At 43.4% G+C, this 144,179-nt stretch overlaps 1 protein-coding gene and 1 long non-coding RNA gene across 6 annotated transcripts; one reads left to right on the top strand and one right to left on the bottom strand.

Annotated features, from left to right (window-relative positions):
- Positions 1–45,636: 45,636 nt before the first annotated feature.
- On the top strand, positions 45,637–116,073 carry PTCH1 (patched 1). 5 transcript variants are annotated; one of them, XM_024995742.2, is made up of 24 exons: positions 45,637–45,709; positions 55,578–55,770; positions 73,988–74,177; positions 77,204–77,273; positions 77,367–77,458; positions 79,169–79,367; positions 79,657–79,778; positions 80,585–80,732; positions 81,554–81,685; positions 82,111–82,266; positions 82,938–83,036; positions 83,535–83,660; positions 89,320–89,438; positions 91,409–91,811; positions 92,233–92,542; positions 97,157–97,299; positions 99,290–99,473; positions 100,944–101,224; positions 102,655–102,792; positions 105,574–105,716; positions 109,259–109,358; positions 109,926–110,180; positions 111,769–112,330; positions 113,195–116,073. In XM_024995742.2, the coding sequence occupies exons 1-23, from the start codon at positions 45,707–45,709 to the stop codon at positions 112,327–112,329; spliced, it is 4,167 nt and encodes a 1,388-aa protein (XP_024851510.1). In that variant the 5' UTR covers positions 45,637–45,706; the 3' UTR covers position 112,330; positions 113,195–116,073. The 5 variants fall into 5 exon arrangements, with proteins under 5 accessions (XP_024851510.1, XP_005210463.1, NP_001192808.1 ...); NM_001205879.2 differs by lacking the exon at positions 45,637–45,709 and adding an exon at positions 53,600–53,944 and having other exon boundaries at positions 113,195–114,301; XM_005210407.5 differs by lacking the exon at positions 45,637–45,709 and adding an exon at positions 54,798–54,880.
- On the bottom strand, positions 49,156–52,813 carry LOC132345987 (uncharacterized). The gene is made up of 2 exons (XR_009495638.1): positions 51,102–52,813; positions 49,156–49,573 (listed from the first exon to the last, which is right to left on the bottom strand). It is a non-coding gene; the product is annotated as an uncharacterized lncRNA (long non-coding RNA).
- Positions 116,074–144,179: the final 28,106 nt, after the last annotated feature.

The following is a 144,179-nucleotide window of genomic DNA, read 5'->3' as shown; positions in this document are numbered from 1 at the left end:
CCACTCTGCTGATCTTACCTGGTCACCTGGAATTCACTTAAGTGGCCCACATCCAGCCCCAAGTCACCCAAGCCCTGTTGTTTCTGCTCTTGTTGCCCACGAGCGCCCCCTGTGATTTAACCTTCACCCTCCATCCACAGCCCACAGGAACAAGTGTGCTTCTGAGCCCAAGCATTAAAATCAGGGTGGGCTTTGAGGAAAACCATCAGGAGGCACTTCCCTTCCATTACTTTATTGAATTTGGAAAGTCCACGGAGGAAAAGGAATTATATGCATGCAGGCATAACCTCTTAACACGTGTTCCAAGGATCTCAAATGAAAAATTCTTAATACACAAAATGGGAAGAACTGCAACTTTGTGGGTGGTATCATGGAAAAAGCTTTGGGCCAGGAGGAGAGAGAAAAGGACTCTCATCTCGTCTCTGCCAATAAATAGTTTTGGACTTTAAGTAAATTGCTTGGTCTTCAGTTTCCTCAGTTTTACAAGAAAATATTTGGATTTACCAACAGTTCCTCTCAGCTCAAAAATTCTGTAAATTTACGGATACATATTATTCATATTATAAGTCACAACTTTGTGAGCAAAAACTTGACCTCAGGACTTGACTGTGCTCCTTGTTTCCACCCGTCTTTTTCCTTCCGTCCCAGGCAGTATTAAGTTTCCAGAGGGCCTGCCGGGCCACAGTCCCACCCGCTTATCCCCACAGTGCAGTTGATCCAGGAGTCTCGTCTTCTCTGCACTGGTGGATTCATCTGTGCCCTCGATAATCAGCTCATTTCTCTCCCACCTCATCCCTGGATCACACAAAGGAACAAACTGTAGCACAGAACATAGCAAAGCAGGAACAAACAATCGGGGTGGGGAAATGTAAGTAAGTCTGGAAAATCCCAACCAGAAAGAAAGACATTCAAGCGTCATGAAGTTGTTATAGTTGAATTTCAAATCTGGCCCCAAACTTCCTGGAAGCCAAAGAGAAAAAGGCAACCCTGCGGATGCTAATTAGCACCTTGGAATAGAAAGTTCACAAAGACACAAGCCAGTGCTCTCAGGGATGCCCAGTTTCCAAAAGGCATGTCTGTGGGGCTCTTCATACAGGAACAAACACCAACACAGTGGCTCCTGCACTCGGCAGGCATCCCACAGTGAAGGCAGTGGGAGAAAGCATCTGGCTTGTTTTTGTACCATTTCTCACAAAACCCGTGGTAGTCCATCTGTGACCACAGAGCCAGCTGACAATCAGAGGAGAAGGAAGTCGCACAAGGGGAACAGTGAGTGGTGGGGTTGACTAGGAGCACTGTTATTGTAGCACAGCTAGGGAAGTCATTTCTGGTTAGGTGACTTCTGAGAAGAGATCTGGAGGAACTGAGCGAGTGAAACTCTTGGATCCCTGGAGGAAGAGCATCGCAGACAGAGAAGACGGCAAGTTTGCAAAGGTCCTGAGATAGACCACACTTGGAGTGTTTGAGGAAAAGGAAGGAGGACCATGTGATGGGTAGGGTAAGTGCAGGGAATACTGATGGAGCGATGGATGAGAGTGGAAGAGTCTCCAGAGCAGGGTAGGGGGGGAACCATGCGTGGCCAGCAAGGATGCTTTGGCTTTCACTGTAAGTAAAACGGGAAGACATTGGAGGGTTTAAAGTCAGACTTTAACTGACTTACTGATGTACATACCAGAAATAACTGCTATAGCTCCTTCCTTCTTCAGAAAGACCCAGAAGCCACAAGTAAAGAGAGCCAGGACTCCTCCTCCGCCATCGATTGGGGTCTTCATCAATTAACCAGAAGCTTTCTTAAGGTGTGCACAACCTGAGAGCAAGTGCCTCCTTAAATGTCCCATGCTTCCCTTGCCCTGGTCTCCACCTTGCCCCACAAGGCCAGACCTCCAGAGGGCTGAGATAGTGGCTTTTAATGTGTCTTTGTTCCTTGCAGCCTGTGTTCAGAGAGATTCTTTGAGAAATAGTCCATGGGCTCTAAGCAACCCACCCCTGCCTGCTTCAACAAGTGCAGTGCTATTTCCAGCAGTGTCATAGTTTATATTTGCCATCCGAGCCAGTTATCGCTTTCAACATCCGCCTGGAAAGACGGATGGCGGGATATTCACCAGAGTGTTCTTGATTAACAGTGGTTACCATAGGTGTATGGGGGTTCCCAGGTGGTGCTAGTGGTAAAGAACCCGCCTGCCAGTGCAGAAGACATAAGAAACACCGTTCAGTCCCTAGGTTGGGAATGAATATTCTCTGGAGAAGGCAACTCACTGCAATATTCTTGCCTGGAGAATCCCATGGACAGATGAACGTGGCAGGCTACTGTCCATAGCGTCGCATGGAGTCATTCACGACTGAAGCGACTTAGCGCACATACATGGTAGGTATTACGGGAAGTTGGATGGCAGGAAGTAACAGGTGAAGGCAAAACTCATTCTTCTACATTGTTTCAGTTGTTTCCAATAACCAGGCTAAATTTTGTTCATTTTAAAAGAAGCATGATATGAAAAAATGAAAACCTATAAAATTATTAGAAGATGCTGAGATGTGGCTGCTATGAGATGGTTTTTGATGGGTGCTGTTTAGTCTGGATAGAAAGGAAAAGGCTGGAAGGGTGAGAGGGAGAAGGTGCATTGCCCTTGTAGATACCCCCAAAACTTTCTAGATGTAATAATGGAACATACTCAGTCACTTTAGCCATGTCCCAACTCTTCGAGACCCCAAGAACCATAGCCCGCCAGACTCCTCAGTCCATGGCAAGCATGGACTCCCAAGATTTTCCAGGCAAGCACACTGGAGTGGGTTGCCATCTCCTTCTCCAGGGTATCTTCCTGACCCAGGGATCAAATCTGTATCTCCTGCATTGCAGGCAGATTCTTTACCACTTAGCCACCAGGGAAACTCATGTGGGCAAAACTTGATGAGTTCAGTAAAACAAATCCAGAGGAAGCATGTTGAACTGGATGGTTGTCTGCGACCGTACAATGAAGCAAAAAGCAGGGTATTGAGATTATATCTCTGTTAGTTTCCTCAAGCTGCCATGACAAATTGCCACAAACTGTTGATTAAGGGTTTCCCTGGTAGCTCAGTTGGTAAAGAATCTGCCTGCAATGCAGGAGATCCTAGCTCAATTCTGGGTCAGGAAGATCCCCTGGAGAAGGGTTTGGCTACCTGCTCCAGTATTCTTGGGCTTCCCTAGTGGCCCAGTTGGTAAAGAATCTGCCAACAATGCAGGAAACCTAGGGATGGGTTAAAACAAAAAAGATATTCTCTCACAGTTCTGGAGGCTCAAGGTGTGAAATCAAGGTGTCAGTAGGGTATCTCCAAATGCTAATGAGAAGAATCCTCCCATGCCTCTTCCAGCTTCTGGTGGCCCTGGATATCTGTTGGTTATATCTGGATACCAGTCTCTGCCTCTGTCCTCATGGGGGCTTTTCCTTCTCCCTGTGTATCTCTCATAAGGATCGCTTGTTGATGAATTTAGGGCCTAGAGTGATAGCCTTTGGAGAACCTTCACTTAATTACATCTGCAAAGACTGTCTTTACAAATCAGGTCACATTCCAGGACATGATATATCTTTTGGGGAGCCACCATTCAAATCATGCAAGGAGCACTTTTGGAGACAATCAGATCAGATCAGTCGCTCAGTCATGTCCGACTCTTTGCGACCCCATGAATCGCAGCAAGCCAGGCCTCCCTATCTATCACCAACTCCCGGAGTTCACCCGGACTCACGTCCATCGAGTCAGTGATGCCATCCAGCCATCTTATCCTCTGTCGTCCCCTTCTCCTCCTGCCCCCAATCCCTCCCAGCATCAGAGTCTTTTCCAATGAGTCAACTCTTCGCATGAGGTGGCCAAAGTACTGGAGTTTCAGCTTTAGCATCATTCCTTCCAAAGAAATCCCAGGGCTGATCTCCTTCAGAATGGACTGGTTGGATCTCCTTGCAGTCCAAGGGACTCTCAAGAGTCTTCTCCAACACCACAGTTCAAAAGCAAGGGCCCACAATAAGTGATGGGTGTTTGGCCTCCGAACACTTCTCTGGGGAGAAGCAGGGATGCAGTCATTCAGAAACATAAGTGGCAGCAAGCCAGAGAGCAAGTAGCTAGATGGAGACTGGTGAAGTGGAGGGAGCAGGTGTGACATGACTAGCAGATCAAAAATCTCATTGGAAGAAAAGAGGCAACAACTCAGTACAGCACAGCAGTTTGGGACCTTGGCTGCACATTTGAATAACCTGAGAACTTGGAAAAAAAAAAAAAATTCACCCAAGCCCCTACCTCAAAGATTTTGATCTAATGGGTTTGAGTTGGTGCCAGAGCATCTGCATTTTCAAAAGGTCCCCAGGGGATTCTAATATGCAGCGAAGGTGGAGAGACACTGGTAGCTGAAAGAGCACTGAGTGGAAGAATCAGAGAGTTGGGTTCTCCTCCAGGCTCAGATGCTCACACCAGACCAGGAAATTCACATCTCCTGCGGAGGTGTGGGCGTGGGCTCGGAGATAATAGCCAAGGTGTCCTTTTAGTGTGCTAGTTAGTTAAGCACCTCCTTCACATGATTATCTTAGCTTTGCTAGTGCTGCCAGGCCACTTTGGAGACCCTCTGTGAATACACACTAGTCTGACTTTGCTTTCCATCTGCTTCTGCACAACTTGAGTGAACAGGTTATCCTCAGTACTCAGGCATGACTAATTGTTCAGTGTATTATAAGGTCTGATACAGAGGGCCAAAAGGCACATGAAAAGATGTTCAACATTGCCAATTATTAGAGAAATGCAAATCAAAACTGCAATGAGGTATCACTTCACACTAGTTAGAATAACCATCATCAAAAAGTCTACAAATAAATACTGGAGAGGGTATGGAGAAAAGGAAACCTTCCTACCCTGTTGGTGGGAATATAAATTGGTATAGCCACAGTGGAGAACAGTATGGAGCATGGCTTTGCCCCCTATGAAAAGCAGGCACAATGAGCAACATTCAGCGTCCTGTTTCAAGGTGACCCACCGAGTGTGGCCAAGGAGGTTGTCTATTAGAAAGTGGCCCTGACATTCTAAACACCCAGCCTTAAAATGAAAAACTGAGTTCCTTTGGGAATAGGATACAAAACCTCTCAGGGATTGAGAATCAACTGAAGACTGAAAATGAAGAATAAATGAAAATGGAATGGAAACTTCTTGGGATAGACAAGTGGTAGAAGTAGGGGTTTTCCAGAATTGGTATTGGCATAAGATTTGGAAGATTTTTTTTTTAGTTTTTTTATTATGGAAAATTTCAAACATACACAAAAAGTGAAAGGAGTAGTGTAAAAAAATCCCCATGAATCTATCAATTAGCTTCTTAAATTATCAACACCTGACCATCTCATCTATATATCATTCTCTTGAGGGTGACATTTTTAAAACGATCTGAGATTCACAGTGAAATCTCCAGATTTAAATATAATGCTAAACCCTACTGAAAATGCAAGCAAAATGACAGAAAACAAACAAATCACTCAAGTTCCTGTGATGTGATAGAAAAGCACTGAGCCTGGAATTGAGATGGCTGGCATTCACTGCTGATTTCACATTAATTAGTTATGCAACTTTGGGTAAGATACGTAGACCCAAGTTTTTCACCTATAAATGAGGAAGATGAATTATTAGAGTGTTACTCAAATGGATTTCTACATAAACTATAATTTAAATCCATGGAAGTGAGCTAGAAATTAGAAGGGAATTAATACTTGTTTTTAGATACTAAAGGCGAGACGAGCTCCATATTCAGTGAGATGTGTTATCTCAATAGATTTTACAGGATAGGATGAATTTTACATAGGTAGTTTCTCCATTCTCTCTTCACCTTCTACAGCTGAGAAAACTGAGGTTCCCGGGCTTAAATGTTTTTCCAAAGTCACATAACTAGGAGGGAGTGAAGTTGGGATTGCCCATCTGGCTTTATTTAACTCCACAATTCATTAAAACATGATTCCTCTGTAGCTGCAATTTTATTTTTGAATTTTCATCGTAAGTTGGAACCTAGCCATGAAAAACAATGGGTACTCAATACATGGTTTTGGATGAATGAATGTTGAATCTAAAATTCATTATCAAACTGGTTCACCACAAATCCACAGCACCTAGAATAGTACCTGGCATATAGTATGGTGCTCAGTAAACATTTGCTATAGTAGACTCCTCTCTGAACACATTAGTCCAGTGTGTCGATACACCAAAGATCAATCAGCTCAAATGCTTGATCTAAAAGGATACAGGAAACCAAAGCAAAGACAGCATATTCTTAACATACCAACAGGCTGTGTGCTGTTCACCATGCTAAACAGTTCTCCCCACAAGATTTTATCTGCTTCTGCTCTATGTACCTACATAGAGAAGTGAAAACTCGGGAGAAAATTCAAAGTGTAAAGTGCTTTTATGAGTGAACAACCTTAAAACTGACAGTACTTCCTTCTCTGTCTTTTCAGCCCTCATCTTCTCAGCCAATCAACAGGGTTGCCTACTATCTCAATCCATGATCTCCCAGTCAGAAAGCTACCAGACTGTTTCCAAGGCAATATTCGTGTTCAAACATTCCAAAAATCCAAGCTGAAAAAAGCAATTGTACTTGATGCGGCACTTAATCTGACTCAAAGTTAAACTGAATTACATCACCACATCTAATTTTAGAATATTTTATGTCCCCAAAAGAAACCCTGTACACCCTCACAGTCTTCCTGGTTCCTGCTTATCCATCTTCTAATCCAGACATGAAGTATATTTAGATGATAAATAGAGGATATTTATTACATATATATAATGTGTATGAGATATATATATACAGATGCACAGTTGACCCTTGAGCAATACAGATTTGAACTGCACAGTTCAGTTCAGTTACTCAGTTGTGTCTGACTCTTTGTGATCCCGTGGACTGCAGCACACCAGGCTTCCCTAACCAACACCAACTCCTGAAGTTTACTCAAACTCATGTCCATTGAGTTGGTGATGCCATACAACCATCTCATCCTCTGTCGTCCCCTTCTCCTACTGCACTCAATCTTTCCCAGCATCAGGGTCTTTTCCAATGAGTCAGTTCTTTGCATCAGGTGGCCAAAGTACTGGAGTTTCAGCTTCAGCATCAGTCCTTCCAATGAATATTCAGGACTGATGTCCTTTAGGATGGACTGGCCGCATCTCCTTGCAGTCCAAGGGACTCTCAAGAGTCTTCTCCAACACCACAATTCAAAGGCATCAATTCTTCAGTGCTCAGCTTTCTTTGTAGTCCAACTCCCACATCCATACATGACTACTGGAAACACTATAGCTTTGACTAGATGGACCTTTGTTGGCAAAGTAATGTCTCTCCTTTTTAATATGATGTCTAGGTTGGTCATAATTTCTCTTCCAAGGAGTAACAGTCTTCTAACTTTATGGCTGCAGTCACCATCTGCAGTGATTTTGGAGTCCAAGAAAATGAAGTCTCTCACTGTTTTCACTGTTTCCCCATCTATTTTCCATGAACTGATGGGACCAGATGCCATGACCTTAGTTTTCTAAATGTTGAGTTTTAAGCCAACTTTTTCACTCTCCTCTTTCACTTTCAAGAGGCTCTTTAGTTCCTCTTCACTTTCTGCCATAATGATGGTGTCACCTGCATATCTGAGGTTATTGATGTTTTTCCCGGCAATCTTGATTCCAGCTTGTGCTTCTTCCAGTCCGGCATTTCACATGATGTAATCTGCATATAAGTTAAATAAGCAGGGTGACAATATACAGCCTTGACGTACTCCTTTTGCTATTTGGAACCAGTCTGTTGTTCCATTTCCAGTTCTAACTATTGCTTCCTGACCTGCATACAGATTTCTCAGGAAGCAGGTCAGGTGGTCTGGTATTCCCATCTCTTGAAGAATTTTCCACAGTTTGTTGTGATCCACACAGTCAAAGGCTTTGGCATACTCAATAAAACAGAAGTAGATGTTTTTCTGAAACTCTCTCACTTTTTCAATGATCCAACAGATTTTGGCAATTTGATCTCTAGTTCCTCAACCTTTTCTAAATCCAGCTTGAACATCTGGAATTCCATGGTTCATGTACTGTTGAAGCCTGGCTTGGAGAATTTTGAGCATTCCTTTGCCAGCATGTGAAATGAGTGCAATTGTGTGGTAGTTTGAACATTTTGGGCATTGCCTGTCTTTGGGGTGGGAATAAAAACTGACCTTTTCCAGTCCTGTGGCCACTGCTGAGTTTTCCAAATTTGCTGGCATATTGAGTGCAGCACTTTCACAGCATCATCTTTCAGGATTTGAAATAGCTCAACTGGAATTCCATCACTTCCACTACCTTTGTTCGTAGTGATGCTTTCTCAGGCCCACTTGACTTTGCATTCCCGGATGTCTGGCTCTAGGTGAGTGATCACACCATCGTGATTATCTGGGTCATGAAGATCTTTTTTGTATAGTTCTTCTGTGTATTCTTGCCACCTCTTCTTAATCTTGTCTGCTTCTGTTAGGTCCCTACCATTTCTGTCCTTAATTTGTGCCTATCTTTGCATGAAATGTTCCCTTGGATCTCTAATTTTCTTGAAGAGATCTCTAGTCTTTCCCATTTTGTTGTTTTCCTCTATTTCTTTGCACTGGTCACACTGATCACTGAGGAAGGCTTTCTTATCTCTCCTTGTTATTCTTTGGAACTCTGCATTCAAATGAGTATCTTTTCTTTTCTCCTTTGCCTTTCACTTCTCTTCTTTTCACAGCTATTTGAAAGGCCTCCTCAGACAGCCATGTTGCCTTTTTGCATTTCTTTTCCTTGGGAATGGTCTTGATCCCTGCCTCTTGTACAATGTCACAAACCTCATTCCATAGTTCATCAGGCACTCTATCTATCAGATCTAGGCCCTTAAATCTATTTCTCACTTCCACTGTATAATCATAAGGGATTTGATTTAGGTCATACCTGGATGGTCTAGTGGTGTTCCCTACTTTCTTCAATTTAAGTCTGAATTTGGCAATAAGGAGTTCATGGTATGAGCCACAGTCAGCTCCCGGTCTTGTTTTTGCTGACTGTATAGAACTTCTCCATCTTTGGCTGCAAAGAATATAATCAATTGGATTTCAGTATTGACCATCTGGTGATGTCCACATGTAGAGTCTTCTCTTGTATTGTTGGAAGAGGGTGTTGCTATGACATTCTCTTGGCAAAACCTGTTAGCCTTTGCCCTGCTTCATTCTGTTCTCCAAGGCCAAATTTGCCTGTTACTCCAGGTATTTCTTGATTTCCTACTTCTGCGTTCCAGTACCTTCTAATGAAAAGGACATCTTTTTGGGGGTGTTAGTTCTAGATGGTCTTATAGGTCTTCACAGACCCATTTAACTTCAGCTTCTTCAGCATTGTTGGTTGGGGCATAGACTTGGATTACTGTGATATTGAATGGTTTGCCTCAGAAATGAACAGAGATCATTCTGTCATTTTTGAGATTACAACCAAGTACTGCATTTTGGACTCTTTTGTTGACCATGATGGCTACTCCATTTCTTATAAAGGATTCTTGCCCACAGTAGTAGATATAATGTGCAGGCCCACTTAATACTTGGATTTTTTTTTTCAGTAAATATATTAGGAAAGTTCTTTCGAGATTTGCAACAATATGAAAACACTTACAGGTGAACTATACAGCATGGAAATATCCCCCAAATTAAGAGAAAGTTAAATATGTCATGAATGCATAAAATACATGTAGATATACATTTAACATATAAAATATGTATTAATTTACTGTATGTGTTTGGTAAGGCTTCTAGTCAGTTCAGTTCAGTTGTTCAGTCGTGTCTGACTCTTTGCAACTCCACGAATCGCAGCATGCCAGGCCTCCCTGTCCATCACCAACTCCCGGAGTTCACTCAGACTCATGTCCATCGAGTCAGTGATGCCATCCAGCCATCTCATCCTCTGTCTTCCCCTTTTCCTCCTGCCCCCAATCCCTCCCAGCATCAGAGTGTTTTCCAATGAGTCAACTCTTCGCATGAGGTGGCCAAAGTACTGGAGTTTCAGCTTTAGCATCAGTCCTTCCAAAGAAATCCCAGGGCTGATCTCCTTCAGAATGGACTGGTTGGATCTCCTTGCAGTCCAAGGGACTCTCAAGAGTCTTCTCCAACACCACAGTTCAAAGGCATCAATTCTTCGGCGCTCAGCTTTCTTCACAGTCCAACTCTTACATCCTTACATGACCACTGGAAAAACCATAGCCTTGACTATATGGACCTTTGTTGGCAAAGTAATGTCTCTGCTTTTCAATATGCTATCTAGTTTGGTCATAACTTTTCTTCCAAGGAGTAAGCATCTTTTAATTTCATGGCTGCAGTCACCATCTGCTGTGATTTTGGAGCCCCCAAAAATAAAGTCTGACACTGTTTCCACTGTTTCCCCATCTATTTCCCATGAAGTGATGGGATAGGCTATTAGTAGGTAAGTTTGGAAGGAGTCAAAAATCACACAGGAATTTTTGACTGCTTGGGTGTAGGCAGCCCTAACTCACATGTTATTCATGTGCCAATATATGCATATGTATAAATATATATATAAAAATACGTGTGTGCTCAGTTGCTCAATAGTGTCTGACTCTTTGTGGCCCTGTGGACTGTAGCCTACCAGACTCCTCTGTCCATGGAATTTTCCAGGAAAGAATACTGGAGAGGGGTGCCATTTCTTACTCCACATATATATATTACATATACATTATATTTTATATAATACGATATATTATATGATCTACATTAATACATTATATTTTATATAATATGATATATTATATGATCTACATTAGGATATATTATATGATATATATTAAGATATGTATCTCCTGACACTTCTGTTTCTCCCAAGAACTCTAATACACCAATCATTTCCCTGAATTGATACTGTTGAATATCTTATGTCTTAGGCTGGATTTCCTGAGAAAGATTTCTAGGAGTCTAACACATGTGGGCAAGAGGGTTATGCAGTAGTGCTCATAAGAGTAACACTCAAGTGAGTGAGGCAGAGTGAGAAATTGGACTGTAGGGAGTGCATGAACAGACAAGGCCCTTGAAAATCATCCCAAATTCAGGCTAGCAGACCAAGATTTTATAAATTGATCCCTCTTACAGTAGAGCAAAGAGGCATCATGCCTTGTGTCATGTAGCTTTCTTGGACTGAAGTCAGTTCCCAAAGAGCAACTTAGCTGTAAGTTGTTATCAGCCAACATTGCTGGCAGCATAGAGAGTAAGTGTCCCTGTCTTGAAGAGGGAATCTAGGCAGCACACTACAACATCCACTACACACTGAATGTTTCCACCTTCACCAAATCAATTTGCAATTGGATTGTTTTGTTTGTTTACAGAATCAATCAAGAGACAAAAGTCATTCTTTTTAATCTGTGGAGATGTCTTCTTTAGCTATTTAAAAGCCTTAGTAAGCAAAGCTGAATAAGAAACAAAAAAGAAAATTTGCCCTTGCTGAGTGATGAAAGAATTCTACAGCAATTGGCAAGAACACTGAGGAGTTAGTGTTTAGATATTAAAACAAAACCTCTAAGGTACTTACACAAAACGCTGGCATTCAAAATGGAGAGTCTCACTCACATAGACAGGCAGGCTAACAGACTGACAGAAAAACCAATAGTTCTCAAGGCAAACATCTTAAGTTACAGCAGCTCTTGGCTTATTTATTTTCCCCATTAGATACTGCTTTCAAAAGACCTTCATGTGGTATACTAAAGATCAAAGTACATTTTTTCAAAGAACCAAAAAAAAAAAAAGAGCCAGCTATTCCAAATATACATATGTTCTGAGTTGTGAATATTTTTTCATCCTTTGTTATAGGAAAATAAGTTGAAGACAGGAAAGAACTAGGTGATAGAATCAATTGTGTACATATCATTGTCAAGAGAGGATGCCAAATTCAACACAATGTTAGCCTGTCTGTAAGATGAAGATTTCAGAATTTAAAATAATCTGTGACTCCCTTGTTTAGTATACCTTTTGCTATTATTACCCTTGAGACACTTGTAAAAGATAATTTTCTTTTAGAGAAAAGCTACAGTATATTGATACTCATAGATACCAAAGCATTTCATGGTGAGTCTCACTTTTTTCCCCTGAAGAAAAGAGCTTTTTTCTGCAGAAAGTCATATTTCTCCTTCTTTTTCAAGTACACTTTATATTAAAGGACTCCTACAACATTATCCTAGCACCTCTAAGAAAAGAAAAATCACACACCATATTCTTGAACTTTCCCCAATACAGAAGTACCCTAAATAGGACATATTCAGCAATACAGTTCAACACATATTGATTGTTGGCCTTCTATGTGCCAGATATTCTGGCAGGCACTGAGGTTATACCCATGACTAATACACAGTTCATGCTTTCAAAAAGTGAGGAAGACAGGCAATTTCAACATTAGGCAGGAAATTTCAAGACAGTATATAAAGGAACTATCACACAATGCCCTGGAAACCACCTAGTCTTGGGGAGGGAATTACAGATGAGAGATGATTTCATGGAAGAAATGTTGCAGGAGCCTAGACTTAGAAAATGAGCAGGAGTAGATAGGGGAAGAGTACTGGGAAGGGCCTTTCATGTTTGGGGAATGGGAACTACAGGTGACTCAGTGTTGTTGTATATGAAAGAAAGGAGAAGATGGAAGGAGATGAACTGGAGACGTGAGCAGAGGACAATTACGGAAGGCTTTCAATGACATGCTAAGCAGTTTCAGTCATTAAAAAAGAACATGGCCAGATTTTCTTTTAGACCAGCTGTTCTGGCATCTGCCTCAGTCAGTTCTGTATCTCAGTCATGTCTGACTCTGAGACCCTATGGACTGCAGCATGCAAGGCTTCCCTGTCCATCACCGACTCCCAGGGCTTGCTCAAATTCATGTTCCATCGAGTCAGTGATGCCATCCAACCATCTCATTCTCTGTCATCCCTTTCTCCTCCTGCCTTCAATCTTTCCCAGAATAAGGGTCTTTTCAAATGAGTCAGTTCTTCACATCAGGTGGCCAAAGTATTGGAGTCTCGGCTTCAGCATTAGCCCTTCCAATGAATATTCAGGACTGATTTCCTTTAGAATGGACTGGTTTGATTTCCTTGCAGTCCAAGGAACTCTCAAGAATCTTCTCCAACACCACAGTTCAAAAGCATCAATTCTTTGGTGCTGGGCTTTCTTTATAGTCCAACTCTCATATCCATACATGACAACTGGAAAAACCATAGTTTTGACTAGACAGACCTTTGTTGGCAAGGTAATGTCTCTGCTTTTTAAGATGATATCCAGGTTTGTCATAACTTTTCTTTCAAGGAGTAAGTGTCTTCTAATTTTATGGCTGCAGTCACCATCTACTCAAGAAAATAGTCTGTCACTGTTTCCATTGTTTCACCATCTATTTGCCATAAATTGACGGGATCAGATGCCATGATCTTAGTTTTCTGAATGTTGTGCTTTAAGCCAGCTTTTTCACTCTCCTCTTTCACTTTCATCAAGAGGCTCTTTAGTTCCTCTTCACTTTCTGCCGTAAGTGTGGTGTCATCTGCTTATCTGAGGTTATTTATATTTCTCCTGTCAATCTTAATTGAAGAAAGTAGGGTAAACCACTAGACCATTCAGGTATGACCTAAATCAAATCCCTTACAATTATGCAGTGGAAGTGACAATAGATTCAAGGGATTAGATCTGATAGACAGAGTGCCTGAAGAACCACGGACAGAGGTTCCTGACATTGTACAGGAGGCAGGGATCAAGACCATCCCCAAGGAAAAGAAATGCAGAAAGGCAACATAGTTGTCTATGGAGGCCTTACAAATAGCTGAGAAGAGAATCTAAAGACAAGGGAGTAAAGGAAAGATATACCCATTTGAATGCAGAGTTCCAAAGAATAGCTAGGAAAGATTAAGAAAAGGCTTCCTCAGTGATCAATGCAAAGAAACAGAGGAAAACAATAGAATGGGAAAGACTAGAGATCTCTTCAAGAAAATTAGAGATACCAAGGGAACATTTCATGCAAAGATAGGCACAAATTAAGGACAGAAATGGTAGAGACCTAACAGAAGCATACAAGATTAAGAAGAGGTGGCAAGAATACACAGAAGAACTATACAAAAAAGATCTTCATGACCCAGATAATCACGATGGTGTGATCACTCACCTAGAGCCAGACATCCTAGAATGCAAAGTCAAGTGAGTCTTAGGAAGCATCACTATGAACAAAGGTAGTGGAGGTGATGGAATTCCAGTTGAGCTATTTCAAATCCTAAAAGGTGATGCTGTTAAAGTGCTGCACTCAATATGCCAGTATATTTGGAAAACTCAGCAGTGGCCACAGAACTGGAAAAGGTCAGTTTTTATTCTCATCCCAAAGAAAGGCAATGACAAAGAATGTTCAAACTACCACACAGTTGCACCCATCTCACATGCTGGCAAAGGAATGCTCAAAATTCTCCAAGCCAGGCTTCAACAGTACATGAACCATGAACTTCCAAATGTTCAAGCTGGATTTAGAAAAGGCAGAGGAACCACAATCAAATTGCCAACATCTGTTGGATCATAGAAAAAGCAAGAGAATTCCAGTAAAACATCTACTTCTGCTTTATTGACTATGCCAAAGCCTTTGACTGTGTGAAAGTTGCTCAGTCATGTCCAACTCTTTGTGACCCCATGCACTATAGCCTACCAGGCTCCTCCATCCATGGGATTTTCGAGGCAAGAATACTGGAATGGGTTGCCATTTCCTTCTCCAGGAGATCTTCCTGACCCAGGGATTGAACCCAGGTCTCCCGCATTGTAGGCAGATGCTTTACCATCTGACTGTGTGGATCACCACAAACTGTGGAAAATTCTTCAAGAGACAGGAATATCAAACCACCTTACCTGCCTCCTAAGAAATCTGTATGCAGATCAAGAAGCAACAGTTAGAACCAGACATGGAACAACAGACTGGTTCCAAGTTGGAAAAGGAGTATGTCAAGGCTGTGTGTTGTCATCGTGCTTATTTAACTTATATGCAGAGTAGATCATGTGAAATGCCAGGCTGGATGAAGCACAAGCTGGAATCAAGATTGCCAGCATCTGACTAGAGGAGAGATTTAAAGGAAACAATATAGGATTGGGGAGACTAGGAAGGTGATTCCTACAGTACTCTAGGCAAGAGATGATGAGAGCCAATCTCATTAGGCAGGGGTACTTGGGAACTAATGAGGGGAATGCTTTGAGAACTACTTTAGGTGCAATAGGAAGATAGGTTACTGATAGGATTTAGGAGTAAGGGAGAAGGGTAAATTAAGTATGATTCCTAGTTCTTTGGATTGGGCAATTGGATGGGTGCACAACCATTAGACAAACAGGGAATTCAGAAGAGCAGGTATAGAACAAAAGCATAGGCGTTTGGTTTCAGATATCTCAAGTTTGAGGGACCCACGAATAATTAAATATAGATGTGTCTAAATCACTGAAAAGAGGGCTGAGCTAAACATGAACTTGTGAATCATTAGCATATTCAAGCATTATAAGGGTATTAATTTTTTTTATTGTTTTTATGTGTTTTATTCACCGCTGTATATCAAGTACGTAGAACAGTACATACCATAAATATCTGTTAGATGAAGAGTAGTTTAACTCATGGGAGTGAAAGAATTGTCCAGGTAGAAATGCAGAATAAGGAGAAGTGGTCAGAGGACACTCATTCACATAGATGGAGATAACTTGTTGGGGATCTCCACTGCTCACACTGCCAGCACCAAACACCAATCCTGTATATTTCCAGTTTAATAGAAATTACAGAATTTCAAGATAAGGTTACACACAATAGGTTAAGTACATACTTTCTTGCAATTATCCCCAAATTAACACAGGATAAGAAGGGTACTTTCTTAATCTCCTATGTTGGGGAGAAAGCCCATTTTATGTATTTTCAACAAATCTTTATGAGCTAAACTGAATATTGTAAATGGATGAGAAACACACACATACACTTGCAAATACAAACCCTGCATATTTCATCTAATTTTTAAAATCTTGGAAAGAACAGGTTATATAATAATAAAAAGAACATCTTGGTGTCCAGATATGTATACTCATGCCATCTCAACCTCTCCATTTAGAAGACTCAAAGGCACTTCAAAATTATTATGTTGGAAAGCAAACTCACTTTCTTCTCTCAACAACAGTTAAGAGTTGTGAACTCACAACTCTCCATGCAGAGTCACAAGTCATAAAACTAAGAGTCATCTCTGACACCTCCTTCTCTCTTGCTTTCCATAGCTACACCATCCCCAAGTCCTGTCAACTTTGTATATCCCATAAATCTCTAGAATCTAGTCACTTTCTCTCCCCATCAACCTACTAAGGCACTTCCATCTCTCCACTGGACTTCTGCTATAGCCTACTAATTATCCATCTGTTCCCTTACTCTCTCCGACCCTGCCACCAATGGTTTTTATGCCAATCTGAGTATTTTTATTTGTTCAAAACACAAACCTGATTACATTTCCCTTCCATATAAAGCCCTTCATTGTCTTCCTGTGGTTCACAGGATGAAGACATCTCCTTTTATGATCTAGAAAGCCTTCACAACAAGACCTCAGCCTTGTTCTCCAGTCTCATCTGGCTCTCTGTCCCCTGAGCTCTCTGTGCTCAGACCTTCCTGTAGATTCTCATGTAGGTTTCCTCCCTCTCACCTGAAATATTCTTATCATCAGGGTCTTTGCACTTGCTAGTCCCTCCTCCTGAAATATTCTTATCATCACCTCCCCACTGTCCAAGCCAATCCATTTAGCCTAGGTAACTCCACCTTACCTGCCTCCTGAGATATCTGTATGCAGGTCAAGAAGCCACAGTTAGAACTGGACATGGAACAACAAACTGGTTCCAAATTGGGAAAGGAGTACGTCAAGGCTATATATCGTCACTCTGCTTATTTAACTTATATGCAGAGTACATCATGTGAAATGCCAGGCTGGATGAAGCACAAGCTGGAATCAAGATTGCCAGGAGAAATATCAATAACCTCAGATATGCAGATGACACCACCCTTAGGCAGAAAGTGAAAGAGCCTCTTGGTGAAAGTGAAAGAGGAGAGTGAAAAAGCTGGCTTAAAACTCAACATTCAGAAAACTAAGATCATGGCATCTTGTCCCATCACTTCATGGCAAATAGATGGGGAAACAGTGGAAACAGTGACAGACTTTATTTTCCTGGGCTCCAAAATCATTGCAGATGGTGACTGCAGCCATGAAATTAGAAGACAATTGCTCCTTGGAAGAAAAGCTATGACAAACATAGACAGCATATTGAAAAACAGAGACATTACTTTGCTGACAAAGGTCTGTCTATTCAAAGCCATGGCTTTTCCAGTTGTCATGTATGGATGTGAGAGTTGGACGATAAAGAAAGCCCAGCACTAAAGAACTGATGCTTTTGAACTGTGGTGTTGGAGAAGACTCTTGAGAGTTCCTTGGACTGCAAGGAAATCAAACCAGTCCATCCTAAAAGAAATCAGTCCTGAATATTCATTGGAAGGACTGATGCTGAGGCTGAGACTCCAATACTTTGGCCACATGCTGCAAAGCACTGACTCATTGGAAAAGACCCTGATGCTGGGAAAGACTGAAGGCAGGAGAAGGGGATGACAAATAATGAGATGGTTGGATGGCATCCCCCCTTGATGGGCATGAGTTTGAGCAAGCTCCAGGAGTTGGTGATGGACAGAGAAGTCCGGTGTGCTGCAGTCCATGGGGTCGCAGAGTCAGACACAACTGAGCAACTGAACTGAACTCCACTTATCTTTCATAACACAGCAGAAACATTGCTTCCTCAGCTTAGATCAGATTTCACTATTAGGTGATTTCATAGGACTCCACTGCTATTGTGCTCCCTCAGAGCACAATCTCACTTTATAGTTATATGCATTCTTCACTGTATAATTATACATTCATTTACATACTAGATAAATAATACACATTCTTTATGTATATTAATCAACTGTGTGATTAATATAATCAACAATTAATATAATTATTAATTATATTACTGCTTTTAGCAAATTATATTTATATATTATATACTACATATATTATAGTATTTTTATATATTTTATATAATATATTATATACATAATGTTCATAAAATATAAATATAATATTTTTTATATTCTTATAATAGTATATATACATTAAATTGGAGAAGGCAATGGCACCCCACTCCAGTACTCCTGCCTGGAAAATCCCATGGACAGAGGAGCCTGGAAGGCTGCAGTCCATGGTGTCGGAGCAACTTCACTTTCACTTTTCACTTTCATGCACTGGAGAAGGAAATGGCAACCCACTCCAGTGTTCTTGCCTGGAGAATCCCAGGGACGGGGGAGCCTGGTGGGCTGCCGTCTATGGGGTCCCACAGAGTGGAACACGACTGAAGCGACTTAGCAGCATACATTAAATTATATAATATATATTATTTACATATATTTTATATAGCAAATAATATATCAAATATATTACATATTAATAATAGTATTAAATATCATAATTATTATATAATTAATTATATTAAACTTCTGATTATATTAAATAATTAAGTATGTAATTAAATGGAGAAGACAATGGCCCCCACTCCAGTACTGTTGCCTGGAAAATCTCATGGATGGAGGAGCCTGGTAGGCTGCAGTCCATGGGGTCGCTAAGAGTCGGACACGACCGAGCGACTTCCCTTTCACTTTTTACTTTCATGCATTGGAGAAGGAAATGGCAACCCACTCCAGTGTTCTTGCCTGGAGAATCCCATGGATGGAGAAGCCTGGTAGGTTGCCGTCTATGGGGTCGCACAGAGTCGGACACGACTGAAGTGACTTAGCAGCAGCAGCAGCAGCATGTAATTAAATAAATAGTATATGCTCTTCACTGTAGCTCAGATGGTAAAGCATCTGCCTGCAGTGCGGGAGACCCGGGTTTGATCCCTGGGTTGGGAAGATCCCTTGGAGAAGGAAATGGCAACCCACTCTAGTACTCTTGCCTGGAAAATTCCATGGACTGAGAGGCTCCTCACAGCCTGGTAGGCTACAGTCCATGGGGTTGCAAAGAGTCAGACATGACTGAGCGACTTCACTTTAGATAATTAAATAAATAATACCTGTTTGGTAGTCATATATCTGTATTTTGATCACTATTCTATCCCCAGCTCCTAGATCTGTACCAGGGCACATAGTAAGTACTCAATAAATATCTACTAAAGTAATGGGGGAATGAATATGTGTATGCATGTTTCTATAAAATACCTATTTTGGACATTTGGAAGGCTTTGGAATTATTAATCAAAAAGTATCTCCCAAAACATGAGTACTGTATGTTTCTGCTTTCCTCTTTGTTATTACATAAGATTAAACAACATACGTGTATGTGTGTGTGTGTGTGTGTTAGTTGCTCAGTAATATCCAGCTCCCTGCGACCCTATGGACTGTGGCCTGCTCCTCTGTCTGTGGGATTTTCCACGCAAGAATACTAGAGTGGGTTGCCATTTGCTTCTCCAGTGTGTATACATAGTCCTAGACAAAGTGTTTATCTGTGGCTGATTCATGTTGAAGGTGATTGGCTTAACGTATGTTTCCCCAGAAGTGACCTGGGGAAGGATCTGAGTGCAAGTGGCTTATTTGGGAGTGGCAAGTGGGGATGTACAGTAGGAAGAAAGGGACGGGAAGGCAGCCAATTAAAGGTCCATCATAATGAAAGTCATTGCTGTGGATAAATGAGATTCAATCCCAGTGGGAATTCCAAGGTCAAGGTTATTTCAGACCCACTGGCAGGAGAGCTGAGGTATTTATACACCAGTCAATCCTTGCTTGAAGGCTACTTCCAGAGGTACTCATTCTTCAGCTTCTCCAGCCTGCTGTATGAGGATAGCAGAACCAGTTTGGTGACCAGAGAAAGCCCTCTGGCAAAATTAAAAAAAAAAAAAATGCAGATACTGAAGTTGGGGCCAATATAGGCTGCAGTGGTGGGCACAAGGGAACAAATATAGCAGCGGCACCAAAAGTATCTGTCACGGTGAAAAACTGTACAGAAATAATTCTCATTTATTGAGTGCTTGCTCTGTTCAGAACCCTTTACACTTAGGATTTTATTTTCCAACTCATAGCAGCACTGGGTGGTTAGTACTATTATTAAAATTTTACAGTTGAAGAGGGAAGATATTTAACTTCTTCAAGGTTAATGAACCACTAATGAACTGCACAATCTATCCGGCTCCAAAGTCTAAGTTCTGAACCACTACCCTGTATTAGAAGGATGTTCCCTGCACCCCAATAAATGCATACATACGAACAACTCCACACACAGCGGAATTTTCGCAGGACCAGCGTATCCTTCCTAACTGTCGGGCACTGCACTCTTTGCCTTTACTGGTTCTTTCACATTGGCATTGAGAGCTGTGCCAATTATTCAACAGTCAGTTGACCAAATACAGGACAACTTTGTGCAGAGTAGCGGGGCTCTATGGGCCTTTGACTGAAACGTCCAAATGAACATTCCGTGTGGCCAAGTGCTCAGTGAAAAAGAAGGTCTAATGAATCTCCATGGTGTATGACTGAAAGCAGTGCCCGAAACACCCGAGCTTGAATATAATTATAAGGGGGTTGTCCCAGTACTCGGGGCACAAAGTAACTGTTATCTGAAGTTGGAAAGGAATTTCCTGAAGTAGCTGGGAATTGTACAATGAAGCACACCATAAAAGCTACTGTTCCCCAGTCCCTGATCATGAGGACAAAATTTGACCTGCTGAATTATTGAGCTAGACCATGAAATTATTTTTCAGAGACTTTCCCTCCAAATGAGAAAAATCTACCTACCTAAAATAATCATCTTTTAGTAAACTGTTGCAGTAATCCAGGGGTTCATTTGATGAGTATTGCTGTGTACATCGAAAGTGAATTTGAACCATCCAAATTCCCAGTCTTCTGAGAAACTCTAGTAATGACTTCTTATATATTCCTATGTTAAAGTCACAGCATTTTAATTTAGTCTTGATAAAGTCTTGAATTCTTTAAAAGTTACATTTGTAACTTCTCAGAGTTCTCATTTTTTTAATAACTGTTCAAAGAATCTCCCTAAGTTTCTTGTTTCTATGGAAAGCCTGCTTTTAAGAAAAAATTCATTTGTCCCTAATCTATTTTAAAAGTACAAAGCTATTCAAAGATACTTGAGAGACAGTTATAACAAATACATGATCAGATGTTTAGGAGGAGAAGCGAGGGGCTCAGCTGGCACAAACCTTCCGTGTTTTGCTAGTTATCTCTATCATGCAAAGTTGTCTACTACAGCTTGCACAACTCTGGATGAAAAAAAAAAAAAGTGAGCAGGCTCCATTGTCTGAAACAATTAATTTTAAAAGAGTTTTGCTGCAGAAATGCACCTGAAACAACCTGAAAATCAAATTAGAGTGTGAAACGTTAGCGTCTTCCGTATTCCAGCCAATAAGGAATCCCCTAACATCTCTTCTAGAGGGAACTTTGTTCCCTTAACATAGACATTGTGAAAGAGTCAATGTATAGTAGATGAAAGAATATTAAAAGTACCCCTCAGAGGAAACCACCAAAAAGTGACCATGGGAATGATGGTTTTGTTATCCTGGTCATTGGCACCTCTAAGGTTTTTGCAGTGTCCTCCCCCATTTAAATGTCCACCATCATCTCCTTTTCTTCAGGTCACAGTGGGCTTCCTTTAGAGACGTGCTATTCTGAAGTCAAACTCAAATGTACTGTGGTTTGTGTTCATTTTTAAAGGATATTCTTCACTACTAAAGCATTCTCATCCATATAGCAAATAGCTATAATTGTGAGACAAACTAAGCAGAGTTTGCATTAAATAGTAAGGTTCATGAAGATCCAGTCAGAATAAATGAAAGTGAGTGAAGACTTTGTGCTGTGAAGAAAAACTCATGGTATGGCCATCCCCATCATCAATGTTATCATTTTAATTATGGATTATGCCTATCAAATTACATCACCTGCTCAAATCAGCACAGATTTGGTGAAAATGCACTGCTGCTGCTGCTGCTGCTAAGTTGCTTCAGTCGTGTCCCACTCTGTGCGACCCCATAGACGGCAGCCCACCAGGCTCCCCCGTCCCTGGGATTCTCCAGGCAAGAACACTGGAGTGGGTTGCCATTTCCTTCTCCAATGCATGAAAGTGAAAAGTGAAAGTGAAGTCGCTCAGTCGTGTCTGACTCTTAGCGACCCCATGGACTGCAGCCTACCAGGCTCCTCCATCCATGGGATTTTCCAGGCAAGAGTACTGGAGTGGGGTGCCTGTGCTAAAAAGACTTTAAGAAATAGACAACTCTGTGTTTTTTTGTTGAAAATGGGGTGGGGGTGAGGGTTGAGCTGTGGTTTTAAGTAGAAGATAGAGCAGTAGTTTGATATGCTACCTCTACATAGGCTTGGTATGCTAGTCTACTATACATAGACTTAATTACATGTAAAATAATCCTGAGATAAACAAAATTACAAAATTATGATCGTCTCTGGAGAAGATAGGATTTGAAGTCAAGAGCAGAGCTAGGACACTTACTCTTCGTTCCATACATTTTGTGCTGCATGGCTTTTTATCATGGACATGTATTTCTTCTAAGTACTGAATATTTGAAAATGTATGGCCTACTTAGAAAGCAGGAGCAGAGAAATAGAAAAACCAAATGTGTAGTCATGGGTAGTGAGGAGAGGGTGATCCTGCAGGGAAACTCTGGACACAGCACAAGCCTCAGAATTATACAACCCAAAGCTGAGGGAGCTGGGGTATTGATGCACCAGCTCTGTGAGTCCACATTTTGCAACAACCCTTTCCCAGTGTGAGCTGCTGGGGGCAGGGTGGTTGTTGATTCCCAGGCCATAAAGGGCAGTGTAGATTTGGCTACTGGGGGGACAAGGATTCTCAGGCAGTTCTATGATCTGTTTCTACTCACAACACTTCTGACACCAAATGTGTGAATTTTCCACACCAAGCAGTTCTCTAATTCTCTGTGGACACCAATTAGGTGTCCTAAAATTTAATTCAATTCTGATACTAACTTCCCAGAGTTAGCACAGGCCCCACCAGTTAAATTCTCAGACCGCCCCTCCACCTCAGCAGCCAGTTACAAATAGTGGGTGCCCATGTTACTCACACCTCTGTCCCCACAACCCCTTCCTCAGGTGTGATAATTTGTTATAATGGCTCACAGAAACTGCTTTACTTACTATTTCCAGTTCTATTGTAATATTGGAAGCAAATGAATAGCCAGAGAAAGAGGTACACGGGGAGAGGACCAAAAGGGCCCCAGTGCAGGAGCTTCTTCTGTCCCCATTGAGCTGGAGGGCACCACTGGCATATGAATGAGTTCGCCAACCCAGAAGCTCCCCAGACTCTAGCATTTAGGGATTTTGAACAGGTGTCATTATGTAACCAAAGGTTTATTGAATCATTGACCATTGGTTATTGAGCTCAATCCCCAGCTCCCCTCCCCTTCCTGGAGATCAGGACAAGGGCTGGCAGAGGGGAGTGGTTTCTGGAAATTTCAATGATCTAATCACATGATTGGTTCCTCTGGCAAACAGCCCCCATCCTACAGGTCTCCAGGGGCTCACCAAGAGTCATCTCATCAGCACAAACTTAGGTATGAATGAAAGAGGCTTATTATAACACATTCCTCTCACCTCTATCACTCAGGAAATTCCAAGGGTTTTACATGCTCTTGTGGAAGGAACTGGGGACAAAGACCAAATACATCTTTCTTATTATATCATCATGCCACACACAGAGATGCAGATTCTAGCAGTTGGAAACCTGAAGAGCACACCCTGCTCTCAAGTGAGTCTGGGAGGTAGGGAGAGGCACTCACAACACCCATTGTAAGCCTCATCTTTTGAGGTCAATCTAGTGGCCTGCCAACCATCACTGAGTATCTCTACCAGTTGGAACAGTTGGAATAATTCCCCACATTCCTGGGGTTTGACTCTAACCAGGTAGAGCTTTGCTTACAAGTCATTACAGGGGGCCCTGTGGAAAACAACAAAGGAAATGAAAGGATTGGAAAAGGGGGTGAATACCAAGGCCAGAATAGGGGTAGAAAGCACAGGTCCTACATGCTATCTCCCCGATCACATCACACACCACTAGTCAGTCGTGTCCCTTCCGTTTGACCTGTGCTGCCTCAGAATTCTCTTCAACATCAGATGATTGGCAGCCACTTTCAGGCTATCAAGATTGGCTCTCAAAATTTCAATTATTTGTCATGTCTTTACTGAGGGTACACATGGTTCAGCCAGACTATTCAGCATATTCAGCCAGGAAATATAAATAACGTTTTAAAAAATGTTTTCTTTCTAAGCTCTTGTGTGTGGTCTCAGGGAACAGAGGGAAAATGGGGAAGAAAAAGATGAAGTCTCGTATGAGATTCCTGTTGCTGCTGTAACAAGCTATCACAAACTGAGAGGCTTAAAACAACACAGATGTGTTATCTTACTGTTGTGTAGGTTAGAAGTCTGATGTGGGTCTCACTGGGCTAAAATCAAGGTGCCATCATCGCTTCATTCCTTTCTGCAGACTCTGAGGAAAATTTGCCCTTTACGGGTGGCCATGATCTTTGGCTTGTGGCTCCTTCCTCCATTAAAGCCAGCAATGATAGGGGGAGTCCTTCTTACATGGCATTCAGCCTCTCCTCCTGGCCCCTGTCTTACTTTTAAGAACTCTAGTTTGGATCTACCCACCTAAATAATCTAGGGTAAATAACTCATCTTTCAAGATCCTTAACTCAATTATCTTGGCAAAGTCTCTTTTTCCAGGTAATGTAAAATACTCACAGGTTCTTGGAATTAAGAGATGGACATCTCTTGTTGCTGTTGTTTAGTCTCTCAGTTATGTCTGATTCTTTGAGAGACCATGGATTGCAGCCCACTAGGCTCCTCTGTCCACGGGCTTCTCCAGGCAAGAATACTGGAGTGGGTCGCCATTTCCTTCTCCAGGGGATCTTCCTGACCCAGGGATCGAACCTGTGTCTCCTGCATTGCAGGTGGATACTTTGCCACTGAGTCACCTGGGAAGGCCATGGACATCTGTGGGGGACCATTACTCTGCCTACCAGAGGCTCCTAAAAATAGTGTTTTATCAATGCCTTAATTTTTTCTAAAATGGATCCTGATTCCATGCCATCTCACTTATTCTTTTTAATCTGTGTAATTTTTGGAACTCTAACATCCACAACATAGCATAAAATTCCTGCCAAAGCTATTTCTGGATAAGTAGGCAGAAGTATATTCTAAAGGTTTGATTAACTATGTATTGTGAAGACTAACTCCAAGTGTAAAGCCATCCAGGTGTTCAAAGTAAATATAACATCCTTGAATACGCAGTTTCAGTCAGAATCTATCTTCTAAAATTGGATTTATTATGGAGGAGCTAACACCAGCAAACAGTGGCCTAACCCCTCTCCCCCAAAATAGACGAACACATAAAGTATCTCTGAGTCTAAAAGAGATATTTGCACATTTACATTTATAGAGGTGTTACAACAGCCAAAAGGTCAAAGCAACCTGTGTCTATCAATAGATGAACAGATAAACAAAATGTGGAATAGTCATACAATAGAATACTATTTAACCTTTAAAAGGAAGGAACTTATCACACATGTTGCAACATAGATGAATCTTGAAGATAGTATGTCAAGTGAAATAAGCCCGTCACAAAAGAAAAAATAATGTACTTATGGCCAGGGCCCCTGTGAGAATGAGGAGAGCAAAAGAATATAAGAGAAATTACAGTGGGAGAAGATATTGGATGAAGAAGCAGTGGTGACTTGTGAATTAGCATAGGCAGTGATCTGGGCAAAATAAGAAAATAAAAAATAAACATTTACATAAAGTGCCATTTACATAAAGTTGATCTGTGTGTGTGAGTGTGTGTGGAGAGAGAAAGAAGGCGAGGAATAATATTTTGGTGAGACAATAATTTTTATTTCAACATTTTAAGGTTAGGACACCGGTAGACAACTCAGGCAGAACTACAAAATTTCTGAGTATAAGGGGATTTAAGGAGAAGAACCTCTGGCTGCACTGTGTCCACACCCCTACCTGGCAACAAAGCATTTGCTGGAGCTAAGTAGTTGCTGGCTACCCCGGACAAGACTCTTCAGTTTGCTCTATTGTCCATCGCTTCCTAGTGTTTCCCCTATATGAAGCTTGTATTTTTCTCATCATTCAGATATATTTAGTTTGTTTTTGTTTAAATTTTTTTTTTTCTCTTATAGGCTGTGAACTTCCTACCTCTGTTAAAGATCAAACTGCCAATATCCACTGGATCATAGAAAAGGCAAGAGAATTATAGAAAAACATTTACTTCTGTTTCATTGACTACCCTAAAGACTTTGGCTGTACAGATCACAACAAAGTGTGGAAAATTCTTAAGGAGATGGGAATACCAGACCACCTTACCTGCCTCCTGAGAAACCTCTATGCAGGTCAAGAAGCAACAGTTAGAATCAAACACGGAACAATGGACTGGTTACAAATTGGGAAAGGAATACATCAAGGTTTATTGTCACCCTGCTTATTTAACTTATATGCAGAGTATACTATGTGAAATGCCATGGTGGATGAAGCACAACCTGGAATCAAGATTACCAGGAGAAATATCAATAACCTCAGATATGCAGATGATACCACACTTACAGCAGAAAGCAAAGAGGAACTAAACAGCCTCTTGATGAAGGTGAAAAAGGAGAGTGAAAAAGGTGGTTCAAAACGCAGCATTCACAAAACTAAGATCATGATATCTGGTCCCATCGTTTCATGGCAAATAGGTGGGGAAACAATGCAAACAGTGAGAGACTTTATTTTCTTGGGATCCAAAGTCACTGTGGACAATGACTGCAGCCATGAAATTAGAAGACGCTTGCTCCTTGAAAGAAAAGCTATGGCAAACCTAGATAGCATATTAAGAAGCAGAGACATTACTTCACCTACAAAGGTCCATAGAGTCAAAGCTGTGGGTTTTCCAATAGTCATGTACAGATGTGAGAGCTGGACAATTAAAAAGGCTGAGCACTGAAGAATTGATGCCTTCAAACTGTGGTGCCGGAGAAGACTCTTGAGAGTCCCTTGGACTGCAAGGAGATCCAACCAGTTAATCCTAAAGGAAATTATCCCTGAATATTCATTGGAAGGACTGATACTGAAGCTGAAACTCCAATACTTTGGCCACCTGATGTGAAGAATGGACTCATTGGAAAAGACTCTGATGCTGGGGAAGATTGAAGACAGGAAGAGAAGGGGATAAAAGAGGATGAGATGGTTGGATGGCATCACCAACTCATTGGACGTGAGTTTGAGCAAATTCTGGGAGATGGTTAAAGACAGGGAAGTCTTACATGCTGCAGTCCATGGGGTTGCAAAGAGTCAGACACAACTGAGCAACTGAACAACAACAACCTCTGCTAAAAAAGTTTTCTCCAGTCCGAGGTCATGCTAAACTATATGATTTTTATTATTTTACTTTTCACATGTAAACATTCCAACTTTGCAAATATCTGAGATTAGAATACAATTACATTTTCTTCCAGGAGATATTTATTTAGGTCAGCACCATCAAAGTTCCCATGAAATCTTTTTCAAGCTACATCTTCTTCTTTGTTAAATATTAAATTCCTATATTCACTGGGATCTATTCCTATGTTCACTATTCCAGTTTACTCTTTTACTTTCCTTATGACTAGGAGAAGAAAGACTAAGCTCTGAAAGCAAGTCAGAGGATATAAATGAACCCAGGTTCTGTCTACAGAATCTGTCTTGAGGTCCTTTCCAGGAAGATAAGATGAACAAAAAGATGATGGATACAAGTGAATAGTTTGGAGGTTGGAAAATGCAGGCAGTTTTGGTGACATTGAGTTCTGTATTCTTGGGAAGCAGCCATATGGTACTGGCTAGTTTGCCATTGAATGAGAAATCAGGAAAGGCAAATGAGGCTGATAATTTGAAACAAAGAAAGCTCTAGCTGTGAAACAAAAAGGAGATGAAGAGTGTGGGCCATAAACACCAAGACTATGATGCTGAGACAAATTTCCATTCCATTCAGGGAGCATTTTCTAGTATTTCTGCTGGGAAGAAACCAACCTGAATATGTGTAAGTCTCTTGGATGAGTGACTGTACCTGGGAGAGAGAGGAGACAAGTGCAGGTCTTGACCAAGGTAAGCCCCATCTGTCTGCCTACAGAAGCCAAATTTACAAGGCAATTACATCTTCACTTTCCCTTTTGGCCAATCTAGACTAATGGAGCTCACATTTTAGCTGGTACAAGAATCACCATGAAGACTTGCTAGAGCACAGGTTTCTGGGCTCCCATCCCAGAGCTTCTGATTTAATAGGTCTGGGGTGAAGCTTGAACATCTGGAAGTTCACGGTTCACATATTGCTGAAGCCTGGCTTGGAGAATTTTGAGCATTACTTTACCAGCATGTGAGATGAGTGCAATTGTGCAGTAGTTTGAGCATTTTTGGCATTGCCTTTCTTTGGGATTGGAATGAAAACTGACCTTTTCCAGTCCTGTGGCCACTGCTGAGTTTTCCAAATTTGCTGGTATATTGAGTGCAGCACTTTCACTGCATCATCTTTCAGGATTTGGAATAGCTCAACTGGAATTCCATCACCTCCACTAGCTTTGTTTGTAGTGACACATCCTAAGGTCCACTTGACTTCACATTCCAGGATGTCTGGCTCTAGGTGAGTGATCATACCATCGTGATTATCTTGGTCTGAAGATCTTTTTGGTGCAGTTCTTCTGTGTATTCTTGCCACCTCTTCTTAATATCTTCTGCTTCTGTTAGGTCCATAGCATTTCTGTACTTTATCGAGCCCATCTTCACATGGGCTTGGTATCTCTAATTTTCTTGAAGAGATCTCTAGTCTTTCCCATTCTGTTGTTTTCCTCTATTTCTTTGCATTGATCGCTGAGGAAGGCTTTCTTATCTCTTCTTGCTATTCTTTGGAACTCTGCATTCAGATGCTTATATCTTTCCTTTTCTCCTTTGCTTTTCGCTTCTCTTCTTTTCACAGCTATTTGTAAGGCCTCCCCAGACAGCCATTTTGCTTTTTTGCATTTCTTTTCCATGGGGATGGTCTTGATCCCTGTCTCCTGTACAATATCACGAGCCTCCATCCATAGTTCATCAGGCACTCTATCTATCAGATCTAGTCCCTTAAATCTATTTCTCACTTCCACTGTATAATCATAAGGGATTTGACTTAGTCATACCTGAATGATCTAGTGGTTTTCCCTACTTTCTTCAATTTAAGTCTGAATTTGGCAATAAGGAGTTCATGATCTGAGCCACAGTCAGCTCCTGGTCTTGTTTTTGCTGACTGTATAGAGCTTCTCCATCTTTGGCTGCAAAGAATATAATTAATCTGATTTTGGTGTTGACCATCTGGTGATGTCCATGAGTAGAGTCTTCTCTTGTGTTGTTGGAAAAGGGTGTTTGCTATGACCAGTGCATTCTCTTGGCAAAACTCTATTAGTTTTAGAAAAGGCAGAAGAACCAGAGATCAAATTGCCAACATCCGCTGGATCATCGAAAAAGCAAGAGAGTTCCAGAAAAACATCTATTTCTGCTTTATTGACTATGCCAAAGCCTTTGACTGTGTGGATCACAATAAACTGTGGAAAATTCTGAAAGAGATGGGAATACCAGACCACCTGACCTGCCTGTTGGGAAACCTATATACAGGTCAGGAGGCAACAGTTAGAACTGGACATGGAACAACAGACTGGTTCCAAATAGGAAAAGGAGTACGTCAAGGCTGTATATTGTCACTTTGCTTATTTAACTTATATGCAGAGTACATCATGAGAAACGCTGGGCTGGATGAAGCACAAGCTGGAATCGAGATTGCCAGGAGAAATATTAATAACCTCAGATATGCAGATGACACCACCCTTATGGCAGAAAGTGAAGAGGAACTAAAAAGCCTCTTGATGAAAGTGAAAGTGGAGAGTGAAAAAGTCGGCTTAAAGCTCAACATTCAGAAAATGAAGATCATGGCATCTGGTCCCATCACTTCATGGGAAATAGATGGGGAAACAGTGGAAACAGTGTCAGACTTTATTTTTGGGGGCTCCAAAATCACTGCAGATGGTGATAGCAGCCATGAAATTAAAAGACGCTTACTCCTTGGAAGGAAAGTTATGACCAACCTAGATAGCATATTCAAAAGTAGAGACATTACTTTGCCAACAAAGGTCCATCTAGTCAAGGCTATGGTCATGTATGGATGTGAGAGTTGGACTATGAAGAAGGCTGAGTGCCGAAGAATTGATGCTTTTGAACCGTGGTGTTGGAGAAGACTCTTGAGAGTCCCTTGGACTGCAAGGAGATCCAATCAGTCCATTCTAAAAGAAATCAGCGCTGGGTGTTCTTTGGAAGGAATGATGCTAAAGCTGAAACTCCAGTACTTTGGCCACCTCATGCAAAGAGTTGACTCATTGGAAAAGACCCTGATGCTGGGAGGGATTGGGGGCAGGAGGAGAAGGGGACAACAGAGGATGAGATGGCTGGATGGCATCACTGACTTGATGGATGTGAGTTTGAGTGAACTCCAGGAGTTGGTGATGGACAGGGAGGCCTGGCGTGCTGCAATTCATGGGGTTGCAAAGAGGCGGACACGACTGAGTGACTGAACTGAACTGAACTGGGGTGAAGCAAAGAATTCATGTTTCTAACAATCTCCCAGGTAATGCTGATGTTTCTGATTGAGGGACCCCACTTTGAGAACCATTTGTCTAGATTGAGGGCAGAAGGAGAAAGGGACAACAGAGGATGAGATGGTTGGATGGCATCAACTCAATGGACATGAGTTAATGCATACTCCAGGAGACTGTGAAGGACAGGGAAGCCTGGTGTGCTACAGTCCATGGAGTCGCAGAGTTGGATATGACTGAATGACTGAACAGCTATACCAAAACGATTATTTATTACACTAATTAATAAAATTTAACATCAAAATGACTAATAATATTTGAGAGACTTAAATTTTGTAAGAGAAAATCTTATTTGTGAAGGTTTCTCTGACCCTCTCCTGCAGAATTTGTGCCATCTCTGTGTGTACTGATGAAGTGCCATTTGACTGCATCTTAAAGGATGTATGTAAAGGTAGAAGGTATAGGAAGTAGGGGCTTCCCATGTGCTATAGCAGTAAAGAATCCCCCTGCCAAATGCAGGAGATACAGGTAATGCTGATTCAATCCCTGGGTTAGGTAGATCTCCTGAAGTAGGAAACGGTAACCCACTCCAGTCTTCTTGCCTGGAAAATTCCATGGACAGAGGAGCCTGGCAGGCTACAGTCCATGGGGTCACAAAGCGCTGGACACGACTGAGAGACTGAGCACAAATTAAGTAGATGGATGAGATCCATTTGTCTCAGAAAGGCAGCATCAAAGGTACAGCTTAATTTCTTTCTTTAATAAAAATATTTATTTATTTGTTTGGCTGCATTGGGTCTCAGTTGTGGCACACGGGATCTTCATTGCATCATGTGGAATCTTTTGTTGCTGTGCATGGACTCTCTCTCTAGTTGTAGCATGTGGGCTCAGAAGTTGCAGTTTATGGGCTTAGCTGCTCTGCAGTGTGTGGGATCTTAATTCCCAAGGGAGCAAACCCACATTCCCCTGCATTGCAAGGCAGATTCTTAACCACTTGACCACCAGGGAAGTCCCACAGCTTAATTTCTGACTGGCCAATGCATTAACAGAAGAGCCACTGATTGAAAGGAGCAGGTTTGGGGATGAGGCGGGGACAAGCAATTCATCCTTGTCCTGGAGCAGGGTAGGAATATGTTGTTTTAGGTACCTGTGAAGCATCTATGGCCAGGAGGCAGTTGGATATAGAGTCTAAATCTCAGGAAGGAGATTTGGGTGCCAGTGGGCTCATTCTCCAGCCTACAAGGGCAAGAGGAACTGAGGTCAGTGATGGGCTCTGGGGAGCACCAACCTTTCAGGAGCAACTGGAAGAATGTGTGCATGTGTGCTAAGTCGTTTCAGTCATGTCTAACTCTTTGGGATTCCATGGACTGTAGCCCGCCAGGCTCCTCTGTCCATGGGATTCTCCAGGTAAGACTACTGAAGTGGGTGGTCACACTCTCCTCTAGGGAATCTTCCTGACCCAGGGATCGAACCCACGTCTCCTGAGGCTCCTGCCTTACAGGCAGATTCTTTACCACTGAGCCACTAGGGAAGCCCAAGTGGAAGAATGCTGCTGCTGCTGCTTTAGTTGCTTCAGTCATGTCCTTCTCTGCACCACCCCATGGAGTGTAGCCTGCCAGGCTCCTCTGTCCATGGGATTCTCTAGGCAAGAATACTGGAGTGGGTGGCCATGCTCTCCTCAAGTGGAAGAATAGGAACCAGCAAAGGAAGCTGGGGAGGAACAGTAAGAGATGTAGAAGCAGAACAGAGGCCAAGGCAGAACAGAGCTTTACCATTAGGTGCTACACTTCATTCCTGAGCACAGCACAGTGAAGCGTCAGGACTGCCTCAAAGGTGAAAATCTGTCATCCAGAGGACAGCCCTGATGACCAGGGAGGCTGGAGCCTCTCCAGCCTCAAAGCAGCCTTTGCTGGAACTCCTGGAGTAGAGTGGGATGGGGTCCACATCTGAGGTCCCTATCAGCCTGCAGAATTTGTTGCTCTGTGCTGACAGTGCAGTAGAGCATCAGAGGTGCTGACCGTCAGTGACTGGAGGCAGTGCAGATAGTGAGTAAGGCTCTGAGAGTCAGCTGGGGATGGTCATGTTTCAGATGCTAGAAGTGGAGCTGGTTGGCATTGAGGGTGGGAGGCAGAAAACAGTCTCCAGAAATCCCAAATCTCTGTTTACACATATAATGAATCTGTCTCCTTTTTGCAACTGGTACACTATTTTAACGATGTCAGAGTTGGGTCACGGTGACTATTCTAATCATGTGTGCCTACTCTGCAAGTTGGAGCTTCACTGTTAATTTGAAATGCTTGTTTTGAAAAAGTTCCATGATGCTATGGGTTGAATTCCACCCCCCCACCAAAGATATATTGAGGTTTTAACCCCTAGTACCTCAGAATGTTGCCTTGTTTAGAGTAGGGTTGTTGCAGATGTAATCAGTTAAGATGCAGTTGTGCTAGTCCAATACGACTAGTGTCCTTAGAAGAAGAAGAGACACAGAAGCAGACACACAGGGAAAACATCATGGGGAGACAGAGTGAAACTGGAGAGACACATCTTCAAGCCAAGAAATGCCAAGAATTGCCAGCCATCACCAGAAGCTAAGAGAGAAGCCTGAAACCGACTCTCCCTCAGGGCTCTCAGAAGGAACCAACACTGCCAACACTTTGACTTCTGATTCTAGCTTCCAGAATGCTGAGAGAATACATTTCTGTTATTTTAAGAATGTTTTGTGTGATACTGTATTATAACAGCCTTAGGAAACAAACACATGGAAAACTTGAAACCCATTTACATTATCATAAGATATATCAATATGAAATTTGTCAAAGCAAGAAACATTTGCCTAACAAAGAATTTGTTAGATTCTTTGACTGTAATTTCAACAGGTGTACATCTGGGGGGTTTTATCTTTACTGAGTGACAAATAAAATAGTAAGATACTTAAAGGGTACAACATGATGTTTTGATATACATATGCCTTGTGTATATACATATATATACACATACAATATACATTGTGAAGATCCTGAGTTAATTACCACATCCACCATCTCACATATTTACTTTTTTTTTTTTGGTGAAAATGTTTAAGTTCTACTCTCTTGCTGCTGCTGCTGCTAAGTCACTTCAGTCGTGTCTGACTCTGTGCGACCCCATAGACGGCAGCCCACCAGGCTTCCCTGTCCCTGGGGTTCTCCAGGCAAGAACACTGGAGTGGGTTGCCGTTTCCTTCTCCAATGCATGCAAGTGAAAAGTGAAAGTGAAGTTGCTCAGTCGTGTCCGACTCTTAGCGACCCCATGGACTGCAGCCCACCAGGCTCCTCTGCCCATGGGATTTTCCAGGCAAGAGTACTGGAGTGGGTTGCCATTGCCTTCTCCATCTACTCTCTTAGCAAATGTCAATTATACAACACAGTTTTATCAACTATGGTCACCATGCTATACCCTAGCTCCTCAGACCTTATTTATCATTGAAAGTTTATACCCTATTACCAGCCCCTTCTTGTTTCTCCTACCCTCACCCCCGGAAAACAACTTTTCTATTCTCTGGTTCTTTAGGTTTGAGTTTTTAAAACAATATATTATCTATTTCTTCCTTGCTGCGAAGGCTTTCTCTAGTTGCAGTGAGTGGGGGCTACTATCTAGCTCAGCACTTGGGCTTCTCACTGCAGCGGCTTCTCTTGTGCACAGCACTGTCTCTAGGATAAGCAGGCTTCTGTAGTTGTGGTGCATGGGTTTAGTTACCCTGTGGTATGTGGAATCTTCCTGGGCCAAGGATTGAACCTGTGTCCCCTGCTTTGGCAGGTGGATTCTTAACCACTGGACCACCAAGGAAATCCCTAAGTTTGACTTTTTAAAAAAATTACTCTATATAAGTAATACTAAACAGTGTTTGTCTTTTTCTGTCTGGCTTATCTCATTTAGCATAATGCTCCCCAGTTTCACTCATGTTGTTGCAGATGGCAGTATTTCCTTCTTTTTTAAAGCTGAATAATATTCCATTGTAATACTTCATTCATTTATTTATCTCGTAATTTTATAATATAAGAAGATATAAAATTTCCACTAATCCCCCCCATAGATAGATGTCTTCAAATCTCTTCCAGTTTATTCCACTGTGTTGTACCAACATTATCGTTTCTATGTGTACCATGACATAAAACGTTGGAAAGAACTAGAAACACTTAAATAGAGGGTGTCAAGAAGTACTTGGTGGAACCAAATGGAATTAATTGTAAGTCTGCAGAAGTGGGGGCATGGAAAGGGGTGGGTCACTCAGTGAAGGGGGGCCTGGGAGCCTGTTTCAAATCAGAAAATTTAAAGAGAAGTGTTCATCTGTAAAAGTAAATCATGAGCTGCAATTTGTAAGCTGCCTTCACCTTCACTTCCTCCAGGCCAAGGCTTGTTTGTAACTGAATATTTCTTAAGCAGTCTGTCTGTCAGTTTATCCATAGCTGAATGACAGTTTCATAAAACATCCCATCAAAAGGCAAATTCTCCATTTTATGGATTTTTACTATTGTTCCCATTTATAACTCTTCATAGTGTTTATAGTAAACAAATATTGCCACCTTATACACGAAGAACCACTGAAATGTCACTATATGATGATCCCATGGAGGGATTACATGAATCAGGTTTTTTTAAACCCAGGTTTGGGCCCATAAAGTAACAGTACATTTGCACGTTTTCTGACTTGACTTGAAGCTTATATATCTTCATTTCCTAGGAAAAGCCTACATGGGGTTCTAGTCCTTACCTAGGGCACTGTCATGATATAAAGAAAGCATGAAGGCTGTCCCTCACAGGGTGGACAGGATCCGGTCCAGAAGTAGGGGCTCATTTCTAAGAACAGAATTTGCTCTCAGCTGCTTCAGGGCTCCCTGCTGCCCCATCTTGCTGTCCCTTCCCAAGGAGTGCCCTTTCTCTCTCCTTTTGATCTGGTCAGCAGTCTCTTCCTTTCTTAGCATCCCCTCTCCCCTTCTGCATGCGCTCAGGAGATGAGGCTCAGGCACACTCTCCCTGTACTCTGTGGCTTCTGCACCTGTCATATTATTTGTTCTTCTTCACAACCCACCAGGCCACCCATTTTTCTAGGGCTAGGAAGTGTGTGGGTGCTCAATCATGTCTGGCTCTTCGCAATCCCATGGACTTTAGCCCTCCAGTCTCCTCTGTCCATGGAATTTCCCAGGCAAGAATACTGGAGTAGGTAGCCGTTTCCTTCACCAGGCGATCTTCCCTACCCAGGGATAGAATTTGCATCTCTTGAGTCTTTTGCATTGGCAGGTGGATTCTTTATCAGGTGGCTCAGCTGGTAAAGAATCTGTCTGCAACGTGGAAGACCTGGGTTCGATCCCTGGGTTGAGAAGATCCCCTGAAGAAGGAAATGGCTACCCATTCCAGTATTCTTGCTTGGAGAATCCCCATGGACAGAAGAGCCTGGCAGGCTACAGTCCATGGGATTGCAAAGAGTTGGACACAACTGAGCAACTAAGCACAGCACAGTGCACAGTGCCACCTGGGAAGCTGGGGCTAGGTTGATGTCTTTTTAAAAAATGTTTCTACTATGAAATTGATCATACATTTAAAAATGTACTTATCACTTGTATGTACATTTTAAAGAACAGTAATGAATTGTTTTTGAAACTCCCCAATTCCTTCACCTATACCCCTAGAAGTAACTGTCCTTGAATTGGTTAGTGACAAGTTATGGGTTATTCATAAGTACTGATTTTGAACTTTATAAAAATGAAATTTATATGTGCATTCCCATGAAGCTTGCTTCTGACCTAGGTATTTCACCCAAGATAATGTTTGTAAGATTCATCTCTATTACTATAAGGTAACTATAGCTCATTTATTTTTACCTATTAGTCAGATTCCATTGTGTGAATTCTCCAGTGTATCTTTCCTACTTTGATTGACATTTCAGTCATGTCCAGAGTTATGCCATCACGAACAATACTGATGTGAACATTCGTGAATGCACATCCTGGACCTTGTTTTTTTCCTTAGAGATGTATCTAGGAATGGAATTCAACCTGTTTAGATAATGTCAAATTATTTTCCAAAAGCAATGAACCCAATCTACACTCCAACCAGCAGTGCCCAAAAGCTTTCATTGTTTCAGTGTTGCTCACCCTGGCTATGGTCAGACTTTTAAACTCTGCCAGTTTGATGCATATTTCATGGTGTTTTTAAGGAAGACTTCTTTCTCATTCCCCAATTCCTAGCACCTAACAGGATTATGCAAGTTAGTAGAAGCTCACAAATCTTTCATTTGGTGGGAAAATAGCAATCGTGTAATGTGACAAGTACCATGATAGAGAAGAATGTTAAGAATACATGTGTAATTTAACCATGTGTCCCTTTAGTCTTCCAATCTAGCTGCACAACAGAATCACCTGGGTATCCTTCTCTTTTATCATTGGCATTTCATTGTGGAAAAACTTCAAACATACAATAAATTTGGGAGAATTTTACAGGGAATACGTGAGCCTAGATCCTACCATTCTCATTTTACTATGCTTGCTCTAGGGGGATCCTTTTGAAAAATGCCATTGTCCAAGGCCGGGATTCTGAATCTGTAGCTCTGAAATGGAAGAAAAGAACCTATTTTTGTTTCATTGTTTTTGTTTTTAAACTCCCCAGGTGATTTTGAGGAGCAGCCAGTCTTGGAAACCACAGACTGAAGGAACTCGCTGCAATAAATAAAGACAGATTTATCATTAGCCAGCAGTGTTCATTCTTTGTGTGTGTGTTGGGGGTGGGGGGAGTTCTGCTGGGTGTCTAAAGTCATTTTCTCAGTCCACCAGCATTCCTAGGAAATGTGTCAACCAGCATCAGTTTTGCAAGGGTGTGGACAGGTTCTTGGGAGGTGGCAGACCAGGTCTTCTTAGTACTAGAAGCCAAGAAGTATCTGGCTCCAGCCCCTCTTGATTCCTCCCTCTGAACATCACAGGCAGAGAGAGGAACTCACCCTTCAGATGCAAGCCAGCTCCTTGTCAACATTTGGGTGTTGTTATGGGCTGAACAAAATTTCCCCCCAAATTCATATGTTGAAGCCCCAGTGTCTCAAGAATATGACTGTACTTGGAGATAAGGTCTTTCAAGAGATAATTAAGTTAAAATGAGGTCATATGATGGACTTTGACCCAATAAGACTGGTGTCCTTACAAGAAGAGGAAATTCAACAGACACAAACGTAGCCCAGTCCACATGAAGACCTAGAAGGCAGCCATCCACAAGCCAAGGGGAGAGGCCCCAATAGAAACCAACCCTGACAACTTGGACTTCTTGGGCTTCTAGCTTCCAGAACTGTCAGAAAGTTAACTTCTGCTGTTTAAGACACTCTGTTTGTGGAACTTTGTTATGGAAACCCTGGAAAATGAATACAGGTACTGGGGGGTGGGGGGGGAGGCATCAAGCCTGGAGTCAGACAACAGGACAGGCAGACCCAGGCTCCTGCCTCCCCAACTCCCTGCTGAAGAGGCCTCCATCCACAACTGGCCAGAGTTGCCAGAGAAGGCACCACTGGACAGTGTCCTCCCCGTGGAGGCTGCAAGGAACAGAAGCGCACATCTCGCCAGGCACTTGCTCGTCAGAGGGTCCATTTCACAAGCGCAAGAAGCGCTGCTGTCTATATACATGAGAGGCCCTCAGAGACACGGGCAGGCCCACCTGCGGCCGAGTGGCCTCTGAACAGGGGGCAATGACAGGGCTCAGGGAGGCCTTACCCCTCCTGTTGCGCCTTAAACCGTCCCCCAAGCTCCACCAAACCTCGCCTTCACACAGCCTCTTTCTCTTATAGAGTAGAAATGAAATTGGGCTCACTGCTCCAAATCTTGAACCATATAGCACAAGGAAGTGAACTTTGATTCTACACCTTTTTTCACCAGTTTTAAGACACATGATCTGAGAAGCAACAATGTAAATTGTACAAAACAGCATCTTTTGTCATACCGAGGGTATTTGTTTCAGACAGTAAATTTAAAGTCTTCATACTTAAATAAAAATATAAATTATGCAAGCACATATGAAAACAACTATTTTCCAAGGACATAGCTTTGCTTTGTATCCCTGTAGCAATAGTGCCGTTACTGTTAAATGCAAAATCAGAACTGTAAGTGTTGCTGTTTTTTAAAATTGAAGTATAGTTGATTTACAATATTGTCTTAGTTTCAGGTGTACAGCATAGTGACTCAATTATTTTTTTCAGATTATGTTCAATATAGGTTATTACAAAATATTGAATATCCTGCCTGTGCTATATAGTAAATCCTTGCTGCTCATCTATTTTGTGTAAAGTAGTTTGTATCTTTTATATCCCATACTCCTAATTTCTGCCACCCTCTCCCCTTTGGTGAATGTAAATTTATTTTCTTGGTCTGTGAGTCTGTTTCTGTTTTGTATATAGAATTCATTTGCATCACTTTTTAGATTCTTCACATATGTGATATATGGTATTTGTCTTTCTCTGACTTACTTGACTAACATACAATATTCTCTAGGTCCACCCATGTTGCTGCAAATGGCGCATTTCATTCTCTTTTATGGCTGAGTTTTATACACACACACACACACACACACACACACACACACACATATATATATTATATATCACATCTTCTTAAGCCAATTGTCTGTTGATGAGCACTAGAGTTGTTCCCATGTCTTGGCTATTGTAAATAATGCTGCTGTGAACACTGGGGTGGGTGCATGTACATTTTTGAATTAGAGTTTTTGTCTTTTCTGGATAAATACCCAAGAGTGGAGTTGTTGGATCATATAATGGTTCAATTTTTAGTTTTTTAAGGAAACTCCAGAAGACACCACCATTATAGCAGAAAGTGAAGAGGAACTAAAAAGCCTCTTTAAGAAAGTGAAAGAGGAGAGTGAAAAAGTTGGCTTAAAGCTCAACATTCAGAAAACGAAGATCATGGCATCTGGTCCCATCACTTCATGGGAAATAGATGTGGAAACTGTCAGACTTTATTTTGGGGGGCTCCAAAATCACTGCAGATGGTGACTGCCGCCATGAAATTAAAAGACACTTACTCCTTGGAAGGAAAGTTATGACCAACCTAGATAGCATATTCAAAAGCAGAGACATTACTTTGCCAACAAAGGTCTGTCTAGTCAAGGCTATGGTTTTTCCAGTGGCCATGTATGGATGTGAGAGTTGGACTGTGAAGAAAGCTGAGCGCCAAAGAATTGATGCTTTTGAACTGTGGTGTTGGAGAAGACTCTTGAGAGTCCCTTGGACTGCAAGGAGGTCCAACCAGTCCATTCTAAAGGAGATCAGTCCTGGGTGTTCATTGGAAGGACTGATGCTGAAGCTGAAACTCCAGTACTTTGGCTACCTCATGTGAAGAGTTGACTCATTGGAAAAGACCCTGATGCTGGGAGGGATTGGGGGCAGGGGAGAAGCGGATGACAGAGGATGAGATGTCTGGATGGCATCACTGATTTGATGGACATGAGTTTGAGTAGACTCCGGGAGTTGGTGATAGACAGGGAGGCCTGGCGTGCTGCGATTCATGGGGTCGCAAAGAGTCAGACACAACTGAGCAACTGATCTGAACTGATACTGTTCTTCATAATGGCTACATGAATTTACATTCCCATCAACAGTGTAAGTAGCTTCCCTTTTCTTCATACCTTCTCTAGCATTTATTTGTAGACTTTTTGATGATGGTCATTCTGAGTGGTGTGAGGTGACACCTCATTGAGTTTCTATGTTCATTTCTCTAATAATAAGTGGTACTGAGTATCTTTTCATGTGCCTCTTGGCCATCTGCATGTTGTGTTTGGAAAATATCTATTTAGATCTTCTTTCATTTTTTTTATTGTATTGTTTGTTTTTTTGTTACTGAGTTGTTTGAGCTGTTTGTGTAATTTGGATATATCCAAATTACACAAACAGCTCAAACAACTCATCATTAGTAAATATTGTCTCCCATTTTGTACGTTGTCTTTTCACTTTGTGATGGTTTACTTTGCTGTGCAAAAAGCTTTTAAGTTTCGTAATGTTCCATTTGTTTATTTCTGCTTTTATTTCATTTGCCTCAGAGACTGATACTACCATAATTTATAGCAAAAAATGTCTGTCTGTGTTCTCTTCTAGGAGTTTTAGGATGTCATATCTTATATTTAGATCTTTAAACCATTTTGAGTTTATTTTTGTATATGACATGAGGTAGTCAATCTAATTTCACTGATCTGCATGTAGCTGTCCAGCTTTCCCAACACCACTTGCTGAACAGATTCTTTCCTCCACTGTGGATTCTTGCCTCCTTTGTAATAGATTAATTGGCCTTAGGTGCATGGGTTTATATCTGGGCTTTCTGTTCTGTTACATTGATCTTTATGTCTGTTTTGTGCCAATACCATGTTGTTTTGATTATTGTAGCTTTATAGTATGGTCTGAAGGATTTTATCTCCAGTTTTGTTCTTTTTCCAGACAGAGGGTATTTTTTATATTTACTACATTTAATATCTTTTTCAGTCCTCTTTGATACAATTGGAACTTTTTGATAATTCTTCTGACCTGCTTGATTGCAATAAGTTGTTTCCCCTGGCTCTGATCTGCCACCATCACCATCACCACCAGCCAGCCTGGGCACACCTGCCTCCCATACTTTAAAAATCTTCTTTGGCATTTCATTTCTTACCACATTCTGCATTGGCAAGGCTGCCCCTGAAGGTCTCCATAGAGGGAGTCCTCTGATCAGAGAAAGTTCAAGAGTAAACAACTTGGGTCAGTTTCGTTTTTTGAGGTAGGAGGTTCCACAGGTATCTCTTTTCCCTGCTTCTTTTCCTTCTGAGGTTATTGTCCTACCTTTGAATACTACAACGTCTCCATATGTCTCCACATTTGGTAATGGTGGCCCTTAAAAGTCTTTGGTTTATGACTCCAACAGATCACACTCAAACAAAGCTCGTTTATGACACTCCAGGTCTCATTCCACCCATTTTGTTTCCAAGCTGTTTGTGCAGGTTTTTTTGCTCTGCAATCCTGTTTTACTTCTCATTGTTGTTAAAAAAATTATTCTTTTTCTGTTTCAGCATTGCAGTTACCACTATAATTCAATTGTTCATTCAGTCTCCTAATTCCAACCAACCACCTTGAATGCTTCTTACCCTTCAGTCCTCAAAGCCCCAATTCTGTAAGTTGGTTTGTCTTGGGGTAGGTATCCTCCTGACAGGAAGAGAGGGTAGTCATTTTAGAATGGAAATCTCTACATTGGGCAAAATTACTTTTTATGAAAGCTTGGTCTGTCTGATCCAGTATTAAAGAATGACCACACCAAGGGTGACTGACAGAGTATGAGAGTAGCATTCATCCTGAGATGGAGACATTCTCAAATGTGGACAAATGTTTCTCCTGAACCCTCAGTTATTCATTTGAAACCCTCTAGTTGCTGGAGGTTGCAGCAGGGACGGGATGAGTAAAAGTGCTGAGGCACCCACATTTAGTGGACCCAGAAAGAGGGGAGCATAGAAAGAAGAATGTATGTGCATGCATGTGCCTGTCTGTGTGTTTATGTGTGACAAGGGTAACAACTGTATCTCAAGTAGCAGCAGATATTCAGAGACAAACAGCCAGGAATGACCTTGCCCATCAACAAATTTGATCATGCCCATGTGGTCTGTTTTCAGACCTGTTTCAAAAGGTCCCTCCATTATTCCATCCTCAGATGCCCCATGTGTCTCCAACTGGTCCTGCTTTAATGCCCCGAAATTTCCAACTTGGCAACTTATTCCTCTGGGCATGCTCTAAAAGTCCAAGTTAACTTACAAATGTGTTGTCTAGTGGCCTCATCAGCCACTAACATCTTGATGCCAACTGGCTTATCAGATCGGGCAGGCTACAACTGAGCTCTGCTGTCTGGAAGCCTTGACAGTCATTGACACCTCCATGCGAAGAGGGTTATCAGAGGAGGCAGCACTGGAGCTGGCTTTGTAGGAAGGGATGAGACACAAACAACTTTAGAATGGTGGAGGCAGCTGCTTGATGAGAAAGAGCCCACTTACCCTGGCAAAGAGTCTCGGAGAAATGCCAGAAGGTACCAGTGCATGGGGGGATTGGAGAACACATGTCTCAGAAGTGATGATTTAATGTTTCTAACATCTAGGAGTGAAGAGAAGAGAGGGCATAGTACTGAGATAATTTTCAAAACCTGATTTCAGAAGAAGGAAAGGAAGGGCAAGCTGCTATTGAGGGAGAGTATTTCCAGTGTGCTCTCCTCTCCTTCCTGACCTTTCAAGTTCTGACACCAAAGGTTCTATCTCCCTGATTCACTAAACCACCACTGCCCAACTTCAACAGTTCACATTCAAACCAAGCTCATCTTTGCTCCCAACTATAAAGCATTTGATTGAACTGTGACATTAAGACCTTCAGTCTTAACTAGTGGAGGTGAGACCACAAAATCTGGGCAGCTCTGTAACCTCTCCGTTCTTTACTATAAAGGGGTAACTTCACAGGGGGCTCGTGAAGCTTCAGGGCCCCTCCTCCCACAGTTCCCCTTCAATGGCCCTGTACTTGATTTTGTTTGTAATTTGGACTTCCTGAAGAAGCTGTCTCCCCTTACCAAACTGCATATGCCTGAGACCCCACCAAACCTGGGTCCACCCCTCATTATCAGCCTTGGCTATACTCATGGAGCAGGTAGCCAAATGTGCTTGTGCGAGGGTCTTCATTTGAACTGGGAAAGGCAAACTCCACAATTCTGCTGGAATTTCCCTGCAAAACTAGCTTACCTAACAACTTTATATTCTGGGCCATTTAAAAGTTGTTCGCTAAGCTGTTTCCTCTTTTTCTTATCCCCTTTCCTCTTTCATATTCTAGATCACTCTACTTGTAGATGTACTTATACCTTCTTCTTCCTTGTCCCCACCCACTCTCCCCAACCCAGGTTTAGAATAGGGTATGAACAGAATCCTTTGATATGACACCAAAAGGTAGTCTTTCAGAGGGAAATGTTGGTGGGTTTGTTTTCCCAATCATTATAACACAGAATCCATGTTCAGCTAATATCCATTTGAGACCATTTTATACTAAAGTCAACTGGTATGAAATGATAACCACTTTTTGGACCAGCTTAATTCATAGGGCTCCCCAGTATGCCAATGTTTAATTACTTAATGTGTTTCAAACACAAACACCCTGTAAACTCAAATGACCCTGTTAAAGAATGGTATATCATCTTTGGGGTAAGGAGATGACTTGTGATTTGGGGGGGGGGCAGTGGGGGGAAGGACGCTACATGTGCCCAGTCCTGTCTGACTCTGTGTGACCCCATAGACTGCAGCCCGCCAGGCTCTCTGTCCATGGAATTTTCCAGGCAAGAGTACTGGAGTGGGTTGCCATTTCCTTCTCCAGGGGATCTTCCCCACCCAGGGATTGAACCCCTGTCTCTTGCGTCTCATGCATTGACAGTTGGGTTCTTTACCACTAGTGCCACTGAGAAGCCCCTTTGTGACTTTCAGGTATTGTTTTATTTTGTTTTAATGACAACATGTACACACCCACCCACCTCTAATCACACTGTCAGCCCAGAATGAGGTGAAAAAAGGCAGGCTTTTCTTGAAGACCAGCTAGGTAACTCCCGATAGTTTCAGTAACTTGTTACCCCTCCCCCCATGTATCTGTAATTCATCTTTATTCAAAACGGGGTACATTTAAAATAGCACCTTGCAGCGGTCTGAATGTGAAACAGTTTACCCTACAGGTTTGAGTAGATTAAACATCGCAGCAGAGTCTCTCCTGACTAGGACTTTCCATTTAGGGTAAGAGGCTGAGAGCCACAGCACTTCCGCCTAGCCCAATCACCCAAGCTGGCCTCGTTTGGGAAGGCAGCGTGGGTGGGAGCGTTTGGGTGGCATACCCCAAAAACCACAGTAATTGGAAGGGAAAAGAGCAAATATCAATTAGTGATTCCTCAGCCAGCTACCAATCTTGGTTTCCAAGGGATTCCACTTTAGTCTTACTTCAGAAGTAGCAGCTTCCCAGGGACCTCCGACAGAAGCTGCACGAATCCACATACATCTTAGTACACTGAACATTTCCCCGGGGAGACTCTTGTTATCTGCCCGGCTTCCCTGGCTCTCTGCCTCCCTGTCAGCCTGTGGGCCTGTCAACCAGAATGCTCCCAGCTTCTCGGGGCTTCCGTGGGAATGCGAGCGGGAAAGGGCTTTGAGAACTGAAGACAGGAAAGTGGTGTTCCTCTGCAGCGCTCTGGGCACCCCTCATTTCCCGGAGCGCCGAGGATGCTAAAATGAGCTTCCCTGCTCCCCCCAGCACCGCCCACTCGGGGGTTTGGGCAAGTGGCTATTTGTTAGCAAATAACGTGTGTGGGGTTGGGGAGCAATAGGTGCGGAAGGCGAGATGTTGAGCGGAGACCCCCCGCCCGGCGACCCCCCGCAGACAGAGCCGCAGGGGGCGGGGAGGGGCGGCAGGGGCTCGTAGGAGCTCGCTCGGCGGGGCGCCTCCCAGGAAGGCGGGGAGGGGAGCGCCTGTTTACCCAGGAGGGCTGTGCTGATAGCACGTTCCTCGAGTTTACTTTGCTTTCCTTGAGTTTATTGTAAAGGGGTAAAGTTTTCGGATCTGTCACGTGACCCTGACAGGTCCTGCCTATGGCGCGGCAGACCACCCACGCCGAGGGCCATGGAACTGCTTAATAGAAACAGGCTTGTAATTGTGAGTCCGCGCCGCACTCCGCCGAAAGCCTCCGGCGGCCCAGCGCGCCGGGGTTTTTACACTTTCCGTTCCTTTTGTAAAGACGGAGGAGGAGGAGGAGAAGACGAAGACGAAGAAAAAGACGACGACAGGGAAGACAAAGAGATCTGCGGCGACAAGACTAGGGGGAGACGAGGGAAGACGGGAAGAAGACGGAGGAGCAGAGGACCAGGAAAGGGGGGCGCGGGGGGGAAAAGGAATTGATGTGAAATCCAAGCGCAGCGTCCGCGCCATCGGCACCCGCGCTCCGGGCAGGGCTTGACGGCCGGCTATGGTGAGTGCAGCCGGCTCGGCCGCCGCCGCCACCTCGCCCTCGCGCGGCGTGCGCCCCGGGAACGCGGGATTGCGGGTACTGGCGGGCGAGCGGGCGGGGCGGGCGGCGCGCCGGGGCCGCGGGGCTGGGTGGGCTGCGCCGGCGGGGCTCAGGGGCGCCGGCCCGCGCCTCCAGGCTCGCTCGCTCGCACGCTCCGGGCCCCCGCCCCCCGAGGCCGGCCCCGCGGGGCGGGGAGGGGGCTGTCTGCGGCGGGCCCGGCCGGGGAACGGCTCCGAGGGGAATTCTCACGGAGGGGGTCGCCTGGGATCCCATTTTCACGCTTGAAAGGGTCGCCACCTTGGCTTCCGCTCATCAGCCTGGTGGTGGCTACTGACTGCCAGCGGAGGCAGAGCGCTGGGGATGGAAGGCTGGTGCGAAGAATGACAGCGCCGGGGGGAGGGTGCGGGCCGGGAGCGCGCGCACCCGGGCGAGTTCTCTAGTCTCCCGGGAGCTCGGGGAGGTCTGCCCGAGGGGCTGGGCGTACGCTCTCGCACCCCTACCCAGTGTTCTCGGCACCTGGGCCTGGACTCTGAGTGGGACACCCAGAGCTAGGAGAGAAGTACCTTATCAAAACCCGAAGCGCAAGCATCCTTTCTCCCGGTCGCCGTTGGTGGGAATAAGGGCCAAAGGGGCTTTCCTGGGTTCAGGAAGGGGCCACGGGTAGGAGAGGTATGTGTTGACTCTTGCACCCACGGAATTGGGCATTCTGGTGCCTGCCAACCATTAAAGAGGTGGGCGGCTAGCCCGGTGCTGAGATGGCTAAGTAGGGCCTGAGGGGGATCCCTGAGGTGGGCCAGACTGATCCAAATCCATGTAGACCTGGTGCCAACCGTGGGACCACAAGACCTCCAGAGACTGTACCTCGGAGGTGACATATACTGTGTCTTCAGGTATTTAAGTTTCTGCTAAACATGATTCCTACTTGGTGGATGAGCAATAAACTCCAAATTTTCAGATCTCGATTTCCATTACCTAAGAAGAACCATATGGATTGTTGTCTATGGAAGACACCTAGAGACCTCTGTTTTCATAGACATGGGAGAGAAGACTATCTTCTTTCCTTTCTAGCCTTCCTTCCTCTCTAGGGAGGAACCATATGAAAGAACAGGAGGTAATAATAAAAACCCACTATGGGTGGTTCTAAGTTTTTAATACTTTGATACTGAGGTCTTGAACTCCCACAATAGTCCTTTTTCAGCATTTGGTGTGTTCGATTTTTTTTTTTTTTTTTTGGCTCCAGTAGTTCAACATGCAATTAATTACCTCTACAAAGAAAGACAATGCCTTTTGGTGTCACCCTTTGTTACTGTAACTTCTTATATCTGGGTGGTATAAATTGTTGCCTCAGGTGCATTGTGTACCCATGTTGTAAAACAAGGGCTTTCAGTTGTGAGTTTGTGTGTGTTCCAGTTGTCACCCAGCTTCCTTCCACAAGACTGTTTCACAGCCTTTCACCTTTGAGTCTAAGACCTTTTTCTTTTAAAATGTTGAATCAAGGTAGACACCCATTCTCAATTTGGGGTATTAGCTTCATTTCAAACTCACTGAGAAGTATATCTAATTTCTGGTTATAACCTAGTCATAAAGTAACAAGCTATTTGAATAGGAATTAGCACCATTTGGAATTATGTTGTGACTTAAAAAAAAAATCATCTTCAACTTTCTACAGATAGAAAAACTAATGAGGCAAATCAATATAGGTTGAATAGATTAAAATATCTGTCTTCCCTATTTTGTCCTTTCTCTCTCTCTCTCACACACACACCTTTTATTTTCTCCCGCCTCTGCCACAGTGTATAAAGCCCTATTGAGACGTGTAGGCGTGATGTGTAAACCGGATTAGCAGTATGAAAGAAAGACACACAATGAGCTGGAATTGTTTTACTTCCCTTTCATTTCTCATGCCTATATCTCTAATAAATTTGTTGCTCCAGCAGTGGGTCAAAGGGATCATGTTGCTCAGCTTCTTTTTCATGCAAGACCCGATGGCAGAGATCACTGAAATGAATGGTGTGCCTTCTGCCAAATGCAGAGTTTGATATGGATATATTAGATGGGGAGTTAGAGACGAGGAGAGAGATGGATGGAAGAATGTTGGAAGTTTGGGTCTTTCCAGAATACGTCTCTATCTCTTAAAGTAATGTGGCTAAGAAAATATATAGACAAGGGAAGAAATAAATATAAGGGTCAATGCTGTTTTCTTTCAAGTTCATTGTAGACTGAGCATTTTCTCTGCAGTTAGTGACATTCCCAGCAAGAGAATACCAATCGCTTTGGCACCGTAGAAAGTCTTATGTCCCTTTTCCAAATTAGTATGTGTACCTGGAGTAATAAACATGAAGATTTCAGGGACCTTCTCGGGACATCTCCTTCTACCACCGCCCCCCCCAAGCTCACTGCAAGCACACACACAAAAAAAGCCAGTGCTCCTGGGTTTGTGCTGTAGACCCCTCATTTACTCTTTTGTAGAATTGGGAGCAGCTTCCCATTAAAGGAGATCAGGGGTAATTAGCAGCATTATTTTGACAAGTTGGCTAGAGCTGTTCCCTTTCCTCCAGTTCTGGGGAGGGGGAAATACGGGAGGAAACAGAAGGTTGAAGGGAGAAGGGGAGGGGAGTCATTCTTAAGGGGGTTACATTCTGGGGCTGCTGAATTGGTTTTTTCCCTCCCCCTTTTAGACTCATTTTCTACCATCACCTTTAAGCAAATACAAAAGCTGCCAATGAGGAAATAATAACGCACTCTTAGGGAGCCAAAAAATGGCTTGAATTGAGTCAACTCTTATCCAAGGTACCTGCTTTGAACTGCTCAGGTTCTGGCCTTTCACTCACATCCACTGCCCTGGGCTCTCCATCCACAAATAGCATATCACTTTAAATCCCCAGTTCTCTCCCCATCACAGCCTCTCCACAGGAATACTTGTGGGACTTAATGTAATGTTTGCAATTATTTGCATTTGTGGAAAAGAGTATTAAGCTCAGTAGATAAAATTATAACATGGCCCAAAGGTCAAATTACTAGAATACATCTACTCCTTCATTCATTTGTACTATGCAGATATTAGCTAAATTACATTAGATTTTAAAGGCCTAATTAGTTGGATCTGAGAAACCAGTGAAAAGTCAAGTTCCAGCGTGGTTTCTCATTACTCCACCAAGTGCAGCTCCCACAGTTTCTTATCACTGGAATGTCCAAACACAAAGGGCAGATGTTTTATTTCAGTGTCATCATTGGGATAATCAGATGTCATTTTTGAGATGTGTGTGGTGTGACCATGGTTATTTGAATATTGGAGTAGAGAAAAGATAGGAAGGAATCATATTTTAAGAGTTTAAGGAATGTGTTTTGAAAACTACAAATTCCAATGAAGTCTTGGATCATGACAGAGAGACCAAAATGACAATTGATGCATTGAGATGGACTTTACTTGGAAAGGGAAAATGGGACACTCAAGAAAGAGGGCCAGCAACTCCTGCTGGTTGAAAAGGCACCAAGCGTCTCACTTGTTCAGTGCAGAAAGGCCACTAAAGAAGATTTTTCCCAGCAGACACCTTTGCAGCCCTGGCTCCTCCTGTCAGCCTCCTCTCAGGTCTGGAGAATCCCGGTTGAAGTTAACAAACCCGGTGTGGCGCAGCGGTGCCCTGCACAGGGCATGCATATTAAAGCCGACAATGCTTACAAATGTAAATAAGGGCAGATTGATTAGGAACAACATTATCGCTGGGAATGTCGAACTCACATGCATCAGCAATGAGGCAAATTGGGGGCAGCCTCAGCCCTGACCACCCAAGTCGAGCAGGCTTTTACACTGGCTCCTCTTCCTTTCTTAAAATGTTACAGAAACAAGGCCAATTAGATCCTCAAAGTAATTCATCTCCGTGTATGAAAAAAGCAGACCACAGGGGAAGCGGCCACTGGGGGTGGGGAGATTAAGATAGCGCTTGTTAGAGCCCAGGCTGGGGATTGCCGTCCTGGAACCCATGGTAGAATGTACAGGCCGAGACTATTGTCTGAGATACTGAAAAGTTAACCTATCAAACAGCGGGTGAGGGGGCTAAGGGAGCTGAAAACTCGGCCCAGAGATCAGTGTTCAGAACGTTTAGGAATTAAGTCAAACCCAGGGAGATGAACCCGAATTCAAGAGGTTTTGTCATCGAAATGGTGTACATGTAGCTGCGCGGGGAGTAATAGGAAATTGTTATGTGTGCATAGCTTATCATTTCATTTTAGAATTCCATAATCTATACTGAAATTGCAATAAAGGAAAAACTAATGTTTTGGTCTAAAACACTGTATAGAATTTCGTAAAGAAAAACATAGCACCCTGCCTATAGCTACATGGTTACCTTTGCCACACAGCAAGCCTCGTATATAAGACTGACGTGTCTTTTTAGGGGTACCACCCCCAAAACCTTTAAAAATTAATTTCCAGCGGCACGCACAAAACGGTCTGACTTGAAACGTCAGTAGAACCATTCAGTGAAAAAAAAAATAATATATCACGTGTCTCGATATGCTATTTACCAAACATAATAAAGACCAGGATATTGCTCAAAGATTAAGCTTGCTCTCAGTCGAGCCCAATATTCCTGCGATCTTATTTATTAACGTACTGTCATTGGAAATGCACGCTGCTGTCTTTTCTGAATTTTCGCAACCCTTCCTAGAGCCGCTCACAAAATCACGTGCTCCTTCGGAGTTTTAAGTTTTGAATTTACGCGCTGGTCGGGTACTCAGGTCCTCCTCCCGATCTCGTGAACACCGCCTCAGACACTTCTACTGTCTTTGTCTCTTTATTCTGCAGGACACCCCATTCAGCCCAGGGTACCGCACGCGTTTCGCCAGTTTGGGATTCAGAGGGCAGGGCCTCCCAGTGAAACCAGGAAGGAGAAAAGGTTAGAGGGAAGGTGGTGAGGCTGGTAGGAAGGGGAGAGAAGGGGGAGGAAAAAAAAGGGAGGGTGAAAGACGAAGGAGAAAGGAAAGGGGAGATTGAAAGAAGGAGGGAGGAGGGAGCCGCCGAAGAGGAAGTAAGGCGGCGGGGAGGGCTGGCCGACTGGCCCCCTGCGGGAGCCGCGTGGGCCGCCCGGGTGGCCGGCGCGCCGGGCTGCAGTTCCTTTCGGGACGGGGCTGCTGAATGGGAAGGAACGCGAGCGATAAGCTATTGGCCGACCACGAGGAGGCCGCGCAGGCATTGGACGACGTAAGGGGGCCGGACCGCCTTCAGGAATGTACTACGGCGCGTCCGGCACGTCCGTCCGCGCCGGTGGGGCGTGCGCCTCCCTTGGGCTCCCGGGAGCCAGCGCTGGAGACTTGGAGCCCGCCTGGCGCTAGCCGAGCGCATCCAGTTCCCTACCTGCTTGACCAGGGTTGCGCAGGAGTTGGGAGTCCGGAGCTCGGCGCGCGCGGTAGCGGGCGCGCTCGGACAATCGCGCGCGCGCAATAGGCCTCCGGGCCCTTGGAGCGCGCGCCGACTGGGCCTTAGGTCACGTGGTAGCGTGGGCTCCGCCTTCTCCCCCGCTCCTCCCCCTTTCCCTCCATCTGGGTTTCTTTCTTTCCTTTCCTTTCCTTTTCTTTCTGTTTTTTTTTTTTTCAATGAACACACACCGTGTGCATCTTAAAGCCACACTGCCCCATTTCACGGCTTCAGTCGGCTGCTTGCTGCAGGGAGTGCCTCTGCAGTTCAATACTGTTTTTAAAAAAGAAAGAAAAAAAAAAAAAGTGGCGGTGAGGGGAACCAAATACTAAAATGAGGCAGAATAGAGAGTATGTGGGTCTGGTCTCTATCTCGGGGAGGAACTTAACTTGCAAAAGAAAAAAAAAACTCCAAAAAAAATTTTTTTTAAAATAAAAATCGGAGCCGTGTAGGCAGTTTAATTTGTCTCTGACCCCAGGATCCACCTTAGACTCGCAGGTTTTCTGCCCCAACGGGAAGCGAATCCCCCTGATGTCTCGGTGACACTGGCTGCAGTGTCCGGACAAGTCCTCGCAATCGGCGCACAATTTGTTTCAAATGAATCCAGCATCAAAGCCTTTATTCTCCTTTATGTCACGCTACTATTAAATATAACAGGATGCGTACCAGTTTGGGGGGGGGGTAAGGTTTAAAAGATTTTAAATAGGGACTTGTAGTTAATGAAAAGGGGGGAGAGTCCAAATGAATCCAAAATAGGAAAGCTTTTCTCTCTTTCTAAAGAAAACATTTCTGTTTCTCCGGTTGTTAAAAGGATTCTGTTGTTTCTCCTCTACAAACGTCGCATTAAAGATTCAAATAAAAACGCCTCTGCCTCCACGAGACTGCTTCTGTGTCTGGATTCCACGTTTATAAAACACTGACTCCTTCAAACCTGGACTGTGCTGCCGTGGGGTTTAGAGAGGGAAAACGGAGAGGGGGGAGCGAATTTTAAGAAAGGGTGGCTTTTCCCAACGTCCTTACTCTCCTCTTTAACTTTCCATTTTGTTTATCTTAATGCGAGGCGTTGTTCCCTGCGAGAGCCCAAGTCTTCTCTTTGGTTATAAAAGAAAAGAGAGAAGGGGAAAAAAAAAAAAAATCTGGCACACACTGGCGCACTATCCACCACCCTGTCATTATTGGTGCAGGCCTGGGAATTCAAGCTGGACCTCCCAGTATTTGCTGCAGCTTGAGGCCAAGGTGCCTCTGAAAGGGTTTTCTTTGAAGAAATTTCTGAAATTGTTTAAGCGCTTTAAAAAATATTACATTTTCCCCCGTGTCTATCGCGAGGCAAATACTCGTGTATGTGTGTGTGTGTGCGCGCGCGCGCACGAGCAAAGCATCTTACAAAAAGAAGACACTGTTGAAAAGAAAAGGAATAAGAAAGAAAGGGAGGGGGAGCATTCCTTAATGGAAGTATTGCATGCGAGAAGGTTGGCGCTCTCGGAGGCTCCCCCCGAAGCCCGGGATGCACACACTGGGGTTGCCTACCTGGGTGGTCTCTCTACTTTGGTGAGCTGTTGCTAAGCAGCTAATAATAGTCATGTTTGCTGAGTAATTTCTGCCCTCCGCGAGCCAATCGCGTTGCAGAAACCCAAGCCATCTGACAGCCCCGGGGGCGGGAGCTCCAGCCTTTTTCTCTTTCGCTCGCTCTCTCCCCCTCCACCCCCTCCCCTCCTCCTCCTCTTTCTCCAAATGGAGAGAGTTCTTTTTTTTCTTCTTCCATCTCATCTATTGAATCAAGGAGCTGCTGCGGCCGCTGCCCGCTGCACACACACACAGCGGAGTCCCCAGGTCCCGGGAGCGAAAGAGGCGCGCTGCACTGGGGCAGAATGGTCCAGCGGGTCAGCGAGGAGCACAAGAAAGCAGAGTCCGGGACCAAGCAGCCACCGAGAAGCCAGCAGCCAGAGCGCAAGCAGCCCGAGCAGCAGCTTCAGGAGCCGCCACCGCCAGCAACAACCGCCGCAACTGCAGCGGCGGCGGCGGCTGCCCCGGCCCGACAGCGCTGAGACCCGCCGGGCGCCCACGGACCCCTCGGCGGCGGCTCTGCCTTTACCCTCCGCGGCCGCTCGGGCTACCCGTGAGACGCCGAGAGAGTCAGCGAGGCCGGCGGGAGCGGCGGGGATTTGCTGGCGCTTTCTGCAGTGAAGGGGTCGCGGCGCGGGGCGGGAGGCGGTAGGGGGAGTTGGGGACAGCCAGCCAGGAGCGCCGCGCGAGCGACCGAAGGACAGGCTGGCTCCACGCGCCGGCTCTCGCCCTCCGGAGAACTGGATGTGGGCAGCAGCAGCCGCAGAGACCTCGGGACCCCCGCGCAATGTGGCAATGGAAGGCGCAGGGTCTGACTCTCCGGCAGCGGCCGCGGCCGCAGCGGCAGCAGCGCCCGCTGTGTGAGCAGCAGCAGGTCTGTCAACCGGAGCCCCAGCCCGAACTGCCGGCGGCCAGCAGCGTCCTCGCTAGCCGAGCGCCGGGGCGCGCCGGGAGCCCGCAGCGGCGGCAGCAGCGCGCCGGGCCGCCCGGGAAGCCTCGGTTCCCGCGGCGGCGGCGGCAACATGGCCTCGGCTGGTAACGCCGCCGAGCTCCAGAACCGCGGCGGCGGCGGCAGCTGCAGCGGGGCCCCGGGCCGGCCGGCCGGTGGCGGGAGGCGCAGGCGGACCGGGGGACTGCGCCGCAACGCCGTGCCGGACTGGGACTATCTGCACCGGCCCAGCTACTGCGACGCCGCCTTCGCTCTGGAGCAGATTTCCAAGGTGCATTTCAGTCTCTCCTCTCCTCCCACTCTCTCTTCCCTCCTCTTCCTCTTTGGAATCGTCCCCGCTACACACACACACACACACACACACACCTCCAAGGGGGGAAAAAGACAAGTGGGGATTGAAAAATTCAAACCCTCCCTCCGGTCCTGGGAGGAAAGGGCTGTCGGAGGTCTGCAGGGGGTGGAGATTGTGTGTGTGTGTGTGTGTGTGTGTGTGTGTGTGTGTGTGTGTGTGTACGTACGCGCCCTCCCCAGCGTGCCTTTTCCGGAGCACTGGAAAGCGGTCCACAGTGGACCACCTCAAGAGCCGCAGCAGCGCGGCACTGCCCGATACCCCTAAGCCCCCTCCTCCTGCGCCCCTGCCCCTGTTTGCAGCCTAAACCCCTGTAATACTGCCACATTTCTTAACATCTTAGAGGGGGAGGCGGAGTGGAGAGAGGCGGAGAGAGGAGGGGGGGAGGAGGGAGCAGAAATAAAGGTGGTTTCCTTTTTTGGCAGCCGGTTTTGCTTTTGTTGAGCATGAAATCTCTGCTCCCTTAAAAATTATCCTCGGAAGAGGGCATCTCCTCTCTTCTTTTCCAATTTTTGAGCCACTTCTCATAGTTTGCGGGGAAAGGGAAGTTGTAAACAAATTGCCACCTTAAATTCGTGGTGCGGGTCTGCGGAACGGCCGGGTTCATTGTGTTTACGAGGTTCGCTGAAATGTGTGGAATCTGGGGAAGGCAAGCACCCAGACAGGGGCCCGCCGGGGCTGCGGCCAGCGCAGGGGAAACGCCGCCGCCGGGAACAGCCAGCACCCAGTCAGGACCCCCGACTGCGTCGGCCTGGGCTCGTCCCCTGAGCACTCGGCTGCTTTTCGCGTTTAACCAGAAGGGAAGGGAGAGGAGGGAAAGATCCATGTGGCTGCCCTCTTCCGATCACAAATATTGTCGTAAGTTGCAGATGGCTGCCCCATTTCCTAATTCAGCTCACACGGCGTCTCCCAACGCCATGGAAATGCATCGCGAGTGAGCTCCGGCGCCCACGCTCACCACGTGGATCCCAATTTACTACCAAGTCGGGCGGGGGAATCAGAATGGGGGAGTCCGCCATACATTGTTCCCAAAGCGCTCTTGTACCCAGTCCCTGCCCTCGGCGGAGCACCCCGAGAAGGGTGAAGGCTGGGGCAGAACTTGCGGGCAAGGGCGCAGTGGTTTGCTTGTTCTTAAATGGGCTCCATCGCAGGGATTACGCAGCCCCTCCCTTCCCGGACCGGTGTGAATATTTCCTGTATTGAATGGTGTCTCTCCACACTGCCTCGGCTTCCTCTTGTTCCCGCAGTCCCTCTTCCCAGACCTTAAAGTCACTCGGGGATGCTACGCAGGCTGCGCGTGGGGGCGCCCCTGCTGTGGCCGAGGTGCAGCTCCCACGCTGCAGCCTGACTTTGATTTATGACCAGCCCCCCCCCCCTCCCCACCCACGCCGCTCGCGTTTCCTCTGGCCGACCTGGGTTCCAGCCCGCAGGGCAACCCCCCCCCCCCCCACCCCGCCATGCAGTCGCGGGATGCCGGACGGGTGCGCGCAAGCGGGCGTGGACGCGCGGCCCGCGACTCCCGGGCGCTCACTCCTCCCTTCTGCTTCATCCTCAGGGGAAAGCTACTGGCCGGAAAGCGCCGCTGTGGCTGCGAGCGAAGTTTCAAAGACTCTTATTTAAACTGGGTTGTTACATTCAAAAAAACTGCGGCAAGTTCTTGGTTGTAGGCCTCCTCATATTTGGGGCCTTCGCTGTGGGATTAAAGGCAGCTAATCTCGAGACCAACGTGGAGGAGCTGTGGGTGGAAGGTAAGAAACTCTGCGCCCGCCGCGGCGCCCTCTCGTCCCCCCAACCCGGGCCCCCTTCCCTTCCTTCCAATTGATAAAGATATTTGCCAGCATACACCTAGATCCTTTCTGTGAAGAGCGAAAACCCCCTGCCCGCACCAGGGGGAATTGTTTATTGTTTGGGCGCCTGGCCAGGAGCCAGGCCCGTCCGACAAAGGCCGCGCTGTAATCTACTCCGGGAGCTGCGCTTTGCGAGGTGTTGTGGGAGAGAGTGGCAAGGGCGGGCCGGCGGGGGCGCAAGGGGGCCCCTCCGCGGGACAGACCACTCCGCTAGGCCGGGGGGGCCCCCAGGTCCAGCCGCCACCACCGCTCGCCTCCGCCGCGCGCCCAGACGCGGCCAGAGGAAGGCGTCTGCTCTGCCTGCTCGCGTCCTCAGCTTCCTTTCCTCCCCCACCCCCACCCACGGCGTCCAAAGAGAAAGGAGGGTGGGGGCAGAGAGAGGCCACCCCTCTGGCTGGAGGGAGTGTGCGCGCCCCCGGCGGCCGTGGCCGCCGCGCGGAGGGCGGGGGGCGGGAGCAACGCGGGCCTGCGGAGGCGGCGGCGTGTGTGGTCCTGTTTTTGGACAGCTTTCAACTCTTGGGGAAAAAAAACATTTGTCTCAAGGTACAAAAAAAGGGGGGTGGGGTGGGGGAAAAGGAGTTGAAAAAAAACAGTAAAGCACAGACTGGAACGCTTGTTTGCAAAGTAGATTAATGTTTCCTCGCGGGTGGGGGCTTTTAAAATGGAATTATTCTGGGAGAAAGCAGTGTTTTGCAGGCTGAGAGAATAAAAAAAATGTGTTTTAAGAACGCGGGTTTGGAGGGAGGGGCCATGGGAGCTCTCCAAGGGTTCTGCCAGTCTTTTATCCACATTCCTCAATTTGGGGGTTCTTGAAGTCTTTTTTTTTTCAAGTGGTTGTAAATTTAAAATAGATCACCCATAGACAGAGACGTACGCCGCCACCGCTGACGGAAACATTTTACATTCTTTGTGTAAATCTCTTTGATTCAGGGGTTTTGTTTGGGGCGGGGGAGAGAAGGGGGTTGTTTTTGTTTTGTTTTGTTTTGTTTTTGGAAAGTAACGTTGTTGGTGTTTGGAAACATTTAACTCCTGAACACTACCTAGGTAATCTCTTACAATCAGATGGGAGAGATGGGTTGAGGTAATTATGTAGATACTTCAAACCGGAATATCTGAGGCATTCCTTGTGATATCTAAGACAAAATTTGGAAGCCTAAGAGTACATGCATAATTGCATAATTGATCCCTCTTCAGAATACTCTTGGAGACCTAGCCTTGGAGAATATTAAATCTTGCCTTGTTTGTGAAGATTCAGCTTTCAGTGTTTTGCAAGCATATGGTGGAGTCTTTAGTTGAGAAGTGACAATTAAAATAATAGTCCAAATAATTAAGACCAGAAAACATTCTTGCCTTAAGTAGCTTAGTAATGAATACAACAGTGTTCTTTGGATTGAATCCATGGGGTAATTTACCTCGACTCAGCGCCTCATTGTCATTAGTAGATAAAAGAAGGGTTTTATTAAGCATATATAATGTCTTAACAGCAAGTTTACTGTGCATCTATAATGGTCCTAGCACGGTGCTGGGCACTGAAGGGACACTGAAGATATGAGACACTCCCTGTGCACAAATTCACACATTTACAACTATTAGAGTTGAATGTCAGACTTGCATTAAATTTGAAACTTAAATGGCAGAAGAAAAAACCTTCCATGGAGGTGGTGAGGCAAATTAGGGCAACCTAGAGCAGAGGAGGGAGGGAGTTCTAAGCAGAAGCTCAGAAAAGGGGTCAAAGGCCCAAGCTGAGTGGACAGCAGCAGTGGGAGGCCCCCTGTGGGGCAGGGATAGGGTGCAGTAGCTCTTTGGGGCCCTGGACCATTCAGAAATGATGTGATTGGCTAGACTGTGGGCAGCTGCCCCAGGTTCTAGGGCAGAGCAAGAGATGAGTAAATTTCCCTTTCTGCTACTTGGACCAACAAATTTGTTGGGTGTCGATGATGATGACAAAAGACCATATCGTTGTTTTGAGCAAGACTTGCCAGTAGATTTTGAATAAGTTTATAGACAACTAATGTTAACTTATTTGTGTGTGTGTTAGTCCAGCTCAGTTGTGTCCAACTCTTTGTGGCCTCATGGACTGTAGCCTGCCAGGCTTCTCTGTCCATGGAATTCTCCAAGCAAGAATACTGGAGTGGGTAGCCACTCCCTTCTCCAGGGCATCTTCCCTGCATTGTAGGCAGATTCTTTAGCATCTGAGCCACCAGGGAAGCCCCCACTTATTTGTATAACATTGTATAAATATTTTTAGAAGTAACTATGTTTGTGCATTACATAACTCATTTCAAGTCCTGGGAGGAGAAACAAGCTGAGGCTCTAGCTTAGTGATAGAGTGCTGGGAAATGACACACCTGAGATAAGACTCATTGTGCCTACTTTGAACCTCTGAGCTATTTCCTTTCCCATTCTGTTTTGGCAGTTTCAGTGTGGCTCACTGATTCTTTGGCCAGATACTCCATACTATCACTTGTTAAACAACTACCCTTACCATTTATATTATCACATGCCTTACCACTCAGTAAAGTAGCTATCTATTATCTTTATTTTTATCACCTGATAGCCTTTGTAACATTTTTTCTTTTACTAGATGATTGAATTATTGTCCTATTTTGTATGTGAGAAATTATGGATCCTCTGTGTCTCCATGTCCACCCTGCCTACTGGTGACTTAAGTCAGCCTGATCTTCTGTTGCCTTGACCTTGATTTGCCATTCCTTCATTCCATACTCTCTTCCCCTGTAGAAGTAACAGTTTCAAAAGTGTAAATAAACCCAACCAAGGAGGCCACCATACCATTTTATAATTTTAATTTAAATTCAAAGTAAAGGTAACAATGAGGAAGTCTTGTTTGTGACATAGTGAGCTTAGTGTTTATATCAACAGCAAATAATGGAATTATTTGCTTTTCAGAGTAAGAATTCTCTACTATCCTAAACTGTAGTAGAGTAAAATGAGAAGTAACTTGGAATGTAGGTTAATTTGCACTTTAGTGTCTTAGGTACATTCTTCATCACTATCAGCAAAGAAATCTGTTAGATAGTCATTTCTTAATAGAGACTGCAGATATTCTGGACATAAACAAGGGTGCTTGCTAAACCAAGTGAATGGAGGTCGCATATTTTCTTAGTTAAAAAGCAACAGAAGAAAGGAAAGCATAAGAGATTTCAAGGGGAGAGAGTGCTGAGGAACAATTTATAAAATGTTATTTCTTCTGTTGATAAAAATTGACATGCGTATATGCAAAAGCAACTGTACATCTATACACAGGTACATTCATATCTAGATAAGATTGATTTATAGATAATGTATTAATATCTTCACTTGCCTTTATATCTGTGTATACACATAGACTTACTACAAGTATCCTCATATCTGCCAAAATAATGTTATCTTTTTAATATAGTCAGCAAATTAAAGGGATCCACTTGATAGGCTGTATCTTTGATTTGGCTTTCATGCTTTGTTTAACATGCTGAGGAAACATGGCTTTATAAAGACAGTTTGAATACATTGGCCACAATGTGCAGCCAATATAATCTAGATAAGGAAGATGTTTTTTATGGCATTGGTGATAAGAATTCTTTGATTCTGTAGTTACAGTGTTCATACAATGATTGCTTTTTAAGAAACTGTCAATATACATTAGGTGCTAGCTTGGGTCTTAGGGTTATAGTATTTGCGAGTAAAAAAATTTCAAATCTAGATTGCTTGTGAATGGAGTCCTGAGGGTGGGTGAAATAATATGTGGAATGTTTCAGTAACACCAGCCAGTGGCAGCAAGGTCAGGGAGAGAGTGTTACTTAAAAATACTCATTCAGCACATGTTCTCAGTGACTGCTCTGTGTCAGGTACTGCCTGAAGCTCCAGAGTGATGTTGGTAAAAGACCCTCATCCCTGTCCTCAGGTGACTTCCGCCCAGCAGACACACAGACCAGTGGCAGGATAGCAGGGGCACCTTGTAGGATAGCCCTGAGGAAGGGGGCCTGAGTCAGGGGCAGGGCTGGTGGTGGGGTATTCCAGGTCAAAGGAACAGCATGGGCAAAGGCTCAGAGGACAGGGGGTGTGGTCTCTGGGAGAACTTCCAGTGCTTACCTTTGGTTGGGACCTCAGGTTTGAGGTGGGACACCTTGAGTCTTAGAAGGTCCAGCTATGTAGCAGGAAGGTCTCTGATGTGTTCAGGGTGTTTGGCGGGTGGTGTCAGCGGGGACTTGCCAAATCTTCCTTTAGCCATTCTTTGCCTGCCTTAAGGTTTACACTAGTGTATTTGGCCTCCAGCTCCCTCCTTGGTACCAGAGAGCTTCCCCAGGATCTCACAGAAGGGAAATGCTTTCTTTTTAATCTTGCCCATTTCTCGGTTGGTTTTGCATTTTTGCTTAGTGCTTTTATCCTTCTGCCTCACTTAGTATCTACCCCTCCACTCCAACCCTCTCTGAGACATGAGTTTGTTGTCATGATTCTCCAGTGACAGAACATTCATTTATCTTTTTGAGCTTTTTGTTTTTTTCTCTAAACATTGCCTCCTTTACTACAAAAGATAACAGCCTTGAAATGAATCCACATTGTCTTGTGTTTGGTTATTAACATCTCTGGAGGCCAGCATCAAAAGAGGAGGACACAAGTTATAACTTGGTTTTTTCTTAAGGCACATGGCCTTTTTTTTTTTCTTTTTTTTTAAATGCTTGCTTAGTATTTCTAAGTGCTCTAGAGTTTGTAGTTGCTAGCATAAGCCTTCAGTGCTCTTGGCTGTTTTTGGCTCTAACTTAGGCAGTTAGAGGAGATAATTGAGCTTCACCTTTTCAGTTTAGAACAGTGTTTCTCACTATTGATGTTTGGGGCTGGATGATTCTCTGTTGTGGGAGCTGTCCTGTGCACTGAGGTATGTTTAATAGTATCCTTGGATTTTACCCTCTAGATGCTGGTAGCACTCTCCTGGATGTGATAATTGTGTTTCTATTCATTGTCAAATGTGGGGGTGGGGGTTGCAAAATTGCCCCAATTGAGAACCAGTGGTTTAGATAATAGGTAATAGATTGCAGTTAGAAGACGGATGCTGATGGAAGGCTTTTATTACACTGCTAAAGCATTGCCATAAATGTGAAAGCTTTAAGATAACTCTCCCTCCCCATCCCTATATTTACTGACCCAGGTATCTAACTTTTTTCATGCAAATAATTTAAACTTTGGATTATCTTTAGAATTATATTAAGTAGCAAGTAAAAACATCATGAAAACTTGAGAACAGGTGGGGATAGGCCATAGAAGAAGGGAGAAGTGTTATATTCGGATACATTTTTTTTCCCTTTTCCTTTGGGTAACTTAATTTTGCAGATAGACCTCACTGGATTTCCAACACAGTAGACTGAAGGTTTTTAGCATGAATGTGACTTTACAAAAAGCAACAAAAGACACCACTGGACTTCGCTCCTACAGCAATAACAGCTCCTTTCCAAATCCCACATAGTACATGGGCTCTTGATGATCCAGTTCTCCAGATGTTCCTGCCACACACTGCTTGTTGCCAGGTGCTCTTGTGCAGCAGAACCAAAGAAACAACGAAGGACTGAAGCCCGTCTGCCAGGCAGGCGGTGCACAGGCTCTGCTCTTACTGCCCTCTCCAAGGTTATCAGCCAGTTTCTGGTTTCTGGGGCCGTCAGTTTGGGGGTTTTGGCATTTCACGAAGGAGAGAAAAAAAAAAGGCAACAGCTTCTTTCTGCTCCTTGGTCCCCTAGGCACTTTTAAAATGAAGACTATGTGTTCTAGATGGTTATTCGATTCTGACAGTGGGCACATACATACAGGTGGAAGCAATTGTGGCATAGCTTTCATATCTGGAGAAAAACGATCAAAAAATAAATGCCCAACAATAAGTGCTTTAAAAATAACAGATAGCTTCAGATGCCATCTTCCTATGGCAGCTGACCCTCTAAATCCTTATATCTCTTTGGTGCCTGCCACTCTTGACCCTCTGACAAGTTTAGAGGTCAGGTTGGGCGATGGAGTGTTTCAGATATGTGGAACGCTGCTTGGAGGTTCCAGAAGATGACAGCTTCCAGATGTATGAACCGCCAGATCAGTTTGTTTGGATTATGCTCCACAGCTGATGGCGAGATTAACGCTGGCTGGACAAGCTATGGGAGATTTGTCTGGTTTCCACAATGCCATGTTTATATTTCATTGGGATTTCTCCTTCAAAGCTGACCTCCCCATGACCCCTGCAGCTCTGTCCACTCAGGCTGAGCTGTAACTTGTCTGCCCTCCTTCTCTTATTGGCCGGGGGGCAGGGTGGGGGGGGGGATCACAGTTAAGCAGTGGAAGGGGCTGTTTATATGGCTGCCCCCCTACTTTGTTCACACCAGTAGGACTGAATCTGCCCAGATTTAACTCCTGAAGAGTAATCTATTCAACTGGTTGAGAAGAGGGGAGTGTTTTATTTTAACCTTTTTTTTTTTTGCTTTTAAAACAAGTATGGAAATAGTTTAAATTATTTGAAAGGAGACCAGATTTAATAGAAGCCATTTTGCAAAAATACACTATTTTAACTTAGCACTATTTTTAAAAAAGGTTGAGAGAATTGTAGCTATGTGAGACTTCCCTAAATAATTGCCATACTTGAATGATTCTATTATTAAAATACTGTTATTTGCTTTGCTGCTCATCAGTTCCCAGAACCTTATCTCCATCCTACTTCCTCCCTCCTCCGTCACCTGTATCCATCCCTTTGCTCTTCTGCCCTCCTCTCTTCTCTCCTCTCCCTCCCACCTGTCCATCTTCCCACCTATTCATAAACTGCCCAAATCCAATCCTAGTGGCTCTCTGGAATTACTAGTGTGAAATCTGAAATGGTAGTAAATCTGGTTAATCACAAACTGACAGGAAGGAATTCGAAAATGTATTGTTTCAAATCAGCTGTGGGAGATACTAGATGCAGAGCTACCATCTGCATCCTTAGGGTTCTTAGGTTGTATGAGAGTTGGTTTCAAGACTGTTTCTTTGATGGGGTCTTATCAGTAGATGTGCTTCTCCTATTGAAGAGTCATGGCATTTTAATGAGCTTTTGAGGTAACTTTAGAGTCCACTGATGTGTGGCCTATGGAACAAGTCCTAGTCCCCTGCGCTTAATGTGCCATATGAATGTGAAGAATTGGGCCCCATAGTGTTTCTGAGATGCTGAGTGAAACATACACCATGACATTCCAGCCCAGGTCCTCCACCTTCAGGTGTTCCCTGGGTGGAACTCTCATCAGAATCAAAGGTAGCATGGAGCCTGGGTAGAGGTGGAAGAGGACAGGTTTCCACATCCAAATTTTGGCTGATGCCACAGCATTAGATGGTCTGTCCTCATGAGAAATCTCAGTTGACATCCCAGAATGCAGACAGCGCTGCTCATGAAGGCATCTCTGGCAGCCCAGAAAGAGGAAGCTCCGTGGGATTTCCTTGGTGGAAACCTGCCTCGAATACACAGTCATCATCAGGGTCACCAAAATATAAGCATTTTTATTACTCTTCGCTTCTAAACTCTGCATTTAGGAGCTTTATGGTAATACTTTTTAGATTTCTTTTTCCTCTTAATTGGATATAGGCTTGTTATTTCCTTCACTACAGTATCTCAGTTTTTCTCCGTATGTCTTTAAGTTTGACCAAAATAACTAGCCTTTCAAAACAGTAGAATGCTGCCATTGAGGAACTGCTTGACTGTTGAGAGTTTTAGGAGTTCTATTTACAGAAAGATGCCTCCTGTCCTCAGTCCCTTCAAGACTGTGACCATTTTGTTGTATTGGGGGCTTAGAGCATAGTTGGAAAAACAGCTGTCATGTGTTAAGGAAACTCGTTGGTGGGCAGTCAGGTACCTGCTAATGAGTGACAAGTTTGTTGTTGGAGAGATTTATAATGTGGAGGCAGGGCCTTATTTCTAATCCAGAAACCCAGGTGTGAGTAGGCCCAAATGATCCACACTGCATGTGGGTCCCAGAACACCACTGGCTATGGAGGCAAGGCTAGTGAGAAGCAAGCCTCCATACTGCAGCACAAGCTTTATCTGTTATAGTTAAAATAAATGAAAAACAGGAGACTTCCGTAATTTAGCAACCAAGATAGTCTTCAGTTATTGATGAAGCATATATGAAAGTAAACAAAAGGAGCTGGAAGTGGGCTTTGTTAAGTCAATGTGCATGACTTTTTTTTTCCTTTTAAATCATTGCTTAAGGGCTTCTGGCCCCTAGCTCAGGAATCCTGCCCAAAAATGCCAGATGTATTACACAGTCAAGTACTGCAATGTAAACAGTCCTCTGTGCCATGAGACAGGGTGGTCCACCTCCTATTTAAGAAGAGCGAGAGACTGAGAGGGAACGAGAGGGGTAAGCCTTCTGCAGCGAGCACAGTAGTGATCCCATCATTTGTATTTTTAGCTGCATAGTCAAGATTTGAAACTACAAAAAACCCAGATGAGTTAATACTTTGGACTAGTAAGGAAAAGCAACTTGAATTGGGATGCCAAAGAGAGAAAGATGTGGCTTGGATAATGTTGCTTCATTGGGTCAGATATATTTATATAAAGTTGAACAGAATGGTGGGGTGAGCTGATAGGAAGAAAGCTATTGTCTTCATAGCAGCATCCTCAAGCTACTATGAGCCTTCCCCTTATTATTTGCTGCAAGGAAAAGCCAGCTTCTTTCACAATCCCTTTATACTGGTTGGTACACCTTCTGTGTATAAACCTAAGATTTATCACAAGACTGCTCTGGTCTTTTGTAGCCAGGGTGGGGGTGGGATAACCCAGGTTACACTGCAAAATGAATGACCTTCCAGTTTGCTCCCAATTTCTAAATTTAAATAAAGAATTTGCTAATTATGATCATTTGGAGGTGAGAAAGCAAGCACTTTGGGCCATCCCTTCCGTAGAATGTATCTTATGTGCTGTGGGCAGTTCAAGGAAATTGGAATGGCTAGACAGATCTGCACACCCAAATAATCAAATACTAAGCAGTGCTTACAGTGACTAGACTCAGTGGTTTTAAAAATGAATCGGAAAGTGTTTTGTGAGTTAGGAGGAAATGGGGTTTCAGCTTGGACTTCGGGAATTGTTAAAACAACCTATGATAATATTACCTTGATTTAATAAATGGGTTCTGTAGAATGATCTGAGAAAATTGCTTTAAGAAACAATGATGATAAAAAGAGGAACTTTGAGATTAAGGAGAATGTAGGCTTTTTGACTCTCTCCTGCCCTCCTCCCGCCCTGCCTTCCCAACCACTTTTTTTCTTTTTTCTTTCTCTGAATTCTCCCATCTTCCCCACCCCCATTCCCTCCCTTGATTTCCTTTGCTCCTGCAGTGGCGAAACCAGAAAATCTCACAAAAATAGATGTAAGTATTATACAGTATCTTTTTAAATAGAAACTTTTTGAAAGATAAGAATTTTCCCAAACTACTTTTAAGACATTCTTCCTCTTACCTGATTTTCCCCCTTGAGAATCATACAGTGTTGTAATAAATTAAAAAAAATGATACCATCATTTTAATCCACACATGATCCAGAAAAGAGCTGCACATGTTTAATACTTTGCTTAATTGCAAACAAAGCTTGCAATTTGAGAGAATTGGGATTAGGGCTAAATATCTATTAACTGCTCTTTCTAGAGATTTGAGGGATAGGATGACCCTTTTTTTTTCTTTTTTTTTTTTTTTAAATAGGCTACAGTTTCACATGGCTTCCAAAAGAAATCTCTCTCCCTTTTTGTTTCCCACACCAATTGATTTATCATTTTGCTTGCAAGCAGATCCAGAATGTTAGGGCAAGAACACACTCACTTTTTTCTCGTAACTTTTTTGTTGCGGACCGAAACCAGTTGACTTGAATAAATTTTTCTGAGGCCTGAATGTAGCCAGCAACGTGGAAAAATCTTGCCATTCAGGGCCGTCTGAATGTACATTTCAGCCACACAGTAAGCTGCATTGGTAGGCACTGGACTGCTAAATACAACCATTTTTCGCAGCAGCGAGTTAGACAGGTGATTAGCATAATTAGCACCGAGCAGCTATACATATGGTAATGCTGAGTGTGTAAATGCCAGCTGCGGTGTAAAATTTATGTCAGGGGTCGGCAGGGCTGTGCGAAAGTATTGTGTTCCAGCTGCAGGTCAGGGCCGCCAAAGCTTACCTCCTTTTCTCTTGTTGGTGAATACACCAAACAGAAGAGAAAGACAGAAATATAACAGATACGGCTTTGATGGAACAGCCTGGTTCTGTGCAAGAAGGACTGTTCTATAAAACACGCGCACACACTCACACACACTTGCAGAAACCCCATTACTTTCTCTACAAATTGTGTTTACTTCATGCAGGGTCCACATGAGTGGTGGCGGCCAGAATGGGAGGCTTGGGTAGGTGAATGGGCCAAATGATGTCAAGGGAGGAAAACTTTTCTGTCGGTGAAAATGTTTAAAAGGAGTTTGAGAATTGTGCTCTTGGTTTTTCCCCCATCCTCTTGTTTCCCCTGGCTTGCCCCACCCCTGATTCCATCCACAACTTGTGTCCATGGTGGTTTCCTTCAGATTAAATGGGGAAGCCTCCCCTCCTCCCTGGGAGAGCTAGTGCAAGCATCTCTAGAAGAATGAGAATTGACCACCATGGAGGTGTTTGTTCACCTTGAACATAGTAAGGTTCCAGCACTCTCTCTTCCCAAACTGCTTGACTGGTTTTAGCAAAGGGCCCTTGTGTTTTATGGTAGCTATGCTCAGTGACATTCCACGTACTGCCACTGGGAGACTCATGAAATTCTTTATGGATAGGAAAAGAAGCGGGTAGGTTTCTTATTTTAAAAAGGAGACAGTCTTCAGTAGTTCATGTCCTTCGAAATGTACCACAAGGGAATTTATTACTAAGAGGAGTTGAGGCAGTTTTGCCCTGGAAGCATTTTTTCTGCCACCTCCCTCCCAGCCCCACTTTTCAGTTGGTGGCTGTAGGGAGTGGTGGTGGTGGTGACAGAATATAGTTCACACCGTGCTGACCTAGTGATGAAACTTCCTCACAGCACCAGGGGGTCCTTATGCATCGGGCCCCTAATCCAGCTAATCCTGATGGCAACACAATCATGAAAGTGGCCCCCAGTGACGTGCGTCTCCCCACACAGATGCAAGAGGGAAGGGTCAGTGCAGGAGATGGAATTCCACAGGGGCCAGGGAGCCTGTGTGCGAAGGTGGGGACTCATATCGTCTCCCCCACCCCAAGCTGCTCAAGTAGGAGGCCAGTGAAAAGAAGCTCAGGCTGGATAATGGCAAGGAGACTGTTCAGAGCAGAGAGGTGATGTCAGCCTCACAGAAGCCCGGGAGAAGGGAACTGGGGTTAATGTTATGCAACAGCCTGAATGCTAGATAGAGAGCCTGCAGCTTTGCAAAGGCATTCAGTTTTGTTGTTGTTCAGTTGCTTTGGATTTTTATTTTTTTTTAATGAAGACAGTAGGAGGACTTAAACTGAGAACTTAGAACTTGATAACAAGAGGCTGTCTTGGATCCCTGGTTCTTCTTCCTGGCCCAGCATTGCCTCTGAGCAAACATGCCACCCTGTGTCAGACCCTCCTGGGCTTGCTCAGCTCCTGCAGAAGGACAGGACTGGGGTTTACATCTGCCTGTAGTATCATTTGAGCAGTTGGGGGAAATCACTGTAGGGCCTGGGACAGTTCACAGCTGGGCAAGTATGCACTTAGAGATAGAGCCAAGCTCCACTCTGCCACATTCTGCTGGAAGCCAAGGACATCTTGAGCTCTGCAGGCTTGACTTCACACGGCCCCTCTTAGGTGGGGTTGACTGCAGCCCTCATTTGCCGCAGCAGCAAGCGACCAGTGAAGAATGGGCCTCCTGACAGACGCAGTGTCATCTTGGGAATTGGTGGCCCTGTAAGAAATACCGGGTGGGAGGTGGGGCAGTGCAGGCAGCAGGTCCAGTGTGGGCAGAGCGCTGGGCTGACCTGATCGTGTCCGACAGGGCGAGCGGGCGGCTTCAGGAAAGCCATTCAGAGGAAGCAGCCCGGGTGGGAACAGATGGCACCACAAACAGCTGGTGTGGGGGCTAGTAGTAGGCGCATGCTCAGAGCCGCTGCTACCACAGCACTTGGCCCTCCTCGTCCCCCCACGCAGTCCCTGGGGAGGCGTTGCAATGTGTCTGTCCGGCTCTTGTCTTGTTTTTGCTGTTTTCATGGCACTGGGCTCTGTTCATGAAGACAGATTCTCTTTGGGCTATATGACTGTAGCATTTTCCCATGGCAATACCCAAGGGCACAATCCCACCAGGAGGAAAAGAAAAGCAGCCTAGAAGCTTAAGCAGCATTTGGCTAGTCATGAATAAAAGAGATGGGTAGAAGAGTGACTGAAACTCACAGCCCAGAAGTTTTCAGCCCATTGCCCAAATTACTGAATCTTCATTTTTTTCCAGTTTAGAAAATGAGCTGGTGCTAATAATTTTACAGTTACACTCTTTTAGAGATTTGTACTTTTTCATGCTCACAATTACCAATTGCAAGATTGAAAAGAGGACCTGAAGCAACTAAAGGGGGGAAAAAAAATCTGTCTAGAGGCTGTTAGATAATTCATGGGATTAATCAAATGCAAATGCCCCACTTGCATATACACAGACCCCATTTTCCTAATTGGACTCTGAGTGGGTACTTTTCAGGCTGAAAGGGTCATTTGTTTTGACTGATTGACTTTTGAGGCTTTGGGGAGAATTAATATCTTATACAGATGACTGCCTGTTCCCAAGGCTCTGTATTGAGGCTGTTCATTCATTTATTCATCCGACACACTGAGTGCGAGCCGAGGTGAGTGGGCAGCGGACAGTTCCTCCCTGAAAGGACTTGGAATTTATTGGGAAAAACACTTTGGTTGGTCCTTCAGAACATCTTTATGTGAATTACAATACGCTTTTGGCAAAAGCTTTTTGCATGAATGCCACAGATGTTTATTAAGCTCTGTGCGAAAGGCTGTGCTGAGGAAGGATCCAGCAGAACATCACAGGGAATGTCTGATGTCTGCCATGGACTGGAAGGGCACTAACCCAGAGGTATGGACCCCTGAGCAGAAGGGTTTCCCACCTATCTAATGGCCCTTCTTCACCTGGGAAAATTATACTTAGTTGAATTTGGGGAGGGAAGGATCAGCCTAACTTGATCAAGAACTTTTTTGCAGAAGTGATCCTTTATACACTACTTCTTTGAAAGAACTGGTTTAAGCCTCTGGTTGCTGAAAAATGAAATGGTAGACTTTGTAGGTCAGGATGCCCTCATCACTCTGCTCCTCTAAGACAGCCCCTCTGGGGACCACAGGAAAATGGGGCCTGTTCACTGCTGCCCTTGGAGTCCTATGGAAAAAAAACTATCTCCTTGATGGTGGTAAAAAATCTGAGAGGTAACATTGCTGTCCTTTAAATAAAGATAGCAATCATTCGTCCTGTGTAATTCTAAAAGCTCTATTGGTGGTCTGGTATGTGGAATTGGGCACTCCTGAACTCGTGTCCTCGGCTGGTGCACAGAAGCCCCGAGGTTTGCAGGGCAGTTGGTTAAAGGTTGACTTCACCTTTGCTGTCAGCTGGGAACCTTGGGCAAGTCACCCAAACTCTGCAGCTGTGTTTCCTACTCTGTAAAGATGGGTGACAATATATGCCCTTCAGTAGACAGAGTAATTAATGGAGGTCTGCTCAGCTCCTGGTTAAGGGTTTGGGAAACTCCACCTAACTGTCAGTCTTCGCACCATCCTGTGAGGTCAGTAGTGCCATTTTTACCCCACATTACAGAGAAGGTTACTGAGACTCAACTATATCCCAAACCAGCTCCTCAAGTGGCAAGGCTGGGACTCAGAACCCAGGTCTTCTGATCTCTGTTCCTATTGCCTATCCATCTACCTTGCTCCAGCTTGATGGGGTGGGTAGCACTAAGCAGAAAAGAAATGGCAGCCTGCTCCAGCATTCTTGCCTGGGAAATCCCATGGACAGAGGAGCCTGGCAGGCTACAGTCCATGGGGTCACAAAGAGTCAGACACAACTTAGCAACTAAGCATAGCACAGCACTAAGCAAAATGTTTAAAGATAAGTAAATAATGAGTGTTGAAGGGCTTTGCAAATGGAAAGCACCACACGCATAAATTTTATTTTGTGTCCCAGGATCCTCAGTATCAGTTTTCCTGAGTCTTGTTCAAAAAGCTCAGTTGTTATTTTGTTGCTTTGTCTGTTGAGTTTAGGAGAAGGAAAAATTATGAGAGGACTTCAGACTATGATAGAGGTGCATAATATTCTTGCATTGAGTTTATTTTTAATTCAGGTGCCTATCAAGTAGCTTTCGTATTTTTCTCTTTTTGTCGCATGGGAATCTTAATTTTATATGTTCTTTGCAGAAGGATTAAGAAATAGAGATAAACCCCCCCCAAAGGGAAGCAGGTAAACATTATTCATAAACCACCACATTGTAATAACCATGTTTACATGGTTGTATCCCCACATATGGGTCATTCTGCTCAGTAGTCAAAAATGACTATGCAGTATTGCACAAGTATGAGATTATTTTTTAAGTAATAATGAAGGACTTTGACCTTGACGATGGTAAAGAGAAGGGAGCAAAACATTTCCCCCATACCACACCTGTAATTTCAGTCACCTGAAATGGCTTCCTGAGACCACAGCTTCACACTTGTGCATGCTGATGAAGATGGTAAGACAAGGAACATCTCGGACACCGTCACTGAGCTGTGATTTTAGGATAGGCATTTGCTAGAGCAGCAAAAGTCAGTAAGTCCATAAAACTGCCCTGTCCAAAGGGGTTTCTGTTTCTGGTAGCTTCTTCCAGAGTGCCTTGACTGAATACTAATGTAAGACCATATGAATGCTGTGTGGTTTATGACACAGGTTCACCCGAGAAGGAGCTCAGTCTACCAGTGCAGCCAAGTGAGTGATTAGGTCATGGTCTCACCAAGCTCCAGCCACTCTTGCCTTCTTTCTCTCCCTGCGGCAAGGCAAACCTGAGGACTTTGTGATTGCTGGTTCTTCTGGCCAGAATGCTGTTCCCCCAGCTCTTCCACATCAACATCAGCATTTCTTCCTTCTAGGTCTTCCCTGCAACTCCATCTGAATTGGCCCTTCCCCTGCTCTCCACCACCCAATAACTCACATGGCATTACCATCTTGATTTCCTCCTTGGTACTTGTCATGCCATGAAGCTACCACATCGGTTTGCTTGTGTACTGCCTGTTTGCTTCACTGGCCAGAGAGCCTCTTGGAATTGTCTTAGCCACCACACACCCCAGTGTGTAGCACATAGCACTTGACCCCTCAAATGCTTACTGGCTGAATGATTTATGGTACAACTGTTTATCAAAGCAAGTGGGTATCAACTAAACTTTTAAAAAAGTTACTGAATAGTTTTTCAAAAACATTCATGTTTGTTTGTGTAAGATGAAGTATTAAGTAAAATATGGTCACATGATATGGAAAAATAATTTAACAGTACTCGAAAGTAGGACATAGCATAGCCGGTTGAGAAAACTTTAGAATTCAGAGTCCTTCACCTCTAGTTGGTAAATCTGCCAGTGATAATAGTCTTGGTTAAAACTGGTTGTCACGTTAACAAAATACTCATATTTATCACTAGAGCAAAGAGGTGGACAAGCAAAAGGTTTTTAAGCCTATAGATATGACAAATACACCCCTTTATTAAAATGTAGGTGTTAAATATACATCTTAAAAATTCTGAGAAGATGATGTTATATAATTCCTATCTTGCAGGAAATAGCGTCATTTCTGAAACCAACTGTGATAAATGATCCACTATGAGGTTGGTCTAGAAGAGTTTTAAGTTCTTAGCAGCATGACTCTTGCATTTGATTTTTATTTTCGTGTGCACTCCTCTCGGGCATCACCGTATTGGTTATAGTTACAGGCAGCTTCTTGGCTGGGGTGATGGAGGTGGGGGGAAGTGGAATGTCTGTGGTCCTGCTTTGATGTTGTTTGTTTTTATTGCGTGGTTTTAACTCAGGTGACATTTTAAGCTTCAGTAAAGGTAAAGCAAGTACTACAACTTTGTAAACAGAATGAGAAATCATGTACTATGCCAGTGTTTAAGGAGGCAGGTAGAAATATAAATGATTGATATGTGTGGGGCATTGATGTCTTATGTCCAGAGAAAAGGAAGGGACTGAGCTTACTTTTTTTCAAAAAGGCTATTTGGAGCTCCTTGGTGTGCAACTCTGTGGTTTTCTGAAGTGACCTCTAGACTAGTAATTGGCTTTTTTTTTTTTTTTTGGCCTCAAACAGCTTTTCTATCTCTGGAGAACGTGGATTGAGTGCAATTTAGTTCACTAGCTAATTGGTTGAAATAATGCATAGATTCCTGCCAGAAGGAGCTAGACCCTGCCTGCAGGCAGCTTTAGTGGAGGATCCTGAGAAGGCCTGTGGTGTTATGTAAATTCTTCCTCTATTGCAAGTTGTTTCCTAGGTTTTCCTATGGTCTTTAACTTTGCATTGATTGCTAGGGCCTCAATAATTCCCTGGGCATTTATCAAAATTTTCTACAGCATCTAAATAGTTTTTATAGCCAACTGATTACTTTTCTGTCTCTTCCCCTCCCTCTCTCTCCGCCTCTCTTCTCCCAGCCACCCCTTTCCACTTAACCTCCCCTCCCCCTTCCTCTTCTCTCTCGAACACACACATAGTATGTTCAACCTCACCTCACAGAGTTCTGCGGTGGCCTTGGCCATCTGCGTGAACCTGCACAGATGACCCTGCCAGTCTGCAAATCTGGACTGGTGTTCCTAATGAGGGCATTATTTGCTTTTTATCCTGCTCTCTTGTTTATAAAATATGCCAAGAGAACTAAACAACCCGCTGTTCCCAGTACTTATTTAGTTGCTCAAACCAAATGTTTATGTCCTTGAATACTAAACTTGAAAAGGGATTTCTCCTCATGGGAAAACTGAGGTGATCCCTGAGGGTTCTTTCTGAAAGATAGCTGAAGGCCTGCTTTTCAGTAAACATTCAGCGTACAGTGCCTGTAGGAACTGGAGTGTGTGGGTGCTCCAGGATTCTCTTATGTTTGCTGCCCCTGTGGGTCTTCCCTCAAAGCCCTTACTTACCCATGTTGAATCAAAGCAGCCTCTTCGGCGCTTCTTCTCACAGCGCCCACCCATGCCCATGGCCCATCTGCGCACACAGCCCCATGGGGAAGTGAGACTCCCTGCCATATGTTGCAGCATCCTGAGCTTGGCATGTTCTAAAGCCCTAATTGAAGTATAACCTAGGACCTGAGGAAGAAGACAAACAGTTTTTAGTAACAGCGTTACTTTGCTTTGTTGTGCTGGCTTTTCTCATGCCCAGCCATGGCTGCCTGCTGGAGATTCTGGGGCGGGGGTTCAGACTTACTAGGGAAGCTTCCAGAACACAGGCAGCCCACCCCCAGGTGACTCAGAACCTGACACCTGTACTTTCTGTATGCTGAACACGTGAGTCTGAGAGAGCAGGTTCCAGGGCCTCCCAAGACAGCCATGGCGAATCCATGTGGTTCCCCTCAAGTGGGATTTCCCCTTGTGCATCTGACATGAATCACATTATTTATTTTCTCCTGGCAAGTTTTGTGCTAAATACACATTTGCCACCTTTCCTTATTTCTTTTTCCAACAAGGAGAAACATTTCCTTGTTACCTTTGCCAGATTATTTAGGAGAAGAGTGTAAATTGAAGCCATTTATCTTGAAATGCACTGCAGGGCCACATTGTTTATACAAGTGAAAGAAATTGTAACAGGGGTATTTGGTCTGGTCTGCAAGGAAAAGGTGTCTCAAGTTTTCCTTCCCCCTCCCCCTTATACATATGGTGTATTAGTTAGAAGGTGCACAAAGCACGCATGCATTCGGTTTGCGTATGTGACCGGCAGGACCATTGTTAATAGGTTTAGTGAGTATTTTTTATATGTTTGTTATTGGTAGAGTTAACATTGCCAATCATAATAAAGTGAATGTTACTCCTCTAACATCAGCCATAGATCTTCATGACCAGAGCTCATTTATCACGTACCCTGCTCCTTTTAATGAGATAATGGAATGTGAATTTGGGGATTTTGCTGTTCTAATTGAAACCTCTACGTGTTTACCAGTTGGTGGACGAGTAAGTCGTGAATTAAATTATACTCGCCAGAAGATTGGAGAAGAGGCTATGTTTAATCCTCAACTCATGATTCAGACCCCCAAGGAAGAAGGTGCTAATGTCCTGACCACAGAAGCGCTCCGACAGCACCTGGACTCGGCGCTCCAGGCCAGCCGGGTCCATGTATACATGTATAACAGGTAAGGTGGTGGGGAGGGCGTGCTGGCTTCAGACGCCTTTGTTGTAGGCAATGAAGTTGCTCTGGAAATACACCTGGAGTGGTAGTTAGTTCAGGTAGTTTTCCAGTGAAATGATTTTTAAAGTCTTGATTTGTCTCTAGAGTTTAGTTAACATATGAATTACATTACTTTACAATGTATTTTCAGTAAGTATCTTGGCACTCTACCCAAATGAGTATGGTCCTTCAAACAGTCATTTGGGTGGCTGCCTGCCCATTCCAAAGATGTTTCACTATTTTAGATATTTCTGAACCAGTTACATTTTTGTCAATTCACAAAGAATAAGAAAGAAGTTACTTACTTCTCATTACTTTGTATTCAGTACAGTTGTTAACAATTGGTGTGTGTTACCAAAAACAACAACCAAAAAATAGTTTGAACTCCTGTGGTGAATTCCTGGGGACAGGTAGGCAGAGTAAGGTGGATTAACACACCTTTGCAAAATACTACCCTTCAACTTCGTAGCTGATTTAGCAATGCTGTAGATGTAGTAAAAGCATAGGAAGTTCTGGAATGAAACCACTGGTCGTTTTTCTTACCTATCTAAACAGAGTGTAGGGACTACATCCTATCGATTCTTATACCCCAACACTTGGATCAGAGTGTAGGGACCACATCTTATCCATTCTTGTACCTCAGCACTTAGATGGGAGCAGGCACTTGGAGTTGCTTGACTGACTAACTGCTTGGATTGCTGAATTTAAACTGAATCTTCTCCTAGAACTGAAAATACCGCTGGGTTGGCATTTAACTAACTTTATCCTCTCCCCCCTCCCCCGCCACCCCCATCATCAGACACCTCTAAACTGAGTGCTTGGCAAGTAGTTTTTCACAGGAGAGGAGAGGACGCAGCAGGGTAGGTACATTCATTGTCCAGAGAGAATGAAGGGTGGAGGGTAAAACCAAAATCTGTACTTGTCCCTCCTACTGTAACCTCCAAGTTCCATGGTCGTCATTGGATTGACTCTAAAACCCCATGCCGCTGGAGATCAAGTCCTCAGGCCCCAGTGCAGGACAAGTCATCTGTCTTTGGCATACCTTTGTTTCCTCATCTGTGAACTAAGTTTGTGATCGTGGGTGCGTTCTTCTTCTCAGGAGGTTACCAGAAGAAGATCAGGTGCGTGGACGTCTGGAAGGGCTCTGGAAAAGGGAAGGAGGGGTTTTAGTGCTGTTGTCAGGCAGACTTGGCCTGAGAGCCCATCTTCACTCTTCTCAGCACAGCCCTCTCAGTCTGTAAGGAGTGCTGTCGGGGAAGCAAGCCCCCAGTGCAGTTTTGCAGAATTTGCAAGTGGAGGCCCATAAAGAACCTGGAAATGGGTGTCCCAGGGCTGCTGTAAGCATGCCCAGTGCATTCCTAACAAAACGGGACCCTGCCTTAAGAGGGCTTGTCCCTTACGCACTTAAGGAGAAGGTGGGAGCATCTGTACGATGAAATTACCATCTTACACAACACTGGAACCAGAGAACTTTTATGCATTGACCTGAACTTTAAAGAACACCTCGGTCAACCCATTTCATTTTTTTTTTTTAGGTGAAAAAACTAGATTTGATTAATTAAAGCATCTGTCCTAGTTCAAATAGTTGTCAAATAGTAGTGCCAGGTTTCAAACCCTTCTGACTCTAAGCCCAGTGGATTTTTTGAAGCATAGCTATGCCCTTCTCAAGCAAGTGTAAGTAAGAGTTAGTTGATAAGTGATGTTGAGAACCTCCTAGTGCTAGATAGTATGTGTTGTGCTGTATGGAATTAAAATGTAAGTATATGTACAGATGGATGAGTGGTGGGTGAGTTGGGCCCAGCTCTCAGGAGCTGACAGCCTATAGTTAGGCAGAGGAAAGACAATACAGAGAAGCAGGTACAAAGCAAACACAGGCAGTTTCTCCTACAGGTGCTCGTGTCAACAAGGAGAGCACTGTTCTGGGTTTCAAGAGAAAGGGGTCACTTTCAATGGGACTGATCAAAGAAAGCTTAGCAGAAAGGTGACATTTCAGCGAGGCACTGAGATATGTGGCACTGGGACATATGGGAAGTTTCCATAAGGAAGAGGGCAAAGTCCAGAATGTCCTTTTGGGTAACTGGTACAAGACAGAAAAAGGAGCCCAAAGGAATAGAGCAGTCTAGACAGAGTTTTATATATGTTTTTCTTTACTTGGAATTCTCATCCTTACCCTTTCCTAGTTTTCTCTTTTTTCGAATTGGACTTATTTCCCTAATACACTTGGGAAGAAGGTCTGGGTTTATTTAGCACTCTTTTAGGGATAACAAAACTCCATAATAATAGACAGATGATAGTTAATAGAGGTAATTGTTGATCAGTATATTTAATATAATTTCTATAGGACAAGAATAGAAGAATGTAAAGTGGGAAAGCAATCTACCTGGAAATATTGTTTACATTTGTGGTTAAGAGGAGAAACATTAATTTTGAACACTGTTAATAAGGACATTACCTACCAATAAAAAAGTAGTATTTTCTCCACCTCAGTATATGTTAATACATTTTCAGTTCAGTTGCTCAGTTGTGTCCAACTCTCTACGACACCATGGACTGCAGCATGACAGGCTTCTCTGTCCATCATCTACTTCCGGAGCTTGCTCATCCAATCGATGAACTTCACTAATTTAGTCCCCATCTATTTTGATTTTCTGATAATTCAGCTCTGAATTATCTGCCCTAAAGTTGTTTAATGTATGTGGAAAAGCAGGTTAATGGTGTAAACAAGATTATTGGGAGAACACTTAAGAAAACAAGACTTTTCAAGTACTTTGGTAGCATTCATTTACATAAACACCCCACATGTTAATTACAGTTGTGTATTATCTATTCATTAAAGTAAGCTTGTTGAATCTGTTTGGGAAAGCTCTGCTCATTTTGACAGATACTGAAAAGTGATCAAAATTGGAGTTCTTTCTGTACATTCTGTAGTTCTGATTTTGCACAGATTTCCTTTATTACAAGAAGTATTTGTCTCTGCTTTTTATTTTATAGGCAGTGGAAATTGGAACATTTGTGTTATAAATCTGGAGAACTTATCACAGAAACAGGTTACATGGATCAGGTATATACTTTCTTTTTGTTTGCAAAAAATTCTCAAATAGCCCAGTAGTATACGTTAGCATAATGCATGGCCTGTTCTTTTCAACTTTGACAGATAATAGAGTATCTTTACCCTTGTTTAATTATTACACCTTTGGACTGCTTCTGGGAAGGGGCGAAGTTACAGTCTGGGACGGCATACCTACTGTAAGTGTGTGATCTTATTTTCTGATCTCTGTGATTTCTAAACCCTATAATCTTTCTCATGTTACTTTATCATTGCTTATTCTATTTTAGTTTTGAACAAAAAATAAAAACATTGAAATTCCATGTGCATGTTTTGAGTGAATAGCTGGGGGAGAGGGCAGAATGTTTTTCCTCTTTTCAAAAAAAGTTCTGTAGGCATCATTAAAGTTCATTCACTTTTACCAGCCTATTTATATGCAAATAAAATGCAAATTATTTCAGAGTATGTGTGATTTTTAACTCTTTAAAATGTTTGCAGTTTTGCAGACCTAGCATTTACATAGGTTTAGCTTATTTTTTAAGGAGAGAATTTATTAGTGGGTTCATGTTAAAGGTTAAGATCTTCCTGTTAAGTGAAATGCTAACCTTTCTTTGGATCACATTAATGACATTTAAGAGAGAAACCTACTATCTTTGAAGGCCATGGTAAGGGAGGCTTCACAGTTTAGCAGTTGAATATTATGTATACCACATCATTTAAGGAATAATTGTTAATTAATGTAGACATTTTCAGTTAATTATGCAAGAGTTAGTGCTTGGGTTATTGTTTCTCTTCTAGCTTGCACATATCTGCAAAAGCAATTTGCAGTGGCCATACCCTGACCTTCAGTGTACAGTTTTAGATGGGAAATAAGGGGTTTTATGTTTTCTGGTTGGGAGATTCTGAATAATGACTTCAGCCTGGTTGAGCAGCTACAGTGTGGTTTGAACCACATAACAGGCAGCCAAAAGCCTTTCTGGTCTGTCAACAGCACAAATTCAAAAGTGAGTGTGGAGGGAAGTGTCCTTCATGGCGGTGATGGCAGAGGCAGCAGGGGTCTTGTGGGGTTGACTGCTGGGCTGTCAGAGAACACTCATAAGTATGGGATTATTAAAGGTAATGGAGATCAAATATTTTTATTGATGACATTTACAAAGCATTTATTAGGCTGGCAAGTGCTAATTTGACTTTGTGATTTCCTCCCCACATTCCCTCCCCCCTTAATTTTGGGTCTTAGTCTTCTGCTTCAGAGCACCCATTTGGCTAATTTTGTTTTTAGGTATTAAATATCCTGTATAAGCAAGTAAAGATTCTTTAATGTTTTTGTTAATTTATAAGCTTTCTGCATGCCATGTCCATTCATGAATTATTTTCCTGATATAGGTTTGCATATAGGCATACTGGAAAGGAGGATTCTCTGGTAGCTTAGCTGGTAAAGCATCCACCTGCAATGCAAGAGACCCCGGTTCAATTCCTGGGTTGGGAAATTCACCTGGAAAGGGGATAGGCCACCCACTCCAGTGTTCTTGGGCTTCCCTGGTGGCTCCGCCCATAAAGAATCCACCTGCAGTGCGAGATACTGGGTTCCATCCCTGGCTTGGGAAGATCCCCTGGAGGAGGGCATGGCAACCCACTCCAGTATTCTTGCCTGGAGAATCTGCATAGACAAAGGAGCCTGGAGGGCTGCAGTCCATAGGATCACAAAGAGTTGGACACGACTGAGTAACTAAGCACAGCATAGCAGCATACTGAAAAGGAGCATTTCATTTTTGTTCCAGGGTCCCAGAATTATAGTTGTATCCCCCCCAAAGCATCATACAATCCAGATGTAATCTGGATTCAGTCTGGTTATTTTACTCAGGGCTTAGATGCCTCTTTTTCATTGTCTCACCTCCTAATTTCTTTCACAGAGGTAAGCCTCCTTTGCAGTGGACAAACTTTGACCCTTTGGAATTCCTAGAAGAGTTAAAGAAAATAAACTATCAAGTGGACAGCTGGGAGGAAATGCTGAATAAGGCTGAAGTTGGTCATGGTTACATGGACCGGCCCTGCCTCAATCCAGCTGATCCAGACTGTCCCGCCACAGCCCCCAACAAAAATGCAACCAAAGTAAGTACAGCCATTGCATTCTCCTCAGGAGAGGAAGGGAGAAAAACTGGATATTTGCCCCCATTTTTAGTTCTCTTGTTTTTAAGATTTTGCTCTCAACTTTTTTGGTCTGTGGAACTAGGTTTGTTTAAAGAGCTAAATTTTGCTGTAAGATTTGCCATACGCCTCTCATTAGCCTTGTTATTAATGTTCTCACTGAAACAAACAAGCCCTTAATGCACTGGATTTTAACAAGGCATGTGACCTGCCTACTAATTCCTGTAATTATGTGGCTGTCTTTTTATTTTAGCCTCTTGATATGGCCCTTGTTTTGAATGGTGGGTGTCATGGATTATCCAGAAAGTATATGCACTGGCAGGAGGAACTGATTGTGGGTGGCACAGTCAAGAACAGCACTGGGAAGCTTGTCAGGTAATCCACCACCAAGCCGCCTATTCTCTGTCCTCTCCTCAGAAACCACTTCTCTTCTGACATCTGCAAGTGTGTTTGTATTAATTCTTAACTGTTATCCTAGCTAGCTGTCTGGTGTATTCGAATATTAGAAAATATTAGTGACCAGACCAGCTCAAAAATCACCTTCTGGGGAACTTTTCAAAAACAGGTTTCTGATTTTCATCAAGACCATAGTGAGTGATTGTAGAGTTTTAGAAGATCTACCTACTACGTAGAAAATTGGGGAGAATATAAAGTAGGCAAGAGGGATTGGTCGTACCATGTGGAGTTAAGTGATACGAGCTGAACTCTGTCACAGACTGTTAAAAGGAAAGACCAACAACTGACGGCTAGATGAGAATTATCCTCTGTGCACTTGTGGACTCTGCTCCGTCAAGTGTCAGGCACTCCGTCTGAGATTTCTCCCTCGAGAGAGCTGTCGTCTGGGGTTTCTGCACAAGCAAGCATGCAACGCTGAGCCCAGCATATCTGGTCAAGCTATCTACTCCCCTACCCTTCCTGTTGCGTTGGATAGAAACTGAGAAAGGAAATTGCCTATTAATTTAATTTGGGGGTATATCTGTAAAAGGTTTGTAAGGTTACACCTTTAATATGGTACATCAATCTATTAAATAAAATAACCATCCAGGTCCCATTTTAATGGAAACATGTGCTCACGTAGGACAGGATGGCTGTGGTGAGTCAAGGGTGCTGGGTGGGGATTTTGCACAGTGAGAGCTGCTCCCTGGGGATGCTCATGTTGTGGCTTTTCCACCCCGTCACAGTGCCCATGCTCTGCAGACCATGTTTCAGTTAATGACTCCCAAGCAAATGTATGAACACTTCAAGGGTTATGAGTATGTCTCGCACATCAACTGGAACGAGGACAAGGCAGCAGCCATCCTGGAGGCTTGGCAAAGGACGTACGTGGAGGTAAATGGCTGGTGTTCTGATGCCCTTTGAATCTTAGTACAGACCCTTTAGTTACTGAGTACTTCCTTTTCATGTTTTTAAAACATTGTTTACACTCGCATTTATTTTCATAGTAGATTGTAATTCTGGGAATCTGGTGGGATGAGACCTTTTTCCTTTTCTCTACTGAAAATCTTCCTAACTGGGTGATGCTAATTCTAACTGCAATGCCCTGAAACATTGTGAGGAACCAGTTGTGAACCCCAGAGCTGAAGCATAACAGAGTTTAAAAAAACACTTGGTTAGCAAGAAAAGGTATCTGGAAAACATTAGCAAGGCATAGAATCTGTTCACAGCTGCAGTCCCCTTGGTTAGGTCATGTGACAGGAGCTGGCCTTTGTTTCCCAAGCAGTGACCTCCACTGAGCTGCATGTGACCTTTTAAAAGTGGCCAGCAAATGAAAGGGGGCGGGAGGAGTGCCCATAAGAATGAGTTGTTTTGGATTAGTGGGGAACTGATGGACCCGCAGATCAGTTGTGGAGTTATGGAGAGGAGAATAGCAGTCTTAGATGCAGAGTAAATAGAGCTCTCAGAGTGAACTTCAATTACAGAGCTTACTGCAGCTCCACGTTCTCACTTGATTAGCAATAGCCTTCAGTGTCTTGGGCCCAGGTCATTTCATATTAATCCAAGTCCAAATACCAATCGTGTAGAACTCTTTTTAAGGCATCCAAAAGTAGTGGGGGTTAGGCAAAGGGGACATGTCACTTGAAGTCCGTGCTCTTGAAGCTCATTGCAGCTTAAATCCCATCTGGGAATTTGTCCTTGCATTGTGACCACAGGTGGTTCATCAGAGTGTTGCTCAGAACTCCACTCAGAAGGTGCTTTCCTTTACCACGACGACCCTGGATGACATCCTCAAGTCCTTCTCTGATGTCAGCGTCATCCGAGTGGCCAGCGGCTATTTACTGATGGTAACAAAACAGTCAGTTCACTTCTTCAGGGGAGGAGGGGGTTGGTTTTGTTTTTCAGTTTCTACCTCTTCATGACTGCCCCTGCTTTTTAACTGCTCTTAACACACACGTGCATCCAAGACAGTGAGAGCTCAGCTTCATAACGGTTTAAAAAGTGGTCATGTAAAGCATTTAGTACCATTTGCGGTTGCCCATCTTTGACTTGTACCATTTCGTGTGATGTCTGTAATGTAAATTTTCGTTGTTGTTGGGATGTAATAAGTTCTACCTTTTGATTTGGGGTGATGGGTGGGGGAAAACATTAGAATCTCTACACATTCTAATGTTTGGCTTTTGTTTTGTGTCTCCCCCTCCCTCTCCCCACCCTCCGATCCCCCGTCATTCCCTCACCTCCCCCGCCCCTGCCCCAACTGTTCTGCTCGCAGCTTGCCTATGCCTGTTTAACCATGCTGCGCTGGGACTGCTCCAGGTCCCAGGGTGCCGTGGGGCTGGCTGGCGTCCTGTTGGTTGCGCTGTCAGTGGCTGCAGGATTGGGCCTGTGCTCGCTGATCGGGATTTCCTTTAACGCTGCAACAACTCAGGTACCAAAGGAGCCATCCATCCGCTGTTGTTGACAAACGCCCCTCTCCAGGCTTGGCCTAGTCGGCCTCCTGTGTGTCCGTGTCACCTCAAGGGTCTTCCAGTCCTTTTTCGCTTGGATGCCCCATTCCTCAGAGAGTGCTGTCTCTCAATGGACCACTTGACAGTGGGCAGGTCCGAATGGGCTTGTTGATTAGTCAGAGATGCCTCATTTATTAGTAGAATTTATATCATGCATTCGAGCAGTGGGTCTTAATCTTGAATGTGCATTAGCATCACCTGGAGGGCTTGTGCAACCTAATTGCTGGGCCCCATCGCCAGAGTTTCTAATGCAGCCCATCTAGGGTGGGGGCAGCTAGCCAGCTCCTATCAGTGCTGGTCTAGGGCTCACGCTCTGAGAACCACTGCTTTAAATGAGTTAGATTCTGTTTCATTTATAACTTAAAAAAATTATTATACATGGAACTTAGGAATGTACAAGATCTACTGTGAGCTACAACTTCTACATATGGGGATTTAACTATCAGATAAAAGTAGATTTTTCACATGAGTTCATGAAAGCTGTCCATTGGGCAACTGTTAGGGGTGCTGGTGGCAATGTTTTAAATAGCTTTAGGATTCCCAGAGTTGGCCCTCATTTGTCTAATGTCACTGTGCTGTGTTTCCACTGCAGGTTTTGCCGTTTCTCGCTCTTGGTGTTGGTGTGGATGATGTCTTTCTTCTGGCGCATGCATTTAGTGAAACGGGACAGAATAAAAGAATTCCTTTTGAGGTAATACAAAAACAAAAGAAGAAAGTGTTGAGGAAAGCAGAAATCCCTCTGTGTTCCTTGAGTGTTTGTCCTTTCCCTTTTCTCAGTCTGGCCCAGTAACTATTTTAGTCCCAAGTCAGAAGATACATTACTGCCTGTAAATAAGTAAGTTATAAGAATCTTAGGACACTTGTTCCAGTACGCACATTTGTCTTTTTGAGTTTTTTGGTCACCTTATTCTCATTTCTCCTTGCCCCTTTTTAATCATATTAAAAATTTACTTAAATCATTATCTTGCAGCGTTGTGCTTTGGGTAGAAATGACCATGAACAACATGTGCCTATAGATAGGTTTTCAGTGTTGGTGTTAGAGAGAAAGGCAGAAATGTCCCCTCACATAAGCATTGTAAAATACTAGTTCTCTTGTTTTGCCACTTATTTTGAATTGTTAATTGTTCAGACAACATGTGGTCTGAGGCCCCACCTTGCAGCTCCCAGCACTGTGGTTTCTCTTTCTCAGGACAGGACCGGGGAGTGCCTCAAGCGCACGGGAGCCAGTGTGGCCCTCACCTCCATCAGCAACGTCACAGCCTTCTTCATGGCCGCGTTGATCCCAATTCCCGCTCTGCGGGCGTTCTCCCTGCAGGTGCGTCTCCAGGGACCGGGTCTGTGAGCACTGCTCACAGTGAGCCTCCCACGTCTCCTTTTCTCCACTGATGTGCTTACGGTTCTACCACCATGAAGTAAAGAAGCAGGCCAGTGTTTGGGGCTCTGTCTTCCGGGGTGGATGCTTCTTTAAACAGTGATGCTGGCACTCCCTGTGAGACAAAGTTCTAGGGTTCTTTCTTTTCCTTTCAAGCCCTGTAGCTCCAAAGCCCTGAGGCCTGGGCATCCTCATAACCTACTGCCTTAGGGATGCGCCCTTTTCTTTAGAGTTAAACAAAATGGTACCAGGCCACTCTGTGGGATGCCTAGAAACCCCTGCTCCAGATGAACAGGAGCCCTTGGATTGGTCCCTGGTGCGGCCAGTTCTTAATCACCCCTGCTTCTAAATTCTGTGCTCGACTGCCCTCCCCTGCTGGCCACCCTCTCTTGATTTCCCTGAATGAAAGTGGAGAAAGTATTAGTCACTAAGACGTGTTTTACTCTTTGTGACCCTGTGGACTGTAGCCCGCCAGCTCCTCTGTCCATGGGATTCTCCAAGCAAGAAAACTGGAGTGAGTAGCCATGCTTTCTTCCAGGAGATCTTCCTGACCCAGGGATTGAACCCGGGTCTCCTCCTCCATTGTGGGCAGATTCTTTACCTTCTGAGCCACCAGGAAAGCCCTGATTTCCCTAAAGCAACCCCCAACACAAAGCCACTGCACAAAGCAGACTCACTGACATGGGATGAGGTTGCAGTATAGCCCAGGCTAGGCAAGAACCTAAAACTGATCATGAGATACTTCAGCAGGTGAGGAGATACTGGCCAGTCTCTGCCTGGGGGAGTTCCTTGGTCCCTTGTTTGCTACCTTTCCTTCCTTGGATAACCCCACAGTCTCTCCTGGTCCCTCTTCTCTTTCCTTTTGGTTCCCTACGCCATTCTTAAGCTGCCCCAAAAAACTCAGAATTCCTCTCCCTTTCTTATGCAAGTTTGTCCCTCTTTGTTCTGCTCCTTCCAAACCAGGCCCTTTCACACCTAGAGGCCTCTGAGATATTGTGCCAAGGAGCCAGCTGAGTTGTAAGAATGAAGAGTTCCCTCAACTGGGGATGCAGCTATAGTATGGGCATTGCTCTTCAGCTGCTTGAAACTCATGGGACATCCTGAAATTGGTCAACACAGCAGATAAAGAAGGCTACTTGACCAGTTTGTGACATGGTCTTCCTCAAGGATATTATTGAGGTTTTGTGAATTAAATTCAAATTTCAAAGCTTCAACTGTTGTCCCAGAAAGATTAAAGAAACAGTGACTTTCCTTTCTCTCTGTGTCTTACAATGCAGTAGTAACTCATGAGATGGCCAGGTTTTTAAAAGAAACATTTTATTGCCACTTTTTAAACTTTTGTTAACATCCATCCAGCTTTATTCATGCTGCTTTGCTCCTTTTAATGACCAAAAGGTTCTAAGGATTGTGACCAGGAGAAGAAATTGACAAATCATAGATTAGGTTTATATTTATATTTTTATTAACACACTCAGCTCTTTTTTAACCTTCCAATGTGAATCTTTTTTCACTAATCACCTATATAAGCCTAAGCAACTAGTGATCTTACTAGCTGTGGACACTACACTTGTTTAACATTTGGTGTAAAATTTTGTACCCATCACTCTGACCACCAGAACCCCCAAAAGAGAAATACTGAAAAAGGTTAAGTTTTTATTATAAATATATAAAAAATATAGAAGTAGTGAGTGAGTAAATGAACAAAGTTAAATCTGAAAGTGGGACCAGAATTCAAGGAAAATGAAAATACATCTAACTGCTCAGTAATACGAAAGGTAAATAACAGATGCCCACTAATTATTAGTATTTTTTGGTACAGCTGAAGTTGTAGGACGCCTTTTGCACAGGTGTACATGTGTGCACCACCCGTTGATAGCCTGCTCTTGTATACAGCAGATCCTGGCCCTGAGAAACTGCTCTAGAGTCTTTTAACAGTGGGCCCTCCCTCTTGCCTCTGTCCTTCTCTGCCTGCCTTTTCCCTCGCTGTTCTGGCTGCCTCACACTCCTTCTTTTCTTCTTGTCCCTCTCTCTCATTTTCTCCTGTTCTCTCTCAGTACAAACTGATGATTCATCAAGGCATACTCTCCTTTAATGATATCCTATGGTGTGGTGGTCTGAAAAGCTACATGAGTTTTCCTTACGTCTTTTAGAAAATCCAGTTCGCTAAGTTCTCCTAAGGTAAGCACCTTACTGAGATGAATTGAATGCTGTTGGTTTTGCACTTCTATTCCAGGGTACTGGAGTATCTAGAAAACTGCATCTGCAGCTTCTAGGAATCTTCATTTATTAAAAAATGGCCTCCTGTGATACTGGTTCATTCTCTGTAAAAAAAAAAAAAAAGATGGAAAATGTAAGGAAAAAAAGCATGCCATGATTTTTGCAGTAGCCATCAGACATTTTATGCTTGGTTCCCTTTAAAATGTATTGACATTTGAAATTGACCATTATATAATTTATCTTTCCTTTAGTAACCATGTTAAGTTGAAACTTTGGTTATTCATTTGTATTTGTATATTCAGGATGCTATAGGTTAAGCATATGTCTAAAGGGACATATACAAAACAGTTTTGTCCAGTAATAAACCGACATTTAGAATTTTTCCCTGTCAAGTTTTTTCAATTGTGTAACCTTGTCAAAATAAATAGATTTTTTTCCCCAAAGAAACCTCTTTGTCAGTCTTTACCATCTGTCCAAATGCCACCTCTATACCAGAAAGCAGTGGCACTGTCTATAATTCTTTGAGAACCAATGCCGTGCACCAGGGTTTTGCTGGTAACTGAATGGTATTTGTTCTTCAATGAAAACTCCCGAAACGGGATGCCTTATTGTTCCAGATGGTAAGAGGGTTTAGATGAGGGCCCCTCTAGGCAGGCCAGTTCCTCTCTGCTCTGCAAGTGTCTCAGTGGGGCTACCCATAGATGCTTTGCAGGGGAATGGGACGTTTCCTTTAGGCACAGCAATGAGAATTGATTGATGGTATAAAATCATCCCCTGAAAAGCTGGTATAAAATCAGCTTTTCGGATTTACCTAAAATTTCTTAAACTGCTCTTTGCTCTAGTGGTGACACTCCTCTTACTGAGAAATTCTTGCTGTTTGTTTTTACCATTTTGGTGCTCTTTAGAGGATATTGGAGTTCTACAACTTTCTTATCAGAAAATACCCTACTTGTATATTTAATAAGCTGTTGGACAATAAGTTGAGATGGGAGACTGCCTTGGGTTTCTTCTTTCATTGTTCCATTTCCACCACAAAGAGACCAAGCAAGATGCCCATCAAATTTCTTGGATGGATGAGGGCTGGTATCAGATACATCCCCCATCCACTGCAGAAAGCATCAGTGCTGTTCTGGCCACAACATCTAGGCCACCTGTATACATGTTCGTGTATATGAAGTTTTTTCACAGTCTCTGCTCCCATCCCGAGGAACTTCTATTCAAAATGAGATGCCCAGAGTTTCTTATTGTATTATACTCCTGATCTAAGCATGACTGTAATAAAAAGAGAAGCTGAAAGGATCCAACCCCCAAGGCTGAGGTTTCCTGGAAAACCCTTGAGAACCAGGCCCATTCTCCCCTCTGTTCTGATTGGTCAGGAATCCTACCTGTGCTACCCCCCCGCCACCCCCTCTCCCACCGGTCACCATTGTCTGTCCCCTGACACAGACACATCAAGCCTGAGTCTGAGTCCGATTTACTGGGAACCTCAGGTAGGTGGCCTTCCTCTGCACCACTGGTCTTTATTAGGTAACAGGGATGACAGCAGGGCTAATGTCGCCTCCTGGTTGCAGCAGGAATCAGATGGATGCTATGTAACTTAGCTACCTGACCTCCCATCACTCCTGCCCCTTTCTCTAACTCTTAACAGAATTTTAAACTTAGCAGTGCTTCATAGCTCCTAAACTCAGACACCACCTACTGAATTTCCTCCACACATCCTTCCTCCCTGGTTTTCCCAAAACCCTTTTTTGTAGTCTCCATCTCCCAAGAAACCTTTCTTGACCATCCTCCCCACCCCCATGTGTACCCCCAACTTCTTGTTCCCCCTCCTCTGAGCCACTCTGGAACTCTGGCCTGCTTTTATTACTACATTTATCAGCCTAAACTGTAATTTGTTTCTAGCTGTGTCTTTCCTTGAGAACGGGACTTTTGTCTTATTTATCTTTGTGTCTTCCATATCTAATATGGAGCCCTGACTTTTTAAATTATTTGCCTGTTAGATTAATCCTCTAGTCAAAATAGTGAGTTGCTTGTAACATATTATTGGACAGATCTTTAAAATACCTTATCACAGTGGCCGGTTAACATGTTTCATATATTTTGAGTTGAAGAGTTTTCAAGGCAGATTAAAAAGAGAGGGATTGGGTCATTTTTAGGAGACTCTTGGTTATTTTTTGGTTTTATAGACTGCTGCTACTAAGTCACTTCAGTTGTGTCCAACTCTGTGTGACCCCACAGACGGCAGCCCACCAGGCTCCGCCATCCCTGGGATTCTCCAGGCAAGAACACTGGAGTGGGTTGCTAGACTGGACAGAGTATTAATCATTGAAAAGCATCTCTCCAAAACTTGGGCTTGCATTTCACCTCAAGCATAAATTCAAAAATTACTATCCAAAGACATTTGCGAAGTTTTCTGATAGTGTTTCATACCACTTATAATCAAGTTTTCTTTTCTCACCCTGAGACATTTACCCAGTTTGAGATGGTTTTACAACTAAGCAGTTCTTTGAAAAACCTCGTAAGAGGTTTTATTTTTCAAGCAAATTTCTGATGATTTCTTGGTTGCTTAGCATTCCACTCACATTTTTTCATCGTGCTCCTTCTTTCCATGCCTTTGTGAATGGGAGAGACTTTCAACTGTCCTCTGTTGACTTTCCCCTATTAACAGCCCAATTGTATAATTTTTACTAGGTCAGCAGGAGACTTGCCAAAGCACTACAGAATCGAGCCCCATGTTTATTCTAGGTTATGGAGTGACTTTTGAATCTGTACTTATTTATTCTGCGTGCTAGAGTCACACACAGGAATTTCTGCTTAACTCTCCTTGACCTTTTATGTTACTGTGCTCACACATACCCCCAGGCTACTCCAGAGGCTATTTGGAATGTGCCTATTAAAAACCTCAGGGGATGTGTTTGAAATTTTATTTCATGTTTTAAAGGTGACATTTTGATATACTCGATCCACTTTATATATAAAATTTCCAAGTGTAAAACCAGGGCTGCGTGAACTCTTAGGAACATTCTAGGAGGAAAATGTTTCTTTTTGTCTTAAAGTAAAATAACAAGTATTTTCTTTGTTCTGCCTTTGTCAGTTTGGTTTGGTTAGGTTGCTAGAAGATGTTAGTTTAGTTTAGTTCCTGTGTTTGTACCCCATGAACTCATGGAATTATTAGAGATGGAAAGGATCAAAATGATGAGTCCCTCCTATTACAGTCAAATGGTCTGTCAAAGTGATAAGAAATTCCAGCATCTATTTTGGGTTTAAATACCTCAGTAACAAAGTAAAAGAAGGATGTTGTTTAAAGCATCTTTATTTTTTCAAAGCAGTCCTCTGACTGGGAGGAGATGTGTTAGTGACCTCCACATTTTTTTTTTTCTCCCAGGCGGCTGTAGTAGTGGTGTTCAATTTTGCTATGGTTCTGCTGATTTTTCCTGCAATTCTCAGCATGGATTTGTATCGACGTGAGGACAGGAGATTGGATATTTTCTGCTGTTTCACAAGGTACATTTTCTGTCTTCTGTCGCCTTTATTTGTTGGGAACATAGTGGTAATGTTTAGAGAACTTTTTAGTCTGTGCACTTGGAAGGGAGTGTAGTTAACAGTGTGCTGGACACAGGGGAGATGATAGACAGAGGGTGCTTCCTCAGGGGGACGTCAGAGTCACGGTGTAGTTAACAGTGTGCTGGACACAGGGGAGATGATAGACAGAGGGTGCTTCCTCAGGGGGACGTCAGAGTCACGGTGTAGTTAACAGTGTGCTGGACACGGGAGATGATAGACAGAGGGTGCTTCCTCAGGGGGACGTCAGAGTCACGGTGTAGTTAACAGTGTGCTGGACACAGGGGAGATGATAGACAGAGGGTGCTTCCTCAGGAGGACGTCAGAGTCACGGTGTAGTTAACAGTGTGCTGGACACGGGAGATGATAGACAGAGGGTGCTTCCTCAGGGGGACGTCAGAGTCACGGTGTAGTTAACAGTGTGCTGGACACAGGGGAGATGATATACAGAGGATGCTTCCTCAGGGGGACGTCAGAGTCACGGTGTAGTTAACAGTGTGCTGGACACGGGAGATGACAGACAGAGGATGCTTCCTCAGGAGGACGTCAGAGTCATGGTGTAGTTAACAGTGTGCTGGACACAGGGGAGATGATAGACAGAGGGTGCTTCCTCAGGGGGACGTCAGAGTCACGGTGTAGTTAACAGTGTGCTGGACACGGGAGATGATAGACAGAGGGTGCTTCCTCGGGAGGACGTCTGAGTCACGGTGTAGTTAACAGTGTGCTGGACACAGGGGAGATGATAGACAGAGGGTGCTTCCTCAGGGGGACGTCAGAGTCACGGTGTAGTTAACAGTGTGCTGGACACAGGGGAGATGATAGACAGAGGGTGCTTCCTCAGGGGGACGTCAGAGTCACGGTGTAGTTAACAGTGTGCTGGACACGGGAGATGATAGACAGAGGGTGCTTCCTCAGGGGGACGTCAGAGTCACGGTGTAGTTAACAGTGTGCTGGACACAGGGGAGATGATATACAGAGGATGCTTCCTCAGGGGGACGTCAGAGTCACGGTGTAGTTAACAGTGTGCTGGACACGGGAGATGACAGACAGAGGATGCTTCCTCAGGAGGACGTCAGAGTCATGGTGTAGTTAACAGTGTGCTGGACACAGGGGAGATGATAGACAGAGGGTGCTTCCTCAGGGGGACGTCAGAGTCACGGTGTAGTTAACAGTGTGCTGGACACGGGAGATGATAGACAGAGGGTGCTTCCTCGGGAGGACGTCTGAGTCACAGTGTAGTTAACAGTGTGCTGGACACAGGGGAGATGATAGACAGAGGGTGCTTCCTCAGGGGGACGTCAGAGTCACGGTGTAGTTAACAGTGTGCTGGACACGGGAGATGATAGACAGAGGGTGCTTCCTCGGGAGGACGTCTGAGTCACGGTGTAGTTAACAGTGTGCTGGACACAGGGGAGATGATAGACAGAGGGTGCTTCCTCAGGAGGACGTCAGAGTCACGGGGTCTCTCCCCTCCCTCGAGCATCCTCAACAGCCCCGAGGTTGTGATACAGTGGTCATTGTTTATCACACACCAGTGTTGCTGATCATTGGGAGTGGGTTGTATCCCTATGGGCAGAACAATGGTTTAAAACCACTATCTGGAAAAAGTATCACCCTTTGGGTGGTTTGGTTTTTGAGTCTTTTTTTAAAGGAATTCTGCATTAAAAAGGTTCATCAGCATGTAACTTGATTTTTGTCAGCCAGATTCAGGATCAAGCATCCATTTGGCCCCCTTTGACTTACTTATGTCTCTGTCCAGATAGATAAACCAGATGATGTTTGTGGAGTTCAGTGATAACGTTTTGTTCCTAAATCAGAACTATGTAAAGTGGGTAGAATCAGTCATTGACAAAAATGAAGGCATTGTTTCCTTGTTTCAGTATCCCACTGCAATATAATTCCCCCTCTTTCAGCCCCTGTGTCAGCAGAGTGATTCAGGTTGAACCCCAGGCCTACACAGAGACTCACGATAACACCCGCTACAGCCCCCCACCCCCCTACAGCAGCCACGGCTTCGCCCATGAAACCCAGATCACCATGCAGTCCACGGTACAGCTTCGCACAGAGTACGACCCCCACACGCACGTGTACTACACCACTGCCGAGCCACGCTCCGAGATCTCTGTGCAGCCCGTCACCATGGCTCAGGACACACTCAGCTGCCAGAGCCCCGAGAGCACCAGCTCCACAAGGGACCTGCTCTCCCAGTTCTCGGACTCCAGCCTCCACTGCCTGGAGCCCCCCTGCACCAGGTGGACACTTTCATCTTTCGCTGAGAAGCACTATGCTCCTTTCCTCTTAAAACCAAAAGCCAAGGTAATTACCAAAACAGAAGACTCTATTCTTCAAAAAATAACAAAGCAGGCGCCTTTGAAATTCATTAGATTGCTTCTTCAGATGTGATACATTTCAGGCCTCCTAAGGAGTCAGCCCATTTAGAGCTGGAGGCCATTTTAATGAGCTCATCTTCTACAGGCATGAATCTATATGTGGCAAATGTTTCTTTCAAATTTGCATCAACTCCTTGCATTTTTAACATGTTATACTTTGTGAGCTTGTTTTAAAATGCATTTACCATGATTTTCTGTTTTTATTGCTCTGGAAAAACGACCCCTACATGCTATTTCCAGGCAGTATTATGGTAAGAATGAGGTATAAACCAAACAGCTCATCTTTGTCGAGAGAGGCTCGGTTATGTTCCTCTGGGTCTGATCTCGGGCCCCTTATTCTGTTGCAGGTCGTGGTGATCTTCCTTTTCCTGGGCCTGCTGGGGGTCAGCCTTTATGGGACCACCCGAGTGCGTGATGGGCTGGATCTTACAGACATTGTGCCTCGGGAAACTAGAGAATATGACTTTATTGCTGCACAGTTCAAATACTTTTCTTTCTACAACATGTATATAGTCACTCAGAAAGCAGATTACCCGAATATCCAGCACTTACTTTATGACCTTCATAAGAGTTTCAGTAATGTGAAGTATGTCATGCTGGAAGAAAATAAACAGCTTCCCAAAATGTGGCTGCACTACTTCAGAGACTGGCTCCAAGGTAAGATGCTGCTGGAGGGCACTCATCCTTTGTGAACATGCACCGTTTGGTCTTTGGTGTGTTCAATTTCCACAGGTTCTCTTTGTTCACTTTACTCAAGTGTTAGATCATAATGTAACACTGACATGTTTCATTGAGTTCTAAGGATTGCTTAAAATTCTTATATAGACTCTGGGGCAGCTCCCAAATCTGGTTTTTACCTGTAAAACAATGCAAACAATTCAAATAGCCAATTGAGAAACTTCTGTAAGAATTTATGAGTACACAGTAGGAAATGGGAAAGTAGGTTATAAAATATGGAGCTGGATGCTTCTAGTACTCTTTTTTTTTTTTTTTTTTTGAATAGTGGTTAGTTTGGTGACCAAGTGAAATTCAAATGTTGATGGAATTTCTAGGCTGACTCGCTGCCAGATCATAGCTTACTACACCAGTAGTTTGCATCATTGGAGAATATAATTTAAAATTCCATATTTTGACTATCTCTTGACTTGGCATATGAAATAAACTTAAATGCTCAATCGCATCTGATAGTATATCATAAATAATCAATTCTGCTTTAAAATGTCTTTCTTCACTTCTTACCTTGTCCTTAGAAACATTTCTAGGAAATAGTAGTAAACTGGAGAGAAAGAGGGCCTAAATTTGCTCCTAATTGTTGACTGAATATGAATGTATTCAGTAATTCTAAGAACATCTGTTCATTTATTATGTGTTGACACATGCAAAGTGGAGTGGAGAATCAAGATAATTATACACACAATTCAAGCAAAAATATTCTTACCGAAATAATTATGGCCCCAACATTTTTTGGCTTAAGTTATCCAAATGATTGTCTTAATTTCCCACTTAATTAGGCTTGTTTAAATACAGATTTAAATGCCTTTTATGGTCTTAAGTCAGTACACTTGTATGTAAAGATTAAGCAGCCAGTTTCCCTGTGATTTTGCATGAAATGGTAAACAATGTAAATTCGATTGAAAATTGTTCAATACAGATTCTAGCTTTGACTCATGTTCCCAAAATTTTGTTCTTGCGTGTATTATCACATTTGAGCTCTTTCTCAGGAAGGCAAAGAGGACTACATGACATTAACAATATTTTTTAACATGCTTATGAGATTAACTTAAATTTGTTACAGGTCTTATTTTTTACAGTAGTATGGGAGGCTGTTGTTTTTTTTTCCCCCAGATAATGAATCAAAAGAGGACCCAGAAAGTTGAGAGATTCCCTGCTTTTCATTTTTCCCCCTTTGGCCAAAGACATGCAAATAACTTGCCACAAATAACAAAGAGGTCTGCAGAGCACTGCCAGTATCTGAGCGAAGAAGGGTTATTGTGGAATTGATTCCAGTGTCTTTGGCCATTCCTTTGGATGCTCAGTATGGCATGTTAGGCGGAGCTTGGGAAGGAGGCAGCAGGGCATTGTCTCCAGGCAGTGCAGAAAGCTAACCTTTTTATAGCGTATTATAAATTATCCTCATGCTTTCATCCCTTTAAAGACCTAAAACATTTGGACTTGAGAATCTTTTTAAAAGGTGTGCTTGAATCCTGTTTTCATTGCTAAGTGAACAACACCCATCTAGACCAAGTAAGATCCATTCATGGCCCCTGATCTGGGTCCCAGCCAGACCAGATCTCTGCTTCTGACTCTGCCAAGGTCCAGCAGAGCGCTGTACACAGAAGGCCAGATACTGGGACCACCAGCTGCCTAGATGCTTTTCAGGCCTTTTGTGTAGTTGATTTGGTCTTTGAACATTTATTTCTTCCAAGGAAGTAGTTGTCCTTGAATCCGCTTTCCTTAAGAACATTTTGGGTAGTTATAAGTGATGGGACCCCCATTAGAAAACCATGTCAATCCCATAGGTCTTTAGCAACATTCCAGTGGTCTTTTTAAGGGAGGAGGGGTTTACTCATAAAAATATATAATCGAAATACAGAAGGTATCTCAAATGTCACCTTTAAACATATATGCAAATGAGGTGGCCTTAGTGATAAAACCGTATTGCACAAATGGTGTTTGTTTATATTTCACACTTCATTACACAAATAAAATTTAGATTAACATTTTCTTTTTAAGCTCTTATATCAAAGAAAAATTGGCAATAGGGATAATTAACTCAAAACTTCACACTAGAAAATAATTTCTGGTATAAAATATTTTCAATGAAAAAGTTAGCCAGAATTTCATGTTTTGCTGTAAAATAAGTGAAACATCACAGTTCTTTGCTGCAGGGCATGTGTCGGAATATGAAGCGTTAGCCAAGGGAAGAAGCAAATTCCTGTTCCTTTTTTGTGTCAAGATTCTGTAATTTGTGTGCACTTAGGCCAAAACTTATTACTTGAGTTTTTTGATAATTAGTCAGAAAATAATATACTAATTATGAAAGAACTTAGCTTTTCTATGAAGTCAGTGATTATTTCTCATTCATCCTGAAGCCCCAGTAGAGTGAATGGCGAGTAGGGGCCAGCAGCGTCAATGATGAGTTGAACTAAAATAAATAGCCAGTGGGGGGTGACCTCCCCAAATCAAATCCTTCTTTCTTTGTCTCACTCGAGGGTGTCTTCAGAGTATAAATATCCAACAACTGCACTCAGATTTTTGGGACCCCTGATTGCCACTTTGTGTCATTGATGCCCCTGTTAGCTCTGCTATCTTATTCTTGAGGCTGTGACAAATGCTTCCTGGGCACTGCAGTGCATTCAGGGCAGTTCAGAGCATCTGTGGTTCAAGCCAACTCTGGAAGAGGCTGCCTCTTCAAAGGTTAACTCCAGCACTTAGCTGCTGTGTGACTTTCCTTACGTCACTTCACCATTCTAAGCCTCAGTTTTCTCATCTGTAAAAGAATACTAGCAGGCTTAAAAACTCATGAGGTTTTAAGAATTAAATGAGAGGTAGTCAGTGTAAAATGCTTAGACAGCCCCACACTCACTATAAGCCTGAGCTGCTCCTCAGGATTAGCAGGTCAAGAGGAAAGGGTTAAAGTGCCATGGAAGCCACAAAGTGATGAAAATTCTATTACGGTGAGGAAACCAGAACAGGCCTCTTTTCTGGGGGGTTGTGGGGTAGAGGTGGTTTTTTTCTCTCCTGTTTGTTTTTTTTCAAAAACCAAAAAAAAAAAAAAAGGCTTTAGGTAATAAAATAACATCTGTTCAATACTGAGGGTTGTGTGCATGCCTCGCTATGAAAAACAGTTTGTGTGCAAGGGAAGCACAGCCGTTCCTGGTGGTCTCCCCACCCAGCGTTGCAGCCGCTCCACACTCCCCAAACAGGGCCTTCTTTCACCACGGAGCCCGCGGGCCTCATCCCCAAATTGTTCCTGTGAAAACAATGCCCACAGCAAAGGTTTAGAGAAGATCAGACAGAGAGGGACAGAGAGCGTGAGAGAGGGTCTGTGCTTTCCTCTTCCCTCAACTTCAGCCCCCATTTTGAGCACGAAAAACAGAACCAGTTCTGTGTGTTGGGGGGAGTAGGGGGCAGGTGACTTTGAGGTGACTGAAGACGCTCCCTCCGTTCCTACTGATCACGGCTAACCTGTGCGTGTGCAGCTTGTTCAAAAGATGTGGCTTCTTAGGGGCTGGGACTCTGGCGTTCTACGTGGGAGGTGATTTGGGGGTGCAGGGCAATGAAAGGGGTGAGGGTGTCAGAGGAGACTGTGTGTGAGCCAGCAGTTGCTCAGCGCCTAAGGCCGGGTCACCAGGGCCCTGTTTTCTCTTCCAACACGCTTATCTCTTTACAGCTGTAGCCAAACCGTCAGGTCTGTAATGATGGTTTTGATTACAGAGGCCAAGCGCAGCTGTGTGTGGTGGGCTGGTGGGCTCGCCCATCCCCCAAGCCCACAAAGCTCTTTCCTTCCCCCTCCCCAGCCTTGCGGTTTGTCATCTGTTCTCACAGAGCCCCCTTGTATTGGCCTGTGGCTTCCTGTTCTCAATCTGATCCAAATTTACCCTGTGAGGTATTTCCCTGCACACACGCGCACACAAGATCCATCCTCCCCCTCCTTCACACCCCCTCTTCAAGGAAGGGTGGCAAAGAGAAAGAGAACAGTCGAGAGTGAATAGGTGTTGGCTGTGATCTTTACACAACCTGGCAGCCGATCCCACAGCTTGTGTTAGCTCCACAAGTCGAACAGATGGAACAAATTGACAGAATCATGTTCACTCACCCTGGGCTGGAGAAGCAACTCAGTTGCTGTTTGAAGTTGGGGGTTTGAATGTGTTTTTCCTGCTCTGAATGGAATTTCTGGTTGTATTGAAGAACCCATGGCTTAGTCCCTAATGTATAACAAAACAGTGTTTGAGCCTAGTGTGTCTTCCTCACCCAGCTTTCTCTTGCTTTCTTATGACCTGGGGGAGAAGAGGGCGGAGTTTGGGGTCAAAACATGTGTATTTGTTTCCTAGAAATGAATATTCCCTCCCTTCTGCCTTTTGAAGCAGTGATTATCAGCATCCTGAAGTTCATTCACGAAACACGAGTATCACGTGAAATCAAGAATAAGCAGAATACAGAATGCTTGGAGTTGATGGCGAACACTCCTCTGTCCTCAGTCCACCCCATTAGGACCAGGATCAATCTGGTTAAGAGTTATAATATATTACACACATTTGCCTTTTCTAGGACTTCAGGATGCATTTGACAGTGACTGGGAAACCGGGAAAATCATGCCAAACAATTACAAAAATGGATCGGATGATGGGGTCCTTGCCTACAAACTCCTGGTACAAACCGGCAGCCGTGATAAGCCCATTGACATCAGTCAGGTACTCTCACTGCCTTACACCTTGGGAGCTTCAGAGAGAGTTGTTGAGCAGGGCTTTGGGGCTTTTTATCCCACTGGATAACTGTGTGGCTGCGGGCAAACCAGGGTGCCTCACCTTGCTCATCTGTCAAATGGGGACAAGTGTGTTACTTATCTTCAGAGCAGTTGTCAGAACAAAGTATAGTTGAGGCAGTGCAGATTCTTTCAGATGTTAGACATACTGTGTTGCATACTGTTCTCTTTTGAATTCTAGTCCTTGTTACCATGTCAGTCTTGGTTATATTCAAACTTGGAAAGGTGAGTCAGTTGGGTAGCAGAATTTGAAAGAACAGAAGTTGGGGTGATGGATGGGTTAGGAGAGATTACTAGCAGAATGGGAAGATTTGTTAGGTTTGATTCCTTTGGGTCACTGTGGCATGAGGGATAGGGGAGGACAGACAGATTGCTCTGTCATGAGTGAGGCAGACGGAAATGCAGATCTTTGGACCCTTCATGGACTCACTGTCGTGCTTACCCCCGACGAAAGAAGAGCTGTTCCTGTTTGGTAATCATATTCTCCAGCTGCATTTGCCTCTTGGCTGTGACACTTGGATTCCAGCATATCCCCTCTGATTTCTTGGGCATGCTGGTGAGGGCATTTGGACCCTTTACATTTCAGAGGAGTCCAGTCCCACTCCTGGCTTCCCCAGGTCCTCCTCCCACTGTTCTTTGTAGCTTACTTGCTTCACCTTGAGGCAGAAAACCGTCATGCTAATGATCTTCCCAGCAGCTCTGTTTATTGTCTCCCCATTTTTGCTGGCATTAAAGGTGACAGATTTACAAAGTACATTGTTCAGAGTTATTATGGAGTGTGAACTTAGTGCTTTATGGCCGCATGCAGCGTGCTGTCAGGTTTGACAAGGATGCAGGCAGAGGAGTCTGTCTGAGAGATGGCAGGGGGATGCTGGGGGCTGGGTTGGTTTTAGGGACCAGGGACACCGTGGAACAAATGTGATTGGGCCAGGCCGCCAGACATCATTTCCTCTGCCTGGGAGGGAGAAAAGCGTGCTGGGTGCACGGAGGCCGTGTGAGCTGTACTATGTAATTCCAGAGACGGCTTGAAGACATACAGTTGTTACATATCCTGTGGATTAATTGAATCCAGATCCCTGAAATTTAGTTCTCTCCCTCTCCTCCACTTTCTTCCTTTACTCTTTCCCTATTAACTTCTGTCACTGGTGTTTTTCATTTTGTTAAAGATGAAAAGTGTTGGAACCAGGTCTCCATCTGAAGTAAACAGGAAAAAATATATGCATATGTACATGTGTGTTTGTGTGTATTTGTCTCTGGATGTGTTTCACCTATACAAGGCCCGCAGACCAGCTCTAGAGGGAGCGTAGTATTTATTTGGCTTCCTCTTAGGATGTGGCACATATGCTAAATGTGACCACCTTGCTCAGACTAAAATTCCCAGAAAGACCAAGACTGTGCACCCGTCCCTTCTACTTTCTGGCGATGGACATCTTTTGAATACACAGGTCATAGGAGGCTAGTGTTAGCAAAATTTATACAGATGTTGTTTTATTTTTATAGCTCTCCTCCATTTACTGGGTGGCATTTCCTTCAGTGTTAACAGCAGAGGTTAACTGCACACAGACGTGTATGGGGATTCTTGCCAGGTTTTTTTTTCCCCTTTCCCCTCCTATAAATATGTTTCTCCAGATTGTTCATTCTCTGCCTTGGCTGCAGACACTCTTTTAGCATTCAGATTTAATTGGTTCAGTCAATTCCTGGGCCATCTGCCGAACTGTGTGTGTGTGTGTGTATGTGTGTTATAAACATGCCGATTGTTGCATTCTCTGATAAGTGCATTTTAAAAGGAACCAAAGGTGTTCTCAGAGACATTCTCTTCTTTGTTGCAAATGCTGGTGCAGTCTCTGCTTCTCTGTAGGCAGGAGTGCATTGACCCCAAGCCCCCACTCTGAAAGTCTCCTGTTCTACCCATTTTGCAGCTGACTAAACGGCGCCTGGTGGATGCAGACGGCATCATTAACCCCAGTGCTTTCTACATCTACCTGACTGCTTGGGTCAGCAACGACCCTGTGGCTTATGCCGCCTCCCAAGCCAACATCCGGCCTCACCGTCCTGAGTGGGTTCATGACAAAGCCGACTACATGCCAGAAACCAGGCTGAGAAGTAAGTAGCCCTCCACTGGACCTGCAAGCTGGTGAGGGCTCCTTGCACCCTGTACTTCCAAGCTCAGTTATAGCCCTCATCCGTTGACACCAATTAGGGTTCAAAAGTGTAAACAGAACAATGTATTTCTTTTAGTTTAAAACTCTGGGAGACAGATGAGGATGTGTAATCAAATACAACTCATGCTCTATCACACTGAGAAATAAGAGTCTCTAATCTCTCTTTGTGCCTTTGACTAAAACATCCACCAGGCATCTCTCTTTAATGCCAGCTGTTCCATGTGAAAGTTGGGGACGCCTCCAGGTTGAGTGTTGTTTTACTATTGCAGAGTTTTATCACTGGGGATTATATGTTTATCTTAACTTTGTCAACTCTGGTGTTGAAGGGATTTTTGGCAAGTTGAGTCATTCCTATAAGCCACCAAGCACCTGTACTCTGTCAAAGCTGTTTAAACCGGAGCAGAAAAGTCTGTATACAACAGCGTCCTCTTCCTTTCACCTCTCAGCCCCAACTTTGAAAGGTGGTTCTGGATGGATTTAATTTGCATTTATGTTAGAGGTATTAGTTGCTTATGCCTTGGGTATGAGGCTGAGGATGGACGTGAGAAAGAAGACAGTCCCTTTGCGAACATGGCTGGAGAGCAGGCGGGTTGTGCTTCCCTGTATCTAAACCTCAGAGCTTGGTGGCAAGCAGCCAAGGCTTGTCTTAATGAAAATTTATAGTTGAGATTATAATAGGGCAAATCATGTTTAGCAAGTCAGCTGAATGACCCCAAAGGGTCTGGAACACACAACGGCAGTAACTAAATGCTTGTTGTGTGAGGATTTCTTCCCCTGCTGCTGAAGACTTAGCATTGCATTAAAAAAGAAGCATGGAAGGTTTAAGTGTGTAAGATCACTAAAAGGATAAGAAAGTTAAGCATTTTTCTCAGTAAAGCATGACTTTCGAGTTATTTTGTTCTCATAAGTGATTAAGTAAAATGGTTTGAACTTAGTATTTTCACTTGTGTCAGTTGAACAGAAAAAAATGTTACCACAATTAAATTCTTAAGTTGTTTAGACCCATTGCAAACAAGGACTGCTTCTAGAAGATTAAAATCTAAGGGTAAATCAATATACAGATCACAGTCTCCTCCTCCACCTGCAACCCCCCTCCCCCAAAATCAAAAGTTCAGTATCATTTAAAATTTTTTAAACCAAAGACTGAAACTGTTAAGACCTTAAGACTATCAAGACCATCACTGGTATTGTTTGTCTTTCATGTTGAAAGAAGAGAAGTAAGCAGACTTTCTTGCTGAGTCCTTTGTCTCCTCATTGCACTTACGGAGAATCTGGGGACTCACGTCTGGGAGGCTAACGGTGGGACGCTTGCTGCCTTTTTTCCGCCTTCGGATGAAGCCTGTTTGCCTCTGTCAGTGTTGCCGGGAGCCCCTGACTCCTGGGCCCTCTCCCTGTTGTCTTTCCTGTGCAGTCCCCGCGGCAGAGCCCATTGAATATGCTCAGTTCCCTTTCTACCTCAACGGCCTGCGTGACACCTCGGACTTCGTTGAAGCCATCGAAAAAGTCAGAACCATCTGCAATAACTACACGAGCCTGGGGCTCTCCAGCTACCCCAATGGCTACCCCTTCCTCTTCTGGGAGCAGTACATTGGCCTCCGCCACTGGCTCCTCCTGTCCATCAGCGTGGTGCTGGCCTGCACGTTCCTCGTGTGCGCCGTCTTCCTCCTGAACCCCTGGACGGCCGGGATCATTGTGAGTTGATTCTAAGGGTCTTTGTGGAAGTCAAATTCCTTTCAGCATAGCTCTTTCTGCAGCCGGGAAGTTTTGTTTATGTCTGGGCCTCGGGAGGAGGGTATAGATTGCATCATCCATACTGTATTTATTCTACTGGAGGTGGCGAGGTTCATGCTTAGGTAGAGTCTTTAATGGCCTTAATCTTATGTCTCCTCTCCTGTAGCATTAAACTTTTTAGGTAAAGATGGGGGAGTTTTTGAGCACACTTTCCATAATAGAGCTGAGTGTATATTGATACAAACACTCAAAGCATAACTAATTTTTTTTTATTCAAGTGTCATTTTGTTATGACACCCATACCGAATATAGAGAAGATTCTTCTAAATGGAGGGATAATTAGAGAAGTTGGGATGGTGGTATATGGATAAATCATTTTAGAGATGGTTTCGTGTGGTGTATTTGTTTTAACTCTTAGGGAGAAATGATAAAGTATTGCCAATCTATTTTTTTTACATTCTTTCACCAAGTACAATGCTTGCAGGTTTGAAGCTAGTTTCGTGTAGAGTCTAATAAAATCATGGCAGTGTTTAAATTCCATGAACTGTGGTATAGCCTTCAAAATGCCAAAATTATAAAAACAGAGACCAGGTCTTGTTTCTGCACCATAAGTCTGTACAGCAGGTATGTTTAAAGGTAAATGTTTAGTCTGTAGGAGTTTTCATGGTACTTAAGCAATTGATGTTATCCATCTTTCATTAGCTTATTAAAAGAAAGCAAAGGGGACTTTTATTGTTCTTGTCTGCTCGCCCTTCACTGCCTGCTGTCCCCCACCCCCAGAAGGAAAGATCATTCTCTCCTTCTCTTGTAAAGTTTATTGTTTTATTTGTATTTTCTCCTCTTTGGCCCAAAAAACTCCAAAGTCCACCTCACGGATTCTTTCCATCTCCCTAGAAATTTTTACAAGGCAGATGAAAGAACGGCAAATAAAAAAAAGCTTTTCCCTGGATTTAACTGTTTGCTTTGTCCACTCCAGTGACTCCACATTTCTTCAGAGTGAAGGGGCTGTAACCTGACCCGCATCAGCTGACCATACGTCCCCTTTCTCCTAAGTCATCCTCACTCAGCCCACAGGCTCTCCAAACAAAAGCAAAGTAACTTCTACGTAAAAGAATATTTATTCAGCCTGTCCTATCAACTTGCTTTAGGATGGAGGGCAAGGCAACCAAAAAAGTTTCAGCTCAGTTACAAGTTGAAGGATGGTCTCTGATGGTTAAGATCAAAACAGAAGGAAACGCCTTGTTTTAAACTATATTAAATTTGTAGCCAGCAATAAGTACATATCTGTATAACTCTTTATAGATCACACTCATGGAATAGTTTGGAAAGAATTTTTGCAACACCCAGAGTGTGTTTGTGCCCAGCCACTCATCCTGTGTTTTTTTTAAAAGGTGACAGTCTTGGCTTTGATGACAGTTGAGCTCTTTGGCATGATGGGCCTCATTGGAATCAAGCTGAGTGCCGTGCCTGTGGTCATCTTGATTGCTTCCGTCGGCATTGGAGTGGAATTCACTGTTCATGTCGCTCTGGTATGGGAGATAGTTTCAGTGAAAGCTGTGAAAAGGCAACCTATTTCCTCAAGCTCGTTTAGTTTACAAGTTGGGAACCTTTTCATTTTCTCCACCATCAAGGAGCACATCTGACACATCACAGCAAAAGGCTTGGGAGCACAGACACTCCCCAGGAGTGGCTGCAGTTCAGCTGGACTCCTTTCCCTCTGAGGGAATCTAAGAAGCAGGTCATCAAAGGTGGACGTTAGCCGGGCCATGTCAGCAGTAGACTGTGTCCTCGGTGTGTCCGAGTGGGCCCAGAAGGGTTCTGCTTATTTGGTGGTGTCAGTTGTGTCACGGGTCCTAAAGGTGTCAGCTGTTCCTAGACAGATGTTATATGAGTATGTGTGTGCACAAATACATAGTTTTTAAAACCACAGTAATGAAGCGGGAATAACATGAGACCACACTCGCAGGCATGGTGGGCGGGCATAGTTGAGAGTGAAGTGAATTGGCAGCTAAGGAAATACCCTGGGGCTAATGAACTCCCCATCTGAGCACCACCCCCCACCCCAGTTCCTTCGACCTCCCAGCCTCCAAATTCATGACAACAGAACATAAAAGAACTAGTGTTGCTCTCCATAGGAATCTCTCCCCTCTCTCTGTGGGCCCAGTCTTGTGAAAAAGGAGGGTAAACTTCAAGAGGAGTCTAATCCATGAGACAAGTCCTTCGTATACATTTATCAGAGAATTATTTAAAAGCCCCACAGTGATGTGTAAATTGTGCTCCATCCATACTTGTGTTTATAGCCTAAGACCTTGGGTTTACATAGGCATTCAGTAAATACTTGTTGACTGAATAAATACTGATGTTTGGAATCCTTGGCCAGGAAACCTCGCACTGGACTTGGATCAGATTACTTTTAGCCTTGCTTTTGCAGTCTCTAGCATTGGGCTCAACACATGGCCTCTGTGTGTCTACACACTGTCTACTACTTTCTATTGTCCTCTTTCAGGGCCATATTTATGCTACTTAGGGATTATAAACTTTTGTATTTCAGAAAGAATGTTCTGTTGCAGTTAACCTGTTCTTCCCCCAGTGTATAATAAAATGGTAATAATATAGAAACAGTTCTCTAAATTTTGAGCCTACCCAAATTGCTTTCCTCAGTTGAGCTGGGAAGAAGGAGAGGGGATTTTTAGAAAGAAGAGCTTAGAACTTAGAAAACACATAATATCATTTCTTTGAAAAATGAGAAAAATTTATATATGAGCTAAAAATCCACAAATCATTTTATTCTGTTGTGAATGAAAACCACTCTTTTTGGTGGCTATCATTACAGACAAGGGTGGTCCTAGATCAGATTTTTGTGGTGGAAATGCTTAATATCTTTTCTTAAACTGTTGCAGCACCCTGGGTCTCTGAGGTAGTAGGAACATAAATATCCATACCAGTGTTGAATAAACAATGAAGGAACGCCTCTACTCCTCATGCAAGATTTAATCTTGAGAATGTAAGGAGTCTCAAGAGCCAACTTGGCTTTGTGCTGCTAGCCCAAGTCTTCATCAAGAGACTATCCACACACAGGACATGGCATTCTTACCACATCCTGTATGTGAAAGTCATCAAAGGATCAGTGGGCATCTGGCAGTTTATTGTTCCAGTAGCATAAGTTGTATGCAAGAACATCAACTCAGTTCTGGCGCTTATGGCCTCATGGCCCAAATACAGCACAGACAGCATGGTTCCAGACCATTTTAGTGCTTTCCTCTCAGGAGAAAAAGATAACTACTTTGACCCTAAAGTCTCCTCAACTCTGAAAGAGCATCACTTACATAGACCCCACTTTAGAGAAAAGTAATACACCTTGGTACACTTGTGTGTAGTTTTATTTCTTCATCCATTAAGCAGTCCTTAATGGACATGTCTTTCCCCAAGACGCATATGCCACCTGCAAGGGCTCCAGGCCCTCTTCTCAGCATCCCAGAGCAGCCTGCACTTTCAGAGAGCAAGCTTGTGCCAGGCTCGGCCCTCCCTGTTAGGTCCCACTGAGGGGAACAGGCAGGGTGTAATAGTAACTAACCCACATTAAAATGGTCTTGGGTCATACTCTCAAGCCAATAGTGTGATATACCAAGACCTACATAAGGTTTCCATTTGGTATCAACAATGCCCTTGACCTAGAAGACCTAGAGAACACAAAAGAGTTGGACATGTCCACCCATATTTAGAACAGGCTTGATTGAATTTCTTGTGATACGTTAATAGTACTTACATGTCCTACATATTAGTCTGAACACAGTGACAGAAATTCTAACCTCAGTATAATCATGAGGAAATACGTACTTGGCACCTCGGTGCTAAGCCCATTTTAAAGTAAGATCTTGACCTTTCAAAAAATCGGGAGAAATGCTGTCGCTTTCACAACTAGAGATCTCCCATGTGAATAATGTAAGATCGCTCACATGGGGAGTGAACTCAAGGGTGAGTGACAGTGAAAAGAAGGGAACATTTTGCTCATTTTTATATAGTTTTGGCATCGTTTTTAAATTTAAAGTAAATACGCTTTCCATCTTTTTTGTTGTTGTTCAAGATTTACATCAACACCAAATACAATCCATTATTATTAACAGGTCAATTTAGTGTAAGCCTAGATTTAGCCAAGATGAGCAACCCCAATTAAACATTCCAATAGCTAGACAGTAAGATCTGAGGGGCACAGTGGAGTCAGATGAAACCGGCTTATAGCATTTAAGACGAAGCTGGCCACTGACTAAATGAAATCCAGGAATCTGATCACCCGAACTCTCATTGTGCAGGCCTTTCTAACAGCCATTGGTGACAAGAACCGCAGGGCTGTGCTTGCCCTGGAGCACATGTTTGCGCCTGTTCTCGATGGTGCCGTTTCCACTCTACTGGGAGTGCTGATGCTTGCAGGATCTGAATTTGATTTCATTGTCAGGTAAGCCTTGTTTTCTAATGTGTTCTCTGTAACTTATTTCCTTTTGTCTCTGAGCGATTGCAGCTTGTCTTCGTCTTCATTGTGACTACTTCCTACTGAGCCTGCCCCCGCCACAGCTTTACTGAGGAATAATTGACAAAAATTGTATGTATTTACGGAGTGCAACATGGTGTTTTGATATACATATATATTGTAAAGTGATGATTGTCACAATCTGTGACTCCACTTGCTTTTGAGTTTATTAACTCCAAGGTGGCACAGTGGTAAAGGATCCACCTGCCAGTGCAGACGCTGCAAGAGACTTGGGTTTGATCCTCGGGTCGGGAAGATCCCCAGGAGTAGGAAATGGCAACCCACTCCAGTATTCCTTGCCTGGAACATTCCATGGACAGAGGAGCCTGGCAGGCTGCAGTCTGTGGGATTGCAAAGAGTTGGATGCGACTGAACACGCATGCACACGCTGAGAGGCATAAGAACAGGCTCTCTTCTAGAGCTGTTTTGGGGAATATCCTGAGGACAAAAGATGGAGGGTTTGGGGCTAGAAACAAAGGCAGCTCTGCAGCTTGACACCACATCCCAGCTCTTGGTATTAAGGTTAGACATATCAACAGAAGGAAATGACCTGGTGCCCTTTGACTGACTAAATTTGACCTTCCATTGGCCTTCAAAACTGCAGAGAGGAAAACATGCAGATACCTAAAATTTTCAGAAATTTTATTCTTTTAAGAAGTGAAGACAGCATACCTTGATTTCATGTTCAAGTTCCTTACAGTAAGATTTAAGAAACATTTACTGTGTGACTTTGGTGTCAAATTTTTAAAATCCAAGCCTCATTTGGATACATCTTTCTATTTGGATTTCATGGCAAGCAGTTTCTGATGAATTTATTTAAGGACTTGACTTTGTGAAGTATGAAAGGAGAGCAAGTTTTCCTTTTGAAAAGAATTTGAGAACTACAGGGAGAGACCATTTTCTTCTCTGAAGAGCCTCCACAGCTTTTTTAAACAGCTGCTCTTAGATGTAACCCTGCTGCTCTGTGGAGGGTCGAGGCCAGAATCATCAATAAGTAAAAGATAGTCCAGAATTAGGACCATAGTAAAGCAGAATGAAATGTGAGAAATGACTGGATTGTTAGGCACACTTTGGTAATCTGGAGAGAGAATCTAAACCGGCTTTCCTAGTGTGTATGTTGTAATAGGACTTTCAATTCCAAGTGAAAAAAAGAGGATTTTAAGGATTATAAATTGTAGCCAAAGTTTCTTTATTATGAAAGACGATAGGTCCTTGGCATCATTATGGAGATGTAGCCTTCCTAGAATGAGTGCCAGGGTTGGCTCACTGTCGTTTGAGTGGAGAGTGAGTGGAGAGGTGTAAACCAGTACTTCTCAAATTATAATGTGCTCATGAATCATCGGGGCTCTCTGTAAATGCAGATCAGACTTCATCGGGGGTGGGGAGCGGGATCTGAGTTATTAGCCAGCTCCCAGGTGATGGCCCTGTTGCTGATCTCTCAGCACAGAGGATTGATCCATTAGCAAGCCAATTAGTACACCTCGTTGGCTAGCATCAGGTAGATATATATGCCTAAACTAGAAGAAGGTTTTGGTCTGGGTTTTGTTGTTTGGTTTTTTTTTGGGGGGGGGTTTGTTTTGAGCTCTTAATTTGATGTTGACTTTTCCTTTATTTGAGCATTAGTAGTTGTTTCTCTATGATGTACAAACGCTACATCCAGGAAAGATTCTTTTGTGTAATTTCTCATTCAACACTATGGTGAACACCTCATAAGTGCCATTTCACACACCAGCACAGCAGTAACGTTGTCCTTGTCCCCCTCTACATAGCTATGGTCTATGGCGGAGAGAGACAAGGTCACAAGCAATTCAAAACCATGGGAAACAGAGTGTGATGGGATCTCAAAGGATCTAACTCAGCCTTGTTGGGGGATGCCAGGGGAGCAACAGAGAAGAAACTTAGCCTGATTAGAGCAACCATCTGGGACCTGGGTGGAGGGCAGGATCCCAACTCTCTCATCTAACCCATGGCTTCTTGTTCTCTCCCAGAGATAGCAGGGCTCTTATTTCAAGCGCTTAAAAGGGCTTCCCATTTCCTAGAACTGGATGGATTAACCTGATAAAGCCCTCACTGAGGTCGACTAAATGAGCAGACATTGTATACACTAAGCCGTCAGAAATCTAATTGGTCTGTTTATTCTACCGTTAGATGGATGGGATGCAAATGTCTTAATGCCTGCTGCTGATATATGCCTAAACCTAAAGTTCCAGGAGTTTACATTAGTGCAAGACATCGGCTGCTTGGTTTTACTAATGCAGCTCAGAAGTTTCTAGTGTTTACAATAGCTGCGAGGTATTTGTATTTTTATAGAGATTCTCTTTCCTTTCATCTAAGGGCGAAACATATATAGGCACAGTGAAGCTTGGAGCCTGTTCCGTTTTATGATCAAGAGGACCATTAACATATAGATATCTTGCCCTCCCTCTTCCCAGAACATCCTGAGCTCTCCCCACCCCAGCCCCCTTCCAGCAAAACTGCCCTAGAAACCGATAGTTAGAGAAACACATGCTTGCGTGTAGCCTTCTGCCTCCAGCTGTGTGGAACATCCGCCAGCCACCCTCCCTGGCTGACAGGTTCACCTTGGTATTCGTGAAGGATCCCAGACCTTAGCCCTCAATGGTGGGAAAGCAGGGCCACTTGTGCACTCTCCTCTTCTTCATGGTGCTGCGGCCTTTATGTCTGAATTGGCTGACGCAAAACAAGAGTATTCAGAGATGCTAAATTGTTCAACAAAAGATTGGCCAGCAGAGCAACCCGTCATTGTGGACCGCCCTCCCCCGAAAATGCCCCAGCAACCACAGAATGGGCAGTGTTTTCTTTGCGGAAAGCTGGTTCCAGTGTTCTAAAAAGGTCGCAGTTGGAGCTATTTGGTAAAACTGGAACTCACAGAATTCTAGGCAGAAAGTTGTGGTTAATGAAAGCCCAGGGAAAGCCTTACCTGATACACTGGAGACTTAATTAGAGATTCTGCTCTAAGATGCAGAAGCATTTCACAGTGGATTAGCTGCCTGCAGAAGTGGGCTGCTTTTCCTCCTGGGCTAAATTGTTTAAATTCTACACCCTTCACTTCATTTGTTTGCTTCTGCTGGGTTTTCGTGAACGGGGCCCCTCTGCATTGTATTTGTGCTTTCAGTCTGCTCAGCCATTCAGTTCACATTCCATATTTTTGTGTTTGTGTAACACATTCATAAATAACATTACATGCCATGAGATTTCAGCAAATTAACAACCTAATTTTTTTTTTTCTTCCCTTCATGAACTAACACTTTGGGTTGCGGAATGCAGTCCTCAAAGTCAGAAGGTTAAAAGAAAAACGAAAGTAATCCTGTGCTGGGTTTGAACTGAAGTTTTGTAACAGCCTTTTCACTGGTGTGGGTTTTGTTCATTTTTGGCTCTGACATTTGGGCACATGAAGGGTACCTTAATTCACTTGCCATGGTAAATGTTCCTGTTTCCCTTTTATGTTTAAGGTACTTCTTTGCTGTCCTGGCAATCCTAACAATCCTGGGTGTTCTCAATGGACTAGTTTTGCTGCCAGTCCTTTTGTCCTTCTTCGGACCGTATCCTGAGGTCAGTAATCGTTGCTGGCGTCATGTGCAGCCCACAGGCCATCTGTATGCTGTTTTTCCTGGTGTCGGTCTTAATTTAGATATTTACGCTTTATCCCCATTTTCTGGTTGTTTACTTTTTTAGCAAACAACTCAATAACTATAGCCTTTTTTCTCTTCAGTTTATTAGTGTTGGAGGATGTTGTGTTGGTTTGGTTTGGTTTGGTTTAGGTTGCTTTTATTTGGGGTTTTTGAAACCTGGTGATTGGCAACCTAAGTGTTATAGGTCTCTATCAATAAAGCATTTTCCACTCAAGATGAATATCTGGGTTTGAACAGGAGTGAAAAGGGCATAACCTGCCTTTCCAGTGTGTGAAAGCAGAGGGCAGTCCTTTTGCTCCATCTGTCATGCCCAAGGGTCCTCTAAGTGGCAAGGATTGGGCTAAGTGAATACAGAGTAGTGTGGGAGGCCAGGAGGGGGAGTGAGGGAGGGCAGCGACCCCTGAACAGTACTGTGTTTTGAACCTTGAGTGTAGCTCCCAGGTAAATGGATGATAACATACCTGACATACGGAATCCCCTTAAATAGGTGTCTCCAGCCAATGGGCTGAACCGGCTGCCCACACCTTCTCCTGAGCCACCCCCCAGCGTGGTCCGGTTTGCTGTGCCCGCTGGTCACACAAACAACGGGTCTGATTCCTCTGACTCGGAGTACAGTTCTCAGACGACCGTGTCAGGCATCAGTGAGGAGCTGCGGCACTACGAGGCCCAGCAGGGTGCTGGGGGCCCTGCCCACCAAGTGATCGTGGAAGCCACAGAAAACCCTGTCTTCGCCCGCTCCACTGTAAGTCACAAGTCACCCCAGGAGGCAGCCCCTGCCTGCTCTGAACAGCAAAACACAGGATGCAAAAAAAAAAAAAGTATAGGTAGAATCATACTATAGAAATGTCAATTTCATATGGTTGTATCTCATGGATTGAAAAGGGCAGGGGCCAGTATTGGAAACTACACAAAGCATCCATCAGCATATATCTTGTTTAAGAACCAGAGGTAAAGCATACCTTGCTTCCCTACCCACCCTCCCACCCTTATTTTAAAGTTACATAAATTTTAGGATGATACTTATTTTAAAATATAATGGTATTTTTATTGCCAGCAGAAGTTATTTTTTTCCCTTCCCCCTCTGTTACCTCTAATTGCCCTTAGTATAAAATTACTTCAATCACTATTGTCTGAGACTTCACCAGAAGCTTTTATGGCTCCAAGCTCGCATTCTGGCTGGAAGGAGCGGAGAAGCTGAGAACCAGCCTTCAGTAATTCAGGAAAACCATGAGCGGCCCAGGAGCCTCTCCTCAGAGGCTCGGAGAGCCCCAGCTACATTCTCCCCTCTCTGTACTCCCAGGATGTTCTCAGCCCCCCAGGCCTGGAGCACAGCACACAAAACCCAAGGAAGGTTCTAAGGCTAATGTTGCTCCAACTGGGGGCCTCCTGCTGTCCCTCCAGGAAATGGGTATTCCAGTCCCAGGCCGGAGCTGCCCTTCCATGAAAGAGAGAGAGGCCAACCAAATAACCTAAATTTTCCTCCTCTTACCCCCCGTGACGATGCCTGCTGAGCTGCAGTGTGAATCTGGTTTTGTTCAGCGGGAGCCTAAAAATAGGTACAAGCTGAACGACTTTGAAGTTGGTCACGGTCCTTTTGATTGATGTGGCCACTGTGTTGCTCCGTGCTTTGTATAGAGACCCAGAAACCAGATTCCTAACAACAGGACAGAGCAGTGCTGCCCCATAGAACTTTCTGTGACAATGCAAATGCTCTCTCTGCCTGCACTCTCCCGTGCAGCAGCCACTGCCCACGTGTGGCTGTTGAGCACTTGAAATGTGGCTACTGTGACTAAGGGGCTGAAATTTTAATTTTAGTTAACTTAAATGTAAATAGCCATATTCAACAGTGTAGGTATAGACAGTCGTGGCAACGTCCTGCGTGTGGGTGAGCCAGGGCCAGGCACTTGGCAGTTTTAGAAGAAGAGGAACTCCAGATCTGACTACCCAGCAGGGTGGGGTGGCAGACTATGGGAGGGAGGCAGCTGGATGCTTAGACCACAGCCCTGCATTTATGGGCTGCAGCCCTATGCATCCAGCCATTTGTGCCGGAGAAAGCCTACACGCAGGGTCCAAGTAGGGCGCTCCTCTGGCCCATTGTTGAGGTTCAAAGAGAATGGGTTTTTCGTCTGTGGGTAGAAGGCCCTTGTTAGCTCCCCAGGGCACTCCCAGCCACTTGTGGGGTTGACTGAGCTCTAGTTCAGAAAGAGCTGTGTGTGGGTGGCCAGGCAGGAGCCAGAGCCAAGAAAGAAGAGGGGGCTGGAACAGCAGGGGGTGGCGCCCAGCCTGGGGTTAGCACTGGGCCTGTTTCAACCTGCCCTTGCCCTCTGTAGGTGGTCCATCCTGAACCGAGGCATCACCCACCCTCAAATCCTCGACAGCAGTCCCACCTGGACTCAAGGACCCTGCCACCTGGACAGCCAGGACAGCAGCCCAGAAGAGAAACCCCCAGAGAATGCTTGAGGGCGCCTCCATATAAACCGCGCAGAGACGCTTTCGAAATTTCTACTGAAGGGCATTCTGGCCCTAGCAATAGGGACCGCACGGGCCCCCGGGGAGCCCGTTCTCACAACCCTCGGCATCACAACCCAGCGTTCACTGCCATGGGCAGCTCCATGCCCAGCTACTGCCAGCCCATTACCACCGTGACGGCCTCGGCGTCCGTGACTGTTGCCGTGCATCCTCCGCCCGCCCCTGGGCCTGGGCCCAGTAGGAACCCCCGAAGCGGGCTTTGCCCAGGCTACGAGGACTACCCCGAGACTGACCACGGCCTGTTTGAGGACCCCCATGTGCCTTTTAATGTCCGGTGTGAGAGGAGGGAACCCAAGGTGGAGGTCATTGAGCTGCAGGACGTGGAATGTGAGGAGAGACGCCACGGCAGCAGCTCCAACTGAGGTGGGCGGGGTCGGCGGGAAGGTGGGCGGGGCTCTTCAGTGGTCCCTCAGCTTCCATGGAGACGTGGGTTTGATCTCTGGGTGGGGAAGACCCTCTGAAATAGGAAATGGCAACCCACTACAGTTTTCCTGCTTGGAAAATTCCATAAGCAGAGGAGCCTGGCGGGCTACAGACCATAGCGTCCCGAAGTTGGACACAACTGAGCACGCATGCTCTCCGGGACTAGAGGGCTGCAGACAGAGTAACCTCTTAACCTACAGACAGGGCTTCCTGTTCAAGCTTAGTCATCCTTGGAGAATCAGTGGAATTCTAAATCGGGTCTGTCCCTTACTGGGCTTCCCTGATGGCTCAGAGGATAAAGTGTCTGTCTGCAATGCGGGAGACCTGGGTTCGAACCCCCGGTCGGGAAGATCCCCTGGAGAAGGAAATGGCAACCCACTCCAGTACTCTTGCCCGGAAAACTCCACGGAGGAGCCTGGTAGGCTGCAGTCCATGGGATCATAGAGAGTCGCACGTGACTGAGCAACTTCACTTCTCACTTCACTTACTGTAAGCTTACAGAGGGGGAAGGTGTTGGTGCATCTCAACAATAATATTGATCGCTGCCCCTTCACCTCTTTTTCCGTCTTCTAATGCCATATAGCAGCTGTGTCTGATGAACACACATCACAAAATGACCACATCCCTGTCCCCAGCCCCAGATCGAGGAAGGGATCATAATCTGCCCCTGGAAGCCCCTCATGCCCTCACCCAGCCCCCACCATCCTGATTTCTATACCTCAGACTTATTTTGCCTGTGTTTGTGTTTTATAAATATGAACTCATAGACCTGTTACTTTATTTGACTTCCTTTTTTCTTTAAAGGGTGAGTAAAATCTGAAGCAAAGAGGCCAAAGATTGGAAGCCCCTCCCTACCCCTACCCTACCCCACCAGAACTGCTTGAAGAGAAACGTGGAATTAGAAAGGTGTGCTGTGCCAGAGAGCAGTTCATCGTTACTGTAACCGATTGTATTATTTTGTGAAATATTTCTATAAATATTTAAGAGGTGTACACATATGTAACATACGAAGGAATGGATGTAAAGTAGTGTGATTTACTGGGGTTTCCCCACTCCTGCCTCCAGAGTGGGCAGTGGGGGGATCACAGAGGGGCCCTCCCTGTGTGTACATTGGTCTCTGTGCCACAGCCAAGCTTAACTTAGTCTTAAATTTCAGCATATTGTTGCTGCTGCTTAAATATTGTATAATTTACCTGTATAATTCTATGCAAATATTGCTTATGTAATAGGATTATTTTGTAAAGGTTTCTGTTTAAAATATTTTAAATTTGCATATCACAACCCTGTGGTAGTATGAAATGTTACTGTTAACTTCCAAACACGCTATGCGTGATAATTTTGTTGTTGTTTAATGAGCAGATATGAAGAAAGCACGTTAACCCCGATGGCTTCTCTAGGTGTAGTTGGGTGCGATTCTCCTGTTTGGCTGTGTGTGTGAACACGTGTGTGATTTCCTAATGTACTGTACTGTGATTTTTTTTTTTCTTTTTTTTGTTTCTTTTTACTATCTGTAACCTTTGGTGGGCTCTACCTTAGGCCGAAGAGTCAGGATATTTCTAGTGCTAGTGGTGGTGGAGGGCTAGCCCTAAACATCGCCTTATCCTTTTGCCAGATTTGCTTCGAGTTCAGGGCATCTCTTAAGATCATTGGCTGCCATCCAGACACCCCAGCTCATGCTTCAGAGGAGATGAGTTCCTTTGCATGGACCATTGTGGTGTATGTTGGAACCTCAGGGTACAGAGTTCACACCTCTTCATCTTCATTGGTATTAAAACCTAGAAAAATTGCCTCGTGGGGAGCCTCAGCTGGGCTGTGAGCATATCCTCTAAGTATGCAGCCTTCATTATACCTCTCTTGGAACCAACACATAGCGCGCACACACACACACACACGCGCGCGCGCGCACGCACACATCCCACCACCACCACCACCACCACCCAAGTTTAAGAGTGGATTATAAGTCTTTTGGAGACAACGACCTCTTAATTCTGGGTCTACAATTAGCCCAGAGGTGATGTTTTGAGTCCCTACAATTTAAACTCCCTCTTTTGCTAAATTGCACAGTTGGTTGGGGCTTTCTGGATTTGTTTGCATCCTCTATATAGTGAGCATCCAATATGGTGGTACAGAGTCAGAAATTCTACAGGATATGAGCTTCAGAAGGATGATTCTCCACTTGTTAATACTAACATTATAGGTGCACGCTTCCTAAAGTAACTCATCTCCCTCCTCTCACCATCATTAGTACATTTATTGAAGACTAGGAAGATGCTAATTGCATACCACCCTCCCCCTCAATGAAGAATGTATATAGAGATATGTCTCTCAACCAGGCATTATTTTAAAAGATTTGCTTCCATATCAATTCTGTTGCCTTGCTCTGAGGTTTGGTCTTCCCGGGCTCTCAGCCAGAGACCAGCAAGTGTTGGGAAGCACTTGGTACCCAGACTAAGCTACTGTAGGAGTGCACACGTGGCAGCTCCCATTATGCCTCCTGTTTTACATGGAAAATGTTCATCGAAAGGCAACAGCCCCCAGTAGTACCAGCAGTGTAGTGACCTCAGACTCTCAAACTCGCCACTAGACCGTGGCTGCCAGATTGTATGTGTTACTATGCCAGGGGCCCCATGGCCCCACTGCTACTGTTGGTGCCTCTGTCAGCTACACTGTCTGTCTACCTAACACTAGGCTCTGCTCAGAAAACATATATCCTGCGTTCAGGAGAGAGATGATGCAGAATGCAGAGGTCTGCTTCCCTCTGGCTCGAGGCATGCCTCGCTCCTTTCCTGAGCCCAGCTTGTGTGGTGCGTGACTGCTTGCCTGGCCCCTGCTTTCTGCACAGCATAGAACTTTCTCCGATAGTCACATTGGCAAAGGGAGAACTCGGGGGCTGGCAGACAACCAGAATTTCTCTCTCTCTTTTATAAAATAGTTTTATTTTGTCTGTCTTGTTTGTTCATTTGGATGTTTTAATTTTTTTTTAAATCTTTGCTGATATTTATAATTTTGTATCATAAGAATGTTTTCCTACAGTATTTGTCATGCCAGTTTATAACAGAAAAATGCAGGGATTTTATTTCTATTGGAAACACTATTACAGCTATGTTTTACTTTTGAACAGAATTTTTATTTGTATAGAGTGCTTACTAATGTTAAATAGTTCAGAGTATATAACATTTTCATTAAGGACTCATGGTAGGTTTTAGTGTAAGGAGTTGAAAGGAAATATTCAAACTGGGTCTCATTGTCTGCCAATTTTGGCAGGAATGGGTTTGTGTCATTTCAATTACAAAGATAAAAGTATGCCATATAATTTATTTATATGAAAATTTATTTTTGTAGTGTACATAGTAGTCATCAAGTCTTTTGACAGAAGTATATTTTTAAAGAATTTATATGTGATGAATCCATAATGTCTGGAACTTTGCTGAGACATGAGTGGGGCACACTTTTCATTGTAAAGTACAGCAAGGAAAAGAAAATGTCTTAACAGTGTTAAGAGAGTGAGATTGAGTGAATATTCATGCAGTTGTGGAATGTGTTGTATTAGTTACAATTTGTGACCTAGTGTGGTTCTCATTTTAAACCTCGGAAGGCAAAAATGTACAAACTCTCTAAATATTAATGTTCAAACACTGATAGAAATTCTAACATGAATAAAAAATAATATAACTTGTTGGTTATGTCTTTGTTTGTGGAATGTTTTTTAATTAGAATATCTTACAAAGGCAGCATGTCAGGTCATCATAAACTTTGTTGTTTTTGTCTGACTAACCTCGTTAAATACTCATTTTTGTTCTTCATGGAGGAATTATTGACATAGGAGGAGTTCTACATTTTTATTTTCTGTCACCAGGAAACCTCCTAAATTACCCTTCAAAATGATCCCTACTGTCATCTCTTAGCCTTTTTAAAATTTTGTGTGTGTGTGTGATGCCTAATAATTAGAGGGAATATTTATAAATCCAATTTAATGATTATTAAAGGAAGATATCATATTTTAAAACAGTATAGCTAACAATATGGGACTGATTGAACATGATACAAAGTATTTTTTCTGAGTATTTATCAGATGATTATACTCTGTCTTCATCATGTTCTTGTTCAATTACTAAGTCATACCCAACTCTTTGCAACCCATTTTTCTTCATCATAGGGCTGGAGAAAAGTAAGACTAGAAATAGCATCCTCATTTTACAGCCAAAAGCAGGGAGTGGTGGGAAGAACTCAAATTACTATCAGCGTATGGTGAGGGGTCAGCAGACTACAGCCTGTGGGCCACCTGTTTATATAAAGATTTATCAGAAGACACACACACCCACGCATGTAGAGATTGTCCACTTCCACTTACCAGCTACATCAGCAGAGTCGAATAGTTGCAGCACAGACCATACGGCCTGCTAAGCCTAAAGTATTTACTAACTGGCCCATAAGAAAGCATTTGCTGACCTATCTTAAGGTTACCATAGCCCAGTGTTGCTCACATGGGGTGCCTGGATCGGCAGCACTCACATGCTTTGGAAGTTTACTAGAAAAGCAGATCTTCAGGGCCACCCCAGACCTACTGAGTCAGAATCTTGGGACTGAAGCCCAGGAATCTGTGCTTTCATAAGCTGTCCTGGTGGTTCTGATGCACCAGCGAAGGCGATCTCTAAATTCCTTCCAGCTGAATGTGGCCTTGGTTCTATAATTTGACTCGGGCTGCATGGCCAATGCAGGCCAGATCTGGAAGCAGCCTAGGGATCCTGACTCTGTGTGGTCTTTCCACAAAAACACATGTTCGTCTGTGGGAGAGTGGAGGCCTGTGAACTCTGCGTTTGTGCCTGAGAGTCAAGAGACGAATTCGCTTTTCAGTGCTCTGCCGCAGCCGTGGGGCAGTGGAGGGCTGGGGAAGGGAGAGGTCCGCGCCAGGCCAGACCCTCTCCCACCCTTCCCACTAAGAGGGCTCCAGCTGACCCACTGACTTGGGCAAGTCATTTGAAACTTCAGGGCCTCTGTGGCCTTGTCTGTATATAAATGCATGTCCCTCATAGACTTCTGAAGGTTGAAAACAATGTTGTGAAGAGGTCTGGACCAGAGGGGACAGGAAGAGTCAACTGAAAGAATCAGAAACAACCTCTGGACCTCACACTGAGTTTGGTTCAATCACCACCTTTTGGCCTCCAGGGCAACATGGGCCCTCTCGTGTATACAGTGTGTGAGCAGCTAGGGAAAGGTTTTCAGGTGAACAGTAAACTGACCAGGGAATAATACAATGTCCTCTTTAATGGATACTTTACCTGGGGAGGGGGGAGGGAGGGTGGTTCATAAAATATTAAGCAGCGTTTTATATCTTATATAATCTCATCTTCTACCTCAGGGGTAAAGTTCATACAAAATGCTCGCTTGGTTCATTCAGAAGTCATGGGGAATCTGTACTCCCTGAAACCGAGCATGTAAAAGACTAATTACATTAATTGGGATTCAAATTGAGAGACACTTTATTTTCAATGTGTTTTTTTATACCACTAAAATGACCGTTCACTGCCATCTAATTTTATATTCTTTATAAATTACATATACCTAAGTCAGCTAACTTAGTTTTTCATATTGGCCTAATATTTAATCAGATTTGTGTCCCCAAATCCACCGTATTTATTCAGGACTTAGGTAAACATAAGGCCCCATTTTTTTTGGCACGACAGACATATTTAACAGCTTCAGGAATGCTGCATGCTGCTAAATTTCGGGCAGCAGCCACATTGATGTAAAGGCAGGTGTTTCATTTTTGGTAACTGGTAATTGACCTCCCAAAACGAGAAGTGGAGATGGCCTATTAATCATCCAAAAAGAATATTTGCCAAGTTTTAATTACTTTTAATGAAGGCTGCACCTAATGAAAACATGCCTTGAACACAAATCTGTTAAATTGTTCACGTTGTCAATATGGAAAGCATGTTTGACATCTTTTCTGCATAGGTTCCCTGCTAAGAAATTACAATAACTGCCATAATAAGGATCTTGAAAGGACATTCTGGTCTGTTGGGACCTCAGGAAAACAGAGGGACCCAGGGAACTCTGCTACAAAAAGAAGTGACCAATAGAGATATCCCCAACTCAGCTTGATGTGGCCAAAGCAATAAATTCTACATGGCAGTGTTACTATCATTGGTTTATGCCTTCTCCTTAGGGGTTTCCTTTCTTTGGACAAAAGTAATGAGACCTTTCAGCCAAGATGCTGTGAAGGGAACCACATTGTAGAGGCAGCATTTGCCTGAGAATGAGACACCCCAGCAAGCAGATCAAGAAGAAGCAACCACAGCCAGATCTTTCTCAAAGTCAGTTAAATCCCTTTACATCCTTTTTTTTCCCTGGAAAATGTTCTCTTCATTCATTTCCTTCCTATCCACAGGATTGACGGTATAGAAGTGTGATATAAGCTACCAACAGGGCAAAAAACAAAGCCAAATAAGAGTTCACACACTGAAGTAAGCCCATGAAATACCTCTGTCAACAGCACCATCTCTGTACACAATGTACAACAGCTTGTATTTTGTGGAAAGAGGGGTGGTAGAAAAAAAAAGAAAAGCTTTTTTTTTTAATAGAAAAAAATATAGAAGGAAGAGAAATTGATGAGCAAGTCCTGACTGGTGAGTTGTTATATAATAATGAGGGTTGCAGCATTTAGCCTGAGATGCCAAAAGAATAATCTTTCTAATTACAAAGTTCAATCAGCAGCATGGGTAGGTGGACTCCTGTTGAGAGTCTCCTTTGAGCAAGAGAAGGAGCAAGATGAGGCAGGAACAGAGAAAAGCAGGAGGCCCCCTGCCCTGCGTTGAGAGAGAAAAGAGCTACCTCCGTAATTAGAAGAGAGAGAAGAGGCACCCACTCAGATGTCCAGAAAGTAAGGCCAACCCTATAGGAAAAACCATGAAAATAAGGGAGGGGTATGAAAAAGTTTGGGTGGAAGAAATTGTCAAGAGATGGTCAGAACACCCATAGGCTACAAGAGCAGTTGCCAGACCATAACACTCATATTCTGACTGCTGCAGTGTTGATAAGCTCACTTGGCCCTTCTACCAGTGGATGCTTTACCTTTTCCTGTACAGATCCCACCTTCCGTGGAATCATGACAGGTTATCATGAATCTTGGGAGCTGGACATGAATCATGGAAGACCAGGGCTTCCCCTGTGGCTCAGTGGTAAAGAATCCACCTGCAATGCAGGAGACTCAGGTTCAATCTCTGGGTCAGGAATATCCCCTGGAAGAGGGCACAGCAACCACTCCAGAATTCCTGCCTGGAAAATCCCATGGACAGAGGAGCCTGGCAGGCTACAGTCCATAGGGTTGCAAAGAGTTGGATGCAAATGAAGCAACTGAGCACACACGCAAGCACACACAGAAGACTAAAGCTATATGAGTCCATTGTCATCTTGTATCCAAGAAATCTGGAGACATCATGACACGCCTAACATAAACCAACACCTTCAGCCATCAAGTCAGATTTAGAACATCTAACATTCTTATTCTCTCTTATTGCCCTCATTCCACCTGCATTTCTTTCACATGATAATTTCAAAAGGATGGGTGACTGCTGTCCACACAACTGTAACAGAAGAGTTCCGGGACTCTCAGTCACTAACAGATCAGATCAGTCATTCAGTCGTGTCCGACTCTTTGCAACCCCATGAATCGAAGCATGCCAGGCCTCCCTGTCCATCACCAACTCCCAGAGTTCACTGAGACTCACGTCCATCGAGTCAGTGATACCATCCAGCTATCTCATCCTCTGTCGTCCCCTTCTCCTCCTGCCCCCAATCCCTCCCAGCATCAATGAGTCTTTTCCAATGAGTCAGCTCTTCATATGAGGTGGCCAAAGTACTGGAGTTTCAGCTTTAGCATCATTCCTTCCAAAGAAATCCCAGGGCTGATCTCCTTCAGAATGGACTGGTTGGATCTCCTTGCAGTCCAAGGGACTCTCAAGAGTCTTCTCCAACACCACAGTTCAAAAACATCAATTCTTCGGCGCTCAGCCTTCTTCACAGTCCAACTCTTACATCCATACATGACCACAGGAAAAACCATAGCCTTGACTAGACGAACCTTTGTTGGCAAAGTAATGTCTCTGCTTTTGAATATGCTATCTAGGTTGGTCATAACTTTCCTTCCAAGGAGTAAGCGTCTTTTAATTTCATGGCTGCAGTCACCATCTGTGGGCACATGCATGACCATGCACACAGAGTTTTGTCTGCACTAAATGTAAGCAGCTGCAATTGGGGAAGCGATTAGCAAATCTTTGAATTATCCTTCTGATTACACTTAAATTCCAAAAGCTAATTGGCTAAAATGTTCCTCCGTAATTAGAAGCAATTAATATGTGAAACTAGGTTTGCATTTCACAAGAGAGTTTGCATTTCATGATTGAAATCTCATAGTTCATTTACTAATGGTCTCTAATGGCCTGTAATCATAAGGCATACTCAATTACGGTAGACTTTTCAAAGTGTAAGTAAGGGAGGATGCCTGTATTCTTCCACTGCTGAGGGCATAGCCTGCATCCACCCTGGACTGCAAAGCACAGATCATGTTTCCATGTACTTGCCCAAACATATGCACATGCATAGGAAGTCCTGGCCCATCAACTTGGCTCATGCTTATGCTCAGTCGCTAAGTCCAGCTCTTTGTAACCCTATGGACTGTAGCTGACTAGGCTCCTCTGTCCATGGTATTTTTTCCAGTTAAGAATAATGGAGTGGGTTGCCATTTCTTCCTCCAGGGGATCTTCCCAACTGAGGGATCAAACCGGCATCTCCTGTGGCTCCTGCACTACAGGAGGATTTTTTGCCACTGAGCCATTGGGTAAGCCCTGATCTGTCAACTTTGACCCCTTCCAAATTTACTCCTCTCTACTCTCATTCTCCCTCCCATAAGAAGGCTTGTTCCCTCAAACACTCAGTGGAGTCAGACTCTCAGCATCAAGGGCAACAGAAGTCTATCCAAAGTACAGATGCTAACAGTGGAGCTCCACCCTGGGTAGCAGTGACATTAGCAATAAAACCACGGTTTCTTGCTCAATATGTTTCAGGTCCTAATTTATTTCACCGAACAAACCCATTAAATATGACACTAAGAAAGACTGAAAATGAACAGGAAAGAGTGCTAAACTGCAAATAAAAACAGAAAACATGAGGAAGAGAGAAGGCTAGGGCAGTGAGGAAGGGAGTGAAGCAGCAGAGAAATTAGAAATTATGAAGGTGAATTAAAAGAGGAGGAAAAGGCAAAGCCTGAATTAGAAGATATAAACAGAGCTGAGGCCATGAAAGGAATTCCACACCATACACCAAAGGAATTTTTTGACAGAGGTGGTGGTGCTCTAAAACCAAAGTGAGAAGATGAATTATAAAGAAACAGTACCTTTGTTTTATGTGTTTCTTTTTTCATCTTCCTTTCATTTTCCAAAATCTTAGAGTGAAAGATGCATTTAGAGCAAGAGTCAGCAAACCACCGCCTGCAGACCCAATCCAGACACCACTTGTTTTGTAAATAAAGTTTTATTGAACTCAGACATGTTCATTCATTTGTGTATTGTCTATGCCTGCTTTCATGCTGCAATGGCAGAGTTGAGTAATTGTGATAGAAACCATGTGGCCCACAAATCCAACACTATTTGCTATATGACCATTTACAGAAAAAGTGCGCTGCCTCTGATTTGGGGTATGATGCCTCCACACCAAAGCCACTGTGCAGACAAGTAATGCTGCTACTTGCTAGCTCTCAAACACCCCAGGCAGTATTCTGCCTCAGGACACTTGCACTTAGTCTCCCTTCCGCCTGGACTGGACTTTCATCTCCCAGATAGACACATTACTATCTCCCTATCAAATCCGGGTCTTTGTTGAAATGTCACCTATTCAGGGACCCTGCCCAAGAATCCAGGATAAAATTGCAAATACAATCCCCATCCCTACCCCAGCACACCCCATTTCCCTTTTCTGCCTAATTTCTTCACAGCATTTAGCATTTTCTAACATCCTCTATGGGCTTCCCTGGTAGCTCAGTTGGTAAAGAATCTGCCTGCAATACAGGAGACCCTGGTTCAATTCCTAGGCCTGGATGATCCCCTAGAGAAGGGATAGGCTAACCACTCCAGTATTCTTGGGCTTCCCTGGTGGTCTGACTGTAAAGAATCTGCCTGCAATGTGGGAGACCTGGGTTCGATCCCTGAGTTGGGAAGATGCCCTAGAGAAGGGCATGGCAAACCACTCCAGTATTCTTGCCTGGAGGATCCCAATGGACAGAGGAGCCTGGCAGGCTACAGTCTATGGGGTCACAAAGAGTCAGACCCCACTGAGTGATTAAGCACAACACAGCAACATCTTGTATATTTTGCCAACTGTTACCTCTTTGAAGAAAGGAATTTTTGGCTATGATATTCACTACGGTATTCCTGGGCTTCCCTGATGACTCAGCGCTAAAGAATCTACCTGCCAATGTAGGAGATGCGAGTTCGATCCCTAGGTCAGGAAGATCTCCTGGAGAAGAAAATGGCAACCCACTCCAGTATTCTTGCCTGAAGAATTTCATGGACAGAGGAGCCTGGTGGGCTACAGTCTATGGGGTTGCAAAGAGTTGGACACGACTTAGTGCCCAAACAACAACTGTACCTCTAACAGCTACAAGGGTGCCTAGAACACAGTTCTTCCTTAAGCAAAGTATTTGTTAAACAAATGAACTCTACAAAGTAACTACTCTAATTACTTCTGTTTTACAGATGAGAACCCTAAGACCCCTATGAGGTTAAAAGACTTGCCAGGGACAGTACTCTTGCCTGGAAAATCCCATGGACGGAGGAGCCTGGTAGGCTGCATTCCATGGTGTTGCTAAGAGTCGGGCACGACAGAGCGACTTCACTTTCACTTTTCACTTTCATGCATTGGAGAAAGAAATGGTAACCCACTCCAGTGTTCTTGCCTGGAGAATCCCAGGGACGGGGGAGCCTGGTGGGCTGCCGTCTATGGGGTCGCACAGAGTCGGACACGACTGAAGCGACTTAGCAGCAGCAGCAGCAGCAATGCAAGGAAGAAGGAGAATTAGTAATGGACTTCTGAGCCTCAAGGCTTAAGCATTACTTACGGAAACTGTTTCCATTGCTGCTGTTTGCCTCTACTGTTCTTTACACAGCTAGTTATTAGGTATAGCACCCTATCTAGATCCAGGCACTGTTCTATATCCTGTGCAGTACTGAAAAAAAAATATGACCACAATCCCTGAACTGAAGAACCTTAAAATTGATTTCTCTCTATATGTATGTGTGTATGTGTGTAAATGTTAAGACACATATATGTGCTTATTTGTTTTTGCTTTACTATGGAAAAATTTCCAACACACAAATATAGCATAAAATGATCTCTATTCCAACAATTCATTCATCTATTTCCCAAATTAGCTTTTGTCTATCCTCCTCCAATTTTTGGTTGTTTACTGGAGTATTTAAACACAAAGCTCGGACAATACGCCATTTCACATGCAGATATTTTCATAAGCATCTCTAACCAAGAATTTTTAAAATCTAACAACTCTGGCTATTATTACATCAAACAGAATTAACAATAATTCGCTCATATCATGTAATACCTAATTCATATTCAAATTCCCCTGATTGTCCTCAAAATGACTTTGTGTTTTTATTTTCTCCTATTTTTTGAGGCAAACATTTCTATAATTATCCAGAATAAAATTAAAAAGGAACAAACTTTTTTTATATTTTAAAGACAAATGTTAGATAAATTAAGAGATATAAACAATTGAATATTATATAATACAAAGACTCATTTTTCTAAAAGGAATAAATTAAGCAAAATGGGGCATAAAGGGATAGATCAGGAAAGAGGTCCTAGAGAAGAAGGCATTTGAATATGGCCTGGAAGGATAGAATTTCAGCAGACAGAGATTATGGGAAGGGCATTATCAACAGAAGGAAGAGACTAAGTCCCAGAGGATAAGAAAATTGGAGTGGGGCAGGGCGCCCTGGAATGGGTTCGCCCTGAGAGAGGGGCCTGTGCCTTGGAAAGCATCACAGTTCCGGCAGCGTCCGGTGAGCTCTTGCTGGCCCTTGAAAATCCAGGGGAGAGGGTGTAAATCTCGCCCCGGCCGTACCCATATCCGCAGCAGGTCTCCAAGGTGAACAGCCTCTGGCATGTTGGAACAATGTAGGTAAGGGAAGTCGGCAAGCCGATCTGTAACTTCGGGATAAGGATTGGCTCTAAGGGCTGGGTCGGCCGGGCTGGGGCGCGAAGCGGGGCTGGAGGAGGCACCGCCGCCCCCCCATCCCACCACTCCTGGGGCTGCCCCCGTGGGCCCTTCCCCACCGGACCCAGCTTGGCTCCCTCCCATCTGGCCCCCCGCTCCCCCCCTCCCCCCCTTCTCCGCGGGGGGGGGGGCGGGGCGGGGGAGGGGTGGGGGGGGCCGGTAGATGCAGAGAAAGCCTTTGACAAAATTAACATCCATTTGATAAAAACTCTCTAGAAAGCAGGAATAGAAGGAACATACCTCAACATAATAAAAGCTATATATGACAAACCCACAGCAAACATTATCCTCAATGGTGAAAATTTGAAAGCTTTTCCTCTAAAGTCAGGAACAAGACAAGGATGCCCACTTTCACCATTACTATTCAACATAGTATTGGAAGTTTTGGCCACAGCAATCAGAGCAGAAAAAGAAAGAAAAGGCATCCAAATTGGAAAAGAAGAAGTAAAACTCTCACTGTTTGCAGATGACATGAACCTCTATATAGAAAACCCTAAAGACTCCACCAGAAAATTACTAGAAATAATCAATGAATATAGTAAAGTTGCAGGATATAAAATCAACACACAGAAATTCCTTGCATTCCTATACAGTAATAATGAGAAAATAGAAAGAGAAATTAAGGAAACAATCCCATTTACCATTGCAACAAAAAGAATAAAATACTTAGGAATATATCTACCTAAAGAAACTAAAGACCTATATATAGAAAACTATAAAACACTGGTGAAAGAAATCAAAGAGGACACTAATAGATGGAGAAATATACCATGTTCATGGATTGGAAGAATCAATATAGTGAAAATGAGTATACTACCCAAAGCAATTTATAGATTCAATGCAATCCCTATCAAGTTACCAATGGTATTCTTCACAGAGCTAGAACAAAAAATTTCACAATTTGTATGGAAATACAAAAAACCTCAAATAGCCAAACCAATCTTGAGAAAGAAAAATGGAACTGGAGGAATCAACCTGCCTGACTTCAGGCTCTACTACAAAGCCACAGTCATCAAGACAGTATGGTACAGGCACAAAGACAGAAATATAGATCAATGGAACAAAATAGAAAGCCCAGAGATAGATCCATGTACCTATGGATACCTTATCTTTGACAAAGGAGGCAAGAATATACAATGGACTAAAGACAATCTCTTTAACAAGTGGTGCTGGGAAAACTGGTCAACCACTTGTAAAAGAATGAAACTAGAACACTTTCTAACACCATACACAAAAATAAACTCAAAATGGATTAAAGATCTAAATGTAAGACCAGAAACTATAAAACTCCTAGAGGAGAACATAAGCAAAACACTCTGTGACATACATCACAGCAGGATCCTCTATGACCCACCTCCCAGAATATTGGAAATAAAAGCAAAAATAAACAAATGGGACCTAATTAAATTTAAAATCTTCTGCACAACAAAGGAAACTATAAGCAAGGTGAAAAGACAGCCTTCAGAATGGGAGAAAATAATAGCAAATGAAGCAACTGACAAACAACTAATCTCAAAAATATACAAGCAACTCCTACAGCTCAATTCCAGAAAAATAAATGACCCAATCAAAAAATGAGCCAAAGAACTAAATAGACATTTCTCCAAAGAAGACATACAGATGGCTAACAAACACATGGAAAGATGCTCAACATCACTCATTATCAGAGAAATGCAAATCAAAACCACTATGAGGTACCATTTCACGCCAGTCAGAATGGCTGCGATCCAAAAGTTTATAAGCAATAAATGCTGGAGAGGGTGTGGAGAAAAGGGAACCCTCTTACACTGTTGGTAGGAATGCAAACTAGTACAGCCACTATGGAGAAGAGTATGGAGATTCCTTAAAAAACTGGAACTAGAACTGCCTTATGATCCAGCAATCCCACTGCTGGGCATATACACTGAGGAAACCAGAATTGAAAGAGACGTGTACCCCAATGTTCATCGCAGCACTGTTTATAATAGCCAGGACATGGAAGCAACCTAGATGTCCATCAGCAGATGAATGGATAAGAAAGCTGTGGTACATATACACAATGGAGTATTACTCAGCCATCAAAAAGAATACATTTGAATCAGTTCTAATGAGGTGGATGAAACTGGAGCCTATTATACAGAGTGAAGTAAGCCAGAAAGAAAAATACCAATACAGTATACTAACGCATATATATGGAATTTAGAAAGATGGTAACAATAACCCTGTATACGAGACAGCAAAAGAGACACTGATGTATAGAACTGTCTTTTGGACTCTGTGGGAGAGGGAGAGGGAGAGGGTGGGATGATTCGGGAGAATGGCATTGAAACATGTATAATATCATATATGAAACGAGTTGCCAGTCCAGGTTCGATGCACGATACTGGATGCTTGGGGCTGGTGCACTGAGACGACCCAGAGGGATGGTTATGGGGAAGGAGGAGGGAGGAGGGTTCAGGATGGGAAACATATGTATACCTGTGGTGGATTCATTTTGATATATGGCAAAACCAATACAATATTGTAAAGTTAAAAAGTAAAATAAAGTTGGAGTGTATCTGAAGACGAGGGGCTCGTTTCATTGGAGCAAATGCTACCCATGAGCCATGGTTCTCAAACTCTGGTCCCAGGACTAGCAGCTTCAGCATAACCTTAGAAATTGCTAGTCATGTAAACTCACAGACCTCAGCTCAACATAACTGAATCAGAATCTCTGAAATAGAGGCCCAGAAACCTATATTTTAATAAGCTCTCCAAGTGATTGTTAAGTTACTGAAGGTTGAAGAAGCACTGCATGTAAGGCACGTTGGGAGAAGATGACCCTGAAATCTAGCTTAAAGAAAACGGTCTTACCTGTTTACCAAAACAGGGACACCCCCCTGAAGACTGTTGAACAGAGAGCTGATCATGTCTGTGTTTTCAAGCTCTGAAGGAAGGATGAACCATGCTAAAAGAGAATCTTGAAGCAGGAAAGCCACAGGAAACTTTTGCAGTGGCTGTGAAGTGGAACTATAGAGACAACCTATGGTTTATGTTCTCCAACATCCAAACATTCTGTGGATAACCAAGTTTCTTCCAGAGGAAGCATCCCATTCCCCATCTCTATTTGCTTCAAGTAGAGTTGCCTTCATCCCAGGATTCAGGATCAGTGACTCAGGCTGTCTGACAAGAGCATCATCTCCTGGCCATGGTGCCTGGTCCAAGGATCGGAGCATGAACCAGTTAGAACCTGTTAGGTGTTATGAAGCTTTCTCTGAAACTTCTAAGAGCAGATGTAAGATGTGTCTATCCATAGAAATGTGGAAGGGGTAGAGAGTTTTTCTGGGAGAGGAGTCAATATGGCAGAAGGCAGAGCCAAGGAAGGAAGAAAATGAAGTCAAGGCTGGCTACATCATTTCAAACCTGGATCAAGTTGTATCTAAAACTATGCCTGAAACTTTCAGTTCTGAAAAGGCTTTTTATGCTCAGGCCTAATGGCATCGGGTTTTTTGTCCCAAATGATGTAGGCTCAGCCATGACATTGGACTTGATCTGGGAGCCACAGATTCACAGGCCACTGTGACAGGCTTTGGATTGTCATTGAAAAGGGAAGAGACTGGGGAAGTCAAAAGTGACAGACCGTGTTGAAGGTTGAATTGCAGGAGAAGCAGACTCGGAGAAGGAGATTTGTGTACAGAGTTTTCCTGGGGAGTGCTCTCAGGGTCACAACCTGGGAAAGCGAAGCAGCGCCAGCAGAGGCAGAAGTCAAGCTGCCATGCAGCTGTTCCCATGGGAGCTGATGCGGCCTTTCAAAGTTGGCTCAAATTATGGCAAAGAGGCCAGAGCTTGACATCTCACGTTGACCAGTCACTGGGTGCAGGCTGCCGCCAGGAAAAGGGCACAGTCGAGGGCCAGTTGTCTTTCTTCCATCAAGTGCAACTCCCAGTGAGGGATGAGCCCAGACATCAGCCAACCATGGTCCCGCAGCTGGGGAAGGAGTGCAGAGTCTGGTGTGGCCGGAGCAGCCCAGCATGACCAGCAGCTAAGTGTGCTACCTAGGTGAGCCGCTGTGAGGACATGGATGTCTGCAAGTGAAATGAGGGAGTGAGGGGGAGCAGACAGAGTCGGGGAGGACATGGATTTACTTTTGAACCAGTGGTATTTAAACACTTGAAAAGATGTTATTCCCAGAGGTCCAGAAAGATGTCAATCCAAGAACCACTGGAATAGAAACCATAGTTGATGAGTACCTGCCAAGAAAGAGGTTAGATAGAGAGAAACCAGGGAGGGTGGAGCCCAGGGAGTGCCCCAAAGAGGGAGCAGAGGAAGCAAAGGAACCCACGAAGTGAGAAATGAAGAACAGTTAAAGAAGTAACGTAACTAGGAAGAGCTACAAATTCCATGATAACAGTTGTATTAACTCATTTCTGGATATGGAATTTTAAAATGGTGATGGCCAATGAATCAGGCAGGAGTTCATCAGTTGATGAACATTTAATTAGGGAAAGACTCTGGAATCTGGGCTTAAGACAGGTATACTTGAAGCATGTGTATTTGCTGGCTAAAATGTAAAAGTCATAGCATGTGTCTGTTGAATAAATTTTATCTTTACTTTTTGGGTTCCTTTACTGTTAATAGCTTTATTGAGCTATAATTCACATATCATACAGTTCACCCACTGAAAGTATACATCAGTTCAGTTCAATCACTCAGTCACATCTGACTCTTTGCAACCCCATGGACTGCAGCACCTCAGGCTTCCCTGTCTTTCACCAACTCCCGGAGCTTGCTCAAACTCATGTCCTTCAAGTTGGTGATGCCATCCAACCATCTCATCCTCTGTCGCCCCCTTCTCCCACCTACAACCTTTCCCAGCATCGGGGTCTTTTCCAGTGAGTCAGTTCTTCACATCAGGTGGTCAAAGTATTGGAGTTTCAGCTTCAGCATCAGTCCTTCCAATGAATATTCAGAACTGATCTCTTTTAGGATGGACTTGTTGGATCTCCTTGCAGTCCAAGGGACTCTCAAGAGTCTTCTCCAACACCACAGTTCAAAAGCATCAATTCTTCAGCACTCAGCTTTCTTTATGGTCCAACTCTCACATCCATACATGACTACTGGAAAAACCATAGCTTTGACTATGCTGACCTTTGTCGTCAAAGTAAATATCTCTGCCTTTTAATATGCTGTCCAGGTTGGTCATAGCTTTTCTTCCAAGAAGCAAGCATCTTTTAATTTCATGGCTGCAGTCACCATCTGCAGTGATTTTGGAGCCCAAGAAAATAAAATCTGTCACTGTTTCAATTATTTCCCTATTTGCCATGAAGTGATGGGACCAGATACCATGATCTTTGTTTTTTGAATGTTGAGTTTTAAGCCAGCTTTTAGTGAACATACCAATCATTTTTGGCGTAGTTACTATTATGCAACCATCACCAGTCAATTTTAGGACATTTTCATCTCCCTTTAGCTTTCACTCCTCTATCTACCCCATTGCCCCTACCCCCAGTCCTAAGCAACAACTAATCTGCCTTCCGCTCTATTTAAGATGTTTCAGATAAGTGGAATCATGTAGTATGTGGTCTTTTGCAACTGGGTATTTTACTCAACATAATGTTTCAAGGTTCATCCATGTTGTAGCCAGTATCAGTACTTCATTCCTTTTATGGTTAAATAAGATTTCACTGTATGGCTAGTCAATGTTTTGTTTATCATTGTTCAGCTGAGGAACATTTTGGTTGTTTCTGGCTTTTGGTGATTAGGAATAATGTTGTTATAAACATTCTTACACCAACTTTTGTGTGGACTTATTTTTTCATTTCTCTTGGGTATGTCGTAGTAGAATTGCTATGTCACATGGTAACCTTATGTCTCATCATTTGAGGAGAGAGATATACAGGATGAATGTGAGTGAGTCCCATCTGAAAATATGTGGGGCTTTACAGGTGGCACTAGTGGTAAAGAATCCACCCGCCAATGCAAAAACACAAGAGATATGGGTTCAATCCCTGGGTTGGGAAGATGCCCTGGCGTAGAGAATGGCATCCCACTCCAGTATTCTTGCCTGGAAAATTTCATGAACAGAGGAGCCTGGCAGGCCACAGTCCATGGGGCTGCAAAGAGTTGGACACAACTGAGCAATTGAGTACAAGCGGTAATAATAAAACCAAACAAATGACCATCCTAAGGAGTTACTTAACCTCTGAGATTTTAATTCTTTAGTACAAAAGAGATGCCCCATTGGGTTCTCAGAGTAGCCATAAATTTAGCCATATACTCATCTTTTCCCATCACTGCTTGGTGGTGGAGTGAGAAAGGAGGACTAGGTTGAGTCCATTGATCCCAATAACACACATATTTTGCTTGCAAAGAGTATTATGCAGCTTATGAAAAAGTTTAAGATGGATTCAATTTAACCAGTATCTACCGCAATCTTTTTGGGTACTTTAGTGGGAGCTAGGGAGGGAACAAATGATGCATAATGTAGTATATCAGATGATGGTGGTGGTGATGGTTTAGTTGCTAAGTCCTGTCCGACTCATGTGACTCCATGGACTGTAGCCTTCCTCGCTTCTCTGTCTGTGGGATTTTCTAGGCACAAATACTGGAGTGCGTTGCCATTTCCTTCTCCAGGAGATCTTCCCAACCCAGGGATCGAACTAGCTTCTTCTGCAAAGCAGGCAGTCTCTTGCATTGCAGGCGAATTCTTTACCACTGAGCCACCAGGAAAGCCCATATCAGATGATATAAGGACACTAGAAGGAACATAGGGGTTAAGCTTCAGGAAGAGGTAAACAAAACCTAGAAATTCAGAGGCAGGAAGCATCACTTTGAACTGGCAGTCATTTGTGGAGAGAGGACTGGCTTTTTGAGGTTACATATCTGGTAAAGCTATAGTCACCCTATGAATCAATGTCCAGAATTAGGTGGGAGCAAAATAGTTGACATCTTTGCCAGGTACTGTGCTTTGCATCCACTCTCTCATGTAATCCTTAGAGAGCAAGCCTAGTGTGAGACAGTAAGTCCTAAGATGCAATCAAACTGAGGTTCAGAGTGTGTATCAGTTAGGGTTCAACCAGAGAAGCAGAGGCAGTAAAAGAGAGAAATAAATGACAGATGGACAGATCGATAGATTTATTACAGGAAATTGACTTATGAAATTATGAATCTGGCTAAGCAAATCCAAGGTCCTTCTTTGTGCAGACAGGAAAAAAAGATCATGAGCAGGCTAGATAGAACCCCACAGGCATGAGCAGAAACTTGTTCACAGGAGAGAACCTCTAAAGTTGAGGAAGGCCTAAACCTTCTAACTGATTGGGCCAGGCCCACCCATAATAACCTTTTTAATGAACTTAAAGGTGACTGAGTAGGGATTTTAACCACATCTGCAAAATTCCTTCACAGTAGCACCTGTGTTAGTGTTTAATTGAACACCTGGGAGAAGGTGGGTGTTGGTGTTGTTTTTCAGTTGCCAAGTCATGTCCAACTCTTTGCCACCTCGTGGACTGCAGCACACCAGGCCTCCCTGTCCCTCACCATCTCCCAAAGTTTGCCCAAGTTCATGTCCATTGAATTGGTGATGTCACCCACCCATCTCATTCTGTTGCCCTCTTCTCCTTCTGCCTTCAATCTTTCCCAGCACCAGGGTCTTTTCCAGTGAGTCAGCTGTGTGTACAAGCTACAAAATGGCCACTGCTTCCCTTCCATGCTCCGAGTCTGGAAGAGAACAAACCTAATCAGGAACACACTGGCAATAGAACGCTGGGGGACTGCAGTTAAGCCTAGTCAAGGAAACACACCAAAACCACCACAGAGAGGTTAAGCAGCTCTGTTGGCTCCATTACAAAGAGAAGAATCCATTCTTTGCAGGTTTAAGCAAAAAGAGATGTGTTACAAGGTAATGAATGATTGAGAAGAACAGAATTATTGAGAATACCAGAGAGGAAAGCTGTGGGCTGAGTTTTGAAAAGCAGTGTCAGTACCACAGAAACATACTACAAAGAGGGTTTCTGCTTCTTAAAATCAAGAAGCCACCAGTCACACTGGAAAGTTCTTGGCACCATGCCACCACAACCATGCTTTCCAGGAGAAACACCAGAAACCACAAAAATATGGCCCTGAAATTCACTTCTGCTTCCTCTGACTGCCCTGAAGGGGTGGGATGAAACCACATCCTAACCACTAGCTGCAAAGGAGTCTGGAAAGTGTTTTTATTTCTTCACCTTGGAATGGATGCAGGGCACTGGTCCACCACAATTATATGTACCACCATCTCAGCCATTGAGGAGCAAAGACAGGATTCAAACTCAGGTCATGCTCTTAATCCCCACAGTGTACTTCTTCCCGAGATCCAGAATGGTCTTTCTTACTTTTTCAGATTTGGGTTCACTGTTGTCTAGGACTTGCCTACAAATATTTCTGATCTCTAAATTTGCATTTACCTATTACATCCACACTTTTTTGTCATCAGCTGCAGACTTTTCTGACACAGCCTATACCAGGGAAAATAAAAGCAATCAACCCTGTTTCTAGCCTGTCCTTATCACCTCAGGCTTGGGAAGGCTGTCATATGTATAGCACTCTCTTCTTCCTGAGCCAGTCACTTCAAAACACTTCTGTTTATGAAAGCCAGCAAAGCAGTTACTGGGCAATCAAGCCCAGTGGTCTTAGTGATGCTTGGAATTATAAAAAGCATTAAAAAAAAAAAAAAAAAAAACTTCTGACAATGATACTAAGAAATATCTGCAATGAGAAGCAAACATTGCTCAGTTTTTGTGTCTTAACTACATCAGTCCGACCTGTCAAAATTTGTAAATAAATCCAAGTGAACACACCTGGGCAGGCACATTGATGTAGCAACACAGAGTTGTCAAAGGACCATCACCATCTACTTCAGCAGTTACTGAATGAAGAAAGATTTGCACATGGTCAGTATGACTCATCGGAGAAGGCGATGGCACCCCACTCCAGTACTCTTGCCTGGAAAATCCGAGGGATGGTGGAGCCTGGTGGGCTGCCGTCTATGGGGTCACAGAGTCGGACACGGCTGAAGCGACTTAGCAGCAGCAGCAGCAGTATGACTCATATCCATTAGGAAGTTGTAAATAGACATTTTAAAGTCTCTAAAGGAAATCAAATCAGCATTTCTAACAAACATTCCCAGTATCAAATTTCTAGGTAAATGATACATAACTTCAAAATATGTAAATCTGAAAAAATGTACAGTTCTTCATAGGGAAGAATCCATATAGTAAGCCCTTCTTTAAGAGATATAACCTTTTTCCCCGTGACTTGTTCAGTAAATACCACACATATAGTATATTTGTCTGTATATGCATAAGAGGGCTGATAAATGATATAGCAAAACTTATATACATATTTATTAGGGACAGTTTGATTATCTGAGAATTCAGAAAAATGCTTGAGGGTGTACAGAGACCAATAGCTACCGACACTGAAAAAGTTCATGATCTATCGATCAATTAAAAAACAGGTTACAAAAAGTTGGTATATTATAATTTTGTTTCTGAAAAAAAGTATCTTTGTATGAGAACAGAGGCAAAGTTGGAGGAAGGTGAACATTTTCATTATATTATTTAATATGCAAATAGTATTCAATATTGCCTGTCAATATTAATGTAATATTATTTGATAGTTATATATTATTAATTAATGTTTCATTATTATTATATTATTTCATCATATTATTGTTTGAGTGACATATTTTGTATGTATCTATATTTTTTAATTTGTCTACAAAGAAATCATCTTTCTGTTACAAAGCACTTTTTTGAAAAAGATTTTATCATCTTCCTTCCTCATTTGCTTTTCCCCCTCTTTCCCTCTTTCTCCACACTTCTTTCCTCTTTTCTTTTTCAAACTAACATTTTGAAAACTGATGTTTTTCAAGGATTTCTCACAGCAGCTGTGATTCATCATGGAAGCAAGGAGCCTCCTAGAATATCATGTAACTTTGTGAAGGATGCAGACGTGCTTTGGGAGAAATGAAGGCAGCTTGGGCCCTGGGAGATGCTGCAAAGCAGGCAAGACTGGGCTGGAGTCTGCCATCAGACAAAGGGACCACTGCGCATGGGAGGCGAGCAGATGCCAACAGACAGCTTTTGTGAGTCCCTTCATGTTAATTAACTTTTGTGAGAACCTTCATGTTAATTAACTTTGCTTGAGCTTTCCCTGGACTTGAAAGCTTTGGAGTGGTTTGTTTTTGTAAAATGCTTTGACTCCAGAGAGAGCCGCTTCAAGAGGGAAAAAAGAAGAAACAAAAAGAAAGAACGGGAAAATTTTTAAGTGGGGCTTTGCTTACCAGGAAATTTCTTCCCTTGTCTCCATCCCTCCCCTCCCCCTACAAGGACTGACTCAACCATCAGAGAGAATTTTAATGGCCTTTTTCTTACCCTAAAAAATAAACCAGAACCAGACTTCCACAGCAGTGGGAACTGGCTCTGCCTCACCCAGGGAAGACAGGTGTGTGTGTGTGTGTGTGTGTGTGTGTGTGTGTGTGTGTGTGTGTGTGTGATGCATGTGCACCCACAAAGGAAATAAATTCAAAGTATGTTTTAAAGGAAGTAAATTCAAAGTATGAGGAACTTTGGCCTAATTGATTCTAGGTTAGAGAAAAAGGAAATTGGAGTTTGATTTGTGAGGTCTGGTTCTATTAATGAACAAATTTGCCCATCCATGGAGCATTAGGACTCAAGTAAGACACAAGTAGTGGCTCCCTTGTTTCCAAGACTGATGTGACTGGACCAGATGTTAGATTCTAAAAGAGGGCAAGTAAAAAGAAAGTGCTGAAAAGTGGAAAATCTAATTGGTCCTCTAGTTATTTGTAAAACCTCCATAGCACCAAACTACCGATTTACCTTTCTCTTCTATCATTTTATTATGAAAATTTTCAAACATATAGAAAAAGTTGAAAAAACTATACAATTAATACCCATACCCACCACCTGCATTCTGTAATTAACATTTTGCTGTATTGCTTTTTTCACATTAGTCATCATCTATCTTTTGCTCTTGCTTTCCTTGTGGCTCAACTGGTAAAGAATCCACCTGCAATACGGGAGACCTGGGTTCGATCCCTGGGTTGAAAAGATCCCCTGGAGAAGGGAAAGGGTACCCACTCCAGTATTCTGGCTTGGAGAATTCCATGGACTGTATGGTCTATGGGGTTGCAAAGAGTCCAACACGACTGAGCGGCTTTCACTTTCCATCAAGTCATCTTATTTTCTAAGAGTTTTAAGATTGCTGACATCACCCTTAAACACCTAAACATACATCTATTAATTTGAGTTCAACATTCATTTATGATTTGTGGAATTTTTAAAATAAAATTTACATGTGATAAAATGCGCAAATTTGAAGTGGACCTCTTTTGATGTGTTTTAACAAATGCATACAATTCACTTTCTTAAAAAATAATTCCGAATTTAGTGAAAAACAATACAGAGATCTCTCATTTACCCTCTACCCAGATTTACTACATTTACCATTTACTAGTAAGTTGTATACATCATGTACCTTTTCATCTTAATAATTCTGAATGTATTTCCTAAGAACTGACTTTGATATGACACTTGGATCTAAAATACAGTCCCACAGTCCAACATATTGCAGTTTTGACAATTGCTCCAATAATTGTCTTTATAGCATTTTCCTTTCCAATATAGGTTCCAGTCCTTTGTGAATTATGGTTTTAACTTCAGTAATTGTCTTTCTTTATCTTGTTTAATGCTTTTTGATTTAAATTCCACTTTGTCTTGTATCACAATAACAATCCTTGAATTCTTATCGTTTCCACTAGCCTGGTAAATCTTTGTCCATTTCTTTATTTTTACTCTGAATCACTGTGCTTTAGGTGTGTATTTTGATCACAGCAGAGAATTAGTTATATTATAAGCCAATTTGAAGATCTTTTCATATTTATAGACAAATTAGAGCACCTTCACAATATGACATATGTTTGGTCTGAATTTTGTCACACTATTTTATAATTAGAGTGTATATTATATTTTATTTACTATTTAGAAAATCATCTATATTCATTTTAGTTTCTTTCTGTATTTAAGAATTTTTTTGTTCTAGTTATTCCTTTTGTGATATGTGTGTGTGTGTGTATCTATATATAGATAGATAGATAGATAGATAGATACACATTGTAGTTCCCTAACTCCTTTTTTCCTATTGAACCTTTTATTATCCAACCCATCAATGGTATCATTTGACTCCCAGTTATCACAACAAGCAATGGTCTTATTCTACTTTCCCCTACATTTGTCCTGTGTACTCCATTTTTCAGTTGTATTCTCTCTACTTTATCAGAATATATAATTTTTATATGCTTTCCTCTCACTTTCCCTCCCTCTTTTTACTCCTAACTCTACAATTAGCTACATAAAGGGCTCAGTTCAGTTCAGTCACTCAGTTGTGTCCGACTCTTTGCGACCCCATGAACTGCAGCACGCCAGGCCTCCCTGTCCATCACTAAACTCTGACTCATCATTGGTTATTTTGCTGAATGAAGCTCATTTTCTAGTCTATTCTTCAGAAAGAAAATATGTACAGTATCCCATGCATGGTTTAAATGGCACAGATGGATATAAAATTCTTGACTAGCACTTTCGTTGAGTTTCATGAACATGCCGCTTCACTGCTGTCTTAATTTGTGTGAGTCTCAGGGGAAGCTGATGACGTGCCTGACTTTTTTCTGTGAGTAACTGAATCTTTTTGCCTGGAGGCTCTAAGAATTTCTTTCCTTTATCCTAAAGTCTAATAGTTTAACAAGGATATGTCTTGGAAATCATTGTCTTACATCAACTTTCAGAGTTACACAGTAGGCTACTCTATATATTGATGGAATTTTTCTTTTATTTCCAGAAAGTTATCTTGGAATATACCTTTAAATACTAGTCCCATTCCAATATTTTGCTTGCTTCTTCAGAGACTACAGTTCTTCGTGTCTGGACCTTTTTGTCTGCCTTCCGTGTCAGCCACTTTCTCATAGACGCTTTTAACTTACTTATTTCACTTTCTCTTGTTTGTTTTGCTTTCCTCAGTGTCCCTTGTTGAAATTTGTAATTTATTCTTAATTTCTGAGGTAAGTGAGTCTTTTTCTCAATATCTCTCTTGAATTTAATCAGTTTATACTGCCTTTATTCCTGTCTTACATCCATTTATGTTCTTAGTTTTTTAATTTATGATTTCTAGGATTAATAAAATTCTATCTCCATATATTTGCTTTGGGATACTTAATTCAGTTTGCAGGGTTGTGCTGTTTCGTTCTGCTTTATGAATGGTTTTGGCGGTGGGTGGGGGGAGGATTTTTATCAACTCAAATCTTATGATGTACATTTGCTGTTTTCTTTTTGTAATTGTTTCATAGGAAACAATTTTCTAATTTATAAGCATTTGTGGGCAGGGTTCCTGCAGTACCTTCTCATGTCAGTTTATTGAAATGCATTTTCTTTAGTGGATAATGTTGTTGGCAGTTGTGATGGTGGTGATAGAGAAAGGGGATAACTTGGTGCAACAGTGTGCTGATAAATGTTTAACAATCAGATCCCCAGAAGGATCAGCAGCCTGATTTGTAGCATTTGTTAGTTATTGAGGTGTGCATACTCCCTCCATGCTCCACAGTGCTTTTCAAGCTACTACCGGGATGTCATTGAATACAGGATCATGAGCCATTGTATCTCCTAAACATTCTGTTTCTCTTTTGTTTTTTTCATGATCTTTAATTTTCTCTATTTTCTTCTGGTTCTTCATGGCAACATCTTCCAGGCCACAATCACTTCTCTGTCTGATTTTTTCACTGAAGCAGCAGTGTTTCTTCAAGGCTTCCACTTCCAGAGCTGCTCAGTTGAAACCCCTCTGCAGCAGCTGGCACTTTGAACTACCAAGTCCAGACATGGGTTCAGTATTTTTGACACTTACTGTTGGGCTTTTCTGGGGTGATTTTGCCTATATTTCATGTACTTTTACTTTTGTCTCTTATTTTTTTGTGGGTCACTTAAGTCTCCATCTCTCTACTCTCAGCATTCACAAGCTTGAGGTGATGGTGGGATTCACCTGAAATTTGGTGTTTATTTCTCTATTTTCAGGTTATATGAAGGTCATGGTATTCTCTGTATACTAGTAATGTTGAAGGTGTGGGCTATGTGTGGAATTTTTGGTGTGTGCTACTTGGTGATTTTATGTTTGAGAATTAGATGTATAGTATATGTAGAGAGAAATCTGGATTCAGGTACCCATCATTAACCCAGATATGAAGATCTTTTTGGCTTGACTTTTTACTATCATTTGTTGTTGTTCAGTCACTAAGTCATGTCCAACTCTTTGCAACCACATGAACTGCAGCACGCCAGACTCCTCTCTGTTCACTACTATCTCCCCGAGTTTGCTCAAACTCATATCCATTGAGTCAGTGATACCATCCAACCATCTCATCCCCTGTCACCCCCTTCTGCTCTTGCCCTCAATCTTTTCCAGCATCAGGGTCTTTTCCAGTGAGTCTACTCTTTGCAGCAGGTGGCCAAAGTATTAGAGCTTCAACTTCAGTAACAGTCCTTCCAATGAATATTCAGGGTTAATTTCCTTTAGGATTGACTGGTCTTGTCTTCTTGCTGTCCAAGGGACTCTCAAGAGTCTTCTCCAGCCCCACAGTTTGAAAGCATCAATTCTTTAGCGTTCAGCCTTCTTCATGGTCTAACTCTCACATCCATATATGACTGCTGGAAAAACCATCGCTTTGACTACGTAGACCTCTGTCAGCAAAGTGATATCTCTGCTTTTTAATACATTTCAATGTCACATTGATATAGGATGTGAAACTTTCACTTTGCCACACTTCAGGCGAGAAGTACAATATTAATATTAGTCAGAATGATTAATACAGTGAATAGTACATGTCATCTCCACAATTCTGGGTCAGTGAGGCTGATTAATTGATCCAACCAAAACTTTAGGCTAAGTCTCATCTACCTGTTCATGTCAGCCTGACCTCAATGTATGGCAATTAGGCAGAAATACTTGGTTTATTAAATGCATTTGTGAATACTGAGAGCCAGAGGAGCATTGAACAACTTTTAACTGAAAACCTGCCCCATGGTACCACACACCAAAATTAAAACTAGCTTCAAATTGCTATTATTTTGACATATTCACCCCACTTTCCCTCTAACACAGCTACCAAAAGCCAAATATTTCTGCCTAACTGCTATAGGTAGTTAGCACAGACTACAATTCCATATGCTCACACACACATTCATTCAGTCAGCTGATCACTCAATCATAAACGTATTTTGAGCACAAGCTCCAGGGACTGGTCTAAAAATTATGGAAAGAAGAAGTGAATCTGACATAGATTCTGCCTGGAAGTAGTTGGACCCTCATTTCCTTGCTGCCTTCTACCTCCAGTTTCAGTTCTGGGCATCTACTGTGTCTGTATAATACTAAAAAAAATTAATGGAAAGTCCAGTGTACTGTCTGTGTCTGTATTTTTTGTCTATACCTTTAGATTTTTTATTCAAACATTGAAATAACTCACCATTTTTATGTATCTGTTATTGAGATGGTAAATGTCAAATCTGACTTAATTTTCACTTTTCATTTCTCTGTTTTGATGTGTCATAGGCTCAACCACAGTTTTACGGGCCTGGAAAAAAACTCAATTTTCTGACTGGCTTAGAATGGAGTATCTGTCAACTAGTACATAAACACTTGTAGAATTTTGAATTTCATCTGAAAGAATTTGTTGTAAACCCGAGTATGTTGTTTTGATGGAAAGAGATAAATATGTCTACAGAAAGATTATAATGTTTTTGAAGATCTTATTCCAAGATTGCCTTCTGGTAATGGGAAAAAATTAATTAGGCTTCAAACTCACTGGCCCTGCAGTATTTGGTTTAGTGAGGTAAAATTCCAGATGGAAATCCTGAAATTGAAAGACAGTAACAGAAATCATATGTCCATCCATGGGATTTAAATAATACACATACACACATACATGTAAGTACACCCTTTGGATCCTCAACAATATGATTTTCTTTGCAGTGATTCTCTTGTATATCATGATACAGGCCTCACTTGGCAAGCAGCCTGCTTTGAAGCAATCCATCATGCTTGACTCCTTAGATCTTGTAACCTTTCTTTGCTTGTAATACATTTACCAACATACCCCTCCTAATTATACATGCCACTGTGGACCCTTATTGTGCGGCTCCAGCTTACTTCAATGACTGAGTGAGGGAGACCCTGTTTGATTTCCTAGCTTCACTGATGTGGAGAAATGTTTCACTACCTCTCATCTTAAATGGAGAGCTAAAATGCTCCCTTGCTTGGGTTGTATTGAAGGGTTTATAAAGAAACAAGATGATTAAAGCTGGAAGGGTTTCACTGGCTGTTGAGATGATGGATGATTTTTTTTTTCACTATTTCTCTTTATTTTCCAAATTTTTTTCAATGCCTGTGTATTACTTTTCTCAAAACCACATAATCAAAATTTATTTTAAACACACACATGTTAAAAATTGAATGGAAACACACCAAAAGTATACACCCTGATGCTGGGAAAGATTGAAGGTGGGAGGACAAGGGGACAACAGAGGATGAGATGGTTGGATGGCATCACCAACTCAATGGACATGAGTTTGAGTAATCTCCGGGAGTTGGTGATGGACAGGGAGGCCTGGTGTGCTGCAGTCCACGGGGTCGCAAAGAGTCAGACACAACTGAGTGACTGGACTAAACTGAACTGATACCATTATAGAGGAGTTGGAGTGTCCTTCATCCTTTTCAGTTCAGTTCAGTTCAGTTCAGTTGCTCAGTCGTGTCCAACTCTTTGCAACCCTATGAATTGCAGCACACCAGGCCTCCCTGTCCATCACCAACTCCCAGAGTTTACCCAAACTCATGTGCATCGAGTTGGTGATGCCATCCAGCCATCTCATCCTCTGTGGTCCCCTTCTCCTCCTGCCCCCAATCTCTCCCAGCATCAGGGTCTTTTCCAATGAGTCAACTCTTCACATGAGGTGGCCAAAGTACTGGAGTTTCAGCTTCAGCATCAGTCCTTCCAATGAACACCCAGGACTGGTCTCTTTTAGGATGGACTGGTTGGATCTCCTTGCAGTTCAAGGGACTCACAAGAGTCTTCTCCAGCACCACAGTTCAAAAGCATCAATTCTTCACCCTTTCAGTGTTTACTAAATATTATTTTTAAATGAGAACAATAACACAAAAATATCCATGAACTACCAACATAAAAATGATCCTTTTTATGGCAGTCAATAAGCATTATGAAGCAGTCTTAAAAATTCTAGATGTCGATTCTTATTGTGTTCATACTAGATTCCCGTTGTGTTCATACTATACTTCAGATAACCCTTCTTGATAAATGTTAACGTTTAAAACCTTTCAACTTTATTGACTGTTTTAATGTTTCACTGCATGTGACTATTTACCACATCTCTGAGGCATCTGAAAAGCAAGTTTGCACTTCTTGGATATTAACAAGGCAGCCATTGGTGTATTTGTCTAGCTCTGCACAAAATCTACACTGTCCTGATTACTACACTGTTAAAAAATAAAATAAAATATTGGTATCTGGTAGAGCAGTTTCTCTAACTTTGGCCTAAATCTGCAGTGTCCTATATAGTAGCCACTAGCTATATATATTTGTTGAGCCCTTGAAATGTAGCTAGTTTAATCTGAGATATACTACAAGTATAAAATACATACCAAAGTGTTAATACCAAAAAAGAATGAAAAGGACTTCCCTGGTGGTCCAGTAGTTAGGAATTTGCCTTGCAACACAGAGGACACAGGTTCGATCTGTGGTCAGGGAACTAAGATCCCACATGCCCCAGAGCAACTAAGCCTGCATGCCACAACTAGAGTTTCCATTGCCGCAATGAAGGAGCCCACAAGATGTAATGAAGATTCCATGTGCTGCAACTAAGACACAACATAGCAAACAAATAAGTCATTTTTGAAAAGGAATGAAAAATATTTGTTAATAATTGCTGTATAGATCACATGTTAAAATGATAATATTTTTAATATATTGGATTAAATAAAATTCATTATGACTAAAATTTATCACACCTGCTTTTATCCTGAGTCATGTCCAACTCTTTTGATACCCCATGGACTGTAGTGTGACAACTAGAAAAATTTTAATTACACACATGGCTCATATTTTTGGCTCACATTATATTTCTTTTGGACAAGCAGTGTTCTAGAACTGTCTGGTTTTTCTACTTTCTCTTAATTCAAAATTGGTAGTTTTTTTTTTCCCTAGAAATTTTTTCCATTTTGTCTAATTTTCAAATTAACTAGCATAAAATTGTTTGTAATATTCTCTTTTAATCTTTCTAATGTCTACAACATCTGTAATGATGTCTCTATCTTGATAAAATTTCTGATTTGAGTTTTTCATGCCTTCTCTTTTTTCTTGATCAGTCATGACAAGAATATATCAATCATCGATCTTTTTAAAGAACCAACTTTTGACCTTACTGGTCCTCATTTTACACATTTGTTTTGTATTTCACCAACTTCTAATCCTATATTTATTGCTTCCTTTTTAAAATCCTCTATTTATTTTGCTGTTCTCTTTCTAATTTTTGAGATGTATGCTTCAGTTGTTAATTTTTAGACTTTACTCTATTTTAAGATGTTTTCTGTCCCATATGTTTTAATATGTATTATGTAATTTTGGTTCAAATGTTATCTAATTTCGATTGTGACTTCTTTGACCAATAATATTTTAGGAGTGTCTTTATTATTTCCAACCAAATGGAAAAGTTTTATTTTAATTTTGGTTTAACTTTCAATGCATGCATGCTAAGTCACTTCAGTTATGTTCAACTCTTTGCAACCCCATGGACTGTAGTCCACCAGGCTCCTCCGTCCACGGAATTCTCCAGGCAAGAAGCCTGGAGTCAGTTGCCATGCTCCTCTCCAGGGATCTCTTCCCGACCCAAGGATCAAACTTGTATCTCTCATGTCTCACGCATTGCCAGAAGGGTTCCTTATCATTAGCACCATAGTCTTTTTAAGCATAACAAATTATAATTATGTTAGAATCATAATTTCATTGTGGTCAGAGAACATTCTTCAGTAAAATTTATTGAGACTCATTTTTATGGCTCATTAGGTTGTAAATTTTTATATGTTCCCTGTTTGCTTGAAAAGTGTGTATTTGTAACTGTTGGACATGGGTTCTACATATAATTTAGGCTGAGTTTGTCAACAATGTGCAAATCTATGTTGTGAATTTTTCTTTCAACGACTGAGAGAAATGTCGTTAAATTTTGTCCTGTAATCATAAGCATACCTATTTCTTATTTTAGTTGTCAATTTTTAATTTAAATATATTCAGTTCGGTTCAGTGGCACAGTCATGTCCAAATCTTTGTGACCCCATGGACTGCAGCACTCCAGGCTTCCCTATCCATAACTAACTCTCAGAGTTTACTCAAACTCAAGTTCATTGAGTTGGTAATGCCATCCAACCATCTCATCCTCTGTC

Source organism: Bos taurus, chromosome 8 (assembly GCF_002263795.3).
Source record: "Bos taurus isolate L1 Dominette 01449 registration number 42190680 breed Hereford chromosome 8, ARS-UCD2.0, whole genome shotgun sequence".
NCBI lineage: Eukaryota > Metazoa > Chordata > Mammalia > Artiodactyla > Bovidae > Bos > Bos taurus.
Note: the sequence above shows the minus strand (reverse complement) of the source record. Positions and strands in the feature narration are given on the sequence as shown.

What these genes read in the sequence shown, in the direction of transcription:
- PTCH1 (NM_001205879.2), top strand. Translation starts at nt 53,747, where the DNA reads ATGGCCTCGGCTGGTAACGCCGCCGAGCTCCAGAACCGCGGCGGCGGC. An exon ending in CATGTATACATGTATAACAG is followed by an intron (nt 74,178 to 77,203) that starts GTAAGGTGGTGG and finishes TTTATTTTATAG; the next exon opens with GCAGTGGAAATTGGAACATT. An exon ending in TGCGGGCGTTCTCCCTGCAG is followed by an intron (nt 83,661 to 89,319) that starts GTGCGTCTCCAG and finishes TTTTTCTCCCAG; the next exon opens with GCGGCTGTAGTAGTGGTGTT.